The 135,155-nt window shown below is 38.3% G+C and overlaps 13 protein-coding genes across 31 annotated transcripts; 5 read left to right on the forward strand and 8 right to left on the reverse strand.

Annotated features, from left to right (window-relative positions):
* Window positions 1-4,750: 4,750 nt before the first annotated feature.
* Window positions 4,751-6,119, reverse strand: LOC115738822 (F-box protein At3g07870-like). The gene is made up of 2 exons (XM_030671549.1): window positions 4,963-6,119; window positions 4,751-4,823 (listed from the first exon to the last, which is right to left on the reverse strand). The coding sequence occupies exons 1-2, from the start codon at window positions 6,117-6,119 to the stop codon at window positions 4,751-4,753; spliced, it is 1,230 nt and encodes a 409-aa protein (XP_030527409.1).
* A 2,039-nt stretch (window positions 6,120-8,158) lies between these two features.
* On the reverse strand, window positions 8,159-11,595 carry LOC115738930 (proteasome subunit alpha type-4). Of its 2 annotated transcripts, none has more exons than XM_030671742.2 (2): window positions 11,433-11,595; window positions 8,159-9,102 (listed from the first exon to the last, which is right to left on the reverse strand). In XM_030671742.2, the coding sequence occupies exon 2, from the start codon at window positions 9,091-9,093 to the stop codon at window positions 8,344-8,346; it is 750 nt and encodes a 249-aa protein (XP_030527602.1). In that variant the 5' UTR covers window positions 9,094-9,102; window positions 11,433-11,595; the 3' UTR covers window positions 8,159-8,343. The 2 variants fall into 2 exon arrangements, with proteins under 2 accessions (XP_030527602.1, XP_048136875.1); XM_048280918.1 differs by having other exon boundaries at window positions 11,440-11,583.
* Window positions 11,596-19,925: 8,330 nt separating this feature from the next.
* Window positions 19,926-20,822, forward strand: LOC115738823 (beta-1,3-galactosyltransferase pvg3-like). The gene has a single exon (XM_030671550.2). The coding sequence runs from the start codon at window positions 19,926-19,928 to the stop codon at window positions 20,820-20,822; it is 897 nt and encodes a 298-aa protein (XP_030527410.2).
* Window positions 20,823-20,981: 159 nt separating this feature from the next.
* On the reverse strand, window positions 20,982-23,989 carry LOC115739018. The gene is made up of 4 exons (XM_030671869.2): window positions 23,816-23,989; window positions 23,516-23,647; window positions 21,706-21,893; window positions 20,982-21,346 (listed from the first exon to the last, which is right to left on the reverse strand). Exons 1-4 carry the CDS (start codon window positions 23,872-23,874, stop codon window positions 21,135-21,137), a joined length of 591 nt encoding a protein of 196 aa, XP_030527729.2. The 5' UTR covers window positions 23,875-23,989; the 3' UTR covers window positions 20,982-21,134.
* Window positions 23,990-25,449: 1,460 nt separating this feature from the next.
* Window positions 25,450-35,212, forward strand: LOC115738861. Of its 5 annotated transcripts, none has more exons than XM_030671632.2 (16): window positions 25,450-25,781; window positions 25,872-25,955; window positions 26,384-26,457; window positions 26,544-26,577; window positions 26,911-26,969; window positions 27,555-27,669; window positions 27,763-27,800; window positions 27,904-28,001; window positions 28,180-28,235; window positions 28,720-28,999; window positions 29,275-29,390; window positions 30,249-30,305; window positions 32,900-32,965; window positions 33,288-33,362; window positions 33,845-33,985; window positions 34,769-35,212. In XM_030671632.2, exons 1-15 carry the CDS (start codon window positions 25,533-25,535, stop codon window positions 33,905-33,907), a joined length of 1,464 nt encoding a protein of 487 aa, XP_030527492.2. In that variant the 5' UTR covers window positions 25,450-25,532; the 3' UTR covers window positions 33,908-33,985; window positions 34,769-35,212. The 5 variants fall into 5 exon arrangements, with proteins under 5 accessions (XP_030527492.2, XP_048128742.1, XP_048128750.1 ...); XM_048272785.1 differs by lacking the exon at window positions 34,769-35,212 and adding an exon at window positions 34,458-34,525 and having other exon boundaries at window positions 33,845-33,968; XM_048272793.1 differs by lacking the exon at window positions 34,769-35,212 and adding an exon at window positions 33,577-33,769 and having other exon boundaries at window positions 33,288-33,471; window positions 33,845-33,980.
* A 1,383-nt stretch (window positions 35,213-36,595) lies between these two features.
* On the forward strand, window positions 36,596-40,210 carry LOC115738868 (ras-related protein RABH1e). The gene is made up of 6 exons (XM_030671644.2): window positions 36,596-36,814; window positions 37,640-37,710; window positions 38,204-38,292; window positions 38,665-38,776; window positions 39,386-39,476; window positions 39,764-40,210. Exons 1-6 carry the CDS (start codon window positions 36,698-36,700, stop codon window positions 39,905-39,907), a joined length of 624 nt encoding a protein of 207 aa, XP_030527504.1. The 5' UTR covers window positions 36,596-36,697; the 3' UTR covers window positions 39,908-40,210.
* Window positions 40,211-41,706: 1,496 nt separating this feature from the next.
* On the reverse strand, window positions 41,707-45,427 carry LOC115738866. Of its 2 annotated transcripts, none has more exons than XM_048272803.1 (7): window positions 45,270-45,427; window positions 44,640-44,754; window positions 44,477-44,553; window positions 44,019-44,306; window positions 43,630-43,714; window positions 42,637-42,745; window positions 41,707-41,971 (listed from the first exon to the last, which is right to left on the reverse strand). In XM_048272803.1, the coding sequence occupies exons 1-7, from the start codon at window positions 45,291-45,293 to the stop codon at window positions 41,890-41,892; spliced, it is 780 nt and encodes a 259-aa protein (XP_048128760.1). In that variant the 5' UTR covers window positions 45,294-45,427; the 3' UTR covers window positions 41,707-41,889. The 2 variants fall into 2 exon arrangements, with proteins under 2 accessions (XP_048128760.1, XP_030527503.2); XM_030671643.2 differs by having other exon boundaries at window positions 43,630-43,735.
* Window positions 45,428-49,912: 4,485 nt separating this feature from the next.
* Window positions 49,913-60,409, forward strand: LOC115738860 (calmodulin-binding transcription activator 3). 8 transcript variants are annotated; one of them, XM_030671628.2, is made up of 14 exons: window positions 49,913-50,122; window positions 51,570-51,689; window positions 52,771-52,886; window positions 52,969-53,057; window positions 53,469-53,511; window positions 55,506-55,695; window positions 55,827-55,940; window positions 56,098-56,426; window positions 56,931-57,323; window positions 57,463-57,832; window positions 57,914-58,160; window positions 58,587-59,166; window positions 59,363-59,683; window positions 60,130-60,409. In XM_030671628.2, the coding sequence occupies exons 1-14, from the start codon at window positions 50,083-50,085 to the stop codon at window positions 60,241-60,243; spliced, it is 3,066 nt and encodes a 1,021-aa protein (XP_030527488.2). In that variant the 5' UTR covers window positions 49,913-50,082; the 3' UTR covers window positions 60,244-60,409. The 8 variants fall into 8 exon arrangements, with proteins under 8 accessions (XP_030527488.2, XP_030527486.2, XP_030527489.2 ...); XM_030671626.2 differs by having other exon boundaries at window positions 49,913-50,110; window positions 57,463-58,160; XM_030671624.2 differs by having other exon boundaries at window positions 49,914-50,122; window positions 57,463-58,160.
* Window positions 60,410-60,962: 553 nt separating this feature from the next.
* On the reverse strand, window positions 60,963-84,895 carry LOC115738859 (glycine--tRNA ligase, chloroplastic/mitochondrial 2). Of its 3 annotated transcripts, none has more exons than XM_048272821.1 (37): window positions 84,573-84,895; window positions 84,264-84,314; window positions 83,208-83,275; window positions 82,518-82,599; window positions 82,356-82,419; window positions 81,426-81,481; window positions 81,185-81,262; window positions 80,935-81,009; window positions 80,789-80,859; window positions 78,680-78,796; window positions 78,500-78,601; window positions 77,167-77,293; window positions 76,546-76,629; window positions 76,376-76,462; window positions 75,652-75,753; window positions 74,292-74,355; window positions 73,583-73,638; window positions 72,658-72,729; window positions 71,016-71,098; window positions 69,989-70,037; window positions 68,966-69,028; window positions 68,731-68,820; window positions 68,570-68,656; window positions 67,800-67,871; window positions 67,647-67,705; window positions 67,265-67,358; window positions 66,171-66,389; window positions 65,866-65,960; window positions 65,439-65,529; window positions 65,245-65,349; window positions 63,963-64,001; window positions 63,364-63,453; window positions 62,810-62,908; window positions 62,170-62,251; window positions 61,897-61,982; window positions 61,343-61,495; window positions 60,963-61,292 (listed from the first exon to the last, which is right to left on the reverse strand). In XM_048272821.1, exons 1-36 carry the CDS (start codon window positions 84,810-84,812, stop codon window positions 61,397-61,399), a joined length of 3,198 nt encoding a protein of 1,065 aa, XP_048128778.1. In that variant the 5' UTR covers window positions 84,813-84,895; the 3' UTR covers window positions 60,963-61,292; window positions 61,343-61,396. The 3 variants fall into 3 exon arrangements, with proteins under 3 accessions (XP_048128778.1, XP_048128772.1, XP_048128782.1); XM_048272815.1 differs by having other exon boundaries at window positions 60,963-61,304; window positions 61,340-61,495; XM_048272825.1 differs by having other exon boundaries at window positions 60,963-61,304; window positions 61,340-61,495; window positions 83,204-83,275; window positions 84,573-84,597.
* Window positions 80,737-102,150, forward strand: LOC115738865 (annexin D2). Of its 3 annotated transcripts, XM_030671637.2 has the most exons (6): window positions 80,737-80,752; window positions 99,005-99,100; window positions 99,790-99,935; window positions 100,044-100,262; window positions 100,618-100,830; window positions 101,636-102,150. In XM_030671637.2, exons 2-6 carry the CDS (start codon window positions 99,025-99,027, stop codon window positions 101,930-101,932), a joined length of 951 nt encoding a protein of 316 aa, XP_030527497.2. In that variant the 5' UTR covers window positions 80,737-80,752; window positions 99,005-99,024; the 3' UTR covers window positions 101,933-102,150. The 3 variants fall into 3 exon arrangements, with proteins under 3 accessions (XP_030527497.2, XP_048128787.1, XP_048128789.1); XM_048272830.1 differs by lacking the exon at window positions 80,737-80,752 and having other exon boundaries at window positions 100,044-100,181; XM_048272832.1 differs by lacking the exons at window positions 80,737-80,752; window positions 101,636-102,150 and adding an exon at window positions 101,156-101,372.
* On the reverse strand, window positions 86,200-90,945 carry LOC115738864 (UDP-N-acetylglucosamine transporter ROCK1). Its single transcript, XM_030671636.2, has 7 exons — window positions 90,693-90,945; window positions 89,602-89,650; window positions 89,254-89,480; window positions 88,493-88,691; window positions 88,252-88,395; window positions 87,211-87,285; window positions 86,200-86,619 (listed from the first exon to the last, which is right to left on the reverse strand). Exons 1-7 carry the CDS (start codon window positions 90,821-90,823, stop codon window positions 86,458-86,460), a joined length of 987 nt encoding a protein of 328 aa, XP_030527496.2. The 5' UTR covers window positions 90,824-90,945; the 3' UTR covers window positions 86,200-86,457.
* Window positions 91,659-96,648, reverse strand: LOC115738863 (oxidation resistance protein 1). Its single transcript, XM_030671635.2, has 8 exons — window positions 96,180-96,648; window positions 94,676-95,220; window positions 94,509-94,581; window positions 93,739-93,819; window positions 93,602-93,665; window positions 92,693-92,780; window positions 92,426-92,510; window positions 91,659-92,169 (listed from the first exon to the last, which is right to left on the reverse strand). The coding sequence occupies exons 1-8, from the start codon at window positions 96,300-96,302 to the stop codon at window positions 92,086-92,088; spliced, it is 1,143 nt and encodes a 380-aa protein (XP_030527495.2). The 5' UTR covers window positions 96,303-96,648; the 3' UTR covers window positions 91,659-92,085.
* Window positions 102,151-115,999: 13,849 nt separating the features above from the next.
* LOC125316108 (disease resistance protein L6-like) lies at window positions 116,000-124,649 on the reverse strand. 2 transcript variants are annotated; one of them, XM_048283346.1, is made up of 7 exons: window positions 124,080-124,649; window positions 122,201-123,287; window positions 121,716-122,021; window positions 119,990-121,594; window positions 117,364-117,417; window positions 116,818-117,024; window positions 116,000-116,360 (listed from the first exon to the last, which is right to left on the reverse strand). In XM_048283346.1, exons 1-7 carry the CDS (start codon window positions 124,604-124,606, stop codon window positions 116,247-116,249), a joined length of 3,900 nt encoding a protein of 1,299 aa, XP_048139303.1. In that variant the 5' UTR covers window positions 124,607-124,649; the 3' UTR covers window positions 116,000-116,246. The 2 variants fall into 2 exon arrangements, with proteins under 2 accessions (XP_048139303.1, XP_048139299.1); XM_048283342.1 differs by having other exon boundaries at window positions 117,364-117,420.
* Window positions 124,650-135,155: the final 10,506 nt, after the last annotated feature.

A 135,155-nucleotide genomic window follows, 5' to 3' on the forward strand; every position in this document is an offset into this window, starting at 1 on the left:
ATTTGAGCAAGAAAAGACTGAAAATTAGAGTTTTGAAAATAAGAATTAAGAAATTGGTACGGTTTGGCTCAATTAGTTGTCGCGACCCTCGATCTCGTCGGCGGGAGATCGTGGGCTAATGGGTCGCCCTTCGAGTCCACTTGCGTGTGGACCTTCGGACGCGGGCCTCTCCCAAGGCCCATTACCCAAATCGCAACGGAGGATAACGTGATCGACCTTCAGTGTGGTCTAGTGGCATGTGCTACGTGTGCATGCCAAGGAGTCGCCACCAATCGTTTCGTGGAAGGTACGATTGGAAACCCTATCGAATGGTCGGGAGTTTCTATTCGATTCTGCGAGAACCGGAGAAGTGGGATCGGGGACTTAGTTACGCCAACTATCAGAGTTGACGCCCTTTCGGTACCTAAGTTGATTGAGTTTTCTAACCTCGGATTTCATGCATATGAGTGGGGTACGAATCCTAAATCTAGGAGTTCATGCGGATGGGAATGACTATCCTAGCAATCACAATCAATGAAAGTAAATGCGCAAATCAAGGAATCCATGACATGCGGATAAAGCACACCAAATCAGCATAGCATTCTTGATATAGTCTTATTGGCTTAGAGAAAGGGTATTCAAAGCATAAGAGGAGGTCAGGAGTGATTTGGAGGCGATTCGCCCATGAGGGGCAAAATCGTAATTTTGAGAAAATTTAGGGATGATTTGCCAAAAAGGGCAAAATCGTCATTTCAGAAATAATCTGGAGTGAGAAATGTCAAAAATAGGATTGGCCATTTAAACGGACTCATTTCCTAATTTTCGACATTTTTTAGAGGTCCACAGGAATTTTTTGGACACAAATTACCCATAAAGGGTAAAATTATCAATTTTGAAAAGATCGGGAGAAGAAATCTCAAAAATAGGATTGGCCAGTTGATTGTGGCCATTCCTCAATTTTTGAAAATTTTGGGAATTTTTGGGAATTTTCTACAATTTTTCCTAATTTTTTTTTTTAATGATTTTTTAATATTTTTTAAATATTTTTTTATTATTAATTGGACCGGGTAAACCCGGTCAACGGACCAGGTCAACCCGGTCCACGGACCGGTCAGCCCGGTCCGAACCCACGCCCGGACCGGCTTCCTCCAAAACGGCGTCGTTCCCATCTTCGCGCTCAATTTTTTGAAAACTCCCGCTCAAAAATTGATGTATGTCTCAGATTGCGCCACATGGCACACTTTGGACGCTCCGATCTGGAGTCAAATCTAGGGTCAGACATGGGCCACGTGGCTAATCCACAACCCTCTGATCACTTGATCAGATCTACGGTCAAGATCTGACGACGTGGCTAATCCACGGCCGTTTGATCCTTAGATCAGATCTACGGTCACGATCGGACGACGTGGCTAATCCACAACCGTCCGATCAAAAGTATTATTTTTTTTCGAAAAATGATTTTTTTATTTATTATCTGAATTTTGAAAATCGATCCAACGATAAGAATTGTGACACGCGGCCAAACCTGGGCCGCGCGATCACAAAATATTTTTTTTTATTTTTGAAAAACCAGAATATTTTGAAAATTCATTTTTTGTTTTCCAAAAATCCCAGATCACAACACGTGGCACCACGCTAACCGTCGGATGAAGTTTGTTATTTTTTTATTTTCTGTTATAACCGAATCGCTGACATGGTCGCCACGTGGCCGCCACGTCAGCGCCACGTCGGCGATGACCGGGTCAACTTTCGTTGACCAGTCAACGCTCGACCGGAAAAGATGATCGGCGTCGGCGGGCCCTCGCCGGCGCCTCGTCGGATGGCCATATCTTGGCCATCCGACGTCCAAATCGCGTGAAATCAACTCCAAAAAACTCCGCTTGGCCTCCTCTACAACATATCCTAACCTCTACACAGCAGAACGACATTTCATAAATCTACAACTTCCGAAGAAACCGAGCTCCGGCGACTACCCTCCCTAGCCTTTTCTAACGTCGCACAAACATCTTAAGCTATCAAACTGCATCTGCAGAGTTATAGAACACTTACCTGATGCCCGCGATGGCTCGGTTCGGTCTAAACCGAACTCGCGAGTTCAAGATCGGTCGGAGGAGGTTGGGGGTCGACTCGGCGATTTTATGCAACAAAACCAGAAAAAAGAGACATGGACGGGATTAGAGGTAGGTTAAGATGATCCTGGACCAAAAATACCGAAGAAACAATGACTAGATTAGGCTACTCCATGGGAGCTCGAGATTGAGACCGGCGAAGGAGCTTACCTTTTCCGGCGACAAAACGGCGTTCGATTGGATTCAAACTCCTCTTCTGGACTCCACGAAGCTTGCTAGCTTAGTCTCGAGTTTTGGCTCGCACTGGATCACTCCAACGCAGGCTTCGAAGCTTGTTCTTGAACCCTCGTTAATGGCCGACTGTGGGCTCCGTTCCCCTCCCCTTCTCTCTCTCGATCTCCTCCTTTTCTCTTTTGCGAGCCCCCTTTTCTTTTTGTTCTCTTCGTCTCTCCTCTCCTCTTCTATTCTCTGCTCTCCTCCTTTCTTTTTCTATCCTCTGCTCCTTCGTTCCTCCCCCCTTCAGCGTCGCAAAACCGTCCCCCCTTTCTTTTTGTTTGCGAGCACTCACCCTTTTGTTAATCTCCACCCGTGCTCGCTCTAACCGCCTCCTTCTGGATCCTTCTCGAAGTTTCTGTTCGTTGAAGATAGCCGTTTGAAAAACGGCCTTGCTTCCTCTAATTTGCGCCGGTGCACACTTGGGGAAGACAATGAACAGTGCCGGGTCTCCGGGTCGGATCCGCCCGACCCGGAAGACCCGGTTCGTGCAATAAATGGCCAAATTGAGCTAGCAATTAACATTTTTTCATAAAATTGATGTCAAAAATTGCTTTCCCATCATGGATTACCTCTAAAGATGTGTTTTTCGTGAAAAATTCCTTTGAAATCGAGTGAAAACCCCAAATTTTGAGTAAGATCCGAAATTGATTTTTACAAAATTGGGGTCCTTAATGAAGGAATTAACCTCAATTGAGCCTACCATTGGATTCAGAAGGTCAAAAACTGTAGGCTAGGGGTCATAGGGTTCCATGGGTGCCCCTTAGTGAGAATTAATTTTGAATTTGGCCTTCTAGGGACTAAAATGAAAGAATTTTATGTGCAATTAAGTCCCTAATGCCAAAATTGAGCAAATTAACATGCAATTGGATCAAAATGTGAAATGTAATGCTAGAGAACCATGTCACAACCCTCAATAGTGAAGAAAGAAAAATAAAATGACCCCAAATGGTATTTTTATGTCTAATTTGTGGGGTGCATTTGTAAAGGAACACACAGATCCGAAATGGAATTTTCAAACTTTAAGAGGTCAAAATGAAAAGGAAATTAAAATAAAAATACTGACTATTTTTCTGTATTTTTGTGACCTCGAATGGTATTTTTTCTTATTTTTTGGGTATTTTCTTATTTTCTGAAAAATATCAAAAAATGCGAAAAATATGAAAAATTATTTTTTGGTCAAAAATGGTTCCTTGAGCTTGGCCAAGGCTACCAAAGTTGATTTTGCAATTTTTTAATTTTTTTGTGAATTTTTTATGAATTTTCAAAAATAAATCGAAAAATGATTGATTAAAAATCAGGTGTCAACATTAGTCCACACCTAGAATCGGACCAATATTCACCTGTTCATTTTAGGATAGTTCTTGTTCAATCGGGTTCTTTTACTCACCTCTAGTTTCAAGTGAGACATGATTATAAAGTCAAAGCATAAAGTCCGTTAATAAGAATGCAAAAAGTTCAGTATATTTTGATATAGGGCGGTGCTAAGCACCCCCATTTTGGCTAAGCCACTCTTCTTTTCAATTAATAGACTAAAACACCCTACTCTCTCTTCAATTTATTATTTCTTTTTTATCAACCTAATCAAAATAACTACCTTTATTTCTATTTTCTCTCTTAAATATCAATTTTACAATATAAATGCCAAGATAAATCCCTTATAATATCATTCTATAGTGGGTCATGTTATCACTTTTCTAGAGAAGGTCGTAATTTTCAATTTATGATCTCTTGCTTTTAATTAGAAAAGTTACATAAAAGGTTAGAAATTTCTAGTTATAACGGCTTATGAACACACAATTAACTGTCTATTTTTTTATGAAATAGTTTGAGGGTAACTTTATTTCAAAGTTGAAAATTAAAATTCAATCTAATTATCAAGCAATTTCTAAAGTTAAACATCGCTTATTTGTGCTTTCTTTTAAGCTTGTCACATTTTAATATGAATTGGAAGATGGGGTTGAAAATTTGTATACACATTCTGCACTTTCAAACTCATATAAGACTTTTTTAGGGGAAAGTTTTAAGCATATTTTATTTTTTTTTATCTTAGTTATACTAATTACTTTCTTCATAGAAGGAGTTGAACTCTATGCCCTTTAACGCAGTTTTGTGGATTAGCCTGAAAAAAAAAAAACAATAAATTGAAGAAAGATGAGGGTATTTCAGTAAGTTAACTAGAATAAAAGAGTGGCTTAGCCAAAATAGGGTGGAAATAGCGCAGCCCATATATATTGATAAATAGTATCATATGTTTTATTGAATTACTTTCTCAAGTAATATGATAAACATTATATAAAAAAAATAATCAATCAAAAATATTCAAGATCAAATGAGATGTAAGAGAGATATACAGAATCCATTAAATATCCTAATATTGCTAACATGATTTACAAATTATCCAATGTCAAAAGTCAAAACAATAGAATTCATTCCAAAGTCCAAACAGGGTGATCATTCCGGTTCTGAAAATGAAGAATGAAGAGATCAATAGCTGAGAACCTGTTATTTCCCACAATCATATAAACCAGCATCAACAATCAAAATTCTCTCTATACCCTAAACCCCAGAAAAACCAGACTAACTTCACTGATGATCTTTCAAGGGCACGAGGCTCGGTTTAAACTCGGCGACTACTAACCTGCTCGTCATTCTGCTTGCGCTAAATTTCACGTGGACTCTTTTGATTGTTTTCGACTGCAGATTATACTCAAAGAATCCCCTGCGAGGCCAGAACAGAAGCAACTCACCGTCTTGGCTATCTATAAGCTGCACGTCTTTGTAGTCAGAGTAGCTTGTCATGGACCCAGAAGTCGGATGCCGCTCGAGATCAATATCGCACTTCTTTACCCAATGCCAGCTCGCATGGTCCTCCAAAACCCATATGCCCACAAGTTTTACGCAAATTGCATAGGCATATACGCTGCCGTACATTTCCACCAAGTGCATATTCGAACGTCCCTCGCTCGATCGGCATGAATCTCCCGGATGAGGCATAAAACGAAGTTTGCTCTCTCTAGTGCTAAAGACCATGACGGAATGCGAACAAGGTGGCGACCTACCTTCCTTCCCAACCGCCATCCAGTGAAGATGGCCCTTTGCGCCAGATGGGGCTTCTTGTTCTCTAGGACGGTAGGGATACGTCCCGACATCTTTCCACGCCGCTGGCCCTATGCCGCCCACCTGATACCAGAAGCCAATGGGAGTTTCTCTGTAAGAAAGCAGCCGATACTTGTTCGAAAGCGAATGGAGAAAGAAACCACATATCGTTCCTTCTCGCCGCAAGTCAATTCGCTCCCGCGTTATGGGGTTGCTAATCTCATACAAAGATGGGGTACGGAAGATAAGCAGTCCGTCGCAACAACCTAGAAGATCACAAATGTCGTACATGGTTATTGGGAGTGGGAATCTCGGTAGCTTGGATTGTCTAATCCGTTGCGTCTCCGGGGAGCCCCAGTTGAGGACACCCAAAAAGGGCGGGTCATCGGCGCGGCGCTCGGAGAGCATGGAGTACAGGATAGGCTCTGAAGAAGCTCTTTGAAGATGCACTCGAGTGAAGTAAGCCGTCGCGATCAAAGCACGCCACCTTCTGCATACTCCTTTTGCGTGGCCGAGTTGGTCGACAACCAGTCTGCTGAGCACATTCACTACGACATCATCCGGTAAGGTTTCGAAGCTGTCCCGCCTCTCGCAATCAGATGTGCCGTCCCGCTTCTCGGCATCAGATGTGTCGACCGACCTCTCGCCCCGACGATGGCGCGAAAGCCACGGGAAGCAGCGAGAAACCACCCTAGGCATCACTGTCAGTAAATGAGCAACGATGTGTTGGATCCAATTGCAAAACCAAGTCATCTGTACGAGTCAATGATTTCAGTCGAAGCTTCGAAAATTCTAAAAAGAAACAGAAAAAAGTTGATAACTTCAAGTCACAGCAGCGAGGTTGCGAGGCAGAGTCGGAGGGAGGAAAACCGAAGCAGAAACAGAAACGGAGGAAGTTCGGAAAAAATTAGGATATTTCCATTCTCCATATCTTTTATGATCTGGGTTGATCATCATCTCATCGTTATCTTCAATAAAAGCAACTTCTTCGACATGTTTTTCGGAAATAAATTAGTTAAGGAAAATATTTTTCGATATCAAACAAAAAAGAACACTTTGAAAACTAGGGAAAATACGATTCCCCTCTTTCCTCCCTACGATTCTTCACCTTTTTTAATTATTTATTATAAAAACTCGGAATTTTTTAATTATATTTTTTTGTAATTTTGTATTTACTTTTTTTTTTCTATCTTCTTTTTCCAGTCGCTAGCCACTGGGATGGGCGGCGACCGGCCACGGCGAGGGACGAGCCTCGCTGGCCTCGGGCAATTCTCCACCTCACCCGATCCGGCAAGCTCGAGCCTTATCGGCTCCTCGTTGTGAGGCCCTCACCGGCCTAGGGCGAGCGGTTGTGGCCAATTGTTGACTGTCTCCATAGTCGATGACCTAAGGGGAAGAAAATAAATAAATAAAATATAAAAATATTTCAAATTTCAAATTTTCTAGTTTATTTTCTGTAACAAAATCAATTTTTTTTACCAAACACAAAAAAAAAAAATCAGTTCATTTATTTTTTTAACCAAACACTTAAAAATATTGTCATTTTCTTGGAAAATGACTTTCCAAAAAGAATTTTTGAAAATCATCACATTTTTTGCAAAATAAACAGAATCTTCGTGTTTGAACATTCATCTGCACATTGCGTGACTTTTCCTAGAAAAATGTAATTAAAATGTAGCATGCTACATTTAGGATAATTACCATATTCTTTTAACGTATCATTTAGTTATAAAATGTAGGTATAAAACAAAATTATCAAATTTTTGGGAAAAAAATAAAAAGCATACCATTCACTGAATTCAATCGAAGGTTGAAAATTTTTGGAAAGAAATAAATTAAAAAAAAATTGATACCTCCACTTCAAAGTAGCAAGGTAGCGAGATAGAGTCGGGCGAAAATTGCCACACACTGGGGACTTCGAGAGGGGTGAGAGACCTATCGGAGAGCAAAATAGAGATGGAGACAGAGGGCGCTGCACTGAGACCGCCATGCAATCGGCTCTGCAGGCGAGCTGGGAAACCACAATCTGCCCAACCCGACCCACCCCGACCTTGGCAAGTCGAGGAAAAGGACAATGAAAATTATAAGTTTATTGTAATTATGCTAATTCCATTCTAAGGCTTTCAATTATACAAATTGAGTTTTAAACATTTTCGTAATTTGCCAATTGAGTCCTTCTAATCAAAATTGACCGAAAATCGCAAACATGATGACTAGCCATCTTACATAACCCGATCAGTACTAACATAAACAATTTCTATAATTTTAAAAAAAAATTAAACTTTTCTCTATTTGCTTTCAATTTGGTTGGCAAGGGTTATCAAGTACTAATGACCCTCGACGCCACCGGGGCAGGGCCGACAAGCATTCGCTAGCAGCCGCTGGCAAGGGTCTCCCCAGATCTAGGCGATGGCCACCTCGCTAGCTGGTGACGAGGGCTTGTTATCCAATGAACACGAGATAATGATGATGAACGAGACATAATCTAGCGACACAAGATAATAATGATCCAATGATATATAATTATAAGATAGTCATCTAACGAAACCTAATAGATTCTTATCAAAATAACGAAAAATATATAGAAATTACACAATTCTTCATTCTTTTTTTTTTTTCCCGTTTCTCAGTGGTCAAATCAAATAAATATGGATCATGCTCTAGTCAGATGGAATTGAAGGCCCCGTTGCAAGCAGAGCCAAGCACGAACACACTATAATAGGAATGGAAAGAGAGAGTAGGGAAAACCATGACAAAAGGTAATAATAATGCAAACTGGATCAAGAGTTGAGAGTGCTAATTGAGAGAGCCATAAGGTGAATCAGGAAACAGTTTTAGCAAGTCTAAATTTAACATCAGTACAAGGACTACCTCAAGCAGCCCAAATGTATAAGAAGACCCGGAATAATTCTTAAAAGAGCTTTTATGCTTCTGTAGAAGGCTGTGCCACCCCAAATTTCGCCAAGAGCTTGTTCAAAGACTCGGGTGAACAGACTTGGTACTTCACATTCCCAGAAGGCATTAGGAACACTTCAGCCAGTTCAAGCTTGTCCGAAGTAAGGCTAGTGCTGTCCATAGTTTTACTCAGCACCTTTAGGGCAAGCTGGATTGCCTCCTCTCTGTTGATCTCATCTTTGTAATCTTGCTTCAGAATCGATTGTGCTGCTTGGTTATTGGCACCAATTGCTGCAGCTTTCCAACCGCCATAGTTTCCGCTAGGATCGCTCATGTAAAGCTGAAAACCATAGTTCTTGTCCCATCCTGCAAACAGAAATGAAACACCAAATGGGCGTAGCCCACCAAATTGCGTATAGCCTTGCTTAGTATCGCAGAGTGATTGAACTAGCTGTTCCACAGGCATTGGCTCCTGGTACGCATATGTGTAGCGTTGAGCTTGAACTCTTGCGGTGTTGATTAAAATGTTGGCATCAGACATAATTCCAGCAACGGCGCATGCAACATGATCGTCAATCTTGTACATCTTCTCAGTTGAAGTTGAGGTTTGCAAAAGCTTGGAAGTAACCTTCTTTTCACCAACCAAGACAACACCATCCTTAGCTAGTATCCCGATTGCACTCCCAGCATTGCCAATGGCCTCCATTGCATACTCAACTTGGTAGAGGCGACCTTCAGGGGAGAAGATCGTCGTGCGACTGTCATATCTCCGGGACATCTTTGGTAGCTGAAAATAATAAAGGGAAAGAAGTAAATTGGAGAAGACAATTATGAACTGAAACTGGAAGCGATGAAAAACTTCGTTGTGGGTAAAGTATGGACAAAATGTTCTTCAACTCCACGTGCCTCTCTTCAAACTGTGGCCTATGAACATTTGGAAGAGTGAAAAGGGCACATTAAACTTCCAAGAAGACTCCACCAAATCTTTATCAGAGAGTAAACTACCAATTGGTACTCTAACATAAGCCAAGCGCGATGATAACTACACTATTGGTCACAAAGCAACTACAATTGGAGAAAAAGATAACTCAACAGAAAACAATGACCATGCTATGTTCTCAGCAGTAGACAATGACAACTCAAAAGAGGGTCAGCTCTGGAATTATCTAACAGCCATTTATGTTGGCCAACTAACTGGAGATGTATATATAAAACAACAAAAACTAACAAGAGGGTCAGCACTGCAATTATCTAACAGCCATTTCTCTTGACCAAACTTAATAAAAATGTATATATAGCCAATATAGATCGTTCTTTTCTAGGGTCAAAAAGCAGACAGATGTGTCACAAAGCAGGCTACATGTGAAAAGGAAGTCCCTAGTATGGAATATATCACTTGGAGTATCCATTATTCCATTCCAAATACCACATCTAATGGCTTGTTCTCAATGGCAACAGGCTGAGGGCCTAGTACAGTCAATATAATCGGCGCAGCTAAGATGAAAATATTAGAAAGTCAGTGCAATAGTGCATGTAGATTCAGCTAGATTTGTAATGCACATGCTTTGCTATTTTATTTGAGCAAGGGATTCAGCTAATCATTGTTATAACACATCTACCCCTTTCTCATTAACAGGATTAACTTGAGCAATTTAAAACTTTCAAAAAAACAAGGCAACTAAGCCCAAGGCGTATAAATATTACATCAATGTGGATGGAAGAAGCAATTTCAAAGTATATTGTATAGAATCCGGCATTTTCAGATCAAGGGTTCGTAACTGATAATGTAATTCCAGCCCCAAATATGTATCACTTCATAGCAAGTACAGTCGGAGAAAAATACCACCATCACACAACTAGTGTTAGTCACGTATTCAATCAAGTATGAGAAGCAAAAGACACGTGTAACAGAATGTTTTTCACCTCCCATGTTGTTTCTAGAGAAGACATCAAGCCTACAAACAAACCAGTATATCAGAAAGATGTACTTAGCAGGCAGATAATCATGCAGCATTCCCCAGCATAACTTTTTGGAGCTTTTCATTGTCAAAGTTCCCGTTACAACACAATTTCAAAGTCAAATGAAAGAAGAACGATAGTGCAAGTATGATATAGAGAATGCATGATCCAAAGCACCTTGCAAACAAGTTAACCAAACTAAACCAAGCTCAACCTAAGTCACAAAAGGAAAGTTAGCTAACCAGACAGCCAAAATTTCTCATCAAATTCAAGTCTCATTACAGCATGAGGCGACTTTGTTCAAAAGAAGATGTATCTCAATGTCATCACAGATTAAGGAGAAAAATTTCTGAAGCAGTTTCAGCCACAGAAAGAGAATAAGAGACGATCAAAAAATTGCCAGCAGGAAAATACCCTAGCACGGCCTTATGGCCCACTCTACCTCAAGCCTCCCCAACTATTACAGGCAACAATTGCCAAAAGCAACAGGGTAGAAATACATAATAGAAATTCAAAATCGCTGCACAAGACTACTTGAAATTGTCTAAAATTGCCATGCACTATCCATATTAACATGTCAGTGTTATTCAGCTTCAACGGATATCAATTTCCTCTGCTAAGAGCCCCAGCCATTGGAAGGAAAGAAGTTAGCCCATGTTGCACAAGCGCCAATTCAGACACAGAAACTTAAAAATCTGGGCCTAACCACAAATCACCAAAGAGCCGAGCATACTCCACAAACTTAAAAATCTTCACGGAAGAAAGTTCGAAGGTTTCGAACTTGACGACCTAAAACCAAATCTCCCGAGCACAATAACCGCAAAATAAATCCCCAAAAGGCCTAGAATCTTCGACGCCGAACCTACAAACCGCTAATCTCCATCTTCCTCCCGCAATTTTTAAGGCGGAAGTCGCAGCAGCTGCGTCTCGGTCAACCCCCAATATCCCCCACTCTCATCGCATTACCCTGAACACCCACCGAATCTATACCAACCCGAGCGCTCCGCCCAAAACCCTCAACCCACCGGCTTTGAGATCGACATCAAGCTAACGAGGTGTGGACTAACCCTCCACACCTCGATCCCGCATCCCCGCGAGGTCGCCAAGCCCTATAAAAATGGAGAGAGAGAGAGAGAGAGAGAGAGAGAGAGAGAGTACTGTTAGCGAAGTTCCGGCGACGGCGAGGACTCCGACCAGTTGCCTGAGATCGCGAGATTTGCAGCGAACAGAGAGAGCTTGGGTGAGCACAAATGTGAAGTGAAAGTGAGGGGGGGGTTTTCAGATTATAATTCGTTTTCTTCGGAGGGTGGATTGTTGGCAAAGAAACGTGGGTTTCTCTTCGTGTGGGGTCCTCCGTAAAATTGAAAAACAAAAAAACAAAACGAATATATACAGAATTTCTGGAAAAACGTATACATCTATGTAATGTATGTGTGATTATGTAAGTTTTCTGCCGTTTTTTATTTTATTTTTCTTCTTTCCGGACGTTGGATCAATATAAGCCAGAAAAATAACACCTAAACAAATTTGAGAAAATTATCAAAACACTACTAAACTTATTGTAATTGTGCTAATTCAACCTTTAATCACTTTTTTTTCTTTGCTAATTCAATTCTGTTAATTTTGTATTTGTGTCAATTCAATTCATTTGACCTGCAGACGAAGCATGTCAAAGCCGACGTGGTCAATGACCGGGACACCCTCACCGGCCTGGGCCAAGGGTGTCGCGACCCTCGCCCAATTTGGGTGAGTGAGGTCATCACGACCGTCGCCTAGCCCAAGCGAGGGCCGCGACACCCTTGCCCAATGCTGGCGGGGACGCCCTCGCCGGTGGAGACAAACAAAAATGAAGAAAAATCAGAAAATCATAAAATATTATTTAAATAAGTGTCACGTCAACATCAACATGCCATGTCAACACCGACTATCCAAATAAATTGAATTGGAAAAAATGTAAATGGTTTAGGAGTGTATTGGCAAAAAAAAAAATATTTATGACTAAATTGACACAATTACAATGGGTTTATGACTATTTTGGTAATTCTTCCAAACAATTTTCATCATCCTTTTGTCCGGGGAGGGTTCATAACATAGTTTTCGCCAAGATTTAATCCGATCGCCCTGGCATGAAGTGTCGCACGACAATCACATATCTAAAGCCAAGCGTCGCGTGAGGGGAGTAAACTAAAATCAAATGAATACAAGCATGCATTTCATGACATATTAGCTTAACTTAATTTTTAGAAATTTAAGCGGGGTTAATACCACGAAAACTTCAAACTAGTACACCTAAGACAAATTTTCTCCAAAATATTTTTTGACCACAAAAAATTCCAAACTAGTACACATTTGATAAATTTAATAAAATTTATAAAATTTTATGTGTATGAATTTTAGTTTTTAACGAAATTAACGGAGGATAAATTTATCACATTGGTTTGAGTTTTTTTATAAAAAGGTTTTTGGATAAATTTATCAAATATGGGTTTTTATGGTTAAAAAAAATAGTTTAAGATAAATTTGTCATAATTTTTTGTGGTGAAAAAAATAATTTATGATAAATTTGTCATAAACGTATCAATTTGAAAAATTTTCCGTGTATTAACCTTTTTAAGAAATAACGAGATGTGAGAGCCGAAATGAGATAAACGTTGGAAAACACATATGTGACAATATTTCTTTTGTCTTAGACTTTTTACAAAACTATACTCAATAAAACCAGAAGATTGGGGATGACAAATCAAATGAATCGACCTTAATTATTGCACGTGTCTTATCACGTGAGAATCATAAAAATAAAATGCCATGTGATCAGCATAAAAATATTTGGACTTTGATATACATACATATATTTACAATCATTATCTCTTTTTTTTTTTTTTTTGAGCATATAACAGAATCGTATTTACAAATAGATAATAATTGCATAGTATCCCATCCACTCCTAGATGTCTAGCAACTTCTCATGAAAAACTGACGGCTCCTTTGGGTTTGATTGTGAGGAAATTATGGAAAAATAATCTTAAACTTATTATACTTTTATCAAGTTACACTCCGTTTATTTTGCAAAAAATGTGGCGCCTAAAAAGATATTTTCTAGAAAGTCGATCGAAAAGATATTTTTACGTTTTTATTCTTTTATGAGAGCTAGTGCGATGCCTCGGGACGTCACTCGCGACATGTGTCATTCAATTTATTTTTGTTATTAGCATGCGGGAGTGTAACAAACTTTTCACAATCATCCCATACAAGAAAATCGCTTGAACACATAGGGTTCTTCATTTATTAAATATCATAATTACAATTTTAGTACATCATCTAAGCTGCATACAAGATACATAGTGCTGAAAAAAAGGGTCAGGTCAACTAACTCCACTACTTCAACAGCTAACCTAGACATAGATCGAGCCATCATCCAATGGCCATTAGCATCATCTCGTCTTCTCCAACATCTTATTCAAAGGGCCATCCTATACGTTTGAAAAATTACCGGAGTGAGCCGAAGCCCAGTAATGAAATCTCTAAGTTTAAGTCAGAAAAATCAGCTAGGCAGGGGGAGTTTGGTTCGACATTTAGAAGTAGCATTTGGCCCCGAATGCTCCTTTGAAAAATGTTGAACCGTTTGGCAAGCATTTCAATGAGCATTTGGCCAAATATTCCTCTTGGGAAGGTTGAAAGCTCAATGCTAGAAGCCCCAGCATTAGCTTTCAGCATTTGCATTCCCCCAAAGTTCTTTCAAATGTCGAACCAAACCCACCCTTAACCTGGTACAACATAACACAAGAAATAATGCATTTCAAATGCATGGGCACATGCTTTACCTTTCCTTCATAGTATTCCAAAACCATCTAGCAACAATATAACACAACATTGGCCACTCACATACATGTATTTGATCCATTACTTTCCTCCAAAAGTCTCTCCGAGGCATCCCAACTCCAGGGCATCTCCGATACCACAGTAGGGGCATTTCGACTACTGATGCATCCCGACACTATTGGGCATCTCCGATCACATAGCAAGGGCATCTCGACTCTCGAGGCATCCCGAAAATCTTCACGGGGTATCATCACATTTAATCCTTAGGAGTGGCTTAATTATCGTATTCTCATGGTATTAATGATAAATCCACATTTGCATGCATTTTAATACATAAGTTCACTTGCTTATGCCATCACACATTCCTTGATGCAATAAAATGTATTGGTCCATCAATTTGAAAACGTATCCGACTTTGAACATACTTTAGGCTTTGAAACAGCTTAGTTCAGAAACAGAAAAATACTTCAAAACTTTGAAAACATTTTAGTTCATAATCAAAAAAATACTTCAGACTTTGAAAGCAGCTTAGCTCAAAAGCAAAAAATGCTTCAAACTTTGAAAGCACCTTAGCTCAGACGCAGAAAATGCTTCAGATTTTGAAAACTCCTTTGCTCAGATACAGAAAATGCTTCAGGTTTTGAAAATAGTTATGTTCAAAATCTGAAAATACCTCGAACGTTGAAGACAATTTAGCTCAGAAATTGGAAATACTTCAGATTTTGAAAATAGTATAGACTTTAAAAATCAGTTCGGACTCATCTCAACACCTATACCCGCCTCTTTCAATGTTCGATTTGGTTTATTCCCACCCCTTCATCATCCTAAAAGCCTGCATGAACCGCTCCTTGTCCGGGCCCTCTCATCCCAGTGATCACTCCCCGCCCACATCAAATCGGGTCGTTACGGGTCCACTAGCCTTCACATAGTTCATCCCCAAACTACAGACCTAAGAAGGGAATCTCGCTTGACTTGTCACATACCGAGCCTTATGATTTGTAGGTGTCCCGCTTAGCTCGTCCCATATTGAGCCTCACGATTTATCAAGTCCAATGTGATTGATGCTAATGACACACTTACATTCGTTCATCTCTCATGCAAGCATTGATGACTTACTAATCTCATTGCATTATGCAATACAAGTAATGCTAAATAAACCACGCATTTCAATACTATTATCCACCTTCTTGCTTCATCATATGTTCTTCAAAATCATGACAATAATTAGTCAAACAATGGTACAAAAACAACGCATGTACATACTTAGTAGATGGATGTGATGAGTAGAAATCAGACTCAACACCTCAAACTCAGCACCTCAGGCTCAGCACTTCAGACTCAACATTTCAAACGCAACAAACTTTTCGAACTCTAAAAGCTCTGAAAGTGAATCAGACTCAAAAAGTTCTTAAAGCAATTAGATTCTGAAAGTTTTGGAAATAATCAGACTCTGAAAGTTTCGAAAACGAGTTAGACTCTGAAAACGAATGGGGCTATCAAAATGGTTCATACTCAAAAAGTGAATAGGATTTAGAAAGCTCTGAAAGCAATTTAAACTCTGAGAACAGTTCAGACTCAATAAGTAATTCCAGCTCTGAGAACAATTCAGGCTCAAAAGTAGTTCGGAACCAAAAACGATTTAGACTCAGAAATCGGTTCAGGCTGAGAAAATAGTTTTAGACTCAAAAAGCAGTTTCAGACTTCGGGAACTATCAGACTCAGAAAACGTGTTCAGAGCCAGAGAACAAGTTCAGAAGAAGAAAACAAGTTACAGAATTTGGAAACTCATTAGACGCAGTAGGTGTCGAAGACCCATCAGGCGTTGGAAACGACTCAGACTTTAAAAACATCGAATACGGTAAGGTCTGAAAACTGTACGAATGCAAAGAAAATTTCAAGACTTTGGAAACACATCAGATTCAATAAGCTCTGGCAACTATTCTGAGCATACACAAACTTTGGAAAAATACTTGTCAAACGTGTAAGCACTCATCAAGGCGACATCGGTCCCGACCACATAGCACCATGTCACAATTGAACAGATTCATACTTGTCAAATCACTACAGCTATGGTCATGCACACCAATCAACCAAGTCTGATGTGCTCAGTAGACTAGGCTAACTTAACGCCTAGAAACTTCACTTACCTTAGACGTAGCTCAAACAACCAAACTCTCATCACCTTGTTTTCCCTTTTCGTTTCTCAGATTCAGAAGTAAAACAGAGATTTCCTTCTCTCAGATACCCTTTTTTAACTTCTAGAATCTTTCGGCCAAAAAAAAAAAAAAAAACTTCTAGAATCTATTTTGGGCTTTTTTTCGAAAATAGGTCTAAAAGAAAATTACCAAAATAGGCCTATTTTTATTTATTTATATATGGATTTGGGCCCCACGCGGCAGTCTTAGTGCCGCACAAGGGTTTCCCCTTTTTTTTTTAAATTTTTTTTCTTTTTTTGTTTTAACCATTTTTTATTATTCAAAATAGGTCTAAAAAAAATAGGAAAAATGGAAATGGAGTCAGGTTTTGGTAATCACGAATTATATCAAAATCTACATCGAAGGCTAGCATCACGATCTCGTAATGCTCCGCCCGTGAAGATTGGCACCGGCGGCAAGATTTCAACTGAGCTTGAAATCTTGGGCCAGTGTAAGGTAATGGAGAACGACGGCGTCGAATGGAATTCAACGGCGAATGAGCAAAAGAAACCCTCCGATCGAAGCGCGTGTACTTTAAGTTTAAGCTACTGGATGAAGATGGAGACCGTGAGCGACGGATGACAATGGAGATTCTAACGGCGGTCGGCTGGCTATATTTTCTCAACCGCTGAGAGAGATTCGATTTTTTCGCCCAAAAATGGGCTTTTTTTTTCGAAAATAGACCTATTTTGAATAATAAAAAAATGGTTAAAAGAAAACAAGAAAAAGAAGTTACAAAAAAAAAAAAGGGAAACCCAAGTGCCGCACAAGGCCCGTGTGGGGCGCTAAGACTGCTGTGCGGGGTCCAAATCCGAAAATTTAAAAAAAAATAGGCCTATTTTCGTAAAAAAAAAAATTAGATCTATTTTCGAAAAAGCCCATCTATTTCTTAGCTCAAGATCCCTCTTACTCCAAGGCAAGAAAAGTCTTTTGGTGAAGGTAAGGATCTGATTCTGAATTACCCATCACGATGATTTTAAGTAAATATTACAAGTGACAACGATCTTATTTAATCTTTTGACAAATGGAGGGAGACATGGTGACTAATGGGTTAAGGCAATGACACCTTAGTCTCTTAGGCTGCGTTTGGTCATCCGAGCATATTTGCTGGATAGGATAATATCGAATAGAATAAGGGTTGGATAAGATTTTAAATATCCCATCCAATGTTTGCAGACTTCCAAAATATAGAATGGATTCAAATGAGCATAATCAAAGGAGTGTTTGATTTATAGAATTTAAATTAAAAATAAATTCTCTCGTTGGCTCCCGATCAAGAACGTCCACGTCTCCAACGACTCTGTCTCCGATCTGATTACGCACCAAGGTCAAAAACTCTTAACTCTCATCAAGGAAAATTCCACACTCTGTTTTTCCCTAAACAGAGCCCGTAAGCTCCGGTGCCGCTTTTCCCGGCGGCCAAAGGCGGGAGGCAGGTCGTTGCTCGTGGGAGGAGCAGTGGTGGAGTCTGCTCAGAACGTTGCAGTGCCAGTCCCACCTCAAGAAAGCTTTGGCGAAGGCTTCTCTGAGTATCTCCGGTATCTCTGTCGTGCTCGTGATCTGTTTCGATGGTGGCCATACTAGTAAGAGAAATCGGAACTAGAGAGATGATGGTAGCATTGGGAAAAATAGCGATCAGCGTGCAAAGAAGAAGAACGCGTGAGTTTTTTTTTCCCCTCAGTTTTTCAAATTTCACACATTCTATTTGCATTTATCCCACCTCTAGGAGGGATTTTTTTTTTTTTTATCCTGACCTCTATCCAGGCTATATCCAATCATACCTAGATTTTGTGCCACTCGAAAGATCGGATGGGATAAAAGTTTTCATATCTAAAATTTTATTCGGCCCGCCAAATGTAACCTTAGGTGTCAAATGTAAGGGTGTCTTCACCCTCAAGAAGACAACTACTCATACATGCAAAGTTAGAAGGAGGACATGGGTCTTTGCATGTTTTCTCAAAGAGGACATGTGGGTGTTAGGTGGGTTAAGAAAATGATGGTTGGAATGAAGCCTTCCCCTACGTATAAGCAAGTGGGCTTTCATTAGAGAAATTGCGTCGTTACGAAAATCAAAATAAGATATTCCTAACTTCGTTAATTCACTAAAATTATTGCCGGATGTTAGGAAAACATCGACTTAGTAAATATAGAACTCGAAAATCTTGGACATATGTTTCGGAGATTGTCCATCCTCGTCGACATCTAAGACGACGCTAAATTAATCAACATCACCGTACACTTCGACATTTGTCAATATAATTTTGACACGTCTCACGGTTGCAGGAAAGCATCCTCCGCGTTTTCCGTACCTTGCAAATATTATTACCTTATATGGAAATTTTTGAATGTCACAGCTGGGCCTCGCCAGATCCGGTGACACGAGCTCGACCTCGCTAGCCTTGGGCTAGTGGATGTGGCCAGTCACCGACCGTCGCCGTGGCCGGTGATTGGCTGAGAAAGAAAAAAATAATAAAAAATTGAAAAGATTTTAAAAGAATTAAGAAAATTTTAAATTATTAAAACTAGGGAATGTGAAGGAGTGGAGGGAATTTTTTTTTTTTTTCAAAAAGAGGAATACATTTGCACCACTTTTGAAGGTACTTTTTCTATGGGTGGAAAATGTTTTCCTTTGACTAGCTTATTTTTCATGAGCCAAACGCCGAAAAATCTAAAGAACATTTTCCTAAAAGTTATTTTCCACGAAACAAACGGAGTCTTAGTCCTAAATCTTTTCACGTTTTGCCAATTAAGTATATTCGATCAATTATGATTGAAAATCATTATGCAAAAGTAGACCGTTCTATGTGACATGATTGACGGCTCAAGAATGATGTGAACAATTTTAAGAATTTAAATATTTTTGGATTTTTTTATTAATTTTTCATTTTCTTGTCTTTATGTGTGTGTGTGTGTTTTTTTTTTACATCTCTAGCCGACGACTCGCCAAGCAAAAGTGAGGGCCAACGACCTTCACCTAGTTTGAGCGAGGGTGTCATGGCCCTCACCAGTCACTAGTGAGGGTTGGGATGCCCATGCTTAGTCCGAGAGAGGGTATCCCGGCCTTGCCAAGATCTAGGCGAGGGCCATGATGACCTTCTCCAGGATCTCGCTTGTCGCCGACCATAGTTGTAACTAAAAGGAAACAAAAGAGAAAAAAGAAAACCTTGATGAAAGGTTTAAAAATATAGAATATTGTGAAAAATGCCCTCGACAGCATTGATTCGTACCACGTAGGATGATCGGCATTCACATTGGCAATTTCTGGTCAAATTTAGCCAAATGGACTCAATTGGCAAAATGTGAAAATACTTAAAATTGAATTGGGAAAAAGAAAACGTCTAGAATTTAATTGATAAAAATACAATAAGTTTAGATTTTTTTGGACAATTTTTCCTGTTGATCGAAAGTCATTCCGCTGGCCTGTCACGCCGAGCATGCAACTTAGGAAAGAGATGCACTGGGCAAGCGATAATTGCAGGCTCTTTGTTCACATGCAGTGGCTAGGATGGTAGTTCCAAGGAGAGATGAGCAAAACGTGAAGCTATCAATATCACATTATTAACACCTCTTCTGAACTTGTTCTTGTAGGACCCGTTTCCTGGGATTGTTACACGCAAATGATCAGAGCTAGGAACCAATGAAGCAAAGGAGTATCTTCCTAGTCGTGTCGATCACCTCCCTCGTCTTCATCATCTTCGTAATCTTCTTTGCTCTGTTCGATGCCCCGATCAAGTTCCCGATTATGGCTCCGTCTGATAACAGCTTTAAGCTCACTGAACTGCCGGCTACAACAAGCGGTGCTCCGTTCAGCCTCCTCATCGGGATTCTGACGAGGCCGAACAATTTCGACCGCCGCCATTTCCTTCGGCTAGTGTACGGCATCCAGTCGTCTCCTGTAGCCGAAGTAGAAGTCAAGTTTGTGTTTTGCAGCGTGACCAATCCCGAGCAGAAGATTTTCTTGGCGCTCGAAATCCTGAGATTCAACGATATAATCATCCTTAATTGCACTGAGAACATGAACTACGGTAAGACCTACACGTACTTCTCCTCGCTCCCCGACATCCTTCCAAGGCGCTTTGACTACGTCATGAAAGCTGACGACGACGTCTACATCCGGCTGCCGCAGTTGGTGTCCTCGCTTCAGCCGCAGCCAAGACAGGATTTGTACTACGGATTCGCGCTTCCCTGCACGAGCATGAATCCGCACGAGGGGTACATGTCCGGGATGGGGTTTGTATTATCCTGGGATCTCGTTGATTGGATTGCTAAATCGGAAATCCCTAAGAATGATATTTTTGGACCGGAGGACAAGTTGGTCGGAAGGTGGCTGAACGCGGGGAACAAGGCAAGGAACAGGTTCACAAGCAAACCAGCAATGTATGACTATCCAGGAACCAACGGAAGGTGCTCTCATGAGCTGGTGCCATACACAGTGGCGGTTCATAGGCTCAAGAGATGGGATCAGTGGTTGCATGTGCTTGAATTCTTCAATGTTACCAAAGACCTAAATCAGTCAAAACTTTATAATTTGTGAGTTTCCTTTCGCTTATTCTAGTTGTTCAGTAAAATTTATGAATATGTCAGTCGGGATTTGATTTTGCCTCATGTACACCAATTAAAAAAGAAGAAGAAGCTATTGAGCCTATATTTTTTTTTATTAAAATTGAGCCTATATTGACTTGCACGGAAACTCTCAGTCACAAACTGATGGCTTCACCCAAGTTTGTTGCATCAAATCTTAGAGTCACCAACAGAAATAATGTATAACACAAAACGACACAACGCGATTAGCAAAACCCAAAGCCTGCCAAAAAGTTATGAAGCGACGCATACAAAACCGTCACTCTCAAGCGCTAGCAGATGACTTCTGTGTTTCTCCATGCTTCTGTTCTGAGGATGAGCAGCTCATGCACGCCTTACTATCTGGAGGAGGAAAATCACCCGGCAGACTTATACGAAAAGTCCGTTGCTTCTCTTCATTTTCAGGAACATGGAGGAGCGCCTCCATGATTAAAATTTCCCAATCCCGAGGACGCAGAAAGGACAACCACGTGTCATCTGTAATTATCCAGATATGGCAATCAACTTGGGTATACAGCTTGCAGATAGGCTATGGCAAAATGTCACAAGAACAATACTGCAACAAACACTCATTCAATTCGAATTTTCATAAACGAAGAAATTTGGAAGCACAGCTGCTATTACAGAACCACATTTATACACTTTCACTTATTATGATGCCCTTATGCTATATGCAAGTCTAACAATTGAAAAGGCCTCAATTAGGAAGGATAGTAAAAAAAGTAGGAATCAAATCTCAGGAAAAGTAACAACACCTCTTTTCTCATCAGAAATAACGCGACACCACCTTGACAGGGAGACAATGAGAGTTCATTAGTTCGACAGAATATACACACCTCCATTTCTGACTGCCTTCAACTGGAAGATTCCACTGCCTTGAGGACCGGATACAGGAAATGTGCAAGAAACAGAATGCCTCTGATGAGCAACTGCTAGAGATGCATTGTACCAGGGGCCCTTCTTAATCGGTTCCCCAAGGGCATCTATGATTGCCTTGCTCTTACTTGCTTTATCCACAGCCTTACTAAATAACATCGAGGCAAAGACCAAGGAAGTGTTAGAAAATTTCAATGATGAGAACCGAATGAACAAACTGACGATTAATGGTCATTACACTCCTCCACCAAAAAGTTCAGCAAGAAACAAAAGAACCAGCAATTTAAGGACAGATAAGGAAAAGAATACTAACAAAATATAATTACTGCATAGCAGCACAGAGGACCGCTCTAAAAAGAACTTTAGTTTGAGGTATAATAAGCTTGTAGCTGAATAATAGAAAGCAAAATTGGCAGAAATGTGATCCCCATGACTAGCCGATCATGTATGAGCAAAGTACAACGAATCAATTTTTTATCTTGCTGAGATTTAAAGGACACTTTTGAATTTTAAAGAATAAAACTCCTATTGTCGATCTTGTCAACAAGAATAAAACTTCTGTGTTTAGGGATAGCATTTGTTGCAAGTATTCTCGTAGACTCAATTTTTGGTTCCCAAGTGAAGTTTGACGACCATATATATGATTCTAGATAAAATTACTCGTACATGTAGTCTAGTTACATGAAAATTGGTCAAGATTCATTTAATTTCTTCTGAAAATGGATCTTTTAGCCAAGCTGGATGTTGAGGGATAAGTGTTTGTACTCAAGCATCACACGGAATCCCTGATCACAATTTACCAATGGAGATCATGTAAGACTTGACAGGATTATTTTAGGGAGTTCAAGGACTTGACTTCCTAATTAAATTGTTTTTGGATTGAACTGCACATGTCCCCAAATTTTAGGACCTACAAAGAAACAAAAAGGTCAAGGAAAACGTCTCTTCACTTTTAACCAGTTGGTATAGCCTTAAAGTGAAGGGTGAGGTTACTCTGAGCATTTGTTAATTACTTTTTGTATAATAACTTCTTTGGATTTACCAAAAATTCGGAATTCGAAAGCTTTTCCCCAGAGAGCAATTGGTTTCAAAAGCTAGCTGTTACATTGATTTGCTTTCTCTAATTCTGCTTCCTCAACTTTACTAAAATGGCTATACCATAGGTTGTATCAGTTAATATATATCTCGGCAATCATAGAACCTGGTCATGTAAATCAGGAGTGTATTTTTGGTTGCTTTGTGCACTTGCAATGCAAAGATATTGCAATCAACTTCCTCATTAAAGCTATACAAGATATATATGCTTATAGGATCAAATGTTCAGTATTATCTATAGATGTAGGAGGTCTCATGCAATATACACTATTAATTATCCACGTAAAGCATGGAAACAAACAATTTGAGCCGAGATCATTAGTGAAAATGCATAATAACTGAAAAGCATCGAGCCTTAACAAATTGGTGCGCCACCCAGGAAATCTTTTAAGGACAGGCTCCCAGTATATTCTCTTTTGAGTATGTAAAGTATAAAAGACACTTCTCAAGTAGAGCCACATTAGCCATGAGAGTTCATAGGCATATGAAAGGCAACCAAGTTCTCCAACCCAGTCGATATCTTTCAGGCTCAACCTTCACTAAGCACTACATTACAACCATGTCCCCATGCTAACTCAAATAATCAAATTTCCCCATGCTCTGGCAGCTCCACATTACTTGTTAACGTCAAGAAGTTTAACCCAAAGAATTGCTACAGAAACAATGAGAAACTACCTGCTGCAGTCATGATAGATAACAAGATCGTCAAGAGCGCTCAAAGCAACACCACCCGTCACCGTGATCAGCACGAACGACACGGCCTTTCGTACGAAACTGCTTTTGCCCTCATTCGAAGGCTGCGCAGAACTGCGAAAACGCCAGCATCAAGTATGTAAGCCAGCCACATTTAACAGCAATAATCTGTCGCTTTCTAAATCAACCAATGCATCGAAAGAGCACGAACTGCCAATTCATGCAGCAGAACTCTGAATGAATGACACTAAATCAAACGGCCAGATAAAAGACCCATCGAACCTGGAGTATAGCGATTTCGGCGTACCCTTCGCGACGGAAACTATCCTTCTCGCTAGCATTTCTCACTCTCCGTCCGTATCCCTCTCTCCGACGGCGGAATTCTCGTCGGAGCAGCAGATTAACCGTCCAGACAAACCGGGAAGATTCTCCGACAACCTGGTTGAGGAATTTCATCAAACGGTTAGACTCATCACCTGAATTGACCCACCATGCGTACCGAAAGCAAGCCGGGGACGACAATCTGTGCTTGAGAGAGAGACACAGAGACCTCAGAGGTTGGGGGTTGTGGCGCCGTCGCTAGCTGCTCTGTTCGAGCAAAGAGGGAGAGCTTAAACTTTGTCAAGAACAAGACATTTGATTAAATCCCGGGATTATTTCTAAAATTCCCATATTGACCCCCAAATTTGCTAATTCAATGTCAATTTGCCCCAACGTTTTCGTAAATATTCTTTCGAGGCCATATTTTCTTGACTAAAACTTGGCCCGTTGTTTCTGCACGCTCATTCGACCCGTTTCACTCGGCAAGATCACGTGTCTTTGTAAACCTTATACGTTTATGTCCTAAATACAGTGTCATAATTGCGTTGTATCTTGAATTTCATTTTTACCCTCGCTTTTTTGAGCATGCGTTCCGATAATTTTGAGTTAAGTAAGTCCAATTTAAAGAATACGATAGCTTGAAGTTGGTACTCAAATAACATCCAATTAAAAAGTCCTTTTGTGCCGATTGATTCTGGGTGTTTTGCCTTCCTTCGAGCTTGAAGAAGAAAACACGGTGCTGTTCCAACACACTAAGGACAGCCCCGTCATGGATAGCTTCATCGCCCTTCTCTTTTCTTGGCTTTAAGTCTCAATCCCACCGTAAGTCGATCTCTCCATCTCTGCATCTATCATCTTTCTTCCCCTTTTCTACGCTTCAATCTCAGCTTTGTTTCCTGTAGCCGCTGCCATGGATGAGGACGGTGAGCCTCGAGCTTGGCCGTGCTTGACTAGGCCTCAATCTTCATTCAATGCTATTGATTAGGGCTAGAAATTGAGCACAAGCATCGCATGATCGTAGGCAAGCGAGATTGGAAAAGGTAAGAAAGACAAAATAAAGACCTCGGTAAAGTGAGTTACGCCACGTCTAGAGCATGGCGCCACGCAAGACCTCTATCAACGTCGTTCGAACATCAGCTAGTGTCCCTGCCCTCCTTTGTGTATTCAAATTCCAAAGTCTTCGTAGAGAAAGAAGACAAAGAGAAGGCAAGAGAGGAATACAAATATTAGAGAGGGTAGAGGTAGAAGGAAAAAAATTCATCAAATGCTAGACTTAGGCTTAAAAGCCATAGAACTAATTGATCCTTTTTTTTTGTCCTAATTAAACTTTGTGCACGACTTCCGGCTGTACTGATAGAGAATTCTCACATTTAGAAATGTATATTCGTTCAAACAAATCTCCCAAGTCGGTTGAACATCCTTTATTTATGTGTAAGTGGAAGTGCAGGGATCAAATTAAAATGTATTTATAAGTTTAGGAAAATTCTACAATTAACCCAGTTTTAAATATCTTCATTTTACTCCTCTAAACCGCACGTATGACATATGACATGACATATGACATCGTACTTCTTCTTTGTCCCCACGGGGGAAATTCTGGAAGATCGTAAAAGCGTTCTCTCCACTTCTCTCACTTTGCTTATTGCAAGCACACGTTGATCGAGACACAGAAAAAAGCATGTCCGAGAAGAAGTTCGGCCTCGATTGTCGTCATCTCCCAGCCACCGGCGAGATGAAGAAGGACAAAGAGAAGTTGAAATTGTCACCTTCCGCGAGGAAATCGCCGAATCGGAGCAGTCACGGCGGGAGCGGGGAGGAGCACGGCGGAGACGGTCAAGGATCCGACGGCGGCGGCGGCGACGATTCCTCCATCCCCGCCGTCAGGTTCTCCTCCCGGAACGATTCCTCCAAGTACGACTTCGTCAAGGTTTGTTTCCCCGAGGAAGACGCGATTGTGTGCCGGTTTGGTTCGAAAGCGGAATCTGAATTCACTCTTCTTCGTTGGTGTTTCTTGCAGGTGAAGGTGTGGTTAGGGGATAATTGCGATCATTACTACGTTCTCTCGAGGTTTCTCCTCAGCAGAATGTTGACCGTCACTAAGGTTCTTCTTCTTCACTTTTCGACTTCGACGTACTGCTAGTTCCACATTTTAGTGCTTTTTCTTTTGAATGTTAGCTTTCCTTAGGCTACAGCAGCCACTCGATGCTCTAATCGTGTGATTTGAGCTCTGGTTAGGATGCTTCAGAGGATTTTCAGCTTGCTAATGAATTGATTCCCCAAAGCTTGCTAATGAATTGATTTCCCCTGCATTTGCGTGCTGATAAAAATGTGACGATGAGCCAATTTTAAGAAGAGTACTTCTAATTACAACTCGTCTGGGTGGCAGTTGGCACCTTACGTTTAGAACATTCTGCAATGTTTGATCCACATTTGCATTGGTCCACTCATGTACTTTCTATGTTTTGGATGAAGTAGTGCAATATATTGAAGCTTGGAGATGATAAATGATCTTTATGGTATTTGGCTCAGATTCCGAATCATGTTGCCATCAAAATCGCTCTTGAACTGAAAAAGCTGCTCATAGACAACAGCCTTCTGGATGTGTAGGTCTCTCTCTCCCTTTCTGAGTAGGGTTGTTCTTGCACGACAACATGATTGTGCTATTCTTATTTCATGTTCTATCTTGCAGCTCTCAGTCTGATTTGGAAGCTAACCTCTTCAAGGTAATTTATCCCTTGTCTCTGCTTTCCTCTTGGTCAGGTAATTCTTCAGAAAACATCTAAATTGGAAATTTGACATTTAGATCAAACAAGTGCCATACATTGCTAATATGTAGATGAGAAGTACACAAAATATTATGTCTTGATGAAAGAGAGATGTTACTGGATCACCTGAGCTGATACCACGTAGAACCTGTTCGCTAGTCATATATTAAGGAGCCTTACATCTCTTTTTTTTTTTTGTAATAATTCATTTGAAGGAATTATAAGCTTTAATTTGATTAATATCACTTTTGAACTCTACTCAGTTTCCTTCCATTTGCTTTTTTAATGCAGCTCATGGAGCGGCGGGGTTATGGAGAGGAGTATATAAATCGTTACAAAATGATGACTAGGTAATTAAGCTCTGCTAGAATCTGCGTCACCTCCCCCCAAACATTTTCTTTCCAAAACATATAGCAAGATTACAATTGACCTGATCTTTTTGTTCTTGAGATGACATGAACAATAAAAAGGGGGCCATTTTCTTTAGGTATTTTTGTAAAGTAGAATGTAAGAAATGCAATGGCTTGCAGTTGAGAATCGAAGGGTGAATTCATGGCTGGAAAATTCTCTATGACTTTGACTAATTTCTATATAGTTTTCATGGTGTGTGAAATGCATGCCTTATTGCAAGATGTGCAGTGCATCTCTTGATTTCCTCAAATATTTTCCTTGTGCCCCTCTCTTTCTTTCTCTTATTTTGTTTTATGTGTATATTAGCTTCCGGCAATCGACAATCTGTACTTTGATAAAATATCCTATTTCTTGTTTCTGTGAGTTGTTTCTGGTTACATGTTTTCTCACAGTGAAAGCAAGCTCATTTAAGAAGATGGTATTACAGGGAATTGTAAAATAAGAGTAAATTACTCAAAAAAAAAAAAAAAATTCAGGAGGTGTCATGGAGTTTATTCTAAACCTGGGATTAATTCTTTTTCCAGATTTCACCATCAAAGAGTGCCTTTGGTTATCCTAGTGTGTGGAACTGCCTGTGTTGGTAAATCTACCATTGCAACACAGCTAGCTCAGAGATTGAATTTGCCAAATGTCTTGCAGGTAATAACTTTCCCCCTCAATCTTGTGGAGTTCTTCTGTGAAAGCAATTTGTCTCATAATTTTATTTTCTATTTGTAAATTCCATGCATGCAGACAGATATGGTATATGAGCTTCTGAGAACCTCGACAGAGTATGCTATCGTCTACCACTGTACTTCTGTTTTTGTTTGCAATACTTTGAGTTATGAAAATTTATCACAATGAGCTAGAATCTCATGCACAATTTACTATTAGTGCACCACTAGCATCCATTCCCGTTTGGGCACGAGACTATAGTTCACCCGAGGAGCTGATTACAGAATTTTGTAGAGAATGCAGAATTGTTCGTAAAGGTAATCTCTCTGATCCCTTTCTCGGCCTTCTTCAGTTCTATAATTTTGTTCACCATACTAGCAGATTGATACTATACTTGACATGAACCATGTCGTTAGATATTTTCTGCTCAAAGTTTACTTTCAGTGCCTTTTTAGCAATTGGGCATAATTCCTGTGCTATTAATCTATTCTTTAGGCCTTGCTGGAGATTTAAAGAAGGCGATGAAAGATGGTAAGCCGATTATCATTGAGGTATGGACATATTATTGATCCTTTAAGGAATTTTTATTCACCTAATCTTTTTGTGCAATACTGCTGCTTACGAGACCGTAGGAGAATTGACATAGATGAGATGCCGAGCATGTCAAGAATGAAGCTTCTAATTTGAATACAAAGCTGCAAGCAAATTATTCTTGTTCCTTGTCATGAGACATGGAACAGAAATGGACCACTCTCTGATTGTTTTTTTCAAAATTTGATAGTATAGGGAGCTTTAAAAAGAAAATTATAGAATAGTGGAGCTTTCACTCCAATACCAAGCTTAAAGTTTGTTCAGTGAAATAGAATCCACCTTATAGCATACCTTCTCGCTCCACTGTTAATGGAAAGTTGTGATACACTAATCCTTTTTTACTTTGAATATTTTTGTCTTGAGCGCTATTTTTAGCTTGCCATCACTCCCCTATATTTTGTGCAATTTAAAATTCTATAAGTGGTGCTTAATGTTTGTTATCAGGGAATACATGTGGATCCAAGCATTTATTTAATGGATGACGAAAACAAATTGCCTGCTGATGATCCAGCAAAGAGCAAAGAGGCAAAACCCTTACCTGTTACATCAGATGGTTGTTCTGCCACTCAAATGGAAAATAATCCTTCAAGTATCTGTCGTAGTCATGATGAGAATAGCAATAGCTCTCTTGCTCAAGCGAACTTTGAAGAGGTTTATGTTGACCAGTTGCCTAAAATGTCAGTTTCTCTGGAATCTATGCATCTAGCTGGAAAAGCCACTGAATGTAAGACCCATGTTTCATTTGATCTCTGCTTTCATTTTCCCTATCACCTCTGCAGATTTAAAATTGTATCGTCTTTCATGGGGTCGTGGAAAGAAGTCCTCCAAGACGTATGGTTCCATATTCTCGTTCTAAATTTGTTCAACAAGATAAAGACTGATTCCATAGAATGACAGAGACATTCATGTTGGTGGCAGTATGCCTAAATGTATTATATTAGAAGATATGCTATTCCCATTAAAGTTTTCTTATTTGCCTTCTGAATTTTGCAATTCCAGGTCAAAATGTCAATGACGCAGAGGAAAATACAACTATGGTGACTAGGAAAGAAAAGTCTGGTGCTGAACCAATAATCGTTCCAATAGTTTTGAAGATGGCAGAATTTGATCATAAGGTTTAACAGCCTGTTTCATTCTCTTTTTATTCAATATTATGAGCAGTTTGCCAATATTGTTGCCTGAATACAGTCCAGTTGATGTTTGTTCCTTGCTGTTTTGCTTTTAGCTTGCTGGAAAGAAGCTGCAATGTATATCTAGCATATTCTTAGCATCATGCAATGTAGAAGCAGTGAAAGCTAGTATCCCTGAGACAACTCATGTTTCATACGTGAAGAACGTGGCACAATGGTTAATATATCAAATGAATATGTGCATTGACTGCAGGCAACAGTTTGAAATAATTTTTGTTCCTGAATTTCTAACCGCTTATTAGTCAAAGAAACTTCGACCAAGTGTTCTAGGTGAATTTGGCGGAATGGTAAAAATACTAAAGGGCTTGGTGTATTAACTCTTAATGGAAGGCAAATATTTGGAACATCTTTTTGCCTTGCTCCCTGAGCATTTGCTGGTGGCAAGACTATTTCAAAAGAATCAAAAGAGACTTCTCTTCTTGGCAGAACTTGTGTTTGTATCCGTCAATTATAGCCATTTTAGGGGTTGTGTCCACTGAGCAATTGCTGGCTGACAGGAAGATGCTTCCCAGTATTTGAAGTTCTGGGTTAGAATATTTACTTCTTTCCCTGGAAACACTGCTGATGCAGTAGTTTGTTATCTTAGGACCGCCTAAAAGTAATCATACAGTAAAGGATTTACTTGGTTACAGGATATTAGCTCTCCCAAGCTTCTGGCGTATCAGTTACTAAGATGGCAATACCATATCGGTTATTGGTAGAAGAAGTTTAACAAAATTTGTGATCTTGATATGTTATTTAACATCTAGTTTTTACATGTCATACTGGTTTGTTTGTCTGCAGGCATTACTGGAGGAATGGATCTCAACGCGGACATTTAGTGGTAAATGTCTTCTTGAGGTATGACTAATGACTTCTCGAATGTTTGTTAATCCAAAAGTATAATATGAACATGCATCTAGCTGATGAGTAATGGTAGCACATGGAAGTACATATCTGGGTTTTCTTTAAAGCTGCAATCTTGCTATCAAGCGTTGACGAAAAAGAGTTACTGATGAGGACAAAAAAGATATCCTGATGAAATGTCCAGCTATCTATTTGTGAGGCTAACATGTCACCTTAGATTTACATCAAAGAGTGTGTGATTGCTGAAACATACTCAGTGAAGGCAGAGAAATCGATAAAGCAGGCAGCAGTCCATGTGATTTTCTCTACAGGGACAGATTAAGTTTTGGGTGATGAAGGTACTAGTGGGCATAAGTGGTAGCAAGGAGTGGTGTGGGTCATTTTGTCGTGAAGTGCGGCACTCCCACAACATGTGGTTACAGTGATCCTATTGTATATGGCCGCTATATCATGCTCATGCAATGCATGGTTCATAACCAAATTTTTAGTTAAAACTTAGGTGATAAACTTTATGGTTACTAAGATAACAAACTTTATGGTTATTATGCATTGGTTTTGTAATGACGACCTTCTAACTTTCGTGTCTTTGACACTGTAAACTTCTTATGAAATTATATTTTTATTAATGATATTAGTGTACTTTCATTCAATAATTATGGTCTTCTTGGCTAATAAAAATTAAATGAATTGTTGAGACTATAATCAAATAATACCGGTTGATCATTAATGCACTGTAATTAACACGTGATTTACAAGTTCACTGTAATATATATAGTTACATCTTGCTGCTTGGAAATATAGATTGAAGGTAGGGGTGGCAAAACTGAACCTAAAACTGAACAATCGCTGAACTAATTTCTTATATTTTTTTTCATTTTCTCCAGATGGTATAAGAACTGCATTTTTTCTTGGTTCGTTTGGGTTCTTCGTTAACTGAACCGAACCATTTAAAATATGAAGTCGAGGCGACATTAATCACCTTCCTCGTTTTGCTCTCGCTGCTGTGTGTTCTAGGTTTCTCATTCCATCACATCTCACTTTGAAGCTTTTTGCTTCAGGCACTTCATCCTCTCTCTCTCCTCATTGGCTTCTTACCTTCCTTGGCCGTTGAAGGGCGAGGAGAGAAAGAAGGGGCCTCGTGTCTCACCAAACGCCGCTCTGCTTTGCCCTCTTGCTGAGCCTCCAGCTCTCATTATCCCGTCCAGAGCTGATTCGTGGTTCCGGAGGTTCTTGTTTTTTCTGCTCGACGTTGTTCGTCGTGCTTGTCTCGATTGTCTTGAGGAGCTTTTGCTTTAGAGGAACTTTCTTGATACTCTGTCTCAATGGAGAAATTGATGATTATGAACAGTTGAGAATTAGGGTTTTGTGAAGAAGAAGAAGAAGAAGAAGATGGACCAAATTGATTATTGGCTGTTGGGGGGGGAGAGGGAAACTAGAGAAGAGAGTGAAGAGAAGGGGGTGGCTTGGGATATAGTTGTCTGAGGTGGGGTTGGGTCTTTGCTGCACTGATTTACCGAAAACTGAAAACCGAACTGAACCAAACCAAACCGAACTGAAAAATTCAGTTCTGTTCGGTTTGGTTCAGAATGTGTTTGGTTAGTTATTCTGCGTTCGTTTTTAAACCGACTGAATTACTTTCCCCCTAATTGAAGGGGAGAGAAACCATTTGCGCTGAATTGTGGATGGTATGACGTGTTGTAGTATACAAAGCAGCTTTCCTTTTGTACGTTAGTTCTTGTTTGTTTGGTCTAAAACATTGGGAGTAATGAAGATCCTCAGATAAAGAAACACACTGGAGGACGTAGAGTCGTAACAAGGCACAAATATAATATAAAGGCTGGAAAATAAGGCTCTCTTCATGTGTGGATATAATTTTTCCAGGATAAACCATAACATTAAGCAAACTTGACTCATTTCAATGAAGTCGTCATGGCTCACGTTAAGCAAAATTGCCTTTTCATTACTGATATTTTCCAGTAATTGTTCTTGATGTGAAAGGAGAGGACTTCCGGCAATATTTCCTCTTTCTGGGAATTTCACAAGCTGTACATCTTTCAGAATTTGCCTTGAAGTTATAGTCCTTGGACATGTTTCCCCCCTCTTTTTGTCTCTCTTGAATGTCAAACTAGCGTCTGTACCTACTGTTTGATTGTCGTGAAGGTCGTGAAGGCAATAAAAAAATGTAGACAACCTTGAAGGTGAGAAAAGAAAAAAAGATTAAGAAGTATCAATTAATTGAATCGTTTGTCAAGTTGATGCTTCGTTGCAATTTTCTTGGCCCGCTTAATGTCCCATGTCTGTTTATCTTGTTTCCTTGGTGACTCACCTTCCTTTTGCATAGTCTACAAAGAATGTTAACTTGCCGGTCCTAATTCGATCCAATAATCTAGTTCATGTATTGGCTTTCACCCTGGTTTATGCATGCTGATGTCTATTGTTCTTTAGTTTCCTGTTGTTAATAGTTACGGCCGATTTCATATCGTGAGCATGTTGTTTTGTAACTTTATGCTAATGTTCCTTTCTTCATTTGTTCTTATGTTTGCACCTTCATGCTTTGTCTATTTGACACTTTTTTCTGTCCTTTGCAGGACAAGGATAGGTTGATAGGCAATTTAAAAACTATTCAAGATTATCTTTGCTCGTTTGAAACACAGGTTTGCAGATTCATGTGTTCCTGTTAGTAAAACTAGGTTCTTTCTACTCTTTATTCCTATCCTGTATGTGTTTTGACCGATCATCATGGCTCTACAAAGCATAAAACTCTTTTGCTGTTGAAGCTAATCCTTTAGCGCGAAACTTAAAGAGACCAAGGAGTCAATTCTTTTGATGGTATGGTTCTTGGTGTTCTTAGTTAGAAAGGTCACATAGAGGAAGTGTACAGGCAAAACTTAAACTATTTGAAAAAGCCGGAGAAACCACTATTCTATATTTGGTCTTGCATTTTTCTGCACCTTAATTCATTTTTTTCTGCCGCAGGGTTTGACGGTTGTCAATATATCTGCAACAACTTTCCCGCAAACATTAGATCATCTTCATAATTATCTTCTTCAGGTATTTTCTTTACCGTTGCCTTCTCATGTTGAATAGTGGGTTCAGACATATTACATACACTTGGAAGCATGTTCATGTGCATGATACACAAAGTAGACAAGATTTTGGGGTGAGTGGTTTTGGTTGGTGGACGTCTTGTTCGGTTTGCTACCTTCTCTTTTGAAGAAGCTGAGCGAATATGAAAAAGGTTACAGGCATTATATTTCTTTTGCAGACTTGGAATGAAATCTTGTCTTATTATACGCAATGATATAGCTGGTGATGTCCCCTTCCTAAGAAAGCAGTTCACTCTGGAAAAAGTGACAATTAGTAGATTATATCTGCAGCCTATGAATGAAACTATAAATATTCAGACTCGTGCTTCTACAATATTGTTGAGCTCGGGAACTTGCGGAACACTATTATTGGTAACTTTTGCTTCAAAATAAGATCATTCTGAGGGCCTAAAATTTCTCTCTGCTCATTTCAATTCCCCTTTGCAGTGTATTGAGCTAGGCATTTCGTCATCTTCAAGCAAAAGTGGCGGGCACACGATGGAAAAGTAGGTAGGGATTGGATGATAGTTTGAGCATTTTCTGTTGTGAAAGTCTCTTAACAGAAGGTGTACGATGATAAAAGGTAATTTACACTTTTTTTTTTTTTTTTTTGGGGGGGGTGTGGTTAATATCGGCCAATTTCATTCTTTTAACTAACTGAGGAATAATTTGCAAATTGATAAAACCAGGTGGACAAATTTTCCACCTCCAAGGAAAACCACTCTGATCTCCTATTAAAAAAATTCCCAATTCTCCCTTTGGGGCTTCAACTCTTACATAAAGTTCTTGCTTCGGCCATTCAAAAGTAGGAGAAGGTTTTTTACTAATGAATCGGTATTCAAAATCATTCCATTTGGGATCCCTTTCTCAGCAAAGCACCAGGTTTCTAAATTCTCATAGGGTCCCCCTGGAATTCCTTCCAGGGCCTGTTGGGGAGGTTGGGGGCGAGGAAGTGCAAAACAGTTGCATTTCGTCTTGTTCTTCTTGCTGCTGTCATTGCTATTATTTTCTTGTTGCTGCTGTATATGTTAGTTCGAGTACTATGAGTGCTAAGTATGAGTTATGTTGAGGGATCGTTACCCTCAAAGATGCTATCATCTAGTTCCCTGTTCTCCTGCGGTGCTGGTATTATGCCATTCAGGCAGTTGCCTGACCTACATATTTTTTTATTGTACTTCAGTGTGCATATGGCAGAAGAAAGTTCTATATTGTTCTCACTTGATTATTGCATGTTGCGTGCTATCTCTGTGTTACATCTACCCATTGCTAGTAGCAGACTCTAATACCATCGTCCCTTTTTTCAATCTTCGATTTTCGAGCCATTTGTTTTTTCTATGCAGACAATGTGGTAAATATCCCAAATGTGCGGTGATGTGAGAGAGCAATCTGATAAACAAAATGTTAGAGACCAACTGAAGTAGCCTCAATGCTGCCCTGGAGGCTTTCTACAGGTAGCAGATTGCCTTAAAATTGTTCTTCCATTGCCCATGGCGAAGCTCAGGCAAATGCTTCCTTCAGAGGCGATAGCAGTTGAATTTGTATCGACGGGAGCAAAAATTGGCGCACAGTTTATGCTCATCGGCAGCTGAAGTGGTTGTGGGACACGATTGATTGCACGAGTGCTTCATTTCACATTATAGTTTGTAACCACTGAATTGGACACTGCTATGCTCGATGTGATGAAACAGCCGTAGTCTTTGCTTGAGTGGTTAGATTGGATATCAAGAAAGGAATGCGGACTGGTGAATGGGTTCTCAAGACAAATTGAACAGTAGTTAACAGGAGTTAAGATAAAGGGATGATCGTCTGATGATGCGAAACGTGCCTTGTTGGCCCGTAAACTTAAGCAAATTCTGGCGATACCTTGGTTTATTCCTCGCGATGAGACATGCCACTCTACTCTAGAGAAAAATTATAACTGTTCCTAATGCATGTGAGTTCAGTTCATATGTACCGTCAGGGGTGGTGGGTCGCGCAGCTCAGTTATACCGTTAGGCATGGTGAGACCTGCGCAGGATTCCCGTTATCTGGCAGGTATATGAATTGGGTTCAAATGTATCGAGGCACGTAATACTTGTTTTTGCTCTGTGGATTATCAATAAGAAATGATTTCACTATCAATAACAATTTATGTTTAGACACTTGCTTTTCTGGTGTAATGATATGTGCAATTGTTTAAAAAAAAAATTCAAATAATTTATTTTTCGTGGAACAAACACAAGCGGAATTGCAACTTTCTTTTGTGATCTTTGTTTAAAGAGAGATCTTTGTCCCTAGGTCGGCCTGTGGTAGTGCATACTATTTAACTTTATTTGACATTAAGTTTAACCATTAAACTCTCTCTGAAAGGTGTATAGGTGCAAAACTAAACGTGTAGATTTTTTTTTCAACTTTTTTATAATTCGAAGGAAAAATTCAAATGTGTTCCTCAAGACTGTTTATTGTAGCATTAGGAAAGTAGTAGTAACTTATGCAAGCAAAATCCGGTCATCGGCTTTTGGTGGCTTCGACATGTGAATTGGATCGATGTGAGCAAGCAATTTCCTTCCTCGGCTTGGTCTGCCCACTTAGGCCGCTCAGGCACAATCATCAATGAAAAGAATTTAGTGATTTTTCGATTATGGACGCCGTAGATAAGAACTAGAGGCTCCCGGCAATATTTTATAAGATTATGACATCATTTGACGACGATACATGTAGAAGTCGGAAATAAAGTCGATTAGAATGCATATCACATGAATAAAGACTCCATGTGTTTTTCGAAAAATGAATGATTCAGAAAATATTTTCTTAAAAATAATCGTTTGTATCGCTTGAAATAATTAGTCAATGAAAAATATTATCATTATCGAGAATAGTTTATGTTTTAACATTTTCGTCGATGATGAAAATATTTTTCGATCATTCATTTTTTAAGCGATCATGCTTAGAAAAATATTTTTTTAATCATTTTTTTTTGGGAAACAAATTGAACACGCTGTCATTGGCCGCAGGGTGTATAAATGGAGTGGAAAAAAGGAACAGTGATGAAACGGGGAGACGAGGGAGGGGTATAATCGTCAAATGGGAGAGAAGGCAGGGGCATAATAGTCCCGAGAAAGAAAAGAGACTATGATTATGATATGGCCGTCTTCGTCGTGCATGGCGGTTTCTCCTCTTTCACGAACTTCGTCACCTCTCTCTCTCTCTCTCTCTCTCTCTCTCTCTCTCAAGTAATTCTCTGCTCGTTAGATTCAGATCTGAAACACCGCTGCGAACCGACGCGATTCCAATTCAATTTGTGAGGAGAAGGAGAAGGAGATGGCGAACGTGTCCCCTCTTGCCAAGTACAAGCTCGTCTTCCTCGGGGATCAATCGGTCGGCAAGACGAGCATCATCACTCGCTTCATGTACGACAAGTTCGACACCACTTACCAGGTCCGGAATGCGATTCAATCTGGTTCTTTGATCGATCATTTTGGCTCGTCGCTAGCCCCATTCGTGCATGTGTACATAATGTGTGGGTGGTGGGATTCGGTCGGTGTTAGGACCTGAAAATTCCACCTTTTGTGCCGTTCGATGTCGGGCGTTTTGTTGAATGCGGCGTCGATCGCGTGCGATGCTTGAAAATGGAATGTGGTCGTCTGAGAGTTTCCAGAGATGACGTTCCTACGAACGTTTTCAGATCTCGACGCCTGTTATTGCATCATCATTGGGTTACGCAGAAGACTTTTGACTTTGCTAATGGCTTTTTTCTGAACTGAACTTTGATGAATATGACCATACTCTGCTGAAACGAAAAAAAAAAAATGGTTCAAGTGCGCTACGCAGAACACCTTCGACTTTGCTAATGGCTTTTTTCTGGACTGAACTTTGATGAATATGACCATATTCTGCTGAAAGTTAAAAAAAAAAAAATGGTTCAAGTGCACGAAGGATACCAATTTAATAAGCATGTGATGGCTTTCTGTGAACTGAACCTCAAACAATGATTGGAAAGAGCCGGGTACATTGAGTAGGGGTGAATCGTAGTGGACAAAGACCAAGCTTTTCCATAAAAACAAACTGGGCTGGTTGGCAAAGGTGGCTACTTGCTTCAGTGTTCAGTGTTTGCGTATTAATATCATCACATTCAGATGTCATGAAATTTAGCATCCAAATGTGAAAAGGAAAATGGGAACTTTATTCAGTAGGATTCTTTTGAGATCGGATTCCCATTCTGTGACATGAATAGGCTCACTTCTTAAGCTGTCTGAACTGCAGGCCACCATTGGAATCGATTTTTTGTCAAAGACCATGTATCTTGAGGATCGGACAGTGCGATTGCAGCTTTGGTAGTTTACCCAGCCTCCTGAGTCTTGCTATTTCGTATACCTGACATGCAAGTTTGTCTGAATTGAAATGGGTAATACCAGGCAACATTGATTGTCTGATGGGCAAAAAAGGTGTAGTATCTTATAAAAACTGGACTTAATTCGATCTTAAAGGGATAATGGAGGTAAAAGAAAAGGTGAAGATGCCCATAGAGTGCTGGTGTTGCAGACCAAGAAAATGTTGCACTTGGATACATCTCTTTTCTCCCCAAGTTCATATAAATCAGTCCCTTCAGAGCTCGTGATTATCAAAGTAACAATTAATGACGTCATTTTTTCTGATTGTTTTATATGCGTCTCTTCATTTTTGCTAAATTTTTAGTGGTTAACAAAGTTGATTGTTGAGTATACAGGTGGGATGTGTTTGATCTTTTATTATACAATAAGTCAACACGGCGTTTGCTTGATTTCTACACATTTTCATATATCACATCCTTGACTTTTTTGAAAACAGGGATACTGCTGGACAGGAGAGATTCCGTAGTCTCATCCCAAGTTACATAAGAGATTCATCTGTTGCAGTTATCGTGTATGATGTAGCCAGTAAGTATCAGTTAAGGAAGAAATTTTTTAACCCTTCCTTAGTTACCCTGTCAATCTATGAAGTAGCCAGTATCAGTTGAGGGAAATCTTTTTTGATCACTTAGTTAACCTGTCAAGCTCTTGTCAAACTTTCATATTTCATACTAGAATTGCAAAGGAAACTAGAATTCGGAGTATCAACTTTGTCCAGGAGACAACTATTATTTATAATGTGGACTGGACTTTGTGTGTCTGTTTATTTCTAGTTCTGGTATTGATTTTGCATTGATTTGAATCAAGGAAATCTTTCTGGCAATTATTTGCTCAAATTAGTGAGTTATCTTGTTGGCTGAATGTTTGGTGAGGATCTCACTGTTAGTGTCATGTTTCCAGATAGGCAATCCTTTCTGAACACTTCCAAGTGGATTGAGGAAGTTCGGACTGAAAGAGGGAGCGATGTAATTATCGTCCTTGTTGGGAACAAAACTGATCTTGTTGATAAGAGGTAGGTAACCTAATAACTTTGATCTTTTCAAACTTGTGTGTAGCATATTCTTGTCTCTGTTTAGTCTTAGAATTAGTGGAAGGCATCATAAGAAATGCTAGTTAGTTCTGGTTGGAGCTCTGTCCTGATTAGTGCCATGTGCCTCCAACATTTCCCTAACGAGATTGTTTATGTTTCTCCAATATTTGATGCCTTTTTCCAACTAAGATGACAATGGGACTTTATTTTCCTGCAAGAAGCGTGAAACTTGTCATGCTTAAGTTAATTTGTTGGCCAAAATATCATGAACATGACAATTGCCAAAGAAGTCCCTTCCATTCTAGAAGAATATGGAATTTACTTCTCTTCAAAAGACTCTATAATGTGTTTACATTGCATTTTTTGGATGGGAGTTGGACTCGTGGTCAAAGTCAAGTATGGATCTTCTCTTGGTTTGAATTGTAATCTGCAGCAAATTGAGATGATCCTAACTGATTTCTTTTCTAGAGGACTTTATTGTCTGTAAGAGGAGCAACGACTAGAGTTCACTAAACAATGAAGCTTTCGGCGGTGTATTTAGAATGGTAAATAAACTGCTATATCTAATGATCTGTGATTGAAATATCACAGGCAAGTGTCGATAGAGGACGGAGATGCCAAATCCCGTGAGTTTGGAGTTATGTTCATTGAAACCAGTGCAAAAGCAGGATTTAATATTAAGGTGACAACATTGCATTCCTGGTTTTTTTCTTTTCAGTATTAATTCAGCTGAAGAACTTCTCAAAGAACGATTTTTTGAGGATTTTCTTCTATTTCTATGGATTTATTCACCTCAGAATGCAGGAGTTTCATCTGTCAACTTCTTTCTTGAACCTGCACCCTCATTTTTTATATGGTGCAATCTTGTACCTCCGTTATCTTCAGTTTCCACCTGTTTATATATGTAATGACAGCCGTGTCTTTCCATTCTTTTTTCTTAAATGTGCTTCTCATTTTGGGAAACGGCAGCCACTCTTCCGAAAAATCGCTGCAGCCTTGCCGGGGATGGAGACACTTAACTCTACAAAGCAGGAAGACATGGTTGATGTAAATCTGAAGCCCACCGTAAATTCTTCCCAGAATGAGAATCAAGGAGGAGGTTGCCCTTGCTAAGTGCACTTCTGTTCTTACTAGAAGGCAGCTCACAGATTTTCTTCGTTTTGTTTTTTTCCTTTTTCATTCCAATTTTTATGTCATTGTTTTCATGTTCTCCCGACCTCTTTTCTTTTTTTTTTGGTCTAAATTCTCCCTACCTTACTTGGTCCATGATGAAAGCGATCTAGACAACAGGTGAGATTCAATAGGAAATGGCAAATCTTGCTTTGCTTATGCTTGTACAAGTGAGCTTAGTCAGATGAAGTGCAATCTCATTTTTGTTCTGTACGCGTTGATTGCAACTGAATCATTAAATTCCAATCGTAGTCTTAGAAAATCCTTCCTCTATCTATTGGAAAACTTGAAGATACAATGTTTTCTCTCTCTTGTTTCTTCATATGAATGCCCACAAACCCGTCTTTGTGATGGAATGATCGAGTCTCTCGCAACTGTGCCAAGTTGATTTATCTTTCAGATTTACTTGTTTTGTTTGATTTTTATCTTTATCTTGAAGCAATGTACCTCTCTTTGAAGTGAAATTAAAATTTGCTTCTGACAAAAAAAAAAAAAAAGAAAAATGGATCCCTTTTTTTTATCAGAAAAATCTTTCTGTCTACTTTAATGGCTAAAGCCTCAATTGGCCCAATGCCTGATCAATGAGTGGGCCTGGGCAGTCGGAATTGTCTATAGCCTGCCCACGATATGAAAAGAATTTGAGGCTGGCCGGACCAAACTCAAGAAAGTATGAGCTTGTCTGAGCCTACCTAAAGCATGCTTCGGATAATATTTACTGCCTTAGATGAGCAAACAGGTTGCCAGGCCCATGATCAGGCTCAGCCTAAGAGTTTTGATGGAACTTCCTAACATGCTATTTCGGAGAGGGGACATGCTATATAGCAAAAAGCAAAGTGAAAAGGGAATTTTGAGAGAGAGCAAAAGAAGACTTCTGAGAAAAGAAAATATGTGATTAACATCATACATGTCAGTGGCACCCTATAGAGACTATCAATAACAGTTTGTCATCCATCTGCAACAATCCATCCCACTTCTCAACTTATCTATGATTCGAATGTGGATCCCCAGCAACAAACCTATAGTCAATAGTCATAATCTTTGCCTTCTTCTTTGGCCCGAATTTTTTTTTTTTATTGAATTTGTTGGCCAGACTTAAACAATGTCTTACAACGACTTTATAAATGCTCACTAATGGTTTGTCATCTCTTAGAGAACGAGAAAATTTCTCGGGCATCATTTCACCTCTAACCAGTTAAGTTGCTACATCGTCTAAAAGTGTGATTTTCCCATTCTGTCAACATAGGAAAATCACCCCAATGACCGCTCTTCTCACTTGGGAAGGGAGAGATGGGGGTTTCGAATCCCCACTTTCGGGGGGAGTTGGGGGTGGAAATGCATAAGGAGAGAGCAAGGTTTCGCAACCTGCGCAAATACATAACACATATGGTGACTTGTAAAATAGAATAGAATAAAACCAAACCAAATCCAAAAAAAAAAGAGGAAAATCACAATCTGTCAACCTGCCAAAATGGTTCTGACCTTTGAATAAAAATGCCAAAATGGTATTTTACATTTCCATGTCGGAGAGGATCGTGACTGCATGCCATGTGATAATCGCTCTCAGAGGGTTTATTCACTTCCGGTCAATGGCCACAGTAGTTTTTCCCAGGCCAATAGAGAATGACGCGCATATAGACAGGACAATGACAAAACGGTACCGCATTAATGGCTTCCAAAAGTGTGCCTTTTTCCCTATTGAACATAATCTTTAATATGCCAGTTCATTTCTGAAAGACCATAAGCATGATAAGAATATCTTTTGCCGACATTTTATCACAGTAAGCATTAACAAGCGATCCAAGTTCAAAGCAGTTGAGCAGAATCATCTATGTACACACAAGCCTAGTAACACTCACACTGGAAAGAAAGAGGAAAGAAAGATCTACAACAACCAATTCTAAACATAACATAATAGCATCAAACTGTTACAAGCTGTGCTCGAACCCAATACCATTGTGCCTAACTCTGAGCGTTAGATAAATGAGTACCAATGTCCCAAAGCTTGACCTGCAACCACAACAACAGGAGATTACTAAGGTCATAGAGACAGATCTACTGAATGGGCAAGAGTAGATATATCCCTTTCACCCATATGTTCATCGTTTTAGGTGATAATATTCTGCATTGTGCATGTACTGTTTGTCTTGGTTCTCCATTGACGCTCACACAGCTTAATCAATTAAGGTTTGCTCTCCCATTTTGATAAGAAATAATTCTGTTCATGCTGAGAAACCTGACGCGGTATAAGTACTATAATGGTCAATAGATGGACCATATTGATGGCTCCTCCTATAACTTGGCAACAGATCATTTAGTACACGGCAAATTTAGCGGATAATGGGAACATTATAGAATTGCTATCCCATTACGGGTGAAAACTATGTAGTTTTTGGTTAAGGGCTCTTTTAGGAAACTTGTTAAGCAACTAAATAAAAAGCGTGCCCTTAAAATGAGGTAACATTTCTCCAGATATGTCATCTTTGGATATCAAACATTTCCTAAATATGTTTCATCACCTAGGTATGCATAACAACTGCCCTTAATGCTGGACATGGAGCATGCCCTTACTATGAAGAATAAAGAGCTTAGGATAGGTTCTGAAGTAGAAATGACTGCAGAAACTTGAACAATTAATTGAGGCTGTCTTCAGCTGCAATGAAATTAAAGCTTACAAGATGGAAAAGAAGATGACAATTTTCCTGGAATCAAATGAGGCAGCACGCTTGTATCTCCTCCATCTGTTGTTTGATGAATCATGAAATTTTTCTATAACTGGCTTTTCTGTAACATAAAAAAAAAAAAAAAGGCATAGAACAAACTTTCAAGCTTAGCAATTACACTGTATGAAACATGATACAGACTTTAAGGCCAGTACGGCAAAATGCATTAGAAGAGAGAAACGATGAAATGCAGGTATCAGTAAAAGCTCAAATTTTTTTTTTTTTTTTTGGTTCGAAAAGCTCAAAGTGGTTGAAGAGAACTTGTTTTACATTTATGAAATATACACCTCCAAATGCAGGTTGAGTCTGTTGGATGAGCAAATTATCATGTGAAAAATAGACATGCAGAAAGTTGCTACGCTGGATTGGTATGAAGTGAGCACCTACTTGTAAGTTTAATGGATGAGTTCTGAATTCATACTTACAAAAAGCTCATTTATTTTATACTTCGAAAATTCTTCACCAAGTAAAATTCTACGAAACATGGATTCATTAAGAGATCTGATAACTACTTCAGCAAGATTGTGTGGTAACACCTTCAACCAGAATGTCATATTTTCTGTGTACAAGAATTCAAAGAGAGGCACAAAGAGTCATGGTTTAGATTAGTCCTGAGTTCACATACATAGAGCAGTAAGTCCATTTGACAGATTTAAATGGTGAAAAAAGAAGTGTGTTTGGCCACAAGATTAAGATTTATCTTAAAGTAAAAATGAAAGTCGGATCCAGACATGTCCTAAATGTTTATAAAGATTTATGGTGCTTGACATTAAATAAAAGTTTCATTTCAGATTCTAGTGAAAGAAAAAATCAAAAAGCTAAAACGAACAACCAGACCAAACATCTACTAAATTAGTTCCTACAAGTAGCATCAAAATATCCAATTAAAAGATTACCAGAAGACAATAGAACAAAGATAGTGTCACAGTGTCTTCAAGCTCATACCTTTACTAGGGAGCTTCAGAAACATTGCACTGTGATCCATTAGTAGTTGAGCTAACTTTTCGCCTGTCTTCAAGCTCACTTGTCTCTGCAAGACCTTTGGAGTGTTCTGTGAATGGTCAAAATCCGATATAAGCTACAGTGAATGGCATAATAAATATAAAAAAACTTGTTATACCATGCTACAGAGGAAGTACCTTAAGAAATGATTTTCACACCCAGCTTTTAGATGAAGAGTTTATAAAACATTCCACAAAAAAGACCTCAATATCAAATGTCATACAAAACGAAAGATCTAATCACAGACAAAACAAGTTATAAAAGATTTTGAACTGGTTTTTTATGTAGTACCTTGCTCATCTGTAAGTAAAATATGATAGAGCTGCACTTACAGCAAGCAAACTAGCGCTGTTTTTGTTCCCATGAGATTCCTCGTGGGGTTTAGATTCTTCCACAGTTTCTTTCTTGATATCTATATCTATGACACACTGCGAATAAGCTTCGAAGCTTTCCTTTTGAAAGTCAATGCATTCTTCACAATTTGCGTGGGCATCAAAGCATGTCTGGTTTTCACATGGATCTTCAACTTCTAGTAAGCCAAGGACTGCTAGCTTTGATCCACACTGTGCACTCATATCGTCTTCATCAGGCAACAGGGAAATGCTATAGACATCATTGTCCTGCACCAACGTGTTTTCCCAATCTCATTATCAGATAACAGAGCAAGCTCAAAAAGACGGGATGCCAAATGACGAAGTTAATCTGCAAAGGCTAAATGATAATGACTAACGAGACTGAAAGTGCTCATCTATGTGATCCTCAAGAAAAATAGAACCTCGTCATTACTTACCAATGCTTGTGAATGGTGAATGGGGCAGTTTAATTTCATCGGAAGAGAAGCCTCGTCAAGGAAGAGTGGGTACAGACCTGAATCAAAGGCCAAACAAGTTTAATGAGGATTTATCACCGGAACATTGTTTAGTATCCTAGATGATGTGTCTGAAGCTAATTACCGAGCTGACAGTGTTGGCTGTCTTCCTCAATAATCGAATCTAGTGCGTGGAAGCACTGACAACCAATGGGAAGACTGCGGCTTGCATCTGCAATCAATGGGAAGCAAGCTCTTTCCTGTCGAAAACCCTCCTATCAGGACGCGGCTATGCTTACTTATTGATAAATAATTGGCACTCACTTAAGTAGCTAGACAAACGTATTGGGAACACATCAGATCATCACCAGCACATAGCAAGGAGGGGGAGTTGGCAAATTTCTTGGCCAATCCCAAGATCATAGAAGCCGAAGTTGGCTTAACAAAAACTTGACCCCTAGTTGAGCTGGAGCTTCATTTTGCATCTTCCAATTCCCAAGCTCAGTCAAGCATGCGCCCTCAAGTCTCTCACAAACATCGAGACCTCTAATTTTTGTCAAAAAAACGACAAAGCACGGGCCCAACTTCCATTATCTTTCAACCCCCAACACTAATATCATTACACTTCACAGGTACACAGAAGGAGCAGAAATTTCAGAGACGAACCGCCAACTCACTCGATAAAAATCAACTCGACGGCGAATCGAACGCAATGCTGCGAATTAGAAAGACAATGTGCGGCGGAACACAGGTTGAGAGCGAAGCGCGACTTCACCTGCTCGCGAGAATTGACCGCCATTGCCGCGGAGACGGCTGAGGAGAAGCAAATTCGCACCGTAGGAGAGAGATTCTAGTGGTCGGGCATCGTCTCAGCAGACTGAAGTGGTGGCGCGATTTGCCGGAAAGCAACTGACTGGTACGCTCTTGACGGCGACGTTCTGACCAAATTACACTTTCTGACCAAATTACCCCTTCAACTTTTATCCGATTTATCCATTTATTTTTTTTTTTCATTTTAACGGTTCATTAAATATATAGAAAATGTCACCAAAAACTCCGAGATACTCAACACATTTCGTAAAATTTTATTTCGTGACACCGAAAATCTCAAATTTATATCGTATGATACATTTATCTTCCGTAACATTTTTATTGAAATTTGTTGTTAAAAGTCTCGGGTCGAACCAAGCATTATTAATATTTTTTTAGGATAAATGGGCATTGACGTGACGCCACATCACATTAAAAAAACAAAAGAATTAAAAAAAAAATCAAACCTTTCTTCATCATATGCTGGAGCGACAGTTCAAGCATGGGCCGAGTTAGGAGATTGTCTTCGTGATAATATTTTCAATCCCATCGCCTCTAATCGCTCATGAAGTTCCTTAGCTCTCAAGCCTCTCCCTCCATGCTATAGACCCTTCGGCAAAGCTTCTAGCTTGGGCGGTCATGGCAGCCGCGAGCTTAGGAGCCACATCCGACCTTGAAGCTCATGGTTGTCGTGGCCGGATCTGACTTCGAAGCATCCCACGGCTATAGTATCGTCTTCTTCAAGAGACTCATCCTTCCTCTCTAGCTCATCCCTTCTGATACACTCCTGTAGACTTGAAATCTAAAACCTAAGAGCAAGTGACGACCACCTCACAAGGGCCGACAAATGTCTCCAAAGGTCCATGCGCCAATAGCTAGCGACATGAGTGTTGGAGGAGCTTTGGCTGATCGTTCGCGAGCTTAAAAAGGATGAATAATAACTTTAAAGACAATAAACATTAACTTCGCGATCTACATAAGGTTTCACTTTGGTGATGACCTACGGGGTCAATGGCCCTCGCTGGCAAAGTTGGAACAGTAGTGGCACGGCCATGTTACTAAAAAATCAAATAGGGTCAACATCACGGAAAAATTTAAAACCAATGCATATGTCAAAAAATTTACCTCAACTTCTAAATTCATACACTTGCGATAAATTTATCCTAAATTACTTTTCGGATCGTCAAAAACTCAAACCGGCACATTAGTGACATAACTCGATATACATGGAAAGTTGACGTGAAAATCAATATCGGTTGAGATAAATTTATCATTTGATTTGATTTATCAATTTAGAGTTTGCATAATATTAACTCAATTAAATAATCAAATGAATGACAAAATCAAAAGGGGGAAAAAAAAGAAGGAAATTTTGGATAAATCATCAAGGGCAGGTTTTTTTTTTTTTTTTTTTGGGTGTCAGGATCAAGGGCAGGCTGAGGAATGTGAGCGTGAATCTTTTCCGTGGGTGGGTCCACCAGCGGACGAATACTTGTCGGAATCTCGCCACAACGTACTGCACGTGAAGCTTAGTGAGAGGGAGAGACAAAAGCAAGAGTGTCACGGGATCCTCTGCTGTTCTTCTTTTTTTGGTGGGTTGCGATTGTAGCAATCCGAGCCCCTATCAGGCTCGAATTCGTGTCGGAAAGCAGTCCTATTTTTATTCGAGTGAAAGAATTTTTTCGCGAATTAGTCGATATCCGGTCGAAGGAAGATACCCACACTTAAAATAAGGACAATGAATTCCTTGAAGCCAATAAAAAAAAGTACATTCCCAAATTTTCCAAATGCAAATACCCCTCGATTTGCAACAAGCATCTAGCAAAAAAATGAATTCATTAGATTTACTTTGATTTGACAGATAGTCACTAATCACACCAGAAAATAGAATTTATCAAGAAAACGAATTTAATGGCCGCATGAAATTTGGATTTTCCTATATTTAACCCCACTATGCATATTAAGATTTTATCGATTATCGAAATGGACAAACTAAGCGCTACATATGAAATGCCGCTACAATGGTTCAATTCCTACAAATAGGTTGAACGGTTCTTGTTTTTTCCCTTAATAGCAAGTTATTTGTCACATATAATGTTGAAGTTTGTTGGTAAAATAAACAAAAGTACCTTTTCTTGTGTCCCATATATGGGAGATAGGAGACTGCAAGCCACTTTTAAGTTAGAAAATTATTGTAGTTTTTTACAAAAGAGATATGGGCAAGTGGGTTGGACTCCACTATATTTACGTGTGATCGCGCGATTTTGGTCTCGGTACAATTATTCATGTAGGACTTATAGTTATTTTTATTAAATTTATTTTCCAATTTTAATTAATTGTTTATGTCCAAGAGTTGTAATTTTTTAGATGGGATAGTTTTTGGACAAGGAAAAGTTGTGTTCAAATATATTGTTTTTATGATAACAAAGTGTTGTGTCTGAATTAACTATTTATTAGACACGAAGAGGTGTGACCGAAATTAAGTGTTCTTTGGATATGAATAGTTATGTTTGAATGACAGTTCTCGAGACATGAAGAGTTGCCTTTCTTCGACTATTATATATTGAGTGATTCAGTTCATTTTCTATATATAACTTTCAAATTTTCGTCTTTTCAAAAAGGTACATAGCCATTGTTTCCAATTATTTCCCTTGAGAGATCCTAAAGAATTATCGGAATTGTTATTTGCTATTTTCAAAGGATATTTGTTGGAAACCATTAACAATGTTGTGGGACAAATAAATCTTTAGAAAGAGTGTTATTACACTTCAAAGTCTGATTATATTGTTCATCCCAGTCAATCATATTTTTCCAACATATAAAAATAGCTAATTGCTAAGTACATGCTATTTTAATATGCCAAAAATATATTAACTATTGTGAAAAATAAATTGCTATGTATGGTTACTAAAGTTACTTCTCTGAATCAAAAGTTAAATGCCCAAAATTAAAGTCTATATGTAAAGTTTACGCGATTGATGATTATTCAGGTAAAAAAGTTTTTTGCCGCACATCATAGGGAGTAAGCTTTTTACATTGGTTTGCAGCAAGTTTCCATCGATTATTAGTTTTTTCTTTCAAATTCAAGAAAATGAATTTAAATTGCAAAACCGTGTATTGAAAATGTTAAAGTTCGGCAGAAGGACACTCAGAAGTACCAAAGTTTACGGTGTTTATTTTGGTGCTAAAATTTTTCACTAGCACAATAAGTATCAAAATTTGTGTACGGTGTTTATTTTGATGTCAAAATTTTTCGCTTGCTTATTTAAGTGCCAAATTGAAGAAAAAATGATCACTTAGGTGCCAACGGCGATAGATTCCGACCAAACTAATTATATGGTATTTATTATTAGTTTTCTAATATTGCATGGCCACCTTTTTTAAAAGTCAATTCACGAGACAATTTTTTAAAAAAAAATCAGTCCACGTGGTAAAATTTTTCGAAAATTCAGTCCACATAGATTGATCTTTTAAATATAAGTTAATTTTTCAAAAAAATTAAATTAAAATTTAAAAAAAGCTAAAAAAACTAAACAATTAAAAAAAAAGGAAGGGCTTGGCACAATGGTAAGGGTGGGGGGATAGTTGATGATGATTGTCAAGCCTCAACCACTAGCCGGCGACCCCCACTGATTTCGTGCGAGGGCTCAATCTTGCAAATCTTGGCGAGGCCTTACCAAAGGTCGATAGGGGTCGCTAGCACCGAGGCTTAACGACCCCTGTCGGCCGTTGCTAGCAATGGTGGGGCGATAGCAACGAAGGCCTGCAAACCTTTCCTTTTTGTTTTTTTTTTTAGCTTTTGTTTTTATTAGCGATTGGATACTCTAGTGAGCCACATAGGATTAAGTTATTAACAACAAAATGCCACGTAAGATTTCCGACAAAGCTTATCGGATTTGGCACTCAAATAATCATTTCAAAACAATTGGCACTTAAGCTATCCAAACAAAATATTTTTGCATCAAAATAAGCGCCACATATTGATTTTTGGCACTTCTTGTGTCCTCCTGCCGGTAAAGTTCCTCTTCCTTTCACAATTCTTTGATAATTCTACAAAAGCTTAGCTCGTTGTTTTCTGTTGCATACAAATCCTTTTCAAATCACCATAAACAACAAAAAAATTCACCACGATAACAGATTTTCAAAGGCTCTGATTCCGTTACATTTTTCAACGGATAACGTAGCAATTATAAATGCTAAAATTTCTAATGCGGAGCAAAGCATTTACTTATGCGGTCGTTTTTAGTTTTTTTAAATCGTCGTGATTTTAAATTACGATAATAACCCCGGCTAAGCATGATATTTTTAATTTGGGACAACTGGGTTCTTATGTTTTTTCATATGGATTTATCTATTTATAACACCACTTCTCCTCGTCATAAATGAAAAAAAAAAAAAAGGGGGGGAAGGGGGCAGCCGGGCCGTACCCGGTATTTACGGTCAAGATTGACCAGCGTGGTGCGCTTCAAAACACTCGCACCGCGGCGACCAGTCACTTTCTCGGTTCCAAAACGGCGCCGTTCTTGCCAATTTCGCTATCGAAGCCCAAAACCTTCCAAGAAAATATCTTTTATCTTCATCTCCTACTTTGTCTTTAAAAGTCAAATTTTTCTGCGTCTTCTTCTTCTTCTTCTTCTTCAGCCGCAGCGATTTTCGCACCCCCACCTCTCAAATTCGTCCTCTTCGGTCGCAGTTCTCGTTCGTGCTTCGAGCTTGTTCAGATCCGTGGTCGCAGAGACTGGGAGCTCCCTTCTTTTGATGATTGACTGAGACAGTTCATGGCTGACGCGAGGCGATACGTGCTCGGTAACCCGCTGGGTAGGCCTTTCTTCCGCGCTCGACGCCGGTCAAATTGCTGGCGTGTGACTATTCATTTCCAGTTTTCGGTCGTAGCTTTCTTGATGAAGATGTCGAAAATTCTCCATGTGCGCCGACGAGCGTGCGTGTTTCTTTTGGCTAGAGTAACGGTAGTTTGAATTGGAGTTTATTGTGTGCAGGGTGTCGTTGTAGTTCTTGTTCTTGCATGTTAGTAAAGAAAGCGTGACTTTCGGAGATGGATTAAGCTTATTTAGGTGCTCTGTTGTCCTGATTTTTCTCTCCAGTAACCTTTCTAGTTTGCGAGGGATCAGCTACTCTTGACGAATCCTCGTCTCATGGGTTCTGGGCTTTACTTCAATTCATTGTAGGAAAGGTATCACTTGTGATGCTTGATTCTTGGAAATGATATAATGAAAGAAGTGTCTCAAGAATCATTCTGAAAACCCTCGCTGTCAGCTTCCATTCTTTGTGGTAGGTTACTTTCGTTGTTTGCTAGGCAATGCCAAGAGGCAATGTAGGTTAATTAGACACGTATAAATGTTGGTTGAATTCGGGGGGTGATGTGGCTTAGACAGTGTTGCAAAAGACAAGCCTTTCGTCAATTAGATTATAGATTGAACAGTGATTTCTAAGGCCGGCATTCACGCATCATCTGAAATTTCAACTTTTAATGCTACAGCTTGACTAGTTGTTCTGTTAATGAATCCCATACTCTTGCTAGATTTTTTCCCAAATATTATTCATTCATTTCGAAGGAAGTTCCTCATGTTCCTTTCTGGGTGCTTAACGTGCTCACTGAAATGCAATTGCACTCATGCAACAATTTTGAGCGATAAGTATACTTAAGGTGTAAATCAAGAGTCATCCATTGTTTCTCTCACCACAAGAGTTCCCTTGTCGCGCACTTCCTCGTCTTTTGTTACCCGACTACACTCCCTTGAGCATTGTACTGGCCAAGATAGGGCTTGGAATCAAACTGCAACTTTTAGGGATTTGCCATGTCCCCATTGGAAAGAGGTGGACACAGAAAAGGCACCAGTTCCACTGGCATATGGCATTTCCAAAGGGTGCCCACCAACCAGTCTGCAACTACTTCTCTTCTTTAAGAGAATTGTTCTTGGAACTACATCATTTTAGGGATGTGTTTTGCTTTCTCATTTGTCTAATATAACGGGCTTGCATGGCCCCACATGGAAGAGGTTGATGAGGAGTTTTGTTTTCTTGATTGTTATTTGGATGCCTACTGTCGACATTAGTTGACTCATCTGACTGAAGCTCAAGGATTGACCATCCCCTGATGGGTATTTACCTTTACAGCACTTTAATCACTGGCATTGCAACTTTATTTTACCTGTAAATAGATATATTTCATTCTTATATTTAATTGCCAAAGATAAAGGTAATTTTGCTGCAATTTGATATAATTTGGGATATGATTTGAATGTAGATATCCAGCAAATACTTCTGGATGCACAACATCGGTGGTTACGCCCAGCTGAAATTTGTGAAATTCTCCAAAACTACAAAAATTTTCAAATTGCACCAGAGCCCGCAAATATGCCTCCAAGTATGTTGGTTTTCCATATGAATTGGGTAATTTTTTGGTTAGGTTTATCACTTTCTGATTCACTGTGTAACCTTTGTGTTTAATCTAAATCTTGTATTTCAAGTGAGCGTACTTTCTATAGGAAGTAATAATTGTAGATAACATAACTAATTCTATGCAGAAGCTGATTCTTGGTGAGGAGCAAGATCTCTACATCCTACTGATTCATTTTGAATTCCTTTTCCATTTTTCCTACTTTGCAAATTGCATGCCTGCATACTCCAGATGAACGGATAATAAGCAACAGATTTGCTTGCTAGACAATAATTTTGTTTATCATAATCTTTTTCTGATAGATTTTTTGAATGATTTTGCATGCTGTGGTACCACCTCGATACTGTGTTAATGAATTTGTATATTTCTTATGATATCAAGATATAGCTAACATTGGCCCAAAAAAAAAAAAGATATAGCTAACAAGTTGACAATGTCGGCCTTTATATTAAGTTAGTTTTGTTTAATATTGTTGGTGCTATGATTTACACCTTTTGGGTTCTCATTGTCCCCTTAAGGCTTAATGCCTTTGTGGTTAGATTGAGATGTCATTTCAGGAGGTGGAAGCAATCACTCACATTGCATTGCATGCAGGCAATATCTACTTTTCATTTTTGGCAATCGTTTGAGCCATTTTCTCATCTTAAAGATCCATTCAGTGATGATTGCTGCTTGCTTCGTCTTTTTACAGAGTTGATCCTCAGTCCTGCTTCACTGTGTTTCCTTTTTTTTTGTCCCCCTCTGTATATATAATCAGTGTCTTTAGCTGCTGCTTCTTCTTTTTCCCCCCTCCATGGTTTTGTGTTTTAAAGTGCTGATTTATTGATTGCTTTTGCTTAGTTTCCCTCTCCTTTCATCTGCACTTGATATCTTTTTGGACCAATGCCATCATTGTGAAGTACTAATCTTCTTTTCTTTTTTGTGTGAAATGAAAATTTTCTAACACCTTTCCCTAATGTCCTTGTAAATGAGCACATCAGATGGGATGGGCTCATTAAGGTAGACTCTCTCAATGCATGCCTCAAGTGATCATTCATTTTGTATGCAGGTGGTTCTTTATTTCTTTTTGATCGGAAGGTACTCAGATACTTCAGAAAAGATGGGCATAACTGGAGGAAGAAAAAGGATGGGAAGACAGTGAAGGAAGCTCATGAGAGACTCAAGGTAAGGATATCTGACTTTTGTAGTTTTATTCTGAAGGTCTTTTGATGCTTTCTTAATAATAGATGAAGTATAATCATTTCAGGCGGGAAGTGTTGACGTGTTGCATTGCTATTATGCACACGGGGAACATAATGAAAATTTTCAACGACGCACCTATTGGATGCTTGAAGAGTGAGTTTTCTGTAAGGTCTTACCGAATTATCTTTAAAGAATAAGGTTATCGGGATAAAGAGGCCATCAATTAGAAATTTTTATATTCTGTGTGGGTGTGCTTTTTGCATTTTATTTATGTGGGGGTCTTATGGGGTTGTGGTTTATTACATAATATGTATACGTGTCTGTAGATAGATAGATGGATAAGGCACACAGTTGACAGCAAGGAAAAATGTGCCTTTAAGTTATATCAGTTAGTTAGTTAGTTTGGAATTCTATAACGCTTTCTTTGAACAATCGTTTGAAAATTATATCTTTCTCTTCTTGGTATATTTTCCATAGGAGATTATTATTGGAGCTCATCCAGAGGAAGGCAAAATGTCTGACTGTGGTTTTCTCTTTTTCCATCTTTTTTGCTGACTGTTACAGGGAGCTCTCTCACATTGTTCTGGTGCACTACCTTGAAGTAAAGGTGCTTATTACCTTTTATTTCTCCCTCTTTTCTGTGCTATCCTCTCTCTTCAATCTGATTGCTGCTGCTGGCATAGTGTTATCTCGCTGCAATAAACATTGTTTTAGAATTTAACTAGATAAAAAACTGGTGAAGCCACTGGCTTGTGGTTCGACTGTGCTAACTAGTTAATTGCTGGTCTAAGCGAGTGAAGGTTTGCAGTTCAACCTTGCTACCCATTTCCACTGCCGGGTAGATGTAAATAAGTAGTGAAATGGTTTCAGTATTTATTTATACATCAATCAAGGCTTCTGTACACACACACATATAAGAGGGAAAGAGATGTTGCGACCCTCTATATTTAGTGGACTGGTGGCCCCAAGGGACTTCATAATTACATATGACTGTCATTCTAGAGCACTTGCTTTAACCTTTACAGAGCCTTTCTCAATTTCCACACTTAATCAGTGTGAGCTTTACTCTCGAACCCTTGTGGCACAATAACTTGAGTCCCAATAATGGTGACCACATCTGCTGGGATGTGACGTTTGGACATAGAAGGGAGTCCTGGTGGCAGAGCCAGGTGCTCTTATTTTAAGACAGTATGGGGATGATTGCTTTTATCACTGACAATCAAATAGAGGGCCCCAAGGGCACCATATTCTAGGTTCCAAACCATGTGATTGACCAAGTCCATTATCTGTTGGGGGTCCAGAATGTTACGAATAAATCCATTGAATCTCCATGTAAGGGTTTTGTAAACATGTCATCAAGTTGTCGAATGGTTTTAGGATAAGATGTCAGCAAGTTTTTCACTTTTTTAACATAACTATGGTAATTAGTCCTTGGCAAAGCTTTTCTTGCTTGAAATACAGTCAACCTTAACAGGCTTAGTACACTCGTCAGACACAAAATTAGGTGCAATATGAAAAGTGGGCTGCTTGTCACACTGCTGCTTCATTGGCTTAATCTCCTTGAGTTCAAGCTCCTTAAGAATCTGTCAAGTGCCCATTAAGTCATATCGCATGTAGCCTGGACATAGGCAAGACTATGGACTGTTTCCTTTTCTCCATGAGAGAAGATTGCCTCCAACAAATATGGAATGGTAGGCAGTAGACTTCCTCTCAGAATAGATCCTTCCAGTTATCAGGAAAAAAACCTCCTTCCCTGAAAATTTTCATATAAAATGTCATATTGGTAGTAGTTGGATATCACAATCATTGAGGAGCTCAAGGAGATGGCTTGGAATGAATTTCTGCAGATTGCAAAGGCAATGTTGGGTCTAGTGCAACAAGATAGTTCTGCTTCCCAACTACCCTTTTATATCTGTTCGAATGCTCAGAAAAGCCCCCATCATCAGCTACCAGAAATCACATTGGAATTGAATGGAGTGTTTGGTGGTGTAAGGCCCTAACATGCTGGTCTTGGCCCATAATTCCGGTGCATACTTTCATTGACACAAAAGTATAACCTGGTTGGATCTTGCCACCTTAAAACCATAAATTGTTTACAACTTTCCAGGAGGTTTGTCTAAAACCTTGCCACATCAACTTTCCCTTCTAGAAGAGTAATGGATGTATTTCTCTCATATTGCATAAATCTCTGCAGACCTCTACGCTATTCATACATTACTGGGTAGATCCAGTCCTTTAAAAGCTCCCAACAAGCTTAACTCTATTTCCAATCAACAGTGCTTTCACTGTAAAAGAAATTCTTTTTATTTGTGGTTTAGTGGAACAAAAAATCAGTGATAGTGCAATCCTCGAGGGTACTGGCTACGTCTAATTTCTGTTAGTATCATAATATCTTATCTTCGCAGAATTGCTAATTTGGTTGCTTTAACCCTGTACAAGCAGTGTCTCTTTTGAAAATCAACTGTCTTGTTGCCACAAGAGTCTAGACTAATTGAGTCATGAGAATCAATCAACAAGTTTCTGCACTGTAAATGCAATTGTATCTTATATCTTTTCTCTTGCTATATGATGATCTCACTATTATGGGCGCGTTTTTCTCAGGGAAACAGGATGAACATCCATCGAATCAAAGACACTGAAGAGATGATTTCCTTGTCCCGTGAAACTGAAGCTAGTTATGAGATAAATAGTTCTCTGTCTTCTAATTCTCACCAAAATAACTACCAAGTTCCTTCTCAAACAATGGATAGCTCTAGCCCTCAGGCATCGGAGTATGGGGATGCTGAATCAGGTTCATTTCTGTGTTCTATCCCAGTTATCATTCCTAGAGTATCGTGTAGTTCAAAGTGCATCATAGAGTCATTGTCATTTTTCAAATTAAAAAATTAACTCTCTTCTTGATTATTCTTATACTATGCACAGCATACAGTAACCAGGCAAATTCCGGAATTCACTCTATCGTTGACTTTCAAGAGGCTGGAATGCAAAATATTGACACTGGACACTCTCATCCTTATTATCCAGCTTCAAATTTGAGTAATCAGTGCATTCTTTTTCTCTGTATAAACTATTTCCCCTTGATTTGGAGAGCATTCATAGCAATTGCTTCTAGGCTTCTTGAGCTTCTTATCTTTTCATTTCTTATCTTATAACTTATTGTCACCAATCTTATGGTAGTGTTGTCAACTTCCAGCAGATGATTATCAAGGAAACCTGTCTGTTAACCCCGGAATGGATTTTCTCTCTTTTTCTCCAGCTGATACCACTAGAGAGTGTGATGTTGCTGGTTTAGCATTAGAGCCTCAGAAGCATCTTGATTTTCCATCTTGGGAGCAGGCATTAGAAAGTCGTTCTTCTGGTGCCCAATCTAATATTATTCAGCCGTCAGTTTCTTCTGCACAACCTGTCACCCCTGAAATCATGCCTAAACATGGTCATGATATACTAGGGCAGCTTTTCACTGATGGTATCAGTTCGAAGCAGGAGATTGGGATCCGATCACAGGACCAAGAAGAATTACAGGTACTTGAAGATAGCTATGTGTATTTGATCCTTCTTTAGTTACAAAAATTTGTGCTCTAAGCATAGTGTTAATATCTATGCAATCTGTGTGCATTAATCTTGTTGGTCAGATGATATTTATAGAATAAAACGAATTGTGAAATAGTTAAACTGTGGAGCAAATCGCTTTTTAAAAGCTTTAGTTGTTTTTCTATTATGAGGTATATAACCTTTTTCATGAGATATTGAGGAACATCCTTCTTAGATTAATAGTACCTGGATCATCTTAATCTGCTCTTGATGGTTCTTATATTCTACTAATGGGTGTTTTTTCATGTAGCAGAGCTTACAGTTTCCTTAATATATGCATTAATCAAGCATTTTAACCTGATTCTGAAGTTGATTCACACCTTGTCTAAGTGACCTGGGATCCGAAGTCGCATGCAGACATAGCCTTTAATTTTGTTGTAGTTACATGGATAAAATTATGCTGCTGATTCACTAGTGTTTTTGGTGTCTTGCCAGGTACATATAACCAATAAAATTGCAGAGAGTGTAAGCACAGAAAATGGACATTATACGAACTCATTCTTAGATGGCAATGTCGCATTAGAGGGAAAAGCCGGCTGCCCTTCTACGGGAAAACAGCCATTTGCCAATATCCTAGCAGAAGAAGGCTTGAAGAAGATCGACAGTTTCAACCGGTGGATGAGTAAACAACTAGGGGATGTGAATGAGTTACTTGGTCAGTCCACTACTGGAGCCTACTGGAGTGCGGTTGTCAGTGACGGTGTTGATTCGAGTGACTCTCAGCAGCATGAAAATGACTTTATGCTCACTCCCTCTCTTTCCCAGGAACAGCTATTTAGCATTGTAGATTTTTCACCAAGTTGGACATATGCTGGTTTAGAAATCAAGGTACTCTTGACTGAAATTTCCACATTGTGCACTGCTAGCATCGTCATAGCTTTTGCACCTATCAGAAGTTTGAATGGAGCAATACTTGCTTTGTTTTGTACTTAAAGTGATGCCACTTCCTCTTTGCTATGCGGTACAGGTGCTAATCACTGGAAGGTTCTTGAGAAGTCAACAAGAAGCAGAGCTATTCAAATGGTCTTGCATGTTTGGTGAAGTAGAAGTTCCAGCCGAGGTTATAGCGGATGGTGTTCTGTGTTGCCATGCTCCGGTGCACAAGGCTGGGAGGGTTCCCTTTTACATCACATGCTCCAATAGGGTGGCATGTAGCGAACTTCGTGAGTTTGAATTTCGTGTGAACAACTCTCATGGTATGATTTCTGCAGATACTAAAGATTGCAGTGTAAATGAGGGTGTAGATGAGACTCTTTACATGCGTTTTGCAAAGTTGCTGTGTGCAAACTCTCCGCGTCTCAACAACAGCAATATTGGGGAAAACTCGCAGTTGAGAAGTAAGATCTGCTCATTGCTTAAAGACGATGATGCTCATGGGGATCATGTCTTGGAAAGTTCTTCAGATGAGTTTTCTTCAGAGAGAGTGAGGGAGCAGTTATTCGAAAAGCTACTCAAGGAGAAGTTATGCGAATGGCTCATAGAAAAGTCGGCTGAGGGAGGAAAAGGTGCCAGTGTATTGGATGAGGGCGGCCAAGGTGTGCTACATTTTGCATCTGCTCTTGGCTATGATTGGGCCCTGCAACCAACAATTATTGCTGGTGTAAATGTAAATTTTCGGGATGCAAATGGGTGGACTGCACTACACTGGGCAGCATCTTTGGGCAGGTATATGCTTTTGGAAGTTCGTACCTGGTTTTCTGGATTGCTGTTTACACCTAAATGAGCCCTCAGATCTTCAATTTTTTTTCTCTTAGAGTTGCCAATAACCAAGTCTGGACTGAGATTTGGTCCACCCTCAGTTGTAAACATTCAATAGACTCTGATTTAATTATTAGGCATGGAATTGGTGGACTATCAGTGGTTCACCATGCTATTGATAGTTTTAAGCTTCATGGGGAGTACCTAAAGTTGTTTTCGTGAAAAACTTAATCAATTGAACATTCCAGTGAAAAGTTATCTCCTGTTATATGCACTTGAATGTGTCTGCTGTATCTTGTAATGATATGTAGAATGTTATATGATGATGCTCATATCTACATTTTCTTTTTTTGGTATAATACCATTTGATCATTGTTGTGTTAATGATATCAGAGAGTGGACGGTTGCTTCCCTCATCTCTCTTGGTGCATCACCAGGAGCATTAACTGATCCAACTCCCACTTATACAACGGGCAGAACACCTGCAGATTTAGCCTCTGCCAATGGGCACAAAGGGATTGCCGGTTATCTTGCTGAATCTGCTTTGAGTGCTCACCTTTCATTGCTGAATCTGGACACTACTGGGGGTGATGCCTCTCATGGTTCTGGAGGAAAAGCAGTACAAACTATTTCAGAAAGAAGTCCCACTCCAATCAGAGAAGGAGACTTGCCAAGCGGTCTTTCACTTAAAGATTCGTTGGCTGCTGTTTGCAATGCCAGTCAAGCTGCTGCACGAATTCATCAAGTTTTTAGAATGCAGTCTTTCCAAAGAAAGCAATTGAAAGAGTATGGTGATGATAGACATGGAATTTCAGATGAACATGCTCTTTCACTGGTTGCAACAAAGGTATACAAACCAGGACAAGTTGATGAACCTTTGCATGCTGCGGCAATTCGGATACAGAACAAATTTCGAGGATGGAAAGGTCGAAAAGACTTTTTAATCACCCGGCAGCGAATTGTCAAAATTCAGGTACATTGCATACCTCCCCCTTTGGCTTATCACATTTCTTTTGAAATCTCTGAACCCTTTTTCCTTAGAAGTTTCTGAAGCTCCTTTTTGTTTCTAGAAGAAAATTATTAACGTTCTTGTTTTTCAATTGGCTTCAGTTTTCTTTTCAGAAGTTACCTAACCTTTGAAATGACAAGTTTTCATCTTTCGATTAAAGGCCCATTTCAGAGGTCACCAGGTGCGGAAAAGCAAAAATATACTTTGGTCCGTGGGAATTGTCGAGAAGGTTATTTTGCGTTGGAGAAGAAAGGGAAGTGGTCTACGGGGTTTTAAACGAGAAGCACTTACTGAGGCCTCCAGCATGCAGGATGCCCCCTCAGATGAGGATGAGTATGATTTACTGAAAGAAGGACGAAAGCAGACTGAAGAAAGGTTGCAAAAAGCTCTTGCTAGGGTGAAGTCCATGGTGCAATACCCTGAGGCCCGGGATCAATATAGTAGATTGCTAAATGTTGTTTCTGAAATACAAGAAGCCCAGGTAATTCCGGTGTTACTAAAATATGTTTTTAGTGAAGGTTTTCACTAACTGCCAAAATGCTCTCCTCTCTCTCTCTCTCTCTCTCTCTATAGGTCACGCACCACTTTTGTCTGCACACCATTCGTGCACACCACTTTGGACACAGCACGCACACTTATACTACATTAATGCACTGGGGGATTTGATGGAGGCGATTTTGTAGGAAATTGTCCATCCTATTTCGTCCATCTTACCCCCTGCCTGCATTCTCCGGCATTATGTGCTTTCTTAAGTTGTATTTTCAAATGGTGACAGGCATGAGGTCTTTCAAATGCTTGCTTTTGTAGTCGAAATGACTAGAAAATTTATGTATGACAGTTATGAAGAAACAGTAAAACTATTCCTTGCATTTTCTCCTGCTTCAATGTGATCTCATGACGGTTATCATTCTGGTCCATGATTTACAGGTTGAACACGAAAATACACGCAACAGAAATGGAGAAGCAACAGATTTTTATGATGATTTGATTGATCTTGAAGAACTATTGGACGACGATACTTTGGAGCCTATGGCACCCTGACCCCACAATCTATATTTCCATCTGTAGAGTTTGCAAATTAACTGGTAAACTGAACCGGCAAAAACTGTATAATTACTGACATCTAGTGTACAGATGTATGCAACAGTTAATTCAACTAGTTGCTTGTTCACCAAAATCATGGACTCTGCCGATCCATGGGCATAAAGGTTCTGTGTACATCATTAAGAGGGGCTGGAATTGGAGATATGAGGCATACTTAAGAATGTTACGCGTAAATTTTAACCTTAAATTGTAGATACGGGCTTCTTAAGAAAATTCCAAATGATTTAAATAGTTTTGTCTGAAATATGCAACCTATCATGATGAATCCTTGCATTCATAGATGACTGCCCCAAGCCCAATCGTGTGCAGGTATTGTTGTCCTCAACACGTTGATGTCCCTTCCACTTGGTTTTGTAACTTGGTCTGTACCATAAGTATGGAGAAAGCTGATTAGCATTAACTACAGAAAACATAATGAGACACCTCATTTTTAAAAGAACCCTAGTGTATTGGCTTCAACGGTCTAATCTTTCTGTGAATTGTGCAATCATTATGTGAGGCTACCCGGAAGATTTGGTGGGACTCGATGGTTACACTATGACAAGGATGAATGCTCAAGAGAACCTCGTATCGGTCTTTGACATAATTAAAGTTCTGCTTCTCGGCAACCATGTCGAATAGGACAAGTATCAGCCCTTTTACCTGCTCACCATCAATATCAATAAAATGGCATTGTTAAACAAAGCAGAACTTTGTGTATATTGCTTCACACAGCTCATGCAATTTATAATATCATCAATTTCTTTTTCAATCGGGTGCATTACATGTGATCCTATAATAAGCATTCTACATGAATTGTCCACAATCTTTTGGCCATAATACGCAACTTGCTAGGCTTCACGATTTCTTTCACATCCAAGGCAAAGGACACATGAACCATGGCTCTCTCCTTTACTGAAGCCTAATCTCCTGTATGTACACCTCAATGGGAATCACAATGCTATGGTTACTGTGGTTTGCTTTCTTTTTAAGCTGGTACAACAAAACCCCAACCAACAACCACCCACCCACCACCCACCCCCCCGCGGGTGCGGCAAAATAAAAAAAAAATGGAGCTCTCGGAACAAAACAATATTTGCTCAATGTCAGCTTAAAATCCCGGTAATGCTGACAGATCGGCAATGCCACTTGGAAGGTCGGAGATTTCTTTAAGAAGCCTAAGCCTGTTGTTTCTGATTCTGTCATCCTCCTGCACAAAGAGATCTAAACCCATGACCGGTGTAAATAATCAGTTGCACATATACATAGAAATATGATGGGAAGTGTCACTGTGGAGTAATATCATGAGGATGCTCCGAGTTGAGCTACAGACCACTTCATCCAATAAAGTCAGAAGGTCAAAGTTGACGCTGACGTCTCCTGTCCCAGAGACTTATGTCGTTTGGTGCTTACGTGTTCATTCGTAACTCATGAGTATAAAGCATCTACCTTTCATCCAGTTTCAAATACACTGATGGCAACACACCAACCAACCTAACAGATGGTCCATGAATCTATACGAATATTCCGGAAGTGCAGCAAGCGGTCAAAATTTAATTTCCCCGTGAAACCAGATTACTCATATATATCATGAATTGAGGAAAAACATACCACCATGACAAAAACGTTATTGAAGAAGTCCTCCAATGGCTGTACAAGCTTTGCAGATACATCAACAAAAGCATCAACCTCAATGGCTGAAGGAGAATGCAAAACTCAAATCAGAGTGGAATCAATTTCAACATTTTTTTATTATCAGCAATTAAAGACAAAAGAAAAGTTGGACTACAGGACATTCATTAGATTAAGGGGCAGAAGGGCTCGAAAAAATTACAATTGGATCGGAAAAGAACAGTGACTTTTTTATGGTAAGTAGATCAATACCAGGATTTATTTGGTTTTTTACTGACAAGAAGGTGTCCCACAAAGCCCTCTCTTCACTTGTGTCAAATGCAGCTTCATTCACCTAAACAGATGATAGCAGAAAAAAGAGTTTCCAACAGCATTATTTACAACACTATACAGGACTTCAGAAACGACTGAAAGACTTCCATGAGAATGTCAGATCGACCTCTGGTAGTTGGGTAGATAACTGACTCTCATCTTACAACATTTTGACGAGAACTATTCCATACTGTTTCAAAAGTTAAGGTTGGAAGAATAGTTGCCTAGCTCATGACAACAATGATCGTGGTGAGACAAAGTGAATAAGGACATTTGCTGGAAATGTAGAATGTGGACATTATGAAGGGTAAACCACTTCTGGTTTGCTAATCTATACACTTTCAAGAACTCATAGGCTCATTCACCATTTTTATGGGGGAATGAACAAATCTAGAAAAGTGTACCTTTGACAATAATATAGGACTAGTAGCACTTATTTCCTATTTGATTTCCAGAATTTATAAAGCTTACATTATGCCTAAGATTCCTTGATATTTATCTTCTAGCATATGTACCCAAACATTAAAACTGTTCTAATATTTCATTTGTATATAAAATGTCCTCTTCTAGTCAGAATTACCTCCATGGTGCCAACATCCTTGCCACGGGTTATTCTCGTGGGGCGAGAGTATGCTTCAACAACCTTTGGGAAAAGTTCTCCTTTTGATAGAGCTTCCATCTAGAAGAAAATGTTTGACATACAATTAAAAGTTGATGAACATCCATGGGTAATGGCAAAGCAGATGAATGACTTTTTGTCTCCTTTAAGTACTAAGAAGTTCTTATTTAAGAATTTAATATCGTAAGTGTAGGATAACCTTGAAGCAAGTATACATAGGTCAATAGAAAAAATAAAGCAGTATATATAGGTTCAGCATGCAAACATCTTCCAGTTGCTTTCTCAAAGGACATCCCTCCCTCTTTCCAACTTCAGTAATGAGAGCACTGCACTGTCTTATCAGCTACACATATCTACATCATCTCTGGACTCATGTTGAACTATCAGAAACATCTGTTTTCGTTTCAGCTCCAAATCTAGTTTGAGCCTTTTAAACGGCTTTTGTCTTACTGACTGAAGCATGAATTGAAGATGAGGTTTGAGTTTCTGGAAAAACTGGCAACAGGTTCACTTACTTTGAATGCAGATTTTGCTGCGAGGCAAGGCACGTTTGCCCGTTCTAGAAGGACAGATCGAACTATTTCAGGACTAATTCCCTTATCAACCTGAAATTTGAAAAACCATTTTGTATTAGGTCAAAAGCTGGCTGCTCATCTTATCTCTTGCCAGAAACTATAATAATGATGGGAGAGACAATCTAAGTACCAGTTCCATAAAAATAATCAGTAGGTAGCAACACAAGGGAGCTGAAAAATGATGTTAAATGTTGACTATTGTTTCCGGTCTTGTATCTTTTGGAGGTGTACGTTGGATGGTATAATGTGGTAATACAATACCATGTTTTTGGTACAGTAGAATAACCATCTTATTTTGTTAGACTAGTTTAGATATCACCAATATATCCACATGCATAGAATAATAACGTGAGCCGTATTCTTTTCCATTCACTTTTCTGATTGAGCTCTGCAGCAAGGGAGATGTACATACCCAAATGCTGGAACTAAGTACAACTTCCTTCATATCAAATAGAGTATGATGTGCACATGAAATGTCAATTTAAGTAAGAAGTCCCATAAAGGCAAAGTAAGAAGTCCCATACACAGAGTACACATACCAAAAATTGCTCCAATCTCCGAGTGACAAATTGATGTACCTAAAAGAAAATAAAATTATCATTACTTGGAGTAACACTATTGAATCTATTAGTGCACGCTTAACTCAATCAGGAGGTACACTTTACTGAATTACTAGTTCCTGGGATAGGCAATGTTTCAAAACAACTTCTTTTGGGAAAAGAATGTTAGAAGTGCCATAACTTTCATATGGCGGTCATTTTGATGCCAAAACTTTTCGCTGTATCACTTATGTGCCAAATAAGAGAAAAAACGATTGCTTAAGTGCTTCCGGCGGCATATTCTGGCCAAAAGTCCTATGTGGCTTCTTAAATTATTGTTCAACTCCAACATGGCTTTTTAAAAAGAAATTGAAGTCCAACATGGAAAATTTTCGTCCAACCAGGCAAAGTGGCTCTATTTTTCACAATGGAGAAACAGAGCTCTGTTTATCTTGTGGTTCGCCTTGATAATGCTCCCATTCTCATTTGCTGCAGCTCGGGATGACGAAATCCGAAGCATGGGCGAAGATGGGACCAGTTCTTTGAGTTTAGAGGAAGAAGAGGAGGCTTTGCAGTGAAGATGAGACCATGAGTGAAGACGAAGATAAAGCCAATGACACAGGTCGGTTGAATCTACAATCCTTGCGGAACATCGAGGAGATCTTGAAGATCGTGACATGGCTGATCGACGGTATACGTGCCCAACGACCCCATCTTCAACAACCACGGGAAGCTTTACATAATGCCTCTCCACTTAATCTGCTTCAAGAATCACCTTGAACTAGAACACCAATCACTCAATTCTTTAATGACCTCAAATCTGCTTTTTTGGGGCTCTCGCTCACTCTCTCGCAGATAATCATTTGCAACTTCACAAGTCATTTCAATGGGTAGGGTTAGGGTTTGCTTCTTTGCCCCAATTTTGATTGAAATTCTCCGGCGAGTCCACGTCAGCCATTTTATTATAAATTGATGCCACGTCGGATTTCCGACATCCCAAATCAGAGTTGGCACTTAATTGATTGTTTATTTGCCAAAATGGCACTGAAGTCATCCATCGAAAAGTTTTGCCACTAAAGTGAGCGCTGTGCAAAAGTTATGGCAGTGTCCTTTTCCCATACTTTTCAATCCACTTTGGATCATGCAAATTCATTGTGCAAGGCACATAAAGTTGGCCGCTCAGCCTGACTGGAGGATGCCATGTTTAGGGACTGGATGCTGTCGTCACAGTAATGGGAAAATGCACAGCCATTCAATCTTTAACACAAGTCAAGGATCTTACATTAGTTAATGTCCTCTCCTCAACTTCAAGGGGTTGGACATCAGCTGCAATTCCTAATGCATGTTTCAGATTGAGGTTCTTGTCCTTCTCCACCAGCACTTGAACCTAACAATACAGCAACGTATTCAAATGATAAATTGACCTTTAAGTGCATCACCAACGGGAAGCAGCAAGAAAGGACACGGATAACTCACAAGTCCATAAGAAATTCTCCTCAACCCGAAAGGGTCATTGGTTGAACTAGGCTGACAACCAGCAGCAAATAGGCCAACAAGACTATCTAGTCTGCACAATGGTATCAATGGAAAATTATCCAATTAAGCTCAGGAAGAAAATTTCTGCAGACTATGCAGAATGCTGTTCGATTGTGTTAAAATCATGAATTCATAACCAAAGTAGTAAGATGATAGCACCAAAACCTTCCAGTTTACAATGTAATGGCTTAATACTAGGAACCCTTCCACTAAATTATTCTTGAGGATATAAACAGCTAGATCGGTAATTGGTAATGAAACACAAAGGACATGAACTTATGTGCTCTTTAACAACAAATTACAGCATAATCTCCCATGACATGGATCATCAGGTGAAATTATGAGCACTCTCAATAGTTTTCTTCACCTGTCAGCAATTGACAAAACTGTCCCCACATCAGTCTGGGGAAGGATATCTCCAGAAAATCTAGGAAGTGTAATCTCAAACAAGGCCTCTGCAATCTGCCAAAGCCATAAGCATCAGGATGAAACACATGTATTGCCATGTAGAACAAACCTGGCACTAAAATGTGCCACCATAAGCAATTCCCACAAATAAGATAACACAGCAAAAAATCAAAACCTGTTCCATCCGACCCCAAACAAAGAAAGAAAAAAGAAAAATCCTTCTGGCAAAGTGAAGTCCTTGCAGAGACTAAAAATGAAGTTAACCTGCTCAGGATAGCCATCTCGAAGAGCATAATGACGGCCCATTATTCCGGCAAGGGAAGTAAATTCTGTGACAACTGAGGTAGCAAGATCAGACATAGCAAGTGATGCAGCTTCTTGGACAAATTGTAGCTTATCTTCATTAACACCCATAGCCAAACTTAGTTTGGTTACTGTGCTCTGCAAACGCGAAATCTTATCCAACATTGTTCCTAGCTTCTCCTATTTAATCATACATAACAGCAAAAGAATGAATTATTCCAGGTACTGATTAAAACATCCAAATAATCAGTATGTAAGAAGTAAATTATGCTGCGTTGAAGAGTCAAACACAAAAATTACCGAAGAAAAAGGGAAAAACAATGGGATAACCAAACTGAAGATTGAATCGATGTAGGCTTTACATTTCTACTAATGATGACATCGTCTTATCCATAAAGAAAGTAGAGCATGTAGTTCCGTGACCTAGAAGTTTTTGACCATGAAATGAGGCTAAGCCAAAAATCATAGCTGATGACCATAGACATTGCTAAGAACAACTATTATTGGAGATAAAGTTTCCTGACTTTGGATATTCCATGTACATGTTGTTGTTACTTGTTGCTGCTGCATGTCTTGAGAAATACTAATCTCCCATCATTACCTCTAGAGTATTGTCTCATCTCAGATTTGTAGAACACGTTAGAGAGGGAAAATTGACTAGATTTGCATCGTTGAGGATGAAATCAGCTTCAGAAATATGCTCAACTATTTGAAGAGGAGAGTCTTCCTAAGTTACGCCAATTCAAATACTTGATCCAAAACTAATTCTAATGAGACCTCCGTGTATGTATACCTAACATTATGGTATGCTAATGATTTCTGAAAACTAATATTTGGCATGTATAAGAAGGAGAGAATTAGTGCTTGCAGAACTACTTAGTCCTACCACCGTGCACCTGGGTGCGTACTGAAATATTATTCTGAGATGGTGCAAATATACCCTCTAGCTGTTGACCATCTACAACTGGTCGCTATGCAAGCTTGAGAAGCCAGATCTCATATCATGAAACAGATCTTACATATCCTGTCAGACTGCACACAGTTTACAAACTCACATGAAAAAGTATCCCTTTTAATTGACTTTGAAATTCTGACAATCTTTTACGTGTATCCATCTCATAAAAGAACTTTGCGTCTTCATAGCGAGCTCTGCAAAATAGATAAAAACCGGTCAAAACTACTAAATGGCAGTTCAATGAACAAATTTGCTCAAAATATTTTGTTCAATTGCTATTAGAATGAATTGAAGGTAAAATCATTTCGTTAAATGAGTTTATTTCACAGTACTTCACAAGAATTAAAGACCGGCCGTAAGTGCAGTATTTTCACGCTATTCATTTTGCAAAGTTCTAGTATGCCAAACAGAATCGAAGAAAGTAGATCATTCATTCTCTGCTAGAAGAATCATCGGGTGTTCAAAGGCAGATAGATGTAAACCTGAGAACAGCCTCATTTCCTTTCTTGACTACTGTCCTGTCAATTGTTCCATTTGCCACCTAAAAGGTAATCCCCATGCCGGACTATCAAATAAATAGTATTAACGTCTATCACAGCCGAAAGAAATTGCTATATTTCAAAAGAATCTCTCACAGCAATAAAATATGGCAAGAGCCTCCCACTTTGATCAGCTATGGAGAAATATTTTTGGTGCTTCTGCATAACCTGCACATTGGAGCATAAACAAACTCAACTGAAAACAGAAAAATAACAGCTACAAAGTAAATTACTCGAATGCAGTGGACACTACTACATCCACAAACTCCAAATGACATGAGGAATACCGATTGGTTTTACATGCACCATTCGCATTATATAACTTCCGTCATTGCAGGTGTTAAATGTGCATGTTCTACCTGTCATCGAAGTTCCATGATTGAAGTAATCCCAGATTAAGTCATATAGTGTTAGTCTGGCTCTAATCTGGCAGCTTCTTATTTCACTGTTGCTAGTTGGCTTAAATAATTGACTAAGCCTAGCAAAGACCACTTGTACCGTATATATTGTAATCAACATATTTGGCGCTATATCATGCTCATTTTGCAGATTGATTCCAGGCAGAAAGATCTTAATATCAAGATGCCACGTTTAAGAACTCATTCAAAATCCAAAATCATTTCGTGCATCACTTTTGGAAGATAAGCCCACTCCTCACCGTCCATTGCAACCCCAAACCAACAGCCCTTTTCACCTTAAATGGATGGGAAAGAATACCAGAAAACCAAATATATGACCATGCCGAAGACTAGTTTGCAAGCCAACCCAAACACTAGTTTGCATTTTCCCAAGGTAATATTCCCAAAGAACTAGCAAAAGAAGCCAACCCAAACACTTGTTTGCACTTCCCAAGATGTGAGACTTACCATAGTTAAAAGGTCTTTGGGAAGCTCCAGGAATGATTTGTTGAATTCCCCAAGAATTGGAACAGGTGCCTCAACAAGATTGACAACCTGATACAAGTTGAATTGGTGTTTAGCAGCAAAGTCGACAGCTATATTCAAATCTATTGCTTAAGGATTGTTACCTCGTTAAGTAATCCGTCATTGACAACTATCCGACCTTTGGCACTTTCTGCAAGTGCAGCTGACTGCCTGAAAATCTGATTTCTCCGTTCCTGCATACCAAAGAATTTTGAAGATCAGTACATCAACCTTACTATGCTATGACAGGTTTTCAACAAAATGATACGTTTCCAAAATGGATTATCAAAACCCAAAAAATTGACCAAAAAAAATGCAAATCATTTGTTTATATTATACCTCAATATCAATTTCAATTCCAGCTTTCCTTGCTAAAGATGCATAGAATTCTGCACTTTCCACCTACAGAGGATTTTGGAATTTAAAATAGACGCCTGTCCATAGGTTTTAAATAACTTCATAGAAGAATGGAAAAGCAGAGCAGTAGCAAAAATGCAAAGAGAAAACTCCTACCAAAAAGAGTACGAAGGGAAATCACAACATTATTATCCTTCCACTCATGTAAAATCAGAAAATAATGTTAATGCTCATCTCCTGGAAGGAGTTTGGTATTATCTTTTGCTCCTGACCTTGTTGAATAGTAATTATCTAATAACATAATTTGTTCTTGAACAGCATGGAGCCCTTGCGTAGTTAAACACATACTGGCCAACATACTAGGTGGAGTCACAGTCCTAATAATATAATAGACAGCTAGCTTACACGCCAATGCAATGATGCTACCTTTATTGGAATATTCAATTCATCTTCCCAAACTCCGTGCGTCATATTCATAGAATTCATATTTGAGGAGTCTTTCCTTTCAAGTTCCATTGCAGTACCACGAAACTGCACTATTTCATCTTCAACATCCAAAAGAATGCTTTTGATCGCCATCCTCCTCCTTTGAACACACGTACAGCTAGGTTCTTTTAACAGCCATAAATGGCATGGTGCTTATAGTTGTATTCATTAATTTTGTTGACATAAATTTCCTTTGTGAAAAGCTACATCATGCTAAGTATTTGAAAATGGACTATGCCATGCTGCATTAGATGTAGAGAAAAAAACGCCACAGAAGAACAAACCAGGGCACCTAGTTCTAAAGGAAAGTACCAGAGACTGAAAAGGTGAGGAAAATTCAACCCTCGAAAAGAATGGCATAAAAAGGGCAAAGCATACTGGAATTGAACAATAGATTGAGGAAAAGGCTAGACGACAGAGTACACTGATAAATGACATAGAGCTTTTCAAAGTAATAAAACACTAAATATATCCATGCCCTTGAAAATACTACAACCACAAGAAACTTTGGATACTTACTAGGAAGGTGGCTGATGGAGTATTACGAGGACCATAAGATAAATTTCCACTGCAATAGCGCGGGACATGCATACGAGTGCTGTCAGTGCTCAATGTCCAAATAAACTTGAAAAGAAATGGCAAACATGGACATGCACTGGCCAATGTGAGGACTATGCATGGGCAGGTACCATGGCCGAAAGTTCAATTGCTGAATAAGAAGACTCCCCTAAAACTAAGATCTATCTCTAGCTAATTGAATGCATTCCAATATTAGGACACAAAAACAAATTGGAATAGTAGAAAGGAAAAACAGGTTAATTTGACATTCTGGCGTCCAAATAATCATAATGCAAGTAACTATCTATCATATGCCACTTAGCACTTGAGTCAGAGCAGACCCCATAAAATAAGGAAACAAAGCCTAAACACTTGCATTTCTGCATAAAAAGATATTTTTGAGTTATGTCTTACACACTTTTTAAACAAAAAGGAAAACAAGAAAACCATTAAAGAGAGATATCAAGGGGTACCTCAGAGAGAGAGAGAGATCAGTGTATCCCATTAGAATACTAGCTGTATTTAAGAGAATGTCAAGTAATCATAGAACTTAGCCCATGTTCAAGAATGGAAAAATATGACGCTTGATCAGCTTAGAAATTTCGACCTTTCAGAGCAAGTCCTCTTCTTACCACTTTCTAAAATAAATAAATGGAGCCATTGTTTAATTTTAACATCCCCATCCTTGATAAGACAGGTTTTCCAAACTCAAACGACTACCCACGTAAATATGCAAAGCACATAGATAAATGCAGAGAAGCACATAAATATTCAATGAGCAATGAAAAGCAATTACTCCCTATCATTTGAGCAGTTATTACTTGTGCAAGAGGTAAAACTTTCATAACTTGCACAAGCAGTTATTTTCAGATTTCAGCAAATCACAGGAAATTAGACCACGCCAGAAAGACATCAAATCAAACTAACTCAATAATTGAGATAGGACACAGAGAAGAGAAAGATGCAGGTACTGAAACTTCATAACTACCTCAAAAGTCCAGCAAATGTAAATGGCACAACTACATCTCCATGGAGGGCTAAAATCCACCGGATAGGTCTGCTAAACATCACCTGGACAATACAAAAGTGACATCATTAAATTACGAAGGCTAGAAATGAACATCCTGACCATCTATCTCAGCGGATGATAATGAGCATCAGGACAATGCAGGTAGAAAAAATATCCTATAAGAGCCAAGCCAAGGGTGAAATGCACAAATCACTTCATGGATTGTTTGATATATTAGACTAAGATTTATCGTATTCTATAATTAAAGAATGTGTATGTTACTCATTGAGATGTGATACAGTCTAGAACATGTAAAAGCAAATGCGACCCAATCGACAGCAAATAGCTCTTCCAAATTTCATATATTGATTACAAAATTAAGGATGTGAAAACATGTAGAACAAATTTTGGTTAATGGATTCAACATATACAAAGAGTTATCCAATATTACTGAAAGATATGCACATTAGAAGGCTCGTCATCACTTTGCAGAAAGACGTCGGGTATAAGTATGTTAGATACAGGTGACTTGATCGGTTAAATAGTTTCTCTCTCCAGAAAGCATACTCCTTTTTACCTCCACATAGAGTAAATACTTCGTTGTAAATGAATGAAATACTAAGGAATTGTCCATACATAATCATTATCATTGATACGGTCCCTTTCGAAATAATATTCCTAGTCTTATTTATGATGAGGATAATATGTCTCCAGTTAGGAAGAATAATTAATGAGCACCTATCTAAATGATGGGTTAATCGTTTAATCTACAGTTGATAAAAGCTCAAGAGTTTAAACAAAACACCTCACAGCTCTATTTGTATCTCTAAGGACAACAAATACGTTAATAATTTTAGCATCTTACCGTCATCATCAACGAAGAGCCATCTAATAAAAGAAACATCCCCAGATGACTGACGGGATGAGCCTATTTAAGACCCATCAATAGATGATTGATGAGATGAACCTATGTTTTATCCCAATACTAAAAGCATGAACAACATGTAACTAGAAGTTTGCCTTAGTTTCAGTTGTCCACGAAAATAGAGGAAGCATTTCAGAGAAATACATTTGGTAGAACGATAAGAAAAACATTTTGAAAATACTATCACTAGATATATTGGACCAAACCATGGTGATCACCTTTTGAGGTATGTTATCTGTCTTGAGCCAATCCCCACCCGTCGTTAGAACCATCAATCTCTGTTTCTCTTTGCAAGTGTATACTATGAGGAGCTAGTAAGACTACTAAAATTTTGACCATACCAAGACACTGAATGTCATGAAGGACTTCCCTTTGCAGCGATTTAATGAAGATAAAAATGGGTTCAAGGCATAAATGCAGTGTTTCTTTTTCGTTGGTCGAAATATAAATGCAGTGATAAACAAACATTAAACCGTAAAAAATGGAGCAGGAAAAGGCCCACAAGCCATACACATATAATTCAAGGCATTACAGACATACAATAAGACCAATATGTTTTAGTGAAGTTGCCATTAAGGTTCATTAAGCATGAAAGCTATTTCCCAGAAAAATCAAAATAGAACAACAAGAGTGAAAGAGAGCATTGAGTTTTCAGCAGAGGATGACAAAGTGAGCAACAATATAAGATGTGTATACCTGAGAATTCCATCGCATTGACTTTGGAAATGATATTTTAGCAATTGTACCGGGCAAATCTTCAGACAAAACCTTAACATATGAGGGAAATTAATTATCAGAATCACACTTATCCAGACAAAAACCCATTGCCCTAACATAGGACCCGCATCCAATAATCATGGTATATGGTGATCCTGAGCATAAGATGTATATGTTACATTTTTTTCCACAGAGTGGTATGATGCTACCCTTTGCCAAAAACCAAAATAAATAGTTTAAGCTGCCGGAGAGTTGACGCCTCTCGAATGATGCCTAGGTTACGCTAATGAGACTTGTTAAACATTCTTAATAAAGATGGACTCGACTTTCAAAGCATTGACTGTACATAACAAAAAAGGTCAGCGCCTTAGATATTTGGCGTCTTTCCTTGTTTCTTTCCTTAACAAGTGCAGTACAGGCACTATTAAAGAAAATTCTATGAAGTTTTCCATCTTGTGACTTATCTTAAATTGGTGGTGAGAACATGCAAATTTTTTATCACAAGTTTTACTAATGCTATTGTGAAGAAGAAACCATGAGTTTGTACTCCATGCTATAGTGAACAATTTGGGGCATACAAAGTATGCAGCCATTCCCTTTGTTGAACTATCAGCTCTCGCATGTGCTCTATTTTGACTAGTTTTACCACGTTACCAACAATTAAAAAATCAAAATGGAAGCTAGAACGCCCTTCCACTTGCAACTCTCCTTTTCAATAGCGTATAAAACAAGTTTAGCGACAGGAAAATTAATTTTGTTAAAAAATTTCAAATAAAAAATTTGAAATTGACAATAAAACATATATAGCAGCAAAAAGCACTGTGTATCCTCCTTGGGAGAAGTGAGACTAATTATTACCAGTTATAAATGAATGAATGAACATATAAATAAGCAGCAAGAAGACCTGGAAAGCAAGTCGAGCAGGTTCCTTCATACGAACATACACGTAATCTGTTTTCCCTGAAGAAAGAAGAAAGCAATATTTACCCATACATAAATATGTTACTTAAGAAAACAAATCAAAGTGTGTTCTCTTCAATGCCTATTCTAAAGTTTATTAATGGCCCATCCTTATGAGAAATCCATCCATACATGATGCAGAAAGGACATTCAAACACCTGACAGATATTGTGCAGCAAGCATAACGCTTTCAAAGTTGTCTAAATTACAGACTGCTTTTTTACATATTTAAAATTCAATAATCATCGTTTATTAGTGCCCTGAGAAAACTCATTAACAGATTATTTGGAAAAGAAAACTTCATGTCCTTCTTATCATCTCTCTCTCTCTCCCACTCCCCCTCCTGCTCCCTCTTTCCCTCTCCCTCCCTCCCCCCCTCTCTCTCTCCCCTCTCCCTCTGGGCTAGCCACCTTTAGTGTCTTCAAAGACAATAAAACAGAACTTTGTGGATGATAGGGAATGTTAGACTGATTCCAAGATAAAGTGCACATATTCTAGTTCAAGTTTTCTTTTCCATTTCTCCAATTTTTGAAAGATGCAAATGAAGTACAAACTGCCTTGAAGAGAACTTGCATAAGTGGAAAACTAAAGCTAAGCGGATAATTATGTGTAGAGAAGAAGAATTAACCCCAAATAAATTCAACTTCTCTTACCATCAGGCTTTGTATATAATGAGTCCGGGCCAACAAAGTATCTACGGCAAAAACCTTCGGCAGCCTGATAAAGATGAATTCAAGACCAAATCAGTTTCTTATCACTCGACTTGAAAGAAGAAAAGGATCTCATAGAGCACACCCCCCCCCCCCCCAACGCACACACACACAACAAAAAAATAAAAATAAAAAACCCAAAAGAGAACCCCTCAAAAAAATTTCCAGTTATTATAATTATATCCGGGCTTTAGTATGTCTTGAAGGTGAGTGTAGCCATCTTCTCTAAAAGCTTAATTTGGAAGAGAAAACGTAAGAAGATATTCTGAATTTTAATAGTCCCCTTCAAGAGAAAGTTGATTCAATGACGAAAACATAAGCGAGCAAACCCCGTATGGGTGGGTGGAAGAGTTCTTGATGCTCATCACACATAAATGGGTGAAAAAAGTGTTCAACACTGTTGAAGTTGTTGTTGTCCCACATCGCCCAACAACGAGTCTTATATGCTTTTTATATTCATGAGGTCTTTGTCCACCTAATAGCTTAAGTTTTTGGATTGGACTTTCTTACACGGTATCAAAGAGAGTGTTGCCTGCGTATGTGGGTCCACCCCCCATTAGTCAATTTCCACGTGCCACCAGTAATCCAGCTTGACCATGAGAGGGGGTGTTGAAGTTGTTGTTGTCCCACATCGCCTTACAAACCAGTCTTATATACTCTTTATATTCAGGTGGTCTCCGTTTATCTAATACCTTAAGCTTTTGGAATGGACTTTCTTACAAACGCAAACTTCTAGCTCTAGTAGTATCTTAAAGTTACGTGAGGAGGCCATCCTCTTTTATATATGTTAGATTAATCAATTATTAAACCACACTTTCATTTAACAACTTAAGCTTTTAGAACAGTTGGCAGTGGTTCCACAAAATCTCATATGGTATCGGGGTAGGAGGTCCCGATTTCAAACCTTTCTAGGCCCCGATTTGTCTCCCCAATGAAATGTTTCCATGCTTAGTACTAGGCAAAAAGACCGGACTAAGCATGAGGGGAAGTATTACATTAATTAAATATTAAACCACACCTTCATCTGAAGCTTAAGTTTTTAGAACAGTTGGCGGTAGTCTTACAAAATCTCACAATATCTCAACAAAATGACAGAAAATGTCAAACCCTTGTAATGCATCGAAGTCATAAGGGATGCTACAAACCTTCAATGAGTTAAATGACACATAAGATCCGTTTATATCAATCAATGTATTAGTAAATGATCGCTGCAAATACAACTCCTCTAGTAAAATGCAATTAACCGCTCATCCAATAAGCCCGAGCTTTCATGAGCACAAACATCAACAGAAGAGAAATCAACCTTAGTGGGTTTTCCTTGTTCATCAAAGGCTTTTGAAGCAGGAGGACCTCGAACTTCAATCTCATTGTCTGTTTGCTTGGCATAAAGACTCTCCACACAGATCTGGAAATTAAGCATATGCTAAGACTTAAAATCATGCAAATGGAAACCTATAAAAAATGAAAAACCTAGAACGTGATGTTTATGAATATCTCAATTATACACACCCATAGCAAGAAAAGTTTTGCATCCTGAGTTAAAGGCAAAAAAAATTTGGTCGTTCTTCCTTCAACAAACTAAATTTTTTATTCTAATCCTGCAACTTAAGTTTCCTTACACCTCTGACTGCAAGTGAACTCATCATAAAAGAGAAATGCATCCTTCACCCAATATACAAAAGAAAGAATGAAAAGTCCAGGAGGGCATATGACAAGTTCTCTGATGGTCTAGCATGCTTCCAAGGGTTTCCCTTCATTCACCACTCATCCAATTTTAACCACCCTTGTTGACATCTCAATCAGTCAAACTTACTCTATTGCTCCCTTTCCATAGATGGGAAAGGTGACTCTATTCTGAGAATACCAAACAGACTGATGCTGCTGTAACAAATTATAAGATGAAAAGCTCCAAATAATGAGAGCTGAAATAGATGAGAATTGCATTTCCCCTCTATGAAGCATAACAGAAGTCACTGAGAATATGCAAAGGACGATATTATCAAAAGCCTACAAAATGGAAGCAGTACCACTAGTCTGCGAGGAGTGCCAAATGCTTGAACTTGACCATGGTCCAATCTTTTGGTTTTCAGTAACTCTATTACTAGATCTTTAAGCTGTAACAGAGAACATGATCATCGAAGAACCAATGGGTTACTCAGTGGAGTTGAAAAGAGATTGTTGAGGAAGAGAAGAATACTTGTTGGCTTGCATTAACTACATCTTGAGGTGGCATCTCTTCAGTTCCAATTTCAAGTACAAAAGGCCTCGGTAGATCTTGAACCTGCAAACAATACGACAGAAAAAAGGGAAGGAATGATGATTAATCGTTTTAGCTGAAAATATATAAAGTCAATGATGAGATCCTTACGTAGACCTTTGGTAAAAACAACCACCAGAACAAGAAACCGATCACAATACTTTGAAAAGAATTATAGCATCATGTGAAGGTATACGTCCCCAAAATTGAGTAAACTTTGGTTTGCCACAACATCTTTCTTCATCTGTTAAGAAGAGCGTTGATACAATCACGATGGAAGAAGGGTAAACAGTTTCTTAGAAGCCTATAATCAACTAAAACATGTCAGGGGCGGGCTTGAAATCCGAAGGCATTATCCCAAACTCTGCCTAAATCAGCACTAATTCAACTTTGAGAAGGTTTATGTCTAAAAAACAAGGGCATTAATTAAAAAAAAAAAAAAATAGCTGCCCTTCTGAGAGACTATGCAAAGAAAGGGTAATTGCATATCCAATGTTTCGTAGCAACTGCCTAACAGCATACAAAATGGAGAAAGTAATTCCAACTGATTTGTGTATTTACCTTGTTCAAAGCTGCATCGACAACCTCCAGGGGACAAGCTAGATGAACAGGTTCACAAACAACACCAAGTGGATGCCCTAGCGACTCCCTGGTCTTCAACCATAATTGCGCACATTGGCGAGCTAAACTGATCAGAAACAGGAATTAATATGAGCAGCCAGGAGATAACTCTTAAACTAGCCATGTCTTTTTATCATCCACCGACATAATGTTAGGGGAATAAATTGAGTTCAACCTACATAATATTAGGTGAATAAATTTAATCGATTTATTTTCTCCTCCAAATTCTGAAAGGAGAGGATCTCAAACTCGTGATATTTATGTAACATAAAGACCATCTCAACGACTCACTTACCCCTAAGCTGTAAGGGCAGTTCAACCACTGCCAAAGTTTTCAAAGTGGCAAGTTGGCACTCATACATCACATAGACTTGCTTTCTTTTCCTTAAAGAGAATGAAAAAGAGCTTTTTCCACCACAACTAAGGAAACATGAGTATTTTGTAAGCTCAACTTCACCTTTTGCTTGCTATGTAAGTTAAGGACCTAGTGGCTCCCGGATGAGTCTCCCAATCCATATGAAGCCCAAGATTTTGCCCTTTTACCTCCTCTTGGCTAATCAAGACGTGCTATTCTAGTAATTTTACCATGATTTCAGTTACCCACGCATATTATGTCTCAAAGTTGAAGCACTTCAACAATATAAACCAAAAGAGACATGAAAACGGGATGAGAAAAGAGATTAGGGTTCTCTTATATAACTGGAACTTCTTCATCAGGAGTCTCACCTCATCACTTCTTTCACCAGTAAAACTTGTCCCAACAGAAATTTGCTAGTCCAAAGAAATTTGCTAATCGTCTATTCAAGGAGCACAACAACTGCCTTTTATCCTCTTGGAACAAATGTTGCAATCCCCACACACTTTAGGTTGTGGGTGGCAAAATTACAAGTTTGGGGAAAAATTTTCTCAAAGGGACAAGTGCAAACCTAATAGTTCAAGTTACACACTACAACTCCCTTCATAGTGTTTAGGGTGTGGTGCAGATCGGAGGAGGGGACAAGGATAAGAGCAAACTGACCCTGAAATGGGTCATTGTAGAAATTTTTGATACACAAATCAAATGTTAAGCAAAATTACTTTTCACCATAAAACAACACTTAGGTTTTATGCACAGTCAACATTGAAATCCTCCAAAACAGATTTGAAAAAGAAAATCTCCAATTCAACAATTTTGACATCATGATGTCTTCAACAAGAAAATCCTGAGCTCACTAGAGTGGCATCTTATGCAGAAGTATTAAACTTTTTTCAAGGTGTTAGCAGAAGACCATACCTCCTCATGCGACCAAAATACCTAGCACGTTCCGTCACCCCAACGAAGCCCCTAGAGTCTAAAATGTTAAAAGCGTGAGACATCTTCAAAAGCTGATCATACCTAGCATGTTGCAGAGCAAGTGATCACTAGAACAGAGAGACACCTGAAGTTTTGGAAAAATCTCAAAACACAACATACGCAGGGATTGCCAGGCCCAAACCAAGCAAGGAACGAGCTTCTTCCTCAAAAAAATCAAAGTGCATTTGGAGATGATTAACACTTGCATGCTCAAGATAAAAAGAGCTCATTTCTTTCCTGAAATACAATGACAAATATAAGAGGCATCATCTGCAGTTTAAAAGTAAAGCAAATCAAAGCAGGGTGATGTTAGGCAACAGCAAACTGATGAGTGAAAGGGAGACAGTTACTCTCCAACTCATAACTATAGAAGGAGTGTGATCTCAGCATGTTTACATAGACATGTATCATTTTATCCTTTTTGTATCCTTTTGCAACATGAGCTCAACTTTTGCATTCATCACTTTATCTTTTTGAATCTTTTTGCACTGAAGCTTATCAAGCTTCTTTGATTGTTTCGCAGTAAATATAATGTACTGATTCAAAATGTCAATGAAAACACGGAAGAGTATAAACTAATCAACAAGTGTTTTATCAGGAACTCAACAATTATGAAAGTAAGAAAAACATATCGTTTTCGAGTATTGTTAGTATAATTTTGCAATCGAGCTTCTCAAACTGAGCTTGCTAGCCACTTTCTAATTTGTACATGTGCGTTTGCATGCTCATTATATGAATTAGGAGATAAGTACATTGGCCAGAGCAATAGTACGCAGTATCAGGAGCAAAGAAAGACCAGAGCCCATCTTTTAAAGACCTTGAAAATATGAGAGTGCATGGAAATCAATCCCAAGTATGGGAATCTACTGCATTCTTAGCTGACTATCAAGATAATAAATGTGCCCTCATTGGGCTTTAGCTGTTAATGTCAATATTTCTTTGATCCTCCTAAACCAATGCCAGCCTTGAAGAGAAATTGGAGGCTGGTACCAATTGTACTCCAATCTCTGTTCCAAATCAAGTACACAAAATAGATTGAAACCCTCCTCATAATAACTGAAATTCTTATTTTTCACCCAACCAATAAAAGATTCTCGCAATCAAAGATTGACCTAGCATATTAGCAGAAGACAGGATCTGACTTGGTATGCATGCACTTGTCTCATACGATACTACTAGTGAAAAGTTATGATATTCAAGGAAAGGGAAAATTCCTCAGTGCATCAGTGCCATTTGCCAAATGAAACCAGTGAACACAAACTTTCTAAAGCAGCCCTTCCAAAAAACCTCCCTTAAAGGTGGCAAAAAATTTTTTTCGGAATATGGCATTTCCCCCATCAGATATGAATGAGTTGCCCCCGTGACAAGTGAAATAATGAGGGGATGATGACAAAGGAATCCAAAAACCTCTTAGATCTGGGTACGTGCCATTCCTAGGCTAAATCCATGTTCACAGAATCTGATCAGGACTCTTAGCCAGGTCCTTGCACTTACATGCTGCAACCGCTACAATAGCCCTTTTAAACAAAAGGTGAAAAAAGTCCACAGATTCATGTCATGCAGTTGGGATAATGCCTTAGGTTTTTTTTTTTTTTTCATTCCATTTCTTTTCGTCCTGTTTGGCCAAAACTACTGCCTCCCTTTAGTTGACTACGTACACAAACCCTAACGGAAAGCAATAAAGGAAAACTTAGATGCTTCTCTATGCTTCAAAAGGACTAAAAATCTCTAGAGTTTCATTATATTTATTCTATTACGTTAGACCATATTTATAATTTTTTTTAGAAAGATACATAAGGCTTCATTAAGAACTTACCAAGGGGGTACCACCCTTATACAAAATGGCTTCATGTATAAGCCACCTATATATGTGTGTCTAACTTTGACATAAAAAAAAAACAGTAGATTGAGTCATATAATAAAATAGTAGTGACAATCATAGCATAGTGATTGCTTGTTTAACCCCCTTGATGAATATTTAAACAACACATGTACGCCAATCAACAGATGAACTTATGATGGTTCTAGAGACAAGAATCTTATTGAGCCCAATTGATGAATACTTAAACAAGACATTTACCACAACTAGGAGATGGACTTATGAGGGTTCCAAAGACAAGAACAACAAGTTCACAGCCGTTAAAAGTAGCTCTTACAATAATTAAATAGTAGCACAGCAGAGAGAGAGAGAGAGAGAGAGAGTAATAAATGAGGCAAGTGTTAGCTTACTCATTCTCCAAGAACAGCTCCCCATATGTGATTCCCTTCGCATATTTAATTTTCTTAAAATGATCAACTCCCTAGAAGAAATCCACAGTTAAGTTTAGGCAAACTGAATGAAGTATCCAAAGAAAGATATACAAGAATTACCAGACCTGAAGCAACATCAGGATACGCTCAAGACCATACGTGATTTCAACAGATATTGGCATCAACTGAAGACTGCCAGCCTGAAGAATAAGGATAGAAGAATTGAAAACATAAGCACAAAACCTGAGACTTAACAAAATCACCACATTAGTGGTCTGAACCAGAAAAGGAGAAGGATTCTTAGAAGAGTATATCGCACATGAAAACCACACTGAATGCATGCAATAAACCTGATCAAATTCTAGGAAAGAAAACCTGCTGGAAATAGGTGAATTGTGTTATTTCCATCCCATCCATCCAGACTTCCCAGCCCAACCCCCAAGCACCCAGAACCTGTGAGCAAATCACATCAAGGTTAGTCACCTGTGTGCAACATCAAAGAAAATTCCATGGAAATAATCAAGTTGCACCTTTGTGGATCTCATCAACATAACAAGTTGAAGAATGCAAAATCAGCATGTATCATTCGGAGTTGATTATCACAGAAAGAACTTACCGGACTTTCCCAGTTGTCTTCCACAAACCGTATATCATGTGCATTAACATCAATACCTGTTAATCAGAGAAGAATTTGATGCTGAATACAATGTGCAGGAAAGGACGAACATCATCGAGAATAAGCATCCTGCTATTGCACTCAAAAGACAACTCACAAAATCAAAATCCTTAGCTATGAGTGCTTTTAATGTTTCATTTCTAAAACTGAAGGGCATTAGTTAAGAAATTTTAATTTGGTCCCTTAACAGCATAAAATGAAGTTTACATCACTCACTGTTGGAAAAGTGTCGTGTCAGAATTTGGTCATGCAACAAATTATAAAGTACACATATAACTCACAGAATGGTCATTGTCTAAAAAGCTAGTTTACACTAAAGGACGAGCTCATGAAAATCCTGACATTGAAATAAATATCCATGCCTATTTTCCACAGAAAAAGAGAGGTGCTTTTTATTTGCTTATAAAGTAAAAGGTCCGTTCCTAAAAGAGCCCACATCAGACGATCAAATATTAGATAAAATCTGAGTAACATGTGAACTTATCTCCATGCATGTTAGATTAAAGCAAGAAAGAAAAATCTGTATGAACCTCCAATCTTCACAAAAGATTGGACTACTATTGCTGTTAAATGAGCTAACTTCAAAGTTATGCCCTCCAAAAGCCAACAGACTGCTAGATTAGTTTCGCAGGAAACACATAATGGAAAATCATGTTGGATTATACCCACCGAGAAAAGGAAAAAACCTGCAAGGTAAAACAGTCACTACCATTTTATCTAGTGATCAACCCGAAAGCTTTGGTGCCCAAAAATGAAGCTTAACAATTAATATGTGAAGTAAGTTAGCACTCATTCACAGACAAGGTATAAGAATGTAATGAAGTCAACAAGCATGCATTTTAGGCGCGCCAATGAAGTTGTGGTCACTACCTAGTGCTGCCAGGCTATGTATAAATAGATCTTGTGAATTTCCAGGATCAGGCTTTAGTATTACCTGAGACCAGTAAACACATCCAAAGAAGTTAAAAATACAAACAGACAGCATCAAGGATCATACAATCCATAATGGTCAACAAGCCCGATTTAGTTAACCTGAAACTGAGTGTGTCGCTGAAGCCTGTTAGGATTTTCTCCATAACGACTATCATCAGGCCGGACACTGGGCTCCACATACCTAAATGAGAAGCATCAAATCATCAGGTTTTTATATCAACATCTGGAAAATGTGTTTGAAAGACAAGCCACCATTCAACTTTACGTTAATAGAAAACATTTACAAGATTATCTTGTGTACAATCGAAATCTATAAAAACCTAGGACTCCCTGAAAAAAACCCTATCGAATGCAACAACATTTCCCTTAATCAAAGGGTAACTACTATAACTGTCAGAAGTAAACGTCTGACTCTCTAAACTTATGCAGATATATGCAAATTTTAGCCCTCAAAACAAGACTTGTTTGTCAGTGAAGAGCTGCCACATCATGAAACTAGCATTTCTCCTACACTGCAACAATAATCTGAGGATGACTCTAAATTCCATGAGAATGTAAAATAAAAACTAATCTCATAACTTACAGGTGCAATTTCAATCTCGTTTGATGGACCATGATAGAAAATGCAATATCTCTTATGCAACACCAGTCTTGTTCAACAAGAAGTCTCCTCCAAAATATCTCAGACTTGCGATGCAAATAATTGCCACTCAAGGATATGAACACAGGAAAAGCACACAAGTTCTTTTAAAACTAACTATTGTTTCTTAAAAAAAAAGGCATACTTACGCAACATTCCATGGCTCTGGACCAAGAACCCGTAAATATGTCAGGGGATTCATAGTTCCTGCTCCTACCTAGTAATACAGATGAAGGAAGAATGAGACATGTCATCAATTCACAATGGTACGTACAGCTCCTAACTGGTATGCACAGACAAAAGCATGACGAAGTAAAAAGGAAATGGATGTTTGAACCATGTCTAAGCCAGACCAGAAACTCTTCCTTGGCCAGGATAATTACCCCTTAGACCTTCACAATCTCACAGCAGAATTTCCTGCCTATACTGGAATGGACATGTGTTGGGAGCACGCGGCAGAAGTTCGATACCTTCACCCGTGGAGATGGCCAAGAGGGAGTCCAAGCTTTTGAGTGAAGGTAGGTCCAACTAGATATGTTGATGGGCTTGGACTCTCTTGGCCATCTCCACGGGTAAAAATATCGGACTTCTGCTACGCGCTCTCAACAATTGGTATTAGAGCCGATGGTTGATTAGTGGGTCTCCAATCTATTTCGGTATTTGGTGAAAATCTCGGTGCGATGACATTGATGGAGATTCAAGTTGAGATATGTTGGTACAGAATGATACTTAAATTAAGGAGGAGCAAAACTAACACCGTAGCTCACATGTGAGGGGGAGATTGTTAGAATGCACGTGTGAGTTGTGTTAGAGAAATCCCACATTGAAGAATTAATGTGGTGTGGAGCAATTAATATATCCAAGTTGGCCCATAACTCATTGGCTTAAATTTTTGAGTAAAGGTGAGTTCAACTGGATATATTGACGGGCTCGGACTCGGACTCCCTCTTGGCAATCTCCCCCAAGGTGAAGAGGTCTCCCCAAGGTGAAGGTATCGGATTTCTGCTGTGCACTCCCAACAACATGTGAGAAATAGTACCCTACGCCATACATCACAGAAAAAAAAACCACAGACGCATGATTTCTCTTTGCTATTACTACCTCAATTTTTGTGAAGAACAGATGATCATCAACAAAAGCGTAAAGACTAGTATGATGACTAATCTACACTGAGAGAAACGTGAAAAGTCAATACTGCAAGTTACCTCTGTGTTGCTGCACTGCATTATCGCACATCCAACTGAAGCCCAATACTCCTGTTACTTCCATGACAATATCGCAAGAAGAGCTTAATAATTCGCGTATTACATTGTCCGCTAAATCTCAGACATGGCAAGAACAACCATTTTCAGGGGGCAAAAGAAGAAAAGCCTTGAGCTTTCGAGCACACAGAGAGATAAGTCTGCTCGAGATTGTCGAAAACATCAATCAAGAACTGAACCTCAAATCCTATTGAATTTGCCTACATTGAGGAGAGCAGAACATAGTTCAAACGACACATTTTACGAACCGACCTGGAGACGCTGAATTGCCTGCTGGAAAGTCGGCGCCGACGGCTTCTGCGTCTCGGTGGAGCGGTGGTGTGGAGTCGCGGAGGTCTCGCAGACTGCGGAGACGGAGGTGTTGGAGAAATGGTGGGGGCCGAGCGGCCTGCAGAGGCGGAAGGAGCTCGGCGTGCGAAAGCCGAATAGAGGGAGCTTCGCCGTGTGGGGCTTGAGGAAGGAGATGACCAAGGGGAGAGCGAGGATGGCCATGGCTTGTGCCCGGGCTGGCTAGTGGAAGCTGAGAGACTCGAAAGAACCTTAGCCGGTTCCGAGCTTTTATCTCGGAGAAGTTAACGTTTTGGTTTTTAGCAGGGTTTTATGTTTTGACCTTGCAACTGTACAGCCCGCCGTCAGTTATTTCACAGAAAGATTTTTCTTGTTCCTGTTGCTCTTTCCTGAGCTTATGACTGAACTTGATATCTATCTTCGACGGGGTCTTACAAATTTTTCTCATTAATCAAATAAGTCTTAAAGTACTTAATTTTGATCTATTTAGTCTGACAACCTTGAAAAATTATTCAATCAGAAAGTCATAACCTTTTGATTTTCACGAAATTTATTATGATTTGAGTTATTATAAAATAATGAAACACATAAATTTTATTAACTATTGTGAAACAAATTTGATCATGAGAATGAAGCCCCTCCCTCCTCCGCAAAACAACACGTAATTGGCTTCAGAGCCTGCCGCACCAATCCAACGTACCGATTTCAAGAATTCATAGACGGTTTATTATAAGTGGCTTAATTCGTGTACAATGTCCGGTGTGAGATTCTATTTATCTTGACAATAACATATAATCGTGCTCCTTCTCTCGTGAGCTTTCTTCAACCGATGTTTGGCTTTGTCTTTCAATTTTGATAATTAGACCAAAGGAGAGAGAGAGAGAGAGAGAGAGAGAGAGAGAGAGAGAGAGAGAGAGAGAGATAATAGGAAATCCAATTACTCACTTTGTTTGCAAAGAGTAGCACCATAACTACCACCATTACATACGAATAAATGGTGATATACTTCAAAGGGCAAGGGTAACTTTCTGAGAGATTGCCCCATTTTATTCTAAGATAACGAGCGCCTGTTATTGACCATCTTAAGTTCACAATGCATGCCAACAAATTTGCTTAAGTCGTAGGAGGTTTGTTTCAAACTTAGGAAGGGTTGGTAACCCCAAAAATGCCCAGCTAAATGGTACTTGAAAAGAATATTGTCATTTAATGTGAAAATGGTAGAAATATAATGGAGGGTAAGTTCTCAAATCTGGACAAATTTCACTTAGTCGCTGTAATTTATACATTCGAAACAAAAAACAGAATTAGTAATTGAGAGCCTGGATCATGCACGTTAATCAAATGGAATAATGATAAACTCTTTACAAAAGTTGGTAAATATGAAATCAAGAGGCAGTTACACCATGGATAAGTAAGTCCTCACTGAAGTTCATAATAAGTCACCATGGATTGAAAATTCTCACGCCACAGTAAATTTCCCTTGTTTGTAGGAGAACACGCCTTTCAGACAAGAAATGTGTTGGTAAATACTCAACCAAGTTGACAACTCTCCAAAAGGATTCCAACGCGGTATTAAATGAAAATCAGTAACTTAGGAAGGTCGGCAAAATTTGACATGGCGGTAATAACGACTTTCTTGAATAATTAGCTCTTGATCCACAGCGTTAAATGCAAGAGAATATCTAGAAATGATGAAATTGAAGCAGAGACTACAGAAACATCAGAGAGATTGATTTTGTAGTAACTAAAATCTAAACCTCCCCAAGCGATACAATTACCAGCTGGAAGACATGGATGATCAAATACAACTGGGGGGCAAACATTCCCCGCACGCTTGGAACACGGCAATCTAAGCTTCCTTCTTTTTGACGCGGAATGGATATTTCTGGTATATCGAGATGCTACAGATGACAAGTGGAAGAGCAACAAGACAATACAATGAAGGCGGTTTCCCTTCAAAAATGAACTGCAGCAAGGCTGTGACTAGTAGCGCGGAAACAATAACAAACCCCTGCAACAATTTAAGAGAGAATTAACCAATGTAGTAATGGGCATACCATCAACAACACATGTAGGATCAATACATGAATGCAATGCGATACGAAAAAAACTTAACCGCTCTTCCATGGCTCATTCTCACGGAAAATTTTTAAAATGACTGCCAAAAGCTGGCCAAACTAAATGCTTCCCCAAAATTTTGCATCATAACTTTAAAAGGGAGAAGATCCTCTACCCCAAATCGAGCTTTCTTTGATGTCTCGATAAATCTCAACCTTTGATCAAAGTCTCATTTCCATAAATGAATGGCTGGCATTTATTGAGGCAGCAAGGGGAGCATCTTATGGGGTAAAGGATGCATGCCCATCTTTAACATGGATGTGAAAGATCTAAGAATCACTATCAGATGTCTACTTTTCCACTTTTACTAGTTCATGTAAATCAGCCTTTCCATCTAACAGATGGCAATTTCATAATGCTTTCAACTAGAAAGAAATTACTTGACTATTTCTTTGTTTGGCCAATTAATAACCAAAGATACAGGACAGATTGCAGGATAAAGCACCCGGAGTTGCCACTATAATGCAGCCAAAGTCGACCTTACCTTACGAACACCACCAGCATAGCTTGTAACTAGGCCAACTAGGATTCCACCAAGTGCATTAGAAATGACTGGGATCTGGATGAAGCAAAACAAAACAGCATAAAATCCTCGTTGGTCATTGCTGCCGAGAAACGTGAATTAGGTGATTGGACAAGTGGTTCAGATGGCAAAGTTAATAGATAGAAACTAGTAAAAGCTACTCATGTATGTACGAAGTAGTGTTTTCGTCTGTTCCAATTCAAACCAAGAAAATTCACATGCCAGTCAGTTGCCACAGAACAGCATGCAGTCACACTCTCAACTAACTCAAGCTGAATTAATCAATTAAGTGCAACAGAAATTGATGCATAAACAGGCTGCAAAACCCCTTTCACTAGCTAAATGTCTATGATCATTGATGATGGACCTGACAATTTCAAGCAACTTGTATTCCAAGGAGCACATGACAGTATCAAGATCCCACTTAGGCTGTTCCATTCTGAACATGAAGAATCTTCCATGTTTTCATCCCTCAATTACAAATGCATTAAATTACTCCATGAAAATTACTCTTATTACAGCTACTAATCATAACCTTTCACCAATGAATGAAGCCCATTTCATAAGCCGACATCAGATTGTAATTAATTTTTTATTTCCGAGCTGTGTTGTAATGAAAGAGCTTAAGTTTAGTTTTGCAGGGAGTTCCACTTCCAGCATGTATGATTTCATTCCTCTTTGTTCATGCGTTTTATCCTAAAAATTCTTCCCGACCAATGCTTGAGATGCTTTTGCACCAAAAACAATAGTTTCAACTACAATACAAAATCAGTGAGGGTACTGCTGTCTCCGTCTCCAGTTTAATCTGATGTCGTGTTTTTTCAATCTAAGCACCTAGAAGAAAGCTATCTCAACCAGAGTCCTACCTTTATGCTCTTTGAATAATAACATGTTTACAAGTTAAACTAAATAAATAAGAAAGCCCTATGACCAAGGAGACAAAATCGGGATCTGTATGCTGAGAAAGGGACCCAAAAAATGAAAAATTCCCATTAGACTTACCGCAGTCAGTGGAGTCCAACCATAAAAAAATCCATGTTTCCTGATGGCTTCTCCATCCGGAGACTTAAAAGTACTAGCAAGCAGACATAGGCATCCCACAACGGACATTTCTACTGTCATCAAGTACGGTGAGTGCTTCTTGATCTGCAAAAAGGGAAAATGAGCAGCACAAAAGTAACAGTCATCATGCAAAATCTTCAATGCAACTCACCACAAGTTACTGAATTTTGTTTCCTATTACCTGAGAAGCCCATTGACACAGAGAAGAAGCCAGACCTGATAGCACAGAAGCAACTAGAACAGGAATAATCCCGTAAAAGAAAGTCTGGTCAGGTTCTCCACCACTAGATCCTTTGCTAGAACCTTCACCAATGCTTAAAAGAATGGCTGCAATTATCAATAACAAGAGGGCTCCTATCTGCTGGATTGATTGCTTTTGCCTACAAATGTGGCACCAAATATTGCTTTAGAGAGTGGTCATAAGAATTTAGGAATCCTAAAATTTTAAACAAGTTCTTTTGTAACATTACTTGCTCCATCACTGTGATTATATGTGCATGTCCATATGTGTTTTGGGGTTGGGTTGGGGGGGTGGGGGGAGAGCGGGGACGGATTCTTTCTTCAGCAAAAATCAGGAGCACTAAATTTATCTAACGTATACACGTAAGGCAATCTAGCATTTTCCCCAAATAATATATTAGCAAAGATGGAAATGAAAACAGATTTTCCCACAAAATTAACCACCATTCGGCATGCTTAAAGATATTTTGGTTGGAACCTGAAGAAGAAAATCAAGTGCTCTTTGCCAACATATTAGCATTCATTCTTGTCTCGCAAAAATGTTCAATGTGATGCTCCAAAAGGCGCATAAAGTAATTATGTTCAACAGCTAGGGTTACACTAACAGTCAACAAGTATAAATAGCCAGTTCAGGAAGATAGTGCAATCATACACAAGAATTTTCTCCAAAATCAGAAAATAAAGAAAGGTTAAGCAACAAACCTTAAGATGATATACATAAAGAAAGCAGTAAAGAAGAGTTTGGTCTGGTTCAGCATTGAGAATGTTAGTGAATCGAGATTTTTGTAGGAAATCTGAAGCAAGCTATTCTGCAATGCGTAAATAGCAGCAGGAAGTCCTGAAGCTATCAGAGAATCGACCAAAGTCCACTGTTGAGATAGTTTCTTCAGAGTACCTTCTTTTGCCATAAAAAAGACGGCAAAGACAACCTGAAAACAAACAGAAGAATTTCACTCTTCTCTCAAAGTGATGTGATAGAAATGCAATAAATAGATAATACAATGTGAAATGGGTAAGTACACAAAGGAACAAGAGAAGAAAAGTGCTTACTTTTGCTACCTCGCATGTAAAAACAGAGGTAGTCACAATGACTTCACGCCTACAGAAAAAGATAAGATGAATTCAATGACTAGAGAAATGAGGCAAAGACGAGAGACTCTCCACTTTGCAACAAATAGACAGATTTCAGGGATCAAAGTTGCAAACAATCTCTGACGAGTGTCAATCTATCATAACATATAACGAGGGACAACGATTTTTGGTCCTTTGCAAGAATTAAGAAGGCCAACACGATAATATCTCGACCACTTTATGAAAATGATGCTTGAAGACTTTTGACCTCCCCGCAATCTTTATTGTGTCATTATGACATCATTATGGTCAGTCACATCAATGTACTCACAGCCATTACATGTTCATGGATAATCAGTTCTCTTGAATAGGACCAATCAAACAAAATAAACAATCTAAGATGGCTAAGGCTCCACTGCGCAGTTTCCTCAGAATCATCCAAAAAGTTTAGTGAAAAAAGGAACCTTAATAACTATCCCCCACGAAAAACCAACTCTCATTTTAACTTGTAGCGCCTTTATAGAGAAAGAAGCACATCTCCTATATCCAAAAGCAGTACTAATAAACATTAACCTTATGGTTTGGTCTCCCCAAGAGAAAATTTGACTTTATGGCCTGTCCGAGTTTTTATGCTTCAAAGAGGTCTAGTCTAATAGGCAATTAGATAGAGCAAATACCAAAACTCTGAATTAATAACCCTGCCATGGCTCTTCACATACCGATTACAGCTTAGAACATGATTTTCCAAACCCATTACCCATAAATTAAGTGAAGAAGCCGTAACATCACTGCCATCCATCTACCCAAGAATCTCAACGTGCATCAACACCAGAAAAATCAACATTTCCCACCAAAAGAGCAAAATCAAGAACAAAAGCAAAGTCCCCACTATCGTTCAAGAATGAAAATTCCCAAGAAACCACTCCCAACACATCACACTTTGGATCGACTAATAATGTCGAAAAGGTCCCACACAACCACACACCCAGAAAGCGAAATCGGCAAAAGTTCGAACATGGATCAAGAAATTGCAAGCGAAGTATTTGAAGTAATTTAGGAAAGCAGCCGACCTGACGAACCACCTGGAGATCAAAGGTTGCAAGCCGTACTGGAAGGTGAGCAAGAGCGAGTAGAGCCAAATTCTTGCGCTGTTGGCGCTTGAATTCTTCACGGACTGCGTCGATTTCGGGGAGGTCGCCATTCGGAAAAAGAGCCTCCCTTTTCCCTTGGGTTGGCGACCCCGGCGACCGATTAAGTATTTGGGTCCAACCAGAGGAAGCAGCGCCAATTTGTGGATTTGTCGTTGGTTGTTTTTCCAGGAAAGAATCTTAAACCTCAAACCATCGGACAAATCACCTCACTCTCTTTTTCTTTTCTCATAAATTAACAATTACAGATTAATCGAGATTATATTATTTTTCAATTCGAAAACATAAATGATTGTTGTAATGCTAATCAAATATTACCGTTCTTTTTAATATTGACATTTTTAAAAGCACATATCTCTTTTTCAAAAAGTAATTTTGCAGCGAAAACTTCTTATTGATACTAATATTACTTTACAAGCGCAATTAAAACATAAGGCTTCAGTTTCGAAACCACAAATAAAATCATTCAATTAGGCGTAGAGATTTAGTAACTCACTTTTATCGCTTAATTTATTTTCTCTGGAGACGGCTAGAGTTGCAATCATGTCGAACATCATTAGAGACACTTCACTACGGATAAGGAAAATATTCAATTTGAACCCAGATAACTTTTTCCAACAATTAGGCTTCTTTGGAGATGAGGCTAGCTTGCACCAATTGTACTTTAGACCAGCACCCTTTGAACAATCCAAGCTGCTTAAATTATAGTCACAGTCCTCTTACAAAAAAGTTCATTGAAGCATGCATTGAGGATGCCCATGTTCCTATCTTTTGCAATAATTTCCTTCAAATTTCGTAGAAATGAAAATGAAAATGAAAATGAAAAGGTTATATCTTTGATGTCTTCAGTATTTTCTAAATGGAGAGCATTACGGTGCAAGCTTGATCGATAAAAGCATCTAGGAAAAAAGAAAAGAAAAAGGAAAAGAGGAACCAAATATTTACAGATATAAGACAAAAAAGAAAACAAACACAATGCCGGACTCTGAGTTTTGGTGCACTCCTGCTACATACAGGGTAAGATGCAAAACATGTAAAGGACTATACAACAGATAGAAACAAGGCTTAGTAGGTGCAAATCAACATTCACTCAAAATGGACTGGATGTGTGATCATCCCAACCCTTACAATAAGACACACACGGGACCTCGGGCGATTGGTCATTGTGATCACGTTCTACGGTGCACCAGGTCTGGGCAAGCATTTCATCATCCAGCGCCAGCGAAAATATACACAATCAAATGTAATCGGTACTCCCCAAGCACCACGCTTCAGGTGACTAGTTATCGGAAAGTTTAGCTCGTGATTCAAAAGGTTACCATCGGCAAATGCCAGGGGACTCCATTCGGCTAAGAGCGAGCATCTCTTCGTACTTGGAAGCATATACGAAGCCCCACAACTGCAAAAGATAGAAGAGGCTGAACATAAGGAGGCCAAATAAACCTAAAATCTATGACCAATGCTAGTTATAGTAAGACTAATTATAAAATCAGTATAGTAAATGATGTGGCAGACTTTTAGCTTTCAAATATAGTCTGTCACAATACTGAGTATACCAATTCTATTGACGAGTCTTAGTATGTTTAGCGTTACTTAAAATATGTGCTATACCCTTTTCAAAGCACACTAGCATGCATGTCATAGAGCTTGCCTACCTCAACTTCCTTCACTTCAAAGTCTTGAGAACGTGCAAGACAAGGATTCCCATATGTTTCTGATACTGAGCTCGATCCATTTAACCTAAACAAAAATGAGCAACAATTAGCTATTAATCATTAGGTAGTCTTACATGTCACCAACTTCCACATAGTGGTTAGTTCTCTTCTACAGGAAAGAGATAAGACATAAAATAAAATGAAACTTGGAGAGTACAGAGAGGGGTAAAGAAAGAAAATGACAAGGAGCAAGAAAAGAAGTCTCACAGATCGCCATCCAAATAGATTGCAAAGTGGCCACCCCCACCAATCGCTAAAAAGTCAGAGGAGCACAGAGTGTAATACCGATTGGCCCCTGTTTATATGTATTGTCAGGATGCATGCACCTTGGCAACTGTGCGTTTCTAACCATTGTTGCCGGAAAGGACATATAAAGGAGAGGAACAAAACTTGATAGGGCAAACTAAACTAGCACTTGAAGGCAGGAACCATGAATATCCAAGGAGACATGCACAACTCTCGCTATTTCACTATAAACATCTATTGGGGGAGAGAGAGAGAGAGAGAGAGTAGGAAATGAAAGAATCATATTTTATGAACTGATAAATTTTCCTAGTTCTTGAAATTGACACCTAGTTTTGGGCAAGCTATACAGTGTTTTAGAGAGCTAGGGTGTGTCTAGATACATCTTTACCTTCTGCTTACTCTAAATTAAGTAGCGTACACACTTCGACTATCTTTTTAAGTACTAAACACCTGAAACTTTCACAATATATGAATGTTGATGCGCAAATTCGTATATGTATATATTTTTCAAAAAAATTTCAAAAATTTGGTTAATATGTTATATTTTACTCAAAAAACCAAAAAGTTCTTTAATTCTAAATAGACAAGCCCTAAATTCTTATCTGAATGGACACGTGATGATTCCATTTGGATGCGAATTTCAATCGATGAGCCTCAAGTTCATGGTTCATGCATTGATATAACGACAGTAAGTTCTATTGCTGAATTAAGGATTTTAGCACAAAAGGTATGCGACCATTATCAAGCACAAGCTAATGCGGCATAAAAAATCGTCAACGACAAAAGAATAATTTTTATGCAAACAAATTAGAGCCACTGATAGCTTGATGAAATAAATTTCTAGATGAAAGGAAGAGGAGAAATCAGTACCTGTAGGGCGGTATACAACTGGATGACCAGGTGCATCTGTGAAAACAAAAGTGCTATTCGTTCCCTGTGGAAAATCTAGGGTGAATAATTATCTATGTTGAGGAATATTTCAAACAATGAAACTCATGAGTGCCCACCTGATATTTTCTCTTATTGTTTGGTCTAAGTGGTGCCTCGACTAAGCCGCCAAATACTGCACCTTTACGGTCCCCAACTACCTGGGTGAGCATTCACAGGTCCATAAGAGTTCTTTCATGAAACATACAAAGCTTTGACCCCCAAAAAAAAACAGAGAGACATACAAAGAGAGAGAATAAAGCATCAAAGAGACCAATAATATAGATATTGTCAAAATTGCAGCTCAAAGTCATAAAGTGAAGCGAAAGAGGACTTATCATCTCAAACAAACCTAATAGAGCTCACATGCATGAGAACCCACATTGTCAGGATACTCAACAAAAATACTGTGGGACATTAGAAGTACTTGTATCTGAGAAACTACAACACAGAATTGTCAGTAGCAGTTCATTCTTTAACTTTTGGTACACTACTGTGTTGTAATGTGCTCCTGTGGATTGGCTATTTAAGGTGTTTGACAATATGTCCAACCTCCATAATGACTGAGAAAAGTGTCTTTAAGAAAAGGCTTATTTTTGTTGACATAAAATCAGGGTCATAAAAAACTCTCAAAGCCATAAAAAGTACTTAGAAGGTGCTTCGCAAAAGCAAAGCAAAAGGTCACCATTGCTAACTATAGCGAGGACCTCTAATTAGCATGTGTGTCATCAAGCAAAACATATTATTCTGTATGCTAAAGTATGTGAGTAACTCTCATACTCATGCTCTTCAGAGGCAAAGACGTGAATAGTATGAACGCATTTCTAGACAGAAAGTACTAAAATTTTACCAGCAAGCTAAGACCAGGCCAAAGCATGCTTCTTCTATACAAAGTGGAAAGTGATATTCCATGCCTCCATGTACTGTCACATAAAATTTAAGAGGCACTTCTTTAATAAGATGAAGTAAGATAACAGTTAATAAGAAAGATGCAAACTGAAACAAATATGACCAGACCTGTACAGCAACAACCATTTTCTCCCCTGAACGAGTGCAGGAAGTGATGTATAAAGTACATTACGTGTTTTCTCTGAAAGCAGCAATGAAGGTTCTGACGTATCTGGAACATCAGTCAGCGCCACAGGCTCTGTCTCATTCTGCAAACGCCTCATCTCAGCTCCAGGAAGCATAACTTCATTTACATCGCTACATTTCATGTCACCATCGCCTTTCTGTTCTTGATTCCGGTACCCAGCAATCTTTGCTGCCTGGTTAAAAGCTTTACCCAATGATTGCTTCCCTCTGGAGAACAAGCTTTTCTTGCCACCACTTTCCTTCCTAGGCACGTCAGATGCTTCTTTTGATGCAGCAACCACTCCACTGTTCACTTGCCCATTATCATTTTTCCCTTCAACATTGGGATCGTCTCCAGGCTCAGATGATGTCAATAGAGAGTAAAGAAATGCTGTGAAAGATGATGTATCGGGACCACCAACTAAATCTTCTGAACCCTCTTCTCTGATTGAATCTAGTTGGCTTCTTCTAGAGTCACTGGCATTATCCTATAAAAATAGGCAACTATGAGCAGCTGCTGTTAATGTAATCTTTCAACAGCAAAAACCATCGTAAACACCAGAAGTAAAGAAAAACTGCTGTTTAATGCAGATGTTGAGTAATGCCAAATCATACCTTACCTAGGGTCTAAAATCCCTTCATACATTATCTTGAGCATGTAAATACAGAGTCTGCAATTTATGACCAAAGGAATCCATTGGCATGCAATAGTACCGTAGAAAACCTCTAGGATTGAGCTTTTCAGGTGTCTCCACAAAGAAGTGCGTAGCTGTCATCTACTTTGAGTGACTATATAAACCAGCAGAAATTTATCACATATACACGACAAAACATAATCAGCACAGCATGAGCAGGTATATTTAAGCCGACAAAAATAAGAAAAAAGATGATCTTGCCTATCTATAAAATCTTCAGAACCATCTATCGGGCTTTCTTTTGCTTGACATGGATTTTCCTACTAGATACTGTGTGAGTTGCGAGGGCAATTTAACAACTGAGCTGACAGCATATCATCCCAACATAGCTTCACCAATTTTTGTTGCGGTCTTCTATTACACACAGACACCGAACAAGTGAATACAGTATAGAAACTCCGCGGATGGAGTGTTTTTAGCAAGCGTTTCCTAGGCTAAGCCTTGACTTCTAATTGCACGACCCATCAGCAGTAACAAGTTCCGCGAATCGTATGTAATCCCTATCGAGTCACACAGAAGCGCGGAATTCACCCCGGACCATCAAGAAAATTCAAGTCGACGAACCCACGAATCCCGAAAGAGAAAACTTCAAGCTCTAGAGCAAACACAACCATGTCAACGAACCTCGGCAACAGACGTTTAACCGACTACGAACAGGACGGCAATTCAATAATGGGGCCAAAAACAGAAACCCAAATCGAAAACGCCCATAAAAAGCGCTTCAAGAAAGCAGCTCAGAGAGGGAGACTTACAGGAGATTGAGAGGGAGGAGAGGGCTTGGAGGAGGGTTTATCAGAGATTGGGTTGAGAAGAACAGTGGTGAGGTCAGTGACGAAATGCGCAGCTTTACTCCTCAGCGATCGTTGCCTACCCATTTTCAGGACAAACAGAATCGCTCCCGCACAGATGTTACCCAAGAATAGTACGATGAACTTCCCCCGACATATTCCCACTTCCCAGAAAAAAAAAAAAAAAACCAAGAAAAATCCCAAACAAAAGGGGGGAACGATTCCCTTCTTGATTTTCTTTTCCTCCCACTTAGCTCACTTTCTTTCTCTCTTTCCTTCTACCCTCTTGACTTCCGCTGGCCTTGAAAGAAAAAGGAAAGGATCTTTCCTCGGTTTCGGGTAGCAAATGAACAGGAGGAGGAAGACGACGTTTTCGTTCCCATGTTCCCGCTCGGGTCCGTGCTGATCGGTTAGCGTTGCATTGTCAATGCGTTTTCTTCAAGGAGTGGGCGATTGGAACGCACGCCAAGCCGTTCGGTAAAGAAGGCCAGAAGCTTCCCCTCAAGAAACGGACGTACACGAGACGGCATTGACCTGACCGGGCTCAGGCCCGACCCGGATAGATCCGTAGGTCCAGCCATTAGGTCGGCCCAACCCAACATCAGGGTTAAGGCTATGTTTGGGATCACCTAGGTGAGGAAAATGGAGGGAAAAGTCCCACAAAATTAAAATCCTTAATAAGTTTTTTCCTATGCTATTAGAAAGATGTTTTGTGGGGGTATTGTGGATGTTCACCAATTTTACTATACAAAAAAAATAAAAATTGCTACTTTTAACAGATCCCAATATTCAACCCACCACGCGTTTGGTGAGAGGTTCAAAACCTTCAAACGTTTTCGATTAAGTGGGTCGGAAAGGGTTTTCGCCGTCCTTCGGGTGGTGGTGAGTTGACTCGATTACGACTGGCGGATCCTGGATTATAAAAAATATATATATTCACCCCCCCACAACTTCCTAACAAAACTTAAATCTCATGTATTTTCCTTGAATATTTATTCATTTTCTTCTTATTGTGCGCTTTTATTAATACGTTCTTTGTTTTACTTAAGGGTAAATGACACAAACGATCTCTGAAATTTGACCTAACGTGTAATACGGTCCATGAACTTTAGCCCAATATGCAATACCGTCCCTAAAATTTTAAGTTGTTTAGTGAAATTACTGAACTTTTGATGCGTGTTTAAATTAGTCACTGGACCGTTGTTCAATATTGTCTTGAATTTTAATTACTAAAAGGACGACATTGAACGTCTTTATACAGCTCGGAGGTTGAATTGAACATGTACTAAAAGTTCAATAGCCACATTGAACAAATTAAAAATTCATAGACCATATTGCATATTGAGCTAAAGTTCTTGCACCACATTGCACATTAGGTCAAAGCTCACAGATTATTTGTATCATTGTCCTTTCAGTTAACGATTCGAAGCTAATTCTCATTATGAATTTCTTGTAAATGCGCAAACACGTATGCGTCTTTCGAAAGTTTCATCTATGGTAAATAACATTATTCCAAAAAACAAAAAATTCCTTTTCTTCACCGTCCATCGTGCCCCATGCACACATTTCCACGTTATCCATTTATTTCCCTAATCGATTGAAAGAAAAGAAAAGAAAAGAAAAGAAAAGAAAATAAAATCCCGTACTCTCGAGTCTCGATGCATATGAGTCCATTTTTTATGGGTACACATTGGCGGATACCTCCCATTATAATATGAACATGATTATAAATAATAAATATCCTCTTTGGGATGTGAGGAATGGGAGAGAGATCCAAGGTCGAATACAATACAAAGGGTTCTTCTTCGGGGCCGGGCTGACAATGGAGATAGGCATGGACGTGCCTCCAAAATGCAAAGCAACAAGAGAGAGCAGTCATCATTTGACAATTAGCACTAATTAATGAAATAAAAAAAAAAGGTTGGCAACTTAAAGCCAAAAGTAGGTTGTGTACGTGGCAATGTTCATTCAGATCCGCAATTACAGCAATCAAAATCCACCCACTTGTCCCACCGTCCTAATAAAGTGAAATAAAGACAAGAAGAAAATCATATCCTAAAGCTGAATTTGATAATAATCTATTCATACCATAGTCAATCATTTCTTTATTCAGGAAAAAAAAAGAAATTAATATCACAAAAAATCTAAAACTAGCATATTTGTGACAAATTTATCTCAAATTATTTTTTTGATTACAAAAAACTCCAAACTAATACACTTGTGACAAATTTATCCCAAATTGATACACTTGTAATAAATTTATCATTCGTTAATTTTTGTTAAATCTAATTATCAAATTTTTGAGTTGGATAACACAGCGACAGTTGACAAGTGTACAATTTGAAGTTTTTGCCCTCTATTTGTCACATGTGTATTAGTTTGGGATTTTTCTTGGTATTAATTCAATTTAACGGATGATAAATTTGTCACGTATGTATCAGTTTGAAGTTTTTCCTGCAGTAAAAAAATTTATTTTATGGTAAATTTGTTACAAATGTACTAGTTTAGGATTTTTTATGGTAAAAAAAATAATTTTGGGTAAATTTGTCACGTGAGTACTATTTTAGAATTTTTTATGATTAAAAAGATAGTTTAGAGTAAATTTGATATTTGATATAGGTGTACTGATTTTGGGTTTTTCGAAATATTACTTTACAAAAAATCATTTCTTTTTAAGTTTAATCATATTATTAAGTAATAAGCCACTTATTCTTGTAATATCTCGCTGTCTGTCCCTGTAAAGCCTGGCACATCCTCGTCTGCGGTTCCTCGCGATATCACCTACTCGGGAGAGAGAGAGAGAGAGAGAATGGCGACTCTTACGGTGCCACCGTCGGTTCCGTCTCCGGCTGAGGATGCCGAGCAGCTTCAGAAAGCTTTCGCAGGTCCTCCATTCATCGCCATCTTTCTTCGTCGTCGTCGTCATCATCGTCGCTGACTTTTCTGTGTCAACTTTTGTGTTGCTCTGAACATCTTTGATTGTGTTGGTTCTCTTCGAGCTGTCGTTTCGTGCTTTTTTTATTGTCATCGGTTGCGGGAGATCGGACGCTCATCTGGGTTTTTTATATCAGCACAATGTGTGTCCTTTTCTTGTTTTTTTCGATGGATCTATGATCCCGTATCCTCCTGCTGCCAAGTCTTTTTTTTCCCTGATCAATGTCGTAGAGTGTTAATTCCTTCTGATCAAGGATAGTTTTTAGTACTAGACATCCCTTTATACGCATTGATCTGATCAATCTTGTCTTGTGAGTCCCATCTTTGTTTCTGCTACTGGATGAGCGAACAAAGAAAACAAAAAAGATGAGGCAAGAGCCATTTCTTCCGAGTTCATTTGACTGGTTTTAGCACTTCCACACATAGAGTTTGGTATTGCTTATGTGCTTTTATAACACGAGTTCAATGGGAAAAGTTCAAGGACGATGTTGAATAATCGATGAAAGTTCTGTGACCATTTGTGCCGTAATCCCTTTTTATGGGGTTTGATCCATGGCACGGGCTGCTTTTTTGTTCATTGTGGTGGTTGTTCGTGCTTAGTGAGCAAATTCTTTAGCTTTGGGAAAAATTGTGTCTGCAGGATGGGGAACGAATGAAGATCTGATCATATCCATACTGGCTCACAGAAATGCAGTGCAGCGGAAGTTGATCCGGCAAACCTATGCCGAGACATATGGGGAAGATCTTCTCAAAGCGCTTGACAAAGAACTCTCTAGTGACTTTGAGGTCAGTTTTCTATCCTCCAGTGTAAACAATCTTTCCAAAAGCCGGTTCTTACTCAGCTGTAGTCCTCTTTGTTTCCCCTGTCCCTTTATTCCAACAAACATCTATCAGAGATCTGTGCTTCTGTGGACCCTGGATGCTGCTGAGCGCGATGCGTTCTTGACCAATGAAGCTACCAAGAAGTTGACTTCGAGCAACTGGGTTCTCATGGAAATAGCTTGTACGAGGTCATCAATGGAGTTATTCATGGCGAGGCAGGCCTATCATGCTCGTTATAAGAAATGTCTTGAAGAAGACATCGCATATCACACTACAGGGGATTTCCGCAAGGTATTACTAGCTTTTAACCTCATGACAGGATCATCCTGTCTATCAAATAGATAGGAAGTCGATTTCATGTAGTTGCACTGCGTGGGAATGTAGATGTTACCTCTGCTGTCTTAAACTGATGCCTTGAACACACGAAGCCAGAAGCTCGGGGAGATATGAAGAAAGATATTAAAAAATCTTCCTAGTTTGTTAAGTACGCTTCTGATGGCAACTTGTTAGAATCACACACATGTGAAAGTTTTGTCCTTTTCTATGCAATTTTATGTGGCTGTACATGACCTTATAGTTTCCTAGTGCTTGACTTTGTTGCTTGGAACTTAACAAAGCATGCTTATTGTGCATGCACACACTGCAGCTGCTTGTTCCTCTAGCAAGCACCTTTCGGTATGAGGGGCCTGAGGTGAACATGGCATTGGCAAGATCAGAGGCTAAGATACTTCATGAGAAGATTCATGAGCAGGCTTACAATCATGATGAGCTTATTAGAATTGTTACTACAAGAAGTAAAGCTCAGCTTAATGCAACCCTCAATCACTACAACAATGAGTTTGGGAATGCCATCAACAAGGTATCCTACTTATTTTCTCCATAGCTACATTCTACAGTATTGCCAAATTTATAATGGTGTCAAGTGGATCTTGTTCTGTAAACTTGAACTTAACTAGGCAAAGGTTCGCCTTGGGCTCTCTGTTCTTGGGATTACCTTTAGAATTCATGAAGTTGCACATGCGTCTAAAAGCAAGATTTTAAAGTGCTCCCACAATGCTTCTTTACTTCTCTGGATGTTTGGCATTGCATATGCATTTAGTGATGAACTCTGTTATATAGAGTTACCCTCTAATGTGAGTTTTTGCAAAGTGAATTGCCATGGCTAAGATTTCTTCTTGATACAGGCTCCGTCCCCCCACATTTTCCTGTACTGATAGATGAGGACAGATGAAAGATCCTTTACATCCGATACCTAGCTCAGTATCCATCATTGTCATAAATTCCAAACTTGAAAATCCATATTCTTGGGGCTCTAATGGAACAAGCTTGATGTTTTGATAGCCTGAGTGAGGATTTTCATCCTTAGATGTTTCAATTATACAAGAGAAGCTGAAAGCACCCTATGGAAGGATTAACTTAGGTGGATGTCACTTTCATCTGCAAGTGGGCTAGTTAATTTCTCCTGATATATAAGTGTTTATGACCACTCTTATGGTATCGCAAGATATTTTCACTTTGATCTGCAAGTTGGCTAGTATGTCTGGTTTGTCAGCTGTGGAATTTCTTACAATTTCTTGTTAGAGATTTCTATGTCCATTTTAAGACACAGCTGACCACGAGAGATTGCTTTGGTGCTGTATTTATCTGGAGACCTCTGTATGCAGGATCTGAAGGCTGATCCGAATGATGAATTTCTCAAACTGCTGAGATCAGCAATTAAGTGCTTGACTTGTCCAGAGAAGCACTTTGAGAAGGTACTGCGTCTGGCCATCAACAAGCTTGGAACAGACGAATGGGCTCTTACTAGAGTAGTCACCACTCGTGCGGAAGTTGACATGCAGCGGATCAAAGAACAGTACCACAAAAGGAACAGCGTTCCTCTAGATCGAGCTATTGCAAATGACACATCTGGAGACTACAAGGAGATGCTTCTCGCTTTGGTTGGACATGAGGGTGCTTGAGTGAGACTTGTGTCATCAGTGTTCCGTGTGAGAGAGATTTAACTGGCTGCGAGATATTGTGCTATGGCTGGAGTTGAGACAGACCGTCTTGTTTAAGGTTTTGTGTGTGCTCATGACTCATGTTTGGGGAATTTTTTGCTGGTTTGTATGGTTTAAAGATACCTGTTGAAAGGTGCATTGAGCATCAGTATGGTCATGATAAGCTGGTGTTTTCACAAGTTTATAGTGTGGAAACCAACTATTAACCGGGAAAAACTGGACTGGGAAGTGATTGATTAGGAGGTTTTGTTACCAATCTTTATCAACTTGCTTGCTTATTCTCAATTTTAAAGTCGTAAAACATCATTTTCGTTGCTGCTTATGCATGGGGTGCCTTCAGAGAAAGGATGCAAAATGGGAGAAAGAGAGCTTAATACTATCCCTTGAAAGCCACGCTCAAGCATATGACAAAAGAACAAAGTGGTAACAGCAACATAGTAATGATAATGCTATATATTGCTCTTTATTTCTCAAGAATGCCAGCAAAATGGTCCTCTAAAGATGTAAAGGAATCTGAAAATCTCTCCTGACATTGATACCTCCATAGGTTTTGTACACACAGACAACTGAAAATTGATAGCCTTTGATTACAGTTCATCAGCTGGAGCAAAAGATCTCGACATTTGAAATGGAGAGGGGGTGCACGGGGGAGGCTGAGTGTTTGAAAGGGAGGACACCACTGGGTAGAGGGCTGCACCATCGTTCAGCAAGCAGTCGTTGTTGCCGACCCGTTTGAATATCCCCCGGTTCATGGGAATGTTGGAGCTAAATGAGCCACAGTTGAGGTGCGCTACTGACTGTGGAATCGGCCACGCACGGGCTCTTTATATCAACCAAGAAAACCGGAGTTCCTGAAGGTTGATTGCCGGCTGAAGCTTGGTTTATCGTAAAACGAAAAGCTTGCAAATTGGTGGAGGCTGCACTTCACCAAACCTAGATGGCAATGGGAGGCCATGATCGATGAAAACCCGGCTATGGGTAACTTCAATCTGATTTACTGTCAAATAAATCTTCACCAATAACAATTGAATTGTCGCCTAGCCAAAGGATTATGGCGATGAGATAATCGGTACGGGTCGAGTGGTCAAGTAAGGACCATGTCAGAATGCGAAAGGAAAAGCAGTCATGTCACTTGAGATTATTAGTTAATTGAGTGATCGATCATGTTGGTTTGACAAGTAAAAAGCAATGAAAATCATTTGGTCTTTTGGATCGAGGTGTGTCCGAGCAAATCTTTTGCCATCAAAAACAACAAATAGAGCATGAACTTATTATGTGGATGGTGTATTTCACAACTAATGTCCATGCAGAAAATGTCGGAACACATGGTTTTTATAGATTGTGACAAAGCCAATGATGAATCTCGCAAACAGCCCAGGCATTCTGTCTGCCTCAGTGTGCCGATCGTCCTGGTGAACTGACCATCGTCTTCCAGTTAAAGAAATTAAGCCAATTACATTAACCCACAACCCCAAAAAAATCACAAGTTTACACGCATTTTCTGTTTGTCAACAACGTCGTCGACAAAAGAGTTTGTCAATTTTTTTTTGAAAAAGCAAGCCAATGGAAAAGAACCCAATCTTTAAACTTCAACCTCAAATTGGTACACTCATAATCAAATTTATTCAAAAATAATTTTTTGATCACCAAACAATCTCAACCTGGTACACCTGCGACAAATTTACCATCCATTGGTTTCCATTAAATTTTATCATCAAATTACTGAGTTGAATGGTATGTGACAATTAACGAGTGTACTTGTGGTTTTTACCCACCATGACAACTAATTTGGGGTTTTTCGGGTCATTATCTCAATTTTACAAAAACTATAAATTTGTTACAAACGTATCAGTTTGGATTTTTTATGGTTAAAAAATTAGTTTTGGATAAATTTATTATACTTTAAGGTTTTTGGTGGTAAAAAAATTAATTTGTAATAAGCTGGTGGATTCACCCGTTCACGGTGTGGAATCTAACTGGTAACTGGGAAAAGGCGACAGAGAAGTGATTGATTAGGAGGTTTTGTTACCAAATCTTTATCAGCTTGCTTGCTTATTACTTATTCCTCATTTTAAAGTCGCGAAACATCGTTGCTGTCGCTGCTTGCAATGCGGGGCGGTCTTCGGAGAAATGATGCAAGATGTGAGAAAGAAGTAGCTGAATACCGTCCCTAGTTAACAAAGCCACACCCTAAACACATGACATGAGAACAAACTTGTAACAGCGACATAGCAGTGGTAATTGCAATATGTTGCTGCTGCTTTATTTCTGAAGAATCCCAGCAACATGGTCCTCCAAAGAAGACAAGAAATCTGAAAATCTCTCACGACACCGAGGCGATACTACGCCCAGACAGCTAACAATGGATAGTCCTAGATCACCGTTCATCTGGTGGAGCAAGCGATGTCGAGATGTGAAACAGAGAGTGGGTACATGAAGGAGGTGGAGTACATGAACGAGAGGACCTGATTGGGGGCGAGGGCCATCCCGTTGTTCACCAAGCAGTCGTCATAGGCGACCCGCTTGAATATTCCTGGGTTTATAACAATGTCGGAGCTGAATTCGCCGCAGTGGAGGTGAACGTTCCTGACGGTGCACGCGGACGAGCATTTATTCGTAATTTCAACCAGGAAAACTGGAATTCCCGAACGACGACTGCCGGATGTGGCTTGGTTTACCGCAATGTCCTTTGCCGAACAGCTCACAGATTGTTGGAGGCTGCACTTCACCAAACCTGGACGGAATTGGGAGCATATGATTGATGAGTCCTAGTTTTGTAGTGGAAAATAGAACTGAAAGAAATTGCAGAATGATCGATAATATCCTCAGCACACAACTCGATCATCTGTTGTAAAAAGGCATAGTTAACTTTAATCTGAATAAATTAACTCTGTCAAACACTTATTTCTAATCAAAACCAATCGAATTGCCAACCATATGAATTGAAAAATCACAAGAAGGCACACAAAGCATGATGCAGAAATGGAGCAATATAATTTAGGGTCCATTTGCTTGAAAGAAAATTGTTTCCACAAAGTATTTTTCGACTTTTCAATGTTTGGACGACGGAAAATTAATCAATTTATAGGAAAACATTTATCAAATCATTCATTTTTCATAAAATAAATAGAGCCTTGTAAAAAAATTGGAGTGATCATAGTAGAGACTATACCATGGTCAGATAATAGGATTATTAGTACAACCGCAAGCAAGATGCGAACTTCCCAGAGCGTTTTCTTCATTGTTGTCGTCTCCACACTAAAAAAAAAAATAATAATAATAATAAATTACGACTAGTTTCTCACCAAACTGAGAATCTCCCTCTCTCTCTCTCTCTGAGTATTGTTATAATGAAAGAGATGACCTACACTCCTTCCCTGAGGAATATATAACGAAAGAGATGACCAGTGTTTGGGAAAGTGGATAAAGAAATTTCTTGCCAAAGTAAAAGGAGGCTTTTGGCTAAATTCTTTGACGCCGCAGCTCACTAGAAAGGTTTTAGAATTACTCTCCGCGTTCCTGGAAAATGGTAAGAAAGGCTGTGTAATGAAAGGTAACTTTTCAAAACTATTCTCTTTGTGTTCCTTGACATGGTAAGAAAGCCTGCTTTTCAGTACTAATCAATGGAAAATGAGAGGATGACTGTCCCATTACAGTGCTAATTTTTGGTAACAGGGCTGCCTCCACCACAGGTTTTCCCGAGAAAATCTTTCAAATCCCATTTGGCGTGCCACCTAATTGGGGATTCCTTAAATTGGAAACAATAGTAAATCAATCGAGATAAGAATAAACAAATAAAAAAGACGCTTATTGCAGACAGCATCGACATAAATTCCTTTTGTATTTAATATAACAAGAACGGTTTAAACATCTTTGTCGCAGGCAAAACATTTGTATCACATGAGCAATATCCCCAGTGTAGAACATTTTTCACACTTACAGTAGTGAAAGAAAAATATCCATAATTAGACAAAAAATAATACTGTTTTCAAAATCAAATCTTGAATGTCTGTAAATATCTTAACTTTGCTTGTGGAGAAACTTTTTTGATACCGCCAAAATTGGTATTAAAGGTCCATTTGTTTTGTGAAAAACAACTTTCAGAAAAATACTTTTCAGATTTTCTCTTCTCTATCTATGGAGAATTATTACTAAATATTTTCCTCTCTCTCTTAGTATTGTATAACGAAAGAGATAACCAATGTCGAGGAAAGTGGATAAAGAAGCTTCTCACCAAAGCAAAAGGAGGCTTTTGGCTAAATTATTTAATACTGTGACTCACTTGAAAGGTAACTTTTCAAAATTACTCACTACACTCCTGAAAAATGGTAAGAAAGCCTGCGTTTTGAATGTAACTTTTCAAAACTGCTCTCCTTGTGTTCCTCAACTTGGAAAGAAAGCCTGCTTTTAGTATTAATCAATGGAAAATGAGAGGATGACTGCACAGTTACAGAGCTAATTTTTGGTAAAGGGGCTCCCTCCACCACAAGTTTTCCCCAGAAAATCTTTAAAATCCCACTTGGCGGGCCACTAAGTGGGAATTTTTCGAATTAGAAACAATAGTAAATCAATGGAGATAAGAACAAGCAAATCAAAAAGACACTTATTGAAAACATTATCAACATAAATTCTTGATGCATTTAATATAAGAAGAACCGTTTAAAGATATTTATTGCAGACAAAACAAATGTATCATATGAGCAATATCCCCAATGGAGAACAATTTTTACACTTACAGTAGTGAAAGAAAAATATCCATAATTCGACAAAAGAAATAACGTTTTCAAAATTAAATCTCGAATGTTTATAAATATCTTAACTTTGCTGGTGCAGAGACTTTTTTTGATACCGCCAATGTACTTAGGAAGTAAACGTTCACATTAAGGCTTTGTTTATTTCGCGAAAACCAACTTCCAAGAAAACGTTTTCCTAATTTTCTCTTATCTTCCACTTTGGAGAAATATCACCGAATATTTTCTCCTTTTTCTCTGAGCATTGTATAACGATAGAGACGACCATTGTTTAGCAAAGTGGATAAAGAAAATGTGGCTTTTGGCTAAATTCTTTGACCTTGCAACTCACTCGAAAGACAACTTTTCAGAATTACTCTTCCAAGAAAATGGTAAGAAAGCCTGCATTTTGAAAGGTAGCTTTTCAAAACTACTCTCTTTTGTATCCGTCGACATGATAGAAAGCTTGCTTTCAGTATTAATCAATAGAAAATGAGAAGATGACTGCACCATTACAGTGCTAATTTTTGGTAACGGGGTTGCCTCCGCTGCAAGTCTTCTTGAGAAAATCTTTAATCCCACTTGGCGGTTTACTGAGTGGGAATTTGTCAAATTAGAAACAATAGTAAATCAATCGAAATAAAAATAAGCAAACAAAAAAGACGCTTACTGAAAATATCATCAACATAAATTCTTTTTTCATTCAACATAAGGAGAACAGTTTAAACATCTTTATTGTAGACGAAACAAATGTATCATATGAGCAATATCCCCAATGTAGAACATTTTCACACTTACACTAGCAAAAGAAAAATATCCATTATTCGACAAAATGAGTACAGTTTTCAAAATTAAATCTCAAATGTCTGTAAATATCTTAACTTTACTTATGGAGAAACTTTTTTTTACACCGCCAACTTACTTAGGAAGTAAAAGTTCACATTAAGGTTCTCTCTCTGTAGAGAAATATCACTGGATATTTTCTCCTCTCTCTAGTATCGTATAACAAAAGAGACAAAGTGGATAAATAAACTTATTGTCAAAGCAATTGGAGGCTTTTGGCTAAATTCTTTGACTTTGCGACTCACTCGAAAGGCAACTTTTCAAAATTACTCTCTGCTTATCTGGAAAATGGTAAGAAAGCCGGTGTTTTGAAATGTAACTTTTCAAAACTACTCTTTTTGTGTTCCACGACATGGTAAGAAAGCTTGCTTTTTAGAACCAATCAATGAAAAATAAGAGGATAACTACGCCGCTACAACGCTAATTTTTGGTAACGGTGCTGTCTCCACTGCAAGTTTTCCTGAGAAACTCTTTAAAATCCCACTTGGCATGACACTAAGTAGGGATTTTTTAAATTGGAATTGATAGTAAATCAATCGAGATAAGAATAAGCAAATAAAAGAGAGACAAAACAAATAACATATGAACGATATCCCCAATGTAGTACATTTTCACACTTCCAGTAGTGACAGAAAAATATGCATAATACGACAAAATGAATACATTTTCCATAATTAAATCTCTAGTCTGTAAATATCTTAACTTTGTTTGCGGAGAAACTTTTTTTTATACTGCCAATGTACTTAGGAAGTAAAAGTTCACAATAAGGCTCCGTTTGTTTGGCGAAAAATAACTTTAAGAAAAACATTTTCCAGATTTTCTCCTCTTTCTCTTTGAAATATCACCGAATATTTTCTTCTCTCTCTTAGTATTGTATAACGAAATAGACGACCAATGTTTAGGAAAGTGGATAAAGAAACTTCTTGTCAAAGCAAAAGGAGGCTTTTGGCTAAAGTTTTTGACCCTGCAACTCACTCCAAAGGAAACTTTTTAGAGTTTTACTCTCTGCGTTCCTGAAAAATGGTAAGAAAGCCTGCATTTTGGAAGGTAACTCTGCAAAACTTCTCTCTTTTGTATCCTTCAATAGTATTAATCAATGGAAAATGAGAAGATGACTGCACCATTACGGCGCTAATTTTTGGTAACGGGGCAGCCACTACTGCAAGTTTTCTTGAGAAAAAATTTAATCCCACTTGGCGGTTTACTGAGTGGGAATTTGTCAAATTAGAAACAATAGTAAATCAATCGAAATAAAAATAAGCAAATAAAAAAGACGCTTACTGAAAATATCATCAACATAAATTCTTTTTGCATTCAATATAAGGAGAACGGTTAAAATATCTTTATTGCAAGCGAAACAAATGTATGATACGAGCAAAATCCCCAATGTAGAACATTTTTCACACTTACACTAGTAAAAGAAAAATATTCATAATTCGACAAAATGAATACAGTTTTCAAAATAGAATCTTGAATGTCTATAAATATCTTAACTTTACTTGAGGAGAAGCTTTTTTTTATATCATCAACGTACTTAGAAAATTTTTTCTACCACCAATGCACTTAGGAAGTAAAAGTTCATATTAAGGGTCCGTATGGTAACACTCCATGAAAAGTGTTTCTGTTCCAAAAGTGTTCTCAGTACACTTTCGAAATAGAAACACATATGGCTGAAAAATGTTCCAAAAGTGTTCCGGAGAACACTTTTGAAGCCAAAAAAAGAAACAAAAAAAAACTTGTTTCTAGGTTTTTGAAAACTTTTTAGAAACAACTCCAGGGCGAGCTCGTGCAAGCCGCCGCCGCCGCCGGTCGAATGTTGCTGGCCGTCACGAGTCGCCGACCGTCGCCGGCCGCCGGCCACCGCCAGTTTTAAATCCTTCCTTTTGGTCAAAAAAGTATTTTTTTTTTGTACTTGCCACACGCGTTTCTATTCCCGAAAATCGTAGCCGAGAACAGAAACAAAAAAAAAAATGTTTCTGTTCCAAATATGTTCCCGTAAATAGCAACGTTACCATACGGACCCTAAGGATCCGATTGTTTCGCGAAAAATAACTTCCAAGAAAACGTTATTTGGATTCTCTCCTCTCTCTCTCTGGAGAAATATCACTGAATATTTTCTTCTCTCTCTGAGTTTTGTTTAACGAAAGAGACGCCAATGTTTAGGGAAGTGGATAAATAAAATTCTTGCTAAAGCAATAGGAGGCTTGTGGCTAAAATTCTTTGACTGTGCGACTCACTCGAAAGGTAACTTTTCATAATTGTAAAAAAGCCTGCTTTTTGAAAGGTAACTTTTGAAAGCTGTTCTGTTTGTGTTCCTCGACATGATAAGAGATAGGGGTGATTGGTTCTAAGATGGGTGATTTCCACTCTATAATCGTGAATCAACCGCAAGGACCGATTTCGCAAAATGGGAACCGTGAACCACTTGTTTATTCCATGAATCCACCCCGAGAACTGAATCACCGGTCCGGTCCAATTCCCGGGTGGATCTATGGAACCAGTCCCATTATTACTTTTGCTTTGTTTCATTATTGCAGAATGGCTTCAGAAAAGAGGATGAGTTCTCTTACTTCCTAGGCCTCTATAGACTAATCCACCATTTATTTTTTTGGCTAACTTCTTATTGCTTGTATGCAACTGGGACAATGTATGTTCTGAATAATTTTTTTTTTTTTTTGTTAATGTAGACGTTTATATGCTAAATAACACTTAACAACGATGCTGAGATATATCTCAAGCGAGGACCTTAAGTGAGGTAAGCTTGCTATATCTCAGAATTGAGGGAAATAGCTTCAATTAATATACATACATATATATATATATATATATATTATACGTAAATAGGCTAGGTCTGGTTTGTCGGTTGCATGGTTCCCACCTAAAATCGGGAACCGATCCTATACCCGCCGGTTTTAGCAAATTGGAATTGGGAATCGGACCGATACCCGGTGGGAACTATCCAAAACTAGCTAGTTCGGTATGGTCTGATTTGGGTGCTGTTGCAGCGCTAAGTTTTGGTAACGGGGCTGCCTCCACAACAAATTTTCCTGAGAAAATCTTTAAAATCCCACTTGGCGTGCCACTAGTGGGGATTTTTTAAATTGGAAACAATAGTTAATCAATGGAGATAAGAATAAGCAAATAAAAACGAAGCTTACCAAAACATCATCAACATATATTCTTTTTGCATTTAATATAAAAAGAATAATTTAAACATTTTTATTGCAGACAAAACACCTTGTACCATATCAGCAATATCCCCAATGTAGAACATTTTCAGCAGTTACGGCAGTGAGAGAAAAATATCCATAATCCAACAAAAATGTTTACATGTTTCTTAGTTAAATCTCGAATGTCCATAAATATCTTAACTTTGCTTGTGGAGAAACTTCATTTTATACTGCCAATGTACTTAGGAAGTTAAAGTTCATATTAATGCTCTATTTGTTTCATGAAAAATAACTTTTAGAAAATATTTTCCTGATTTGCTCCTCTCTCCCTCTCTGGAAAAATATAACTGGATTTTTTCTCTTCTATTTGAGCATTGCATAAGGAAAGAGACGACCAATGTTTTAGGAAAGTGGATGAATAAACTTATTGCCAAAACAAAAGGAAGCTTTTGGCTAAATTTTTTGACATTGCGATTCACTCGAAAGGTAATCTTACAGAATTACTCTTTGCATTCCTAAAAAATGGTAAGAAAGCTTGCGCATTGAAAGGTAACTTCTCAAAACTACTGCCTTTGTGTTCAATGTAACTTCTCAAAATTACTCTCTTTGTGTTTCTCGACATGATAAGAAAGCCCGCTTTTCAGAATTAATCAATAGAAAATGAGAGGACGACTGCACAGTTACAACGCTAATTTTTGGTAAAGGGGCTCCCTCCACCACAAGTTTTCATTAGAAAATCTTTTAAATCCCACTTTTTTTTGGTCGAATTTGAAATCCCACATGGCAGGCCACTAAGTGGGAATTTTTCAAATTAGAAACAATAGTAAATCTGGAGATAAGAATAAGCAAATAAAAGAGACGCTTATTGAAAACATCATCAACAAAAATTCTTTTTGCATTTAATATAAGAAGAACGGTTTAAACATCTTTATTGCAGACAAAAACACATGTATCATATGAGCAATATCCCCAAGGTAGAACATTTTTCGCACTTACAGTAGTGAAAAAAAAAATCCACAATTCGACAAATTGAAAATAGTTTTCAAAATTAAATCTCAAGTGTCTGTAAATATCTTAACTTTGCTTGTGGGGAAACCCTTTTTTTATGTCGCCAATGTACTTGGGAAGTAAAAGTTCAAATTAAGGATCCGTTTGTTTCGTGTAAAATAACTTTTAGGAAAACGTTTCTCGGATTTTCTCTTCTCTCTCTCCGGAGAAATATCACTTAATATTTTCCCCTCCCTACTGAGTATTGTATAACAAAAGAGATGACCAATGTTTAGGAAAGAGGATAAAGAAACTTCTTGCCATAGCAAAAGAAGACTTTTGGCTAAATTCTTTGACACTGCGACTCACTTGAAAGGTAACTTTTCAAAATTACTTTATGCATTTCAGAAAAATCATAAGAAAGCTTGCATTTTGAAAGGTAACTTTTCAAAATTACTCTCTTTCGTGTCCCTCGACATGGTAAGAAAGCTTGCTTTTTATTGGGAAATATATAGTGAAAGAACGGGAGGCACAACAACACTGTGTGTGTGTGTGTGTGTGTATTGATTTATTTGCTCCACAACATTATTAATGGTTTCTGGCAAATCTCCTCCATGGTACAAAGAATAGTAGATAGCAATTTCCTTCAAGATCTCAAAATAATTGGAGAAGAATGCTGTGTTTATTTGAGAAAAACAAAAATGAAAGTTGAAGCAATGAGCAATGAGCATATTTTTTTGTGTGTGTGTATGTATATGTATATATATATATATATATATATATATATATATATATATACACACACACACACACACATTGCGAACAGACATGTTATTTCGAAAATGTCATGACTTTTCACATCCTAAAAGAATGCAACTTTTCGTATGAAAAACTGCTAACTCGGACAGATGCAACATTGTGTCCGAAATGTCAAATCTGAAAAGTTGCAACCATTGGACATAATTAATCAATTAAAATTCAAAATTAATTAATATAAAAAATAACCGCAACTCTTATGTGAACAACCAGACTATTTCGCTAGGATATTACTGTTAAATTATTATTTAATTTCAAAAATAAAAAATAATAAATTGTTTGTTGATTATCGACTGGGCCCGCGCAAGTGTGCTAAGAGAGCCTAATAATCACGCATCGGCATGGGGGTTTAGTGGGATCTAGCTCACTTGCCTATTTCTCTATTTGGAAGATTACAATAGCCTTCTAAATAATAAAGTGTTTCACACTTTCGTTTCTATCCTATATGGGATGAATAAAAGGCACTTTTCTTGTTTGCTTTGCAAAAAAACTTCAACACTTCTAAGTATTAATCAATGGAAAATGAGAGGATGAATGAACCATTACAGCACTAATTTTTGGTAACGGGGTTGCCTCCACCGCAAGTTTTCCTGAGAAAATCTTTAATCCCACTTGGTGGGCCACTACCTGGGAATTTTTCAAATTAGAAACAATAGTAAATCAATAAGCAAATAAAAAAGACATCTTATTGAAAACATCATCAACATAAATTCTTTTTGCATTCAATATAAGGAGAACGGTTTAAACATCTTTATTGCAGACGAAACAAATGTATCATATGAGCAATATCCCCAATGTCGAACATTTTTTACGCTTACTTTAGTGAAAGAAAAATATCCATAATTTGACAAAATGAATACAATTTTCAAAATTAAATCTCGAATGTATGTGAATATCTTGACTTTACTTGTGGAGAAACTTTTTTTTTATACCACCAATGTACTCAATAAGTAAAAAGTTCACATGGCTTCCGCGAAAAATAACTTCCGTAAAACGTTTTTTAGATTTTCTCCTCTCTCTCAAGGGAAATATCAATGAATATTTTCTCCTCTCTGAGCATTGTATAACGAAAGAGACGACCAATGTTTAGGAAAGTGGACAAAGAAACTTCTTGCCAAAGCAAACGGAGACTTCTCGAAAAAGTATACTTTTAGTGCCAAAAATTGTGTACGGAGATCACTTTAATGCCAAAAGTTTTAATCGGATCACTTTAGTGCCAAGTTTTTTTTTAAAATGATCGTTTTAGTGCCAACTTCGATTTGCTCCATCGGAAATCCGACGTGATATTATTTTATTATTATTTGAAGGCGATGTGGCACCCGCGAGATCCAATCAGCAATTAAAAAAGGTAAACATTAAAAAAATACTAAAAATAAAAATAAAAACTTAATTAGTTTTTTTTTCAAATAACTTAAATAAAAAATAAAAATAAAAACTTAATTAGTTTACAAAAATAAAAAAATACAATTTTTTTTCAAAATAATTTGAAAAATTAGGTTAAAAATTAACAAAAAAAAGTAAAAACCCAAAAAAAAAAAAAAGGTGAACTTGCGGGCGGTGAGGGGTTACACAGCCCTCGTCGCCTCCGCCCCACGTTGCCGGCACTGGCCGGCGGTGGTGGGCATGGCCGGCGAGGGTCACCGAGCCTCGGCCAAGGGCCGGTGACCCCTGCTAACTGCAGGCCGGAGCTCGGCGACCCCGCGGGCCATGTCCCACCATTGCCGGCGATGGTGGGGGTGGCGGCGGCGGCGAGGGCTGTTGTCCACCTAGATTTTTTTTTTTTTTTAAGTTTGAGGTTTTTTTTTTTTAATTTGTAGCTTATTTTTAATTTTATTTTAAATAAAGTTTGTATTTTAAATGAATTTAATTTTTAGCTAATTTTTAAATTTGGATTTGTTTTATTTTCATTTATTTTAAAGTGCATAAGTCTACGTGGCAATCCATGTGGATTTATTTATTTTTTAAAATGTTATTTTTCATTAAAAAATAATTATTAATGGCACGTGTCAATTTTGGCCGGAAATTCTCGCCAAAGGCACCAAAGTGATCCTTTTATTTCTTACTTGACACTAAAGTAATCTAATTGAACCACCCACTTGAGTGGCGCCGCTGGTTCGCGCACTCTTCCTCTCGCAAAAGGTCGAGTGTTCGAATCCCGGAGGCGTCGCGGGGTGACTTAACCGGTGGCACATGTGTGGTGGCTTGCATGTGTTGCCCCCGGGGTTTACCTCCCGGCTGCCGGCCATGCAGCGGTTCCCCGGGTCACCGAAAAAAAAAAAAAAGTAATCTAATTGAAACTTTTGGTACTAAAGTGATCTTCGTACACAACTTTTGGCACTAAAAATGTACTTTTTTCAAAGACTTTTGGTTAAATTCTTTGATCTTGCGACTCACTCAAAAGATAATTTTCAAAATTACTCTTTGCATCCTTGGAAAGTGGTAAGGAAGCCCGCGTTTTGAAAGTGACTTTTCAAAACTACTCTCTTTGTGTTCCTCAACATGGTAAGAAAGCCTGCTTTTCATTGTTAATAAATGGAAAATGAGTGGATGACTGCACAGTAACAATGCTAATTTTTAGTAAAGGGCTGGCTCTGCTACAAGTTTTCCTGAGAAAATCTTTAAAATCCCACTTGGCTGGCCACTAAGTTTTCAAAATGAAATTTCTTCTGTCTAACCATAGGATTTTAAATGAAATACATGTCGATGGGCACGATCGATTCAAAGATGGGCTATTGGCTATTCAAGTGGGTAATTGGATCAATCCCACCGATTGAAGAGCAAGCGTGAAATACATATCACTTGGGACAACACTGTTGCCCGTTACGATTTTGATTGAAATTTCTCCCGTCTAACCATATATAATCTTGTTTTTGGAACCCTTCTTTTGTGTTACTTTAGACTGCTATTTAAGATTGTATCAAAGGAGGACACAAAAGAGAAGTGCAAAGTAAACTATGTTTCTGTCGCCATGGGCTCTTTCATCTACCTTTTTCTCTTGCACACGTTCTTGCTGACTTCACTGATTATTCTTGACTTCTCTTTTGCCTAAAAGCCGTCAGTGCATGGATTTAGGTTCATTCTTTTAGCAAGGCAAGCGTTTTTCGATTGCCATCTTTAATTGGTCCTTCAAAAGGCCATCACATCAACTTGGACAAATTGTAACATGAGATTGAATGCGTTAGTTCCTTTCCTAATGAGATGGACCTGTTTTGTTTATGTACTTTATAGACGAGTGACAATGGCGGCAGTGAAATTACATTTCGTGACGGAGAAGAAGCCCCGGTTAATTGGGCCTGCCTTCACGAAAAAAGTGGGAGTTGGCCCATGATCTTATCAACCATGAAAGAGCCTTCGAGGATGAAAATCCTAGGAATCACCTGTTTGCCTGACAGGCAAAGGACGAAGGATTTGGTCTAGGCAAAGAACATTAGAATTGGTTTTATGGTCATAGAGTGGTTAACCGATGAGTCTCGAACAATATCAGCAAAGACAGATTCATGAAGCATGCATCTACAGGGGACCTCTCGACATAATGAGATGCATATACTGAATCGGAACAGATTAACTAGTGAAATCCAATCAAATTCGTGATATAAATAGGGTACTTGCACACCATTGTCATTTTATGGAGGAGAAAAAAAAGGAGTGAATTAACAATAGAACTACTGAAAAGGAATGAACCCACAGAGGCCTACGAGACGGCTACAGAACCTCCTGCACATTGTCGTCCTAGTCGCCGTCATCGTCCTCGTCATTGTAGTCGCCCTCATCTTGGTCTTCATTGGCATTGTCTTCCCTGTCGTAGCCATAATCATTGTCGTCGAAGTCATCACCGTCATTTTGCTGAGGAGAGGGAGGATTTAAAATATCAGTTTATGGTGTATTAAACATCTTAAGAAGAAAAGATCGAAATCACCAAATATCTTATCACATTGCATTAATTCCTAGTTTGAACACCCAAATGCAAGTAATTAGAAAGAATCAACATAATCTCTTAATTCCATCCAAGTTGACTAATAGAAAATGCTGGCGTGATTTTTTTTTCCCTCTCAATCAGTAGGTACTCGGATTTGACAAAAGTGGGCAAAGCAAAGGATGGCCACGTGCAAAAAGCCCTTTGTTTGATTGAAAACCAACAGTTTCACTGTCAATTTCTTCAATCACGGTGTTTAGTTGTAGCAAGCTCGCGATCTAGAGCAATAACTATCACTAGATTTAATTTCAGCTTTTCAACAAACCTGCACGAGTTTTGAATAGAGAACAGATTTCAGCTGAGTTATAGGCTATTGTCGTCTCTTACCTCCTCTTCGGCTTCTTCATCGTCCCTCTCTTCCTTGTCCTCGTCGTCATTGCCACTACCATTGCCGTCGCCATCACCTTCCTCGTTGACATTGTTGTTCTCAATGTTATCGTCCTCAGAATAAACTGGCGAAGGCCAGCGAGATGACTGCAAACCCTCATGCAGATTGTTGTCCTCGTCATCCTCACGGCCATCGTCCTCGTCATCCTTGCTATAGTTGTTGCCGTCGCCGTCGCCGTCGCCGTCCTCATTGAAATCGTTGTTCTCAACGTTGTCATCCACGGAACAATCCGGTGAAGGCCAGTGAGACGACTGCCAAACCTCATTTAGATTGTTGTCCTCGTCATCCTCGCCATCATTGCCCTCATACTCGTCGGCCTTGCTATCGCTGTTGCCATCACCTTCGCATTCGCCTTCCTCGTCTACACTGCCCTTCTCATTGTTGTCGTCCACAGAACAAACCGATGAAGGCCCGCTAGACGAATGCACATTGTCGTTCTCGTCATCCTGACCATAATCTTCCTCATTGTCCTCATGCACACTGTCGTCATCCTTCCTGTCGTCGTCATCGTCCTCATGCTCATCCTCGTTACCATCATCTTGCTGAGAGAGGGAGGTTCCAAAATACCATATCTCAAATAGATTAAGAGAAAACAGAATGCCAAAATATCATATGAATATAATCATTGATTTGAACACCCAAACGCAAACACCTAGCAAGAACCAACATAAAGGGTTTTCACAAATTTGAATATCTTCATTCCCTCAAAATTGGAACAGAGCAACTGTTAGGCTTTGATCAACTTCTTCATGACTTTCCCAAGACTTGACACAAACGAAGAAAAGAAGGAGATCTGATTTAGGAGACAAAAGTGGGTTTTTTCAAGGATCAAGTACTGATATGATGTTCGACCAAAAAAAAAAAGTACTGATATGATAGTTATCGAACGAGGGCCGACCGCCATCTCTGACACCCAACGAGGATCACGGGCCCTTGCCGACGCAGCCCGATGGCCTTACTTTCTTGTTCAAGAATAAATTTTTAGCTTTGTAACTCTTTTAATTGTTATCCACTTTTCTTTTACCTTTTTTCCCTCTAATTTTTAGTTATTCTTGTTTAAATTTTTCTAGCCAAATTGCGCTGAGAAAGGCTTAATGAAACACCACACTACTAACAACACTCCACACTTCAGCAAACTCGAAAGAAAGATGAACATAACTTAGCGTGGTAGTAAGTTGGTGAGGAGACCTAAGTCAAGCAGGCAACCTAGAGAGTGGTCGATCTGTAAGCTGTCATGTTGTTACTCTTGTGGGTTGTGACACGAGGTGAAAGGTTTTTGTTACGAGACACTCGTTGACAGTGATAACATGTGTGAGAAGATTCTTGTGGTAGAGAGTCTTGTAGACATGTGGCTTGATCGATGTGCACATGCGGCGGTCGAGCGGCCCAAGGAAGCGACAAATCATGCCGTGACTTAGCTGCAAACTCAAGCCATTGTGGAGATTTGTCGAGAATGTCATGAGTATTGACCAAGATTTCGAGGCTTGTATACGAGTGAATGGATGCAAATAGGCATCTGCTTGTGTGTAGGGGTGTTCGGAGGGTCGTTACCGCACGCTTGCAGAGGCACCTGTTAGTCCACCCATACCACGTCGAGCTTGATCTCCCGGAGCCTGAACGAGTCGGGCCGCGCAACCAAGAACCCGGTGGAGCCGAGGACATGCATAGGACTCGTTTTAACCCTATTTTCAAATCCTTTTGGTATTATTACAGGCTGTATCTTCTTGTAATTGTTTTGGGTCAGCTATTTTCACTCTTTGTCCGACTAAATCCACCCAATTTTTACCAAAAAGATAAAATTGCCCTCAATAATTCAATTGCAATTTAAAGTCATGGCCCCAAATTTATTTACTTTCTTCTTCTTTTTTTGGTTTTTCTATTTCTTCGTAGGATCTGGTAAACAAAATGACAAAATCCCCACGTATATTGAAGGCACTATGTTCTTCTATTGTTAGATTTTACTTCCATAAATTTTAGTTGTGGTGATAAGAGAAATTCCCAAGAAACCTAGCTCTTTTCTACTTGTCGAGCAAATTTATGGATAAATTGTCAAATAGAATCTAGAAAATATGTCATAGAAATTTTTTAATACAATCATTTGTTTATAAATATTAAATTTCACTTTTTGTTGTGTACATTACCAATACCGTCAAATCCCTTTTCATCAGTCTTCTTTTTAGATATATACACACACGGGACGATCAGTGGAAGAAAAAACTCTCCTCAAAGTTATTCAAAAATAAAATATAATTACATTCTCCAACTCGAAACTTTAAAGATGAAAATTAATCAAATCAAAACAATGCAGAAAACAAGGTTTTTTTTTTTAAATGCTAATGATATAACATTACTTTTGGACTAACAAAAATAAGTATCGTCCATAAAGAATAAATGAAATGATATCAAAATGTCGAATCATGCATAATGTTTTTAGTGTGTACCTGGATATTTCTATAACTTCTTACATGCTTTACGTAAAAATATCTTGGGTAAAAATAAAATATTTAATATAGATATTAAAGAGACTTGATATATTTTAGACTAATGAAAGTAAAAATAAAAGATCCACCAAGAAAGTGAGCTTTTGAAGTAAGAGAGATAAAGTTGACAAAAAACAATATATAAGAGAGATGAAGAATAGACATGTTCTTGTAAGAGAAATGGTGTAAAAGAGACTTCCAAATTTTTTACTATATCATAGAATTTATCTTTTTTCCCTCACTATTAACGAGATACTTACGGGGTATATAAAATGTAATAGGATTATTTAAGAATACCCTAAAAAACTTTAATATACTAAAAAAATTAAGTATGTGAAATGCTTAATTATGGTAACTAGATTCTAAATAGAAATAGAAAAAAAAAAAAAAAGACTGGTTTAGAATGGACTAAAATCACAAATAGGAAGAAGGATGTAAGATACCTGTCACTTCCCAAGGTGACACACATAAAGCAAATGAAGATTCCTAGGATTTTTAATGAGATTGTCCATGGTTGCACAGAGTTTAGAATCATGCTATTCTCTCTCTTGGTTTGAACAGAGCAGAAATGGAAAGCGAATGAAGCAGACTAGAACGGTGATGATCCAAAGAACAGAAAGAAGGCGCGCACCTGTTCCAATAGAGGATCCCCTGTTTCTGTTTCGCAGTCGTAGAAAGTCATTTCGATTTCGGAGTCCGACGCTTGTGTTGTTGGTGCATTCAGGATCTTCTCTCTGTAAGACTCCCAAGTGATGCTTGAACCATCCGGACCGGTGTCGAGTAACTCCCCGCAATCGCTCATCTGTATCTGGCACCCCTTTGGTATTTTTGAGCTCGACGCATCAGCTATCCTTTCCATGGATCTGCAATTATTAACTTTCAGCTGCTCCAGACGCTCTAACTCGTGCATGCCCTCGACAACCTGCAGGCTCTCGCACCCTACAAGGCCGAACCGCGTCAAGTTCTTCAAGTTTGACAGACCGCCTATCCTTTTTAGTGCAGTGCACCCTTCGACAGAGAATACTCCCAGTGGTTTGAGCGTAGAGGCAAAATGAATCTCCTGTAGCTCTGGGCACCTCGACAGCCGGAATACTTGAAGCATCTTTAGGGAGCTGGAGACAAGGGACACTCTCCTCCCACCATCGGTCAACTCGGGAGCTCGTAGCTCGTTGCGCCCTGGCTCGTCCGACAGATTAACCAACCTCTCTAAAGACTTACAGTCCTCAATGCATAATCCCTCCAACGACATTAAGACACCGAGAAATCGAACTTCGACTAGCTCCGTGCAAGAAGACACCTGAGCTTCTATCAGTTTTCTTAAACTCGATGGGATCGATAATCTTTTGACGAGTTCACACCTTCTGATAGTCAACGTTTCCAACTGAGGAAGCCCATCGAGCTGTACCTGTTTCACCCGAGTGCGATCAAGCTCTAGAGCTGTCAGGTTTGACGGAAGTTGTTCGAGGGATTGGAAGTCTAGTCCATACAGAGTAAGTTCTTTCAGCAGAGAAAGGGCGCCCAACCCTGTCGGCGGTGCACGGACATTTAAAAGGCACAGCTGCTGCTTCTTCAGTTTGGATAACATCCCAATCCACTGCAAGTCATCGCCACTTTGTATTATATTTGACGTGGCGTCAGATTCAGAGCCATCAGATAGGAGCAGTTCAACTAGATTAGTAAGGTTTGAGAGGTTAGGGACAGTCTGCAACGAACTGGATCTCAGCCGTAGAGCGGTCAAACTGCTAGGAAGCTCCGGCAACTCTTGGATCTTATGACAATGCTCTAAGTCCAGTGTTTGGAGGCGACCGAGCTCGCTCATTGTTCCGGGCACTTCCACAATTGGTGTGGATGATGCATTGAGAGATGACAGGCTTGGTAGTCTACCAATGGAATCTGGCAATCCCCTGATAGGCGTGTGCGATACATCCAACTTCATCAATGACGCTAACTTCGAAACCGATTCGGGGAGTTCGCTCAAGCTGTCACAGTTTCTGAGAGAAAGGTGCTGAAGATTCCTTAGCTCTCCAAGTTGTTCAGGCAATTTTCCAAGATTTTGACATGACTCAATACTCAAATCAGTCAGCCCCCACAGTTTTCCAATAGAGCTGTCAATTTCCATCAAAGATGCACATTTAGAAATAGTTAACTTCTGTAAAGCCGAGTATTCGGAAAATGTCGGAGTCCTGTATATCGACGTATTATTTTCAAGAGTGAGAACCTTCAGTTTCCTCCCCTCCTACAAAAGCCAATGAAACATCAGGAACGGACAATTGGTCGTCTGTACGAGAAATCGGATCGTTTGTCCTTTGATCCTCTCAAAAAATGAGAAAATTAAACCAAGAGGGAAACTGACATACCTTGATGAGGCTCCTGACATGATCATCCGTGAACCCATGGCCAACGAGATTCCCCACAACCACGTTTTCTAGATTCAAATTGGTTGCCTCAAAACGTGGATGACGTTCAGAACTTCCATCAGGGTAGAACAAGCTGATCCATTTCAACTCGGAAAGACAGCCAGCAAAGTCACCTTGGCAGGTTATGTTGTGCAACCACAGCATCCGAAGATTTGGGAACCGTTTAAGTTGCTCCGCGGTGATGGTCATGTCGTCATCAGTCCATGACCAATTTGTCAAATCCAGTGCTTGAACGCTTGTCTTGTTCTGCCCATGACATTGAGGAGTAGAAGCAGGAATTTGTCAATATCATACAATTTTACTCCGTTGAAGAGAAGGAGACAAAAATGAAACAGAAAATTAGCTCCCAGTTCAGAAACGCGAATCCTCAGTTACGAACAAGGTAAGTAATTTTTTTATTCAAATTAAATTTGGTCATACTTTACCTCTGTTGATCTTATTTCGCGAATGATGTCTTCTGTAGCCCATAACCTGGAACGCTCTTGATTAGCAATTGCCCTTCCAAGATCTCTAAACTGATCATGTACCCATAAGGTATTATCATCTAAAACCTTTATTGTGCATCTGTTACTAAGGACATCAATAGCATATTCCGGGCTAAACCCACAATCTTTCCATGCAAAGGCTGGATTAGTCTTATCTTTACCGATGAAAAAGCACGCAACGTCAAGAAATATCTGTTGTTGATCCGTTTCTAAGGCATCATAGGTAATCCTTAGCTTTCCTGAGACATCACTATTGGGTGTTTTCCTTAGCTTCTCTAGCATCTCTTGCCATATTTTTTTCTCTTGCTGAAGAAAAAGCAATGAACCTATTGCTCGAAGAGCTGAAGGTAGTCCACCCGTTGTAGAGACGATGTCTTTTGACAAAGTATCATAATCGGCCGGAGGAAAGTCGGCATCGAAGGCATGCCTGCTGAAAAGTTGAAGCGCATCTTTGTCACTCAACACCTCCATTTCATAAGGCACGATTTCATACTTCAACCCTCTGATTTTCAGAACACTTTTGTCCCTAGTGGTAACAAGTATCCTAGTGCCAGGGTACAAAGAATTAATTCCAATGAGGTATTCGATTTGGTTTCCCTCATCAACATCATCCAATACAACTAGTACCTTCTTGTTGCTAATCGTTTCTCTAATCGTATTGATCCCATGATCAATGTTATCAATGTTGCGAGCCACTCTGGAATTAGAGATATCGGACAGCAATTGTTCTTGCAGCTTCACCAAGCCCTTGGTTTTTGCCATTTCCCTTACGCCATCGAGAAAGCTGCAGTTTTTCCCAAAGCGAGGACATAATTGGTTGTAGATGATCTTGGCAAGTGTTGATTTACCGATGCCGCCCATCCCGTAAACTGCGATGAGCCGTGCACCACCGGATTGGATGTCTAGTGAACTGTTTATGGCTTCTACTCGATCCTCCATTCCAACTAAATCTCCAGTCACTTTTCTTTGTCTTGTCTTGAGTCTAACCACAACCTCGTTGACAACAGCCTCGATAAGATCCCCCTCGCTGTCAGAAAGTTGAACAGCTTCAATTGAGAAAAGGTAACAAATTCGCAAAAATACAATCCAGCGCTAAAACTTTCAGAAAATAAAATCAAATACTAAAATTTATCAAACTAATACAATCAAATCATTCCGTTTGCACCATCTAAATTAATGAATGGAAAATATTGACTTGGCATTAGAAAATAGGCCAAAAAACTATAATAAATTAAAATAGGTAATAAGAGAGCCACGAAGAAAAGTGGTAAGAAATCTTGCTTGCTCCATCTCCAGTAGCTTTTTTCTCCAACCTGATCATTTGTTCGATTCTTCATTAAAACTTTTCATGGTTTCTTTGAATTGTGTTCTTGACATAGGAGTTTGAAATACTACATGGAAGCTCTGCTGGCCATGGCTGCAAGCTCGAAGAAGCTCGACCAACCCTAGCCCCGACCTCGACGAAGCTCCTGCCGCAACGGCCAAACTCGATTAAGCTCAAGTGGCCATGGCCGCGAGCTTGAAGACTCTCCAGCTGTCGTGGTTGTGGTGCATTTTTCTATTACTAAATAAAGCGGAAGAATCAAAATTTCTTGTAAAAAAAAAAGGAGTGGAAGAATCAAAATATAAATGTATGATGAAGTATGGCAATATTAGATTTACTTATTTCTTTTGACGTGGAAAAGAATTTTACAAATTGTTACACAATGGAAAGGTGAAAACGAAATTAATCCTATTAGGTCCTAATAATAAATGACTTTTTATCAAATCAATAACCGATTATAAAAGATAATTTTGACATTCACGGTTAGATGATTACCCCGGATATTTATTCAGCTCCCACCCCTTGGTGCCATCAACTTCGCTGAGTGCCTGACGCCATGTCTCTATGTCTTCGGAGCTGAACTTCTTCTGATCCTCCATCTTTTGCTCCAAATTAAGTATGGTATCGTGGTACAACGAGGTTCTCAGCTTCACATCAGCAGGTTTCACGTCATAAAAGATGGGCAATATCACCTTCTCATTCCCCTCTTCTTTAGATTTAGAGGTGTTCTCCACCATCTTTGCAAGCTCGCGGAGGCACCAGTGACTCGAAGCATAATGTTTGGAGAAAATGGGTATGTAAAGCTTGGAGTCGTCGATTGCTTGCAGAAGGTTGCCACTAATTCTTTCTCCTGGTCGAAGCTCTTCGTCATCCATAAAAACGCGAATCCCTACATCTACCAAGGCGTGGTAGAGGCTATTGGTGAATCCCCGACGAGTGTCGGGCCCTCTAAAACTCAGGAACACCTGATACTCACCTCCGAATGGGTTGCTGGTGCTCGCTCCTGTCTCTGAGTTTGCCATAGGAGCTCACTTGACACTTAGCAGGTCACCCCTCTATTTGTCTTTCTCTATATATGTGTGTATATATATATACACACACACACAAGGCACGATTGAGGTACTTTTTCATCTAGCATGTTGTACTAGGTGTAAGCAATTTCGTATGAACCGAAGATATTGTTGACACACTTTTATGCACTTTTTTGCTTATTTTGAAAAGTACCGACATTTGTTTATACGTAGAAGATTAGCATTTAGTTTAATAACCTACGAATACTTATTCTCGTGACTTACCAACTTCTTTGAAGTTGCTAACTATTATTCGATATTACCAAACTTAAGTTGACCGATATACCAACATGTCACATTAAAAACCAATTAATTTTAATCACTAAGCAACTTTTTCTCTTGTTTGGTTTGGAAAAGTACTAACATTTATTTATACTTTCAAGATTCCTAACTACTTTAATGATATACCAACGTTTACTCTTATGGCTTATTAGAATAGTGGCCTAAATAGAAAACATTTGAAACCATGGCGACGACAAGGTTTATTATTTCAAACATTTTGTTAAGTCAGGGAACTTGTTAGCCTCGCCTAGTAATAAAATGTTTCCTTCTTCAATACACTAATTGTCCATAACATTAGAAAAATTAGTAAAAAAAATATACCTAAAAAATCTTTGTTCATGATGACCCATGAGGCTCTAGATAACAATCTCCTTCATGTTGCACATGTTGGATTTGCTGCAATGTTCACAAAAAATACTCCACCTAAGCGCTGCCTAAACAAACCAGACTGCATAAATATAGTATGAAGAAAAGTGAAACCAAAAGCCAAAAAAAAGGAAAAGTACTAAAAAATTCATAGACCTATTATATTGATATCAATTCACTCTTTAATCTTTCAATCGGATCAATTTAGTCCTAATCATTTTGCATTAGTACCATTTTAGGCCATCAAACCAAATTTTTAATATTTTCTTAATTTTTTTTTTTTTTATTTTTTTTAACTATAGGTGGCCCTCACCTAGGCTATTGCCTACCGAAGGCAAGGATCACCAACCCCTCACTAGATCTGGCGAGGATGGCCCTCGCCTAGGTCATGATAGTCGAGCCGTCGCCTAGGTTGCCGAGGTCAAGCCCTCAACCCTCGTTGCCACAATGAAAAAAACAAAAATAATAATATTAGAAAATTTATCCACATCATCACCGGTTGTGCCACGTAAGACGGTCGATGATGATCGAAGTCCATGTTAGTGATTCATGCTAAAAATTGGTCATATAGACTGAATTGATATCAATATAAAAATTTTAGGATAAAATTATCTAATTAAAATATTTAGGATTTTTTTATCTTTAAAATATTTAGAATTGGATTGTTACTAATATAATAGACTTGAAAAAAATTGGGTTACTTTTCGGTCAAAAGTTCCTTTTTTAAAGGCAAAATTATTGCTTCAACTGGATGAGTCACGACAGTCTATGTCCAATATGATTCTCTTGGACCATAAACCAGCCAAAATGAAATGTCGCAATCGCAGGAAAAGCTGCCAAGTGACAGAGTCTATCTCTATCTTTATTAAATTATTGGCAGATTAATATTAAAGGACGATAATTTAGGGTTGTGACATCTATGTCGGAAAAAAGAAAGAAAAAAAAAGGTGATTAGGACTTCAAGGAAGGAGGACTCAGAAAAAATCGTAACAAAAGTGGAAATTGGAATATTCCATTGTGAACTCATGTACATTTAAGTTGTGACTGCTTAATTGTAACACAAGAAATTTGGTCAGAGGATTAATAAGAAGCTGGTAAGCTTCTTTAATTCTGAATAGTTCAGAAAACTGAAAAAAAAAAAATACTTTAATAATGTTAGCAACTAATGATTATTTCCAAACGAAATTACAAAAAAAGTACTGAAATAATTGATGTGATTCATATTATTAGGGTCCAAAAATCATGTCGAGTTCAAGTTAAGCTTATCAAAAGGAGAATAAGTTTATATGATTTATTGTGCTAGAGCCTAATCTTCTTCTTCTTCTTCTCTATAGGAACTCCTATCAAAAGTGAGGAAAGAAACCTTTTCTTACCTGATGTTCAAATACCACGCCACCCTTTTTGGACCACATTTTAAAACACGTTCACAATGCACAAGCTAGATATCATAATTACGAATCTCCAATATTTGCACATGTATAAATTGGGACAAATTAGCAAAATCGACACCGAATCCAATTGATATTATTAATGATTTAATAATTATTTAAATGCTAAAAAAATGTATTGGCTATGGAAAGATGAATTTTATCATCCATCAAATAAAATAGTTAAGAAAAAGTTGGATCGGTTTCTCTTGTTTTCTGCATCAATTGAATTCTCAAGGTCATTGCTTTCACCATATTATTGCTTCCTCAAAAGTATTGCTATGGATAAGGTATGCCTTAATCCCTCTTATCGTGAATAAATCATGGAGGTATAAGATCCTTTGATTATGAATCTCCGCATAATTGTATTACATTATAGCTAACAGATGGTATCATAGTATGGTTTAGAATCTCATGATTTTTTTATTAGTAAATTATTGTTTGGGTCAAGTGCTCTTGATGTATTTTGTTTGTAATGTTCTAAAGAACAATATTTTTTTTGCTATATGTATTCGTATATTTATATATGAATTCACATATATTCTTAAGGCATCATAATGCATAAATTGATCCTCATACTTTTATGATGATTTTATCACGGAAGTGATTAAATCTTAACGTTTAGAGATCATCCAATTATGAAACACTTCTTGTGTTTTACATTTAAAATTCACTTATGAATGTTTTGTTAGTCATCAAAGTGTCGAACCTTAAAAGTCCCTGGAATTTTCAAATTATATATAATGTTTTGATTCAATGACCCATGACTAATTGATGCTATGACTGAAATTGATATATTAAATACCCTTATTGGTGTCATGGGTATATTGAAGTTCTTTTATTATAAGAACTTAGAGATTAACCCAAAGGTTAATCAATTTCTCATAATTTATAAACGTAATAGTTAGTAATTGATATGCCTTGTTAAATTTGTTAGTATATCCAAATTAGCAAACAACTTTTAATGAGGTGTATTTGTAATTGCAAAAAAAAAAGTTGTTAGCATCATTATGGTTTGAGTTAATACCATGAAAAACCCCAAATTGGTACACTTTTGACAAATTAACCCCAAACTATTTTTTTTACCATGAAAAATCTCAAAATTAATACACATAAGACAAATTTATCCCAAACTATTTTTAATCACCTAAAATCCTTAATTGGTACATTTGTGACACATTTATCCTCCGTTAGTTTTCGTTAAATTTTACAGTCAAATTCTTGAGTTAGATGACACGTGATTGTCGACCGGTGTATCCGTTTGAGATTTTTATCCTATATTTGTCATAAGAGTATCAGTTTGGGATTTTTTGTGATATTAATCAAATTTAACAAAAATTAACAAAGGGTAAATTTATCATTGTTGTACCAGTTTATGATTTTTTATGGTAAAAAAATTAGTTTGGGGGTAAATTTATCACATGTATATTAGCGTGAGATTTTTTGTGGTTAAAAAAATAGTTTAGGGTAAATTTATCACATGTGTACCAGCTTGAGATTTTTTGTGGTTAAAAAATAGTTTAGAGTAAATTGACCATATAAGGAGTATGGTCCTCTCTCCACCCATACAATAGCAACGAAAGTTGTATTCTATCATCCATTGGATATAATTGACTACTTGAGTGTTATTACTTGTAGAAGTGCCACAACTTTTAAAAAACGTTCACCCAAGTACCGAAAATCCGACGTGACATGGCACTTTTAGTAAATATTTTTATAAAGTTAAGATGTTCAAATAATCGATTGAAAAGTTATATGGAACTCCAGTGACCGGAAAAAAATTGTGATACTCAAGTGAGCAGCGTACATAAGTTATGACACTCAAGTAATCGAAGAAAAAGTTACATCCCTCAAGTGAGCAACGTATGAAAATCGTGACACTTGTGGTGTTCTTATCCCTATATAAGTGATAACTACACAAAATTAATAATTTATACAATAAGGTTTGGTGGTTTGATTTGGTTTCCAAAAAGTTGAAACCAAACCAAACCACAAAAAACGGCTTAGTTTGATTTATTAACCTCTTTTTTTTTCAAGAAAAAAAAAACTCTAAAATAGCTATTGATTTTAGGATAAAATAGCTCTTTTTCTTGTTTATTCCTGCACAATGCGTAGGCTCATGTCTAGTATCTCTTCCTTTTTTTTGAGTTATATTCCTTCCCTGCTCCCATCAAGAAATAGAACTAACTAATCCTAAGATAAAGAGTCGAGAAACTCAACACCATTGTTCTACTATTCTTGATCAACTTGGAGCCAGGCCTTCGTATTGCACTATTACGGACACAAAAATAATGGCAAAAATTGGATTACATTCTCAACTGCTCCTATTGAAAATATTATTGAATATGGATTCGAACCACAACAAACTGTTTCATAAAACCATACAATAGAATTTTTCATCTTTAGCAAGAGATCTTTAACATATAATGCTATTTGTCATATAAAAAATTCACCAATTGTGTCATATGGAAAATTCTACATGTGTAACGTCCGTTAGCCTCTCTTTTGTTTAACAAAAAATAGATGATTCGAAAAATATTTTCTTAAAAATGATTAGTTATATCAATTAAAATAGTTAATCGATGAAAATAGTTTACATGATCAATGATAATTTGTCTTAATATTCTCATAGACGATGAAAATTTTTTTCATTTTTTTAAGCAATATAATCGATCATTTTTACAAAAATGTTTTCTGAATCGTTCATTTTTAGGAAAACAAATGCACCCATAGTTTGCTTATATCTAGTGGAGTTGGTCTTATAATGTTGCATATGGGAGCTTGGCTCAGTCTCATGACACTGCTTAACACTTGTTGGATATTTATTTTGTCTTTTTTAAATGCCGACAGTTCTTATTATTCACAAACTTTTATTTTTGGTTCTTAGGAAGCCATTGAATTTACAAGCTCCTTTTTAATTACTCCCCTCAATTACAGTGACCTATTAATTGCACTCCAATTAAATTACTCACTAGTTTTGGTTAGCAACTCTCATTGGTGTTTATCAACTTTGTTTATACTTTACTAATTTTTATTAACCTCTTTTTAACTACGCCTTAAATTTATCTACACTCACATGAAATTACTAACTTTAATTAAGTGATTCATCGGTTTTTATCTTATCAAGTTATAATCCAGCTAAAGTAACAAGAATTAGACCTAAGACAATTTCAAATAGAAAAACTTCAATCATTTCAATTTGTTTGAAAGGGAAAAAAGAGAGGTGATATCTATCCCTATATTATTCCTCATTGTCCATGAATGTCAATGACTACTAATTGAAAATTGACCCGGTAACGAACTGTAGAGTCCATGAATACCATATAAAGATTTCTTTCTATGCATTGTGATCATTCAGTTAACATTGGTAAGCAACTCAAATTAGAGCTGGTAACCCTAACCTAGTTGATAACTTAATCGAAGAAAAGTTGGTAAGTGTTACAAATAAAGATCAACTCCCTCCTTACGCATCCCCTCCCCAACTCCCTCCGAAGGTGGAGATTCGAACCCCCCACCTCCCCCTTTTCAAGTGAGAAGAGTGGCCACTGGGGCAAATCCCTAGTGATTTTAGGGTGTTAATTTAGAAAAGTAAAATAAGAGTTGTTTACGCAAAAATAGTTGGTAACTTAATTAAAAAAAAGATTGATAAACACTTTAATTAAGGGTGGTAATTTCTAAAAATGGTAGGTAAACCTACTTATAGTAGGATTTTTAATCATTTCGAAACGGAGAAAATCTTTTCTTTTACGGAAATCGATTAATGGTAGGTAAACCTACTTGTAGCCACGCTAAATATGGCCTTTGATGATTATGCTTAAACCACCAAAAATATCGGCATCATATTTGGTGGTCTGATTGGCACTTGCCACATTTATTTTGGCTGGATTAAATAACTTATATTTTATTTCCGAATCCAATGGCGTGCTAGATTAAACGATTAACATTAGTCGGTGAAAAGGGGATGAGATGAAAAAAATAAAAGGTCTCAAACTTGGGGTTGGACTCGAAAGAGGGAATAGACACAAAGTTTCACGGGTATATATTGAAGTGATGTGTCTGCTTTATCTAGATAACTCCAAGACATTCGATGTCCAATGTGAAGTTCTCTCGCACCTTAAAGCAGAAAAAAACTATATCTGGAAAAAAAAAATGATTACGACTTCGAGGAAGGATGACTAGGAAGACATCAAAAAGAAATTGGAATTTGGAAATTGGGGATTCCATTGTCATCTCATGTACATTTAAGCATGTTTGCTTAGCTGTATAATTAAAAATTTGGCAAAACGTTTAACAAAAAGCTGGTAAGGAAACCTTCTTTAATTTTGAATATTATGGATAATGGAAAAAGAAAATTGTATAGCGTAAGAAACCAACAACTTTATTTTCAAATGAAATTAAGAATATAGATGAAAAAATTGATGCGTTTCATGTTAATGTTATTAGGGTCCAAAAATCATGTCAAGTTTAACTTAGGCTTATCAAAAAGAGAAGAAGGTTACACGATTGAATGTGCTAGAGCTGCTGCTACTGCTGCTTCTTTTTCTTCTTTCTATAGGGCAATGAATTAACTAATAGCCCCACTAAGTACGGTCTTTGGCGGTTATGTACAACCCCATAAACATCGAAATTTAACCCCAAAAATTGAAATTTAATCATTAAATAATTTATTTTCGACTCCAATGGCCCGCAAGATTAAACAATTATTTGTCAGTCGTGAGAGAAGAGATTCTTCGTAGGCAGGCCAATTGAATTTTCAGGTTTATGTCAAGTGGAAAAGGAACAAGATAAAATGAAAGAAAAAAGTCTGAACTTTGGATTGGACGAGAGAGAGAGAGAGAGAGAGAGAGAGAGAGAGAGAGAGAGAGAGAGAAAACACACAGAGTTTCACAGAGCCACGTTCCTTCAAACTAAAAATTAGATTACATTCTCAACTGCTCCTATCGAAAATAGGATTGAATATGGATTCGAACCACAACACATGGTTTCATAAAACCATACAATAGAATTTTTCATCTTTAGCAAGAGATCTTTAACATATAATGCTATTTGTCATATAAAAAATTCACCAATTGTGTCATATGGAAAATTCTACATGTGTAACGTCCGTTAGCCTCTCTTTTGTTTAACAAAAAATAGATGATTCGAAAAATATTTTCCTAAAAATGATCAGTTATATCAATTAAAATAGTTAATCGATGAAAATAGTTTACATGATCAATGATAATTTGTCTTAATATTCTCATAGACGATGAAAATATTTTTCATTTTTTTAAGCAATATAATCGATCATTTTTACAAAAATGTTTTCTGAATCGTTCATTTTTAGGAAAACAAATGCACCCATAGTTTGCTTATATCTAGTGGAGTTGGTCTTATAATGTTGCATATGGGAGCTTGGCTCAGTTTCATGACACTGCTTAACACTTGTTGGATATTTATTTTGTCTTTTTTAAATGCCGACAGTTCTTATTATTCACAAACTTTTATTTTTGGTTCTTAGGAAGCCATTGAATTTACAAGCTCCTTTTTAATTACTCCCCTCAATTACAGTGACCTATTAATTGCACTCCAATTAAATTACTCACTAGTTTTGGTTAGCAACTCTCATTGGTGTTTATCAACTTTGTTTATACTTTACTAATTTTTATTAACCTCTTTTTAACTACGCCTTAAATTTATCTACACTCACATGAAATTACTAACTTTAATTAAGTGATTCATCGGTTTTTATCTTATCAAGTTATAATCCAGCTAAAGTAACAAGAATTAGACCTAAGACAATTTCAAATAGAAAAACTTCAATCATTTCAATTTGTTTGAAAGGGAAAAAAGAGAGGTGATATCTATCCCTATATTAATTCCTCATTGTCCATGAATGTCAATGACTACTAATTGAAAATTGACCCGGTAACGAACTGTAGAGTCCATGAATACCATATAAAGATTTCTTTCTATGCATTGTGATCATTCAGTTAACATTGGTAAGCAACTCAAATTAGAGCTGGTAACCCTAACCTAGTTGATAACTTAATCGAAGAAAAGTTGGTAAGTGTTACAAATAAAGATCAACTCCCTCCTTACGCATCCCCTCCCCAACTCCCTCCGAAGGTGGAGATTCGAACCCCCCACCTCCCCCTTTTCAAGTGAGAAGAGTGGCCACTGGGGCAAATCCCTAGTGATTTTAGGGTGTTAATTTAGAAAAGTAAAATAAGAGTTGTTTATGCAAAAATAATTGGTAACTTAATAAAAAAAAGATTGATAAACACTTTAATTAAGGGTGGTAATTTCTAAAAATGGTAGGTAAACCTACTTATAGTAGGATTTTTAATCATTTCGAAACGGAGAAAATCTTTTCTTTTACGGAAATCGATTAATGGTAGGTAAACCTACTTATAGCCACGCTAAATATGGCCTTTGATGATTATGCTTAAACCACCAAAAATATCGGCATCATATTTGGTGGTCTGATTGGCACTTGCCACATTTATTTTGGCTGGATTAAATAACTTATATTTTATTTCCGAATCCAATGGCGTGCTAGATTAAACGATTAACATTAGTCGGTGAAAAGGGGATGAGATGAAAAAAATAAAAGGTCTCAAACTTGGGGTTGGACTCGAAAGAGGGAATAGACACAAAGTTTCACGGGTATTGAAGGGATGTGTCTGCTTTATCTAGATAACTCCAAGACATTCGATGTCCAATGTGAAGTTTTCTCGCACCTTAAAGCAGAAAAAAACTATATCTGGAAAAAAAAAATGATTACGACTTCGATGAAGGATGACTAGGAAGACATCAAAAAGAAATTGGAATTTGGAAATTGGGGATTCCATTGTCATCTCATGTACATTTAAGCGTGTTTGCTTAGCTGTATAATTAAAAATTTGGCAAAACGTTTAACAAAAAGCTGGTAAGGAAACCTTCTTTAATTTTGAATATTATGGATAATGGAAAAAGAAAATTGTATAGCGTAAGAAACCAACAACTTTATTTTCAAATGAAATTAAGAATATAGATGAAAAAATTGATGCGTTTCATGTTAATGTTATTAGGGTCCAAAAATCATGTCAAGTTTAACTTAGGCTTATCAAAAAGAGAAGAAGGTTACACGATTGAATGTGCTAGAGCTGCTGCTACTGCTGCTTCTTTTTCTTCTTTCTATAGGGCAATGAATTAACTAATAGCCCCACTAAGTACGGTCTTTGGCGGTTATGTACAACCCCATAAACATCGAAATTTAACCCCAAAAATTGAAATTTAATCATTAAATAATTTATTTTCAACTCCAATGGCCCGCAAGATTAAACCATTATTTGTCAGACGTGAGAGAAGAGATTCTTCGTAGGCAGGCCAATTGAATTTTCAGGTTTATGTCAAGTGGAAAAGGAACAAGATAAAATGAAAGAAAAAAGTCTGAACTTTGGATTGGACGAGAGAGAGAGAGAGAGAGAGAGAGAGAGAGAGAACACATAGAGTTTTACAGAGCCACGTTCCTTCAAACTAAAAATTGGATTACATTCTCAACTGCTCCTATCGAAAATAGGATTGAATATGGATTCGAACCACAACACATGGTTTCATAAAACCATACAATAGAATTTTTCATCTTTAGCAAGAGAACTTTAACATATAATGCTATTTGTCATATAAAAAATTCACCAATTGTGTCATATGGAAAATTCTACATGTGTAACGTCCGTTAGCCTCTCTTTTGTTTCACAAAAAATAGATGATTCGAAAAAAAATTTCCTAAAAATGATCAGCTATATCAATTGAAATAATTAATCGATGAAAATAGTTTACATGATCAATGATAATTTGTCCTAATATTCTCATAGACGATGAAAATATTTTTCATTTTTTTAAGCAATATAATCGATCATTTTTACAAAAATGTTTTCTGAATCGTTCATTTTTAGGAAAACAAATGACCCATAGTCTACTTATATCTAGTGGAGTTGGTTTTATAATATTGCATATGGGAGCTTGGCTCAGTTTCATGACACTGCTTAACACTTGTTGGATATTTATTTTGTCTTTTTTAAATGCCGACAGTTCTTATTATTCACAAACTTTTATTTTTGGTTCTTAGGAAGCCATTGAATTTACAAGCTCCTTTTTAATTACTCCACTCAATTACAGTGACCTATTAATTGCACTCCAATTAAATTACTCACTAGTTTTGGTTAGCAACTCTCATTGGTGTTTATCAACTTTGTTTATACTTTACTAATTTTTATTAACCTCTTTTTAACTACGCCTTAAATTTATCTACACTCACATGAAATTACTAACTTTAATTAAGTGATTCATCGGTTTTTATCTTATCAAGTTATAATCCAGCTAAAGTAACAAGAATTAGACCTATAAGACAATTTCAAATAGAAAAACTTCAATCATTTCAATTTGTTTGAAAGGGAAAAAAG

Source organism: Rhodamnia argentea, chromosome 1 (assembly GCF_020921035.1).
Source record: "Rhodamnia argentea isolate NSW1041297 chromosome 1, ASM2092103v1, whole genome shotgun sequence".
Lineage (NCBI taxonomy): Eukaryota > Viridiplantae > Streptophyta > Magnoliopsida > Myrtales > Myrtaceae > Rhodamnia > Rhodamnia argentea.

Bases quoted from the DNA above. Each gene is read 5' to 3' on its own strand.
- LOC115738822 (XM_030671549.1), bottom strand. From the start codon at position 6,119: ATGCCTAGGGTGGTTTCTCGCTGCTTCCCGTGGCTTTCGCGCCATCGT. The intron at 4,824-4,962 runs GTTAGTAGTCGC...GGGAAATAACAG, and splicing joins GCAAGCAGAATGACGAGCAG to GTTCTCAGCTATTGATCTCT.
- LOC115738930 (XM_030671742.2), bottom strand. From the start codon at position 9,093: ATGTCCCGGAGATATGACAGTCGCACGACGATCTTCTCCCCTGAAGGT.
- LOC115738823 (XM_030671550.2), top strand. From the start codon at position 19,926: ATGAAGCAAAGGAGTATCTTCCTAGTCGTGTCGATCACCTCCCTCGTC.
- LOC115739018 (XM_030671869.2), bottom strand. From the start codon at position 23,874: ATGCTAGCGAGAAGGATAGTTTCCGTCGCGAAGGGTACGCCGAAATCG. The intron at 23,648-23,815 runs GTTCGATGGGTC...GCGTTTTCGCAG, and splicing joins CCGAAATCGCTATACTCCAG to TTCTGCGCAGCCTTCGAATG. The intron at 21,347-21,705 runs GTGTGTATATTC...GGATAATTACAG, and splicing joins GAAGGCAGTCAGAAATGGAG to ATGACACGTGGTTGTCCTTT.
- LOC115738861 (XM_030671632.2), top strand. From the start codon at position 25,533: ATGTCCGAGAAGAAGTTCGGCCTCGATTGTCGTCATCTCCCAGCCACC. The intron at 25,782-25,871 runs GTTTGTTTCCCC...TGTTTCTTGCAG, and splicing joins CCAAGTACGACTTCGTCAAG to GTGAAGGTGTGGTTAGGGGA. The intron at 30,306-32,899 runs GTATGACTAATG...TGTCCTTTGCAG, and splicing joins GTGGTAAATGTCTTCTTGAG to GACAAGGATAGGTTGATAGG.
- LOC115738868 (XM_030671644.2), top strand. From the start codon at position 36,698: ATGGCGAACGTGTCCCCTCTTGCCAAGTACAAGCTCGTCTTCCTCGGG. The intron at 36,815-37,639 runs GTCCGGAATGCG...TCTGAACTGCAG, and splicing joins AGTTCGACACCACTTACCAG to GCCACCATTGGAATCGATTT. The intron at 38,293-38,664 runs GTAAGTATCAGT...TCATGTTTCCAG, and splicing joins TATCGTGTATGATGTAGCCA to ATAGGCAATCCTTTCTGAAC.
- LOC115738866 (XM_030671643.2), bottom strand. From the start codon at position 45,293: ATGGCGGTCAATTCTCGCGAGCAG. The intron at 44,554-44,639 runs GTAATTAGCTTC...CCTTTGATTCAG, and splicing joins CAGCCAACACTGTCAGCTCG to GTCTGTACCCACTCTTCCTT. The intron at 41,972-42,636 runs GTAAGCTTTAAT...TTGTGGTTGCAG, and splicing joins GTCATCTTCTTTTCCATCTT to GTCAAGCTTTGGGACATTGG.
- LOC115738860 (XM_030671624.2), top strand. From the start codon at position 50,083: ATGGCTGACGCGAGGCGATACGTGCTCGGTAACCCGCTGG. The intron at 58,161-58,586 runs GTATATGCTTTT...TAATGATATCAG, and splicing joins TGGGCAGCATCTTTGGGCAG to AGAGTGGACGGTTGCTTCCC. The intron at 59,684-60,129 runs GTAATTCCGGTG...CATGATTTACAG, and splicing joins CTGAAATACAAGAAGCCCAG to GTTGAACACGAAAATACACG.
- LOC115738859 (XM_048272821.1), bottom strand. From the start codon at position 84,812: ATGGCCATCCTCGCTCTCCCCTTGGTCATCTCCTTCCTCAAGCCCCAC. The intron at 72,730-73,582 runs GTCTTCTTGCTG...TCATATGTTAAG, and splicing joins CTGCTCGACTTGCTTTCCAG to GTTTTGTCTGAAGATTTGCC. The intron at 65,961-66,170 runs GTTAACTTCATT...TGGCTTTGGCAG, and splicing joins GAGATGGCTATCCTGAGCAG to ATTGCAGAGGCCTTGTTTGA.
- LOC115738864 (XM_030671636.2), bottom strand. From the start codon at position 90,823: ATGGCGACCTCCCCGAAATCGACGCAGTCCGTGAAGAATTCAAGCGCC. The intron at 89,651-90,692 runs GTCGGCTGCTTT...CTTTTTCTGTAG, and splicing joins ATCTCCAGGTGGTTCGTCAG to GCGTGAAGTCATTGTGACTA. The intron at 88,396-88,492 runs GTAATAGGAAAC...CCCTTTTTGCAG, and splicing joins TGTGTCAATGGGCTTCTCAG to ATCAAGAAGCACTCACCGTA.
- LOC115738863 (XM_030671635.2), bottom strand. From the start codon at position 96,302: ATGGGTAGGCAACGATCGCTGAGGAGTAAAGCTGCGCATTTCGTCACT. The intron at 95,221-96,179 runs GTAAGTCTCCCT...CTATTTTTATAG, and splicing joins CTCCTCCCTCTCAATCTCCT to GATAATGCCAGTGACTCTAG. The intron at 92,511-92,692 runs GTGAGACTTCTT...ATTTTTGTTTAG, and splicing joins ATCTATTTGGATGGCGATCT to GTTAAATGGATCGAGCTCAG.
- LOC115738865 (XM_030671637.2), top strand. From the start codon at position 99,025: ATGGCGACTCTTACGGTGCCACCGTCGGTTCCGTCTCCGGCTGAGGAT. The intron at 99,101-99,789 runs GTCCTCCATTCA...TTGTGTCTGCAG, and splicing joins GCTTCAGAAAGCTTTCGCAG to GATGGGGAACGAATGAAGAT. The intron at 99,936-100,043 runs GTCAGTTTTCTA...AACATCTATCAG, and splicing joins AACTCTCTAGTGACTTTGAG to AGATCTGTGCTTCTGTGGAC.
- LOC125316108 (XM_048283342.1), bottom strand. From the start codon at position 124,606: ATGGCAAACTCAGAGACAGGAGCGAGCACCAGCAACCCATTCGGAGGT. The intron at 123,288-124,079 runs GTAATCATCTAA...ACTTTCTGACAG, and splicing joins GAGCTGAATAAATATCCGGG to CGAGGGGGATCTTATCGAGG. The intron at 121,595-121,715 runs GTATGTCAGTTT...TGGCTTTTGTAG, and splicing joins ATGTCAGGAGCCTCATCAAG to GAGGGGAGGAAACTGAAGGT.